Source organism: Oncorhynchus nerka, linkage group LG20, assembly GCF_034236695.1.
Source record: "Oncorhynchus nerka isolate Pitt River linkage group LG20, Oner_Uvic_2.0, whole genome shotgun sequence".
In the NCBI taxonomy this organism is placed as follows: Eukaryota; Metazoa; Chordata; class Actinopteri; order Salmoniformes; family Salmonidae; genus Oncorhynchus; species Oncorhynchus nerka.
The window spans coordinates 92708841-92851968 of record NC_088415.1 but is presented as its reverse complement, the minus strand read 5'-3'; the positions used below and the strand labels follow the sequence as shown (position 1 = coordinate 92851968).

General features: G+C 44.8%; 4 protein-coding genes and 1 pseudogene across 4 annotated transcripts; 2 read left to right on the top strand and 3 right to left on the bottom strand.

Moving 5' to 3' along the window:
* Positions 1-26949: 26949 nt before the first annotated feature.
* Positions 26950-56431, top strand: LOC115127082 (ras-related protein Rab-31-like). The gene is made up of 7 exons (XM_065005984.1): positions 26950-27302; positions 34136-34215; positions 36270-36351; positions 37605-37676; positions 48898-49004; positions 50146-50255; positions 52126-56431. The coding sequence occupies exons 1-7, from the start codon at positions 27267-27269 to the stop codon at positions 52221-52223; spliced, it is 585 nt and encodes a 194-aa protein (XP_064862056.1). The 5' UTR covers positions 26950-27266; the 3' UTR covers positions 52224-56431.
* An 8777-nt stretch (positions 56432-65208) lies between these two features.
* On the top strand, positions 65209-103443 carry LOC115124412 (vesicle-associated membrane protein-associated protein A-like). The gene is made up of 6 exons (XM_029653842.2): positions 65209-65356; positions 87254-87406; positions 87913-88016; positions 91765-91845; positions 96475-96684; positions 101146-103443. Exons 1-6 carry the CDS (start codon positions 65299-65301, stop codon positions 101317-101319), a joined length of 780 nt encoding a protein of 259 aa, XP_029509702.1. The 5' UTR covers positions 65209-65298; the 3' UTR covers positions 101320-103443.
* Positions 103444-112199: 8756 nt separating this feature from the next.
* On the bottom strand, positions 112200-140599 carry LOC115124878 (protein APCDD1-like). The gene is made up of 7 exons (XM_065005983.1): positions 140024-140599; positions 127063-127249; positions 119320-119530; positions 119038-119214; positions 116114-116257; positions 113621-113942; positions 112200-112973 (listed from the first exon to the last, which is right to left on the bottom strand). Exons 1-7 carry the CDS (start codon positions 140061-140063, stop codon positions 112513-112515), a joined length of 1542 nt encoding a protein of 513 aa, XP_064862055.1. The 5' UTR covers positions 140064-140599; the 3' UTR covers positions 112200-112512.
* Positions 116393-117204, bottom strand: LOC135562756 (uncharacterized; annotated as a pseudogene).
* On the bottom strand, positions 117516-118672 carry LOC135562754 (uncharacterized; the record flags this gene model as incomplete). Its single annotated transcript, XM_065005092.1, has 4 exons — positions 117516-117816; positions 117858-117909; positions 118106-118449; positions 118566-118672. Coding segments are annotated over 4 exons (804 nt in total), but the record flags the coding sequence as incomplete, so codon positions are not given.
* Positions 140600-143128: the final 2529 nt, after the last annotated feature.

Here is a 143128-nt window from a genome sequence, read left to right as displayed (position 1 = left end):
CTCTATCATTTTAATCATTTTAGTCAATTAGATTCTTGCTACGTAAGCTTAACTTTCTGAACATTCGAGACGTGTAGTCCACTTGTCATTCCAATCTCCTCTGCATTAGCGTAGCCTCTTCTCTAGCCTGTCAACTATGTGTCTGTCTATCCCTGTTCTCTCCTCTCTGCACAGACCATACAAACGCTCCACACCGCATGGCCGCAGCCACCCTAATCTGGTGGTCCCAGCGCGCACGACCCACGTGGAGTTCCAGGTCTCCGGTAGCCTCTGGAACTGCCGATCTGCGGCCAACAAGGCAGAGTTCATCTCAGCCTATGTCTCCCTCCAGTCCCTCGACTTCTTGGCTCTGACGGAAACATGGATCACCACAGACAACACCGCTACTCCTACTGCTCTCTCTTCGTCCGCCCACGTGCTCTCGCACACCCCGAGAGCTTCTGGTCAGCGGGGTGGTGGCACCGGGATCCTCATCTCTCCCAAGTGGTCATTCTCTCTTTCTCCCCTTACCCATCTGTCTATCGCCTCCTTTGAATTCCATGCTGTCACAGTTACCAGCCCTTTCAAGCTTAACATCCTTATCATTTATCGCCCTCCAGGTTCCCTCGGAGAGTTCATCAATGAGCTTGATGCCTTGATAAGCTCCTTTCCTGAGGACGGCTCACCTCTCACAGTTCTGGGCGACTTTAACCTCCCCACGTCTACCTTTGACTCATTCCTCTCTGCCTCCTTCTTTCCACTCCTCTCCTCTTTTGACCTCACCCTCTCACCTTCCCCCTACTCACAAGGCAGGCAATACGCTCGACCTCATCTTTACTAGATGCTGTTCCTCCACTAACCTCACTGCAACTCCCCTCCAAGTCTCCGACCACTACCTTGTATCCTTTTCCCTCTCGCTCTCATCCAACACTTCCCACACTGCCCCTACTCGGATGGTATCGCGCCGTCCCAACCTTCGCTCTCTCTCCCCGCTACTCTCTCCTCTTCCATCCTATCATCTCTTCCCTCTGCTCAAACCTTCTCCAACCTATCTCCTGATTCTGCCTCCTCAACCCTCCTCTCCTCCCTTTCTGCATCCTTTGACTCTCTATGTCCCCTATCCTCCAGGCCGGCTCGGTCCTCCCCTCCCGCTCCGTGGCTCGACGACTCATTGCGAGCTCACAGAACAGGGCTCCGGGCAGCCGAGCGGAAATGGAGGAAAACTCGCCTCCCTGCAGACCTGGCATCCTTTCACTCCCTCCTCTCTACATTTTCCTCCTCTGTCTCTGCTGCTAAAGCCACTTTCTACCACTCTAAATTCCAAGCATCTGCCTCTAACCCTAGGAAGCTCTTTGCCACCTTCTCCTCCCTCTTGAATCCTCCTCCCCCTCCCCCTCCTCCCTCTCTGCAGATGACTTCGTCAACCATTTTGAAAAGAAGGTCGACGACATCCGATCCTCGTTTGCTAAGTCAAACGACACCGCTGGTTCTGCTCACACTGCCCTACCCTGTGCTCTGACCTCTTTCTCCCCTCTCTCTCCAGATGACATCTCACGTCTTGTGACGGCCGGCCGCCCAACAACCTGCCCGCTTGACCCTATCCCCTCCTCTCTTCTCCAGACCATCTCCGGTGACCTTCTCCTTACCTCACCTCGCCCATCAACTCATCCCTGACCGCTGGCTACGTCCCTCCCGTCTTCAAGAGAGCGAGAGTTGCACCCCTTCTGAAAAAACCTACACTCGATCCCTCCGATGTCAACAACTACAGACCAGTATCCCTTCTTTCTTTTCTCTCCAAAACTCTTGAACGTGCCGTCCTTGGCCAGCTCTCCCGCTATCTCTCTCAGAATGACCTTTCTTGATCCAAATCAGTCAGGTTTCAAGACTAGTCATTCAACTGAGACTGCTCTTCTCTGTATCACGGAGGCGCTCCGCACTGCTAAAGCTAACTCTCTCTCCTCTGCTCTCATCCTTCTAGACCTATCGGCTGCCTTCGATACTGTGAACCATCAGATCCTCCTCTCCACCCTCTCCGAGTTGGGCATCTCTCGGCGCGGCCCACGCTTGGATTGCGTCCTACCTGACAGGTCGCTCCTACCAGGTGGCGTGGCGAGAATCCGTCTCCTCACCACGTGCTCTCACCACTGGTGTCCCCCAGGGCTCTGTTCTAGGCCCTCTCCTATTCTCGCTATACACCAAGTCACTTGGCTCTGTCATAACCTCACATGGTCTCTCCTATCATTGCTATGCAGACGACACACAATTAATCTTCTCCTTTCCCCTTCTGACGACCAGGTGGCGAATCGCATCTCTGCATGTCTGGCAGACATATCAGTGTGGATGACGGATCATCACTCAAGCTGAACCTCGGCAAGACGGAGCTGCTCTTCCTCCCGGGAAGGACTGCCCGTTCCATGATCTCGCCATCACGGTTGACAACTCCATTGTGTCCTCGTCCCAGAGCGCTAAGAACCTTGGCGTGATCCTGGACAACACCCTGTCGTTCTCAAATAACATCAAGGCGGTGGCCCGTTCCTGTAGGTTCATGCTCTACAACATCCGCAGAGTACGACCCTGCCTCACACAGGAAGCGGCGCAGGTCCTAATCCAGGCACTTGTCATCTCCCGTCTGGATTACTGCAACTCGCTGTTGGCTGGGCTCCCTGCCTGTGCCATTAAACCCCTACAACTCATCCAGAACGCCGCAGCCCATCTGGTGTTCAACCTTCCCAAGTTCTCTCACGTCACCCCGCTCCTCCGCTCTCTCCACTGGCTTCCAGTTGAAGCTCGCATCCGCTACAAGACCATGGTGCTTGCCTACGGAGCTGTGAGGGGAACGGCACCCACTACCTCCAGGCTCTGATCAGGCCCTACACCCAAACAAGGGCACTGCGTTCATCCACCTCTGGCCTGCTCGCCTCCCTACCACTGGGAGGAAGTACAGTTCCCGCTCAGCCCAGTCAAAACTGTTCGCTGCTCTGGCCCCCAATGGTGGAACAAACTCCCTCACGACGCCAGGACAGCGGAGTCAATCACCACCTTCCGGAGACACCTGAAACCCCACCTCTTTAAGGAATACCTAGGATAGGATAAAGTAATCCTTCTCACCCCCTCCCCCTTAAAAGACCTAGATGCACTATTGTAAAGTGGCTGTTCCACTGGATGTCATAAGGTGAAAGCACCAATTTGTAAGTCGCTCTGGATAAGAGCGTCTGCTAAATGACTTAAATGTAATGTAAATGTAATGACGGACCAGCTACATCGACTGTCTCTATTATATTATGACAGACCAACTAGATCTACTGTCTCTATTATATGAAGAAAGACCAGCTAGATCTACTGTCTCTATTATAATATGACAGACCAGCTAGATCTACTGTCTCTATTGTATTATGACAGACCAGCTAGATCTACTGTCTCTATTATATTATGACAGACCAGCTAGATCTACTGTCTCTATTATATTATGACTGACCAGCTAGATCTACTGTCTCTATTATATTATGACAGACCAGCTATATCTACTGTCTCTATTATATTATGACTGACCAGCTAGATCTACTGTCTCTATTATATTATGACAGACCAGCTATATCTACTGTCTCTATTGTATTATGACAGACCAGCTAGATCTACTGTCTCTATTATATTATGACAGACCAGCTAGATCTACTGTCTCTATTATATTATGACTTACCAGCTAGATCTACTGTCTCTATTATATTATGACAGACCAACTAGATCTACTGTCTCTATTATATGAAGAAAGACCAGCTAGATCTACTGTCTCTATTATAATATGACAGACCAGCTAAATCTACTGTCTCTATTTTATTCTGACAGACCAGCTAGATCTACTGTCTCTATTATATTATGACAGACCAGCTAGATCTACTGTCTCTATTATATTATGACAGACCAGCTACATCTACCGTCTCTGTGTCTGTATTATATTTTGACAGACCAGCTAGATCTACTGTCTCTATTATAATATGACAGACCAGCTAGATCTACTGTCTCTATTTTATTCTGACAGACCAGCTAGATCTACTGTCTCTATTATAATACGACAGACCAGCTAGATCTACTGTCTCTATATATATTATGACAGACCAGCTTGATCTACTGTCTCTATTATAATATGACAGACCAGCTAGATCTACTGTCTCTATTATATTATGACAGACCAACTAGATCTACTGTCTCTATTATATGAAGAAAGACCAACTAGATCTACTGTCTCTATTATATGAAGAAAGACCAGCTAGATCTACTGTCTCTATTATAATATGACAGACCAGCTAAATCTACTGTCTCTATTTTATTCTGACAGACCAGCTAGATCTACTGTCTCTATTATATTATGACAGACCAGCTAGATCTACTGTCTCTATTATATTATGACAGACCAGCTACATCTACCGTCTCTGTGTCTGTATTATATTTTGACAGACCAGCTAGATCTACTGTCTCTATTATAATATGACAGACCAGCTAGATCTACTGTCTCTATTTTATTCTGACAGACCAGCTAGATCTACTGTCTCTATTATAATACGACAGACCAGCTAGATCTACTGTCTCTATTCTATTATGACAGACCAGCTACATCGACTGTCTCTATTATATTATGACAGACCAGCTAGATCTACTGTCTCTATTATATTATGACAGACCAGCTACATCTACCGTCTCTGTGTCTGTATTATATTTTGACAGACCAGCTAGATCTACTGTCTCTATTATATGAAGAAAGACCAGCTAGATCTACTGTCTCTATTATAATACGACAGACCAGCTAGATCTACTGTCTCTATTATATTATGACAGACCAGCTTGATCTACTGTCTCTATTATAATATGACAGACGAGCTAGATCTACTGTCTCTATTCTATTATGACAGACCAGCTACATCGACTGTCTCTATTATATTATGACAGACCAGCTAGATCTACTGTCTCTATTATATTATGACAGACCAGCTACATCTACCGTCTCTGTGTCTGTATTATATTTTGACAGACCAGCTAGATCTACTGTCTCTATTATAATACGACAGACCAGCTAGATCTACTGTCTCTATTATAATACGACAGACCAGCTAGATCTACTGTCTCTATTATATTATGAAAGACCAGCTAGATCTACTGTCTCTATTCTATTATGACAGACCAGCTAGATCTACTGTCTCTATTGTATTATGACAGACCAACTAGATCTACTGTCTCTATTATATGAAGAAAGACCAGCTAGATCTACTGTCTCTATTATAATACGACAGACCAGCTAGATCTACTGTCTCTATTATATTATGACAGACCAGCTTGATCTACTGTCTCTATTATAATATGACAGACGAGCTAGATCTACTATCTCTATTCTATTATGACAGACGAGCTAGATCTACTGTCTCTATTCTATTATGCTCCGGGCAGCCGAGCGGAAATGGAGGAAAACTCGCCTCCCTGCGGACCTGGCATCCTTTCACTCCCTCCTCTCTACATTTTCCTCCTCTGTCTCTGCTGCTAAAGCCACTTTCTACCACTCTAAATTCCAAGCATCTGCCTCTAACCCTAGGAAGCTCTTTGCCACCTTCTCCTCCCTCTTGAATCCTCCTCCCCCTCCCCCTCCTCCCTCTCTGCAGATGACTTCGTCAACCATTTTGAAAAGAAGGTCGATCTACATCCGATCCTCGTTTGCTAAGTCAAACGACACCGCTGGTTCTGCTCACACTGCCCTACCCTGTGCTCTGACCTCTTTCTCCCCTCTCTCTCCAGATGACATCTCGCGTCTTGTGACGGCCGGCCGCCCAACAACCTGCCCGCTTGACCCTATCCCCTCCTCTCTTCTCCAGACCATCTCCGGTGACCTTCTCCCTTACCTCACCTCGCTCATCAACTCATCCCTGACCGCTGGCTACGTCCCTCCCGTCTTCAAGAGAGCGAGAGTTGCACCCCTTCTGAAAAACCTACACTCGATCCCTCCGATGTCAACAACTACAGACCAGTATCCCTTCTTTCTTTTCTCTCCAAAACTCTTGAACGTGCCGTCCTTGGCCAGCTCTCCCGCTATCTCTCTCAGAATGACCTTCTTGATCCAAATCAGTCAGGTTTCAAGACTAGTCATTCAACTGAGACTGCTCTTCTCTGTATCACGGAGGCGCTCCGCACTGCTAAAGCTAACTCTCTCTCCTCTGCTCTCATCCTTCTAGACCTATCGGCTGCCTTCGATACTGTGAACCATCAGATCCTCCTCTCCACCCTCTCCGAGTTGGGCATCTCCAGCGCGGCCCACGCTTGATTGCGTCCTACCTGACAGGTCGCTCCTACCAGGTGGCGTGGCGAGAATCCGTCTCCTCACCACGTGCTCTCACCACTGGTGTCCCCCAGGCTCTGTTCTAGGCCCTCTCCTATTCTCGCTATACACCAAGTCACTTGGCTCTGTCATAACCTCACATGGTCTCTCCTATCATTGCTATGCAGACGACACACAATTAATCTTCTCCTTTCCCCTTCTGACGACCAGGTGGCGAATCGCATCTCTGCATGTCTGGCAGACATATCAGTGTGGATGACGGACCATCACCTCAAGCTGAACCTCGGCAAGACGGAGCTGCTCTTCCTCCCGGGAAGGACTGCCCGTTCCATGATCTCGCCATCACGGTTGACAACTCCATTGTGTCCTCGTCCCAGAGCGCTAAGAACCTTGGCGTGATCCTTGACAACACCCTGTCGTTCTCAAATAACATCAAGGCGGTGGCCCGTTCCTGTAGGTTCATGCTCTACAACATCCGCAGAGTACGACCCTGCCTCACACAGGAAGCGGCGCAGGTCCTAATCCAGGCACTTGTCATCTCCCGTCTGGATTACTGCAGACTCGCTGTTGGCTGGGCTCCCTGCCTGTGCCATTAAACCCCTACAACTCATCCAGAACGCCGCAGCCCGTCTGGTGTTCAACCTTCCCAAGTTCTCTCACATCACCCCGCTCCTCCGCTCTCTCCACTAGCTTCCAGTTGAAGCTCGCATCCGCTACAAGACCATGGTACTTGCCTACGGAGCTGTGAGGGGAACGGCACCTCAGTACCTCCAGGCTCTGATCAGGCCCTACACCCAAACAAGGGCACTGCGTTCATCCACCTCTGGCCTGCTCGCCTCCCTACCACTGAGGAAGTACAGTTCCCGCTCAGCCCAGTCAAAACTGTTCGCTGCTCTGGCCCCCCAATGGTGGAACAAACTCCCTCACGACGCCAGGACAGCGGAGTCAATCACCACCTTCCGGAGACACCTGAAACCCCACCTCTTTAAGGAATACCTAGGATAGGATAAAGTAATCCTTCTCACCCCCTCCCCCTTAAAAGACCTAGATGCACTATTGTAAAGTGGCTGTTCCACTGGATGTCATAAGGTGAAAGCACCAATTTGTAAGTCGCTCTGGATAAGAGCGTCTGCTAAATGACTTAAATGTAATGTAAATGTAATGACGGACCAGCTACATCGACTGTCTCTATTATATTATGACAGACCAGCTAGATCTACTGTCTCTATTATATTATGACAGACCAACTAGATCTACTGTCTCTATTATATGAAGAAAGACCAGCTAGATCTACTGTCTCTATTATATTATGACAGACCAGCTAGATCTACTGTCTCTATTATATTATGACAGACCAGCTTGATCTACTGTCTCTATTATACTATGACAGACCAACTAGATCTACTGTCTCTATTATAATACGACAGACCAGCTAGATCTACTGTCTTTTTTATAATACGACAGACCAGCTAGATCTACTGTCACTATTATATTATGACAGACCAACTAGATCTACTGTCTCTATTATAATACGACAGACCAGCTAGATCTACTGTCTCTATTATATTATGACAGACCAGCTTGATCTACTGTCTCTATTCTATTATGACAGACCAGCTACATCGACTGTCTCTATTATATTATGACAGACCAGCTAGATCTACTGTCTCTATTATATGAAGAAAGACCAGCTAGATCTACTGTCTCTATTATAATATGACAGACCAGCTAAATCTACTGTCTCTATTTTATTCTGACAGACCAGCTAGATCTACTGTCTCTATTATATTATGACAGACCAGCTAGATCTACTGTCTCTATTATATTATGACAGACCAGCTAGATCTACTGTCTCTATTATAATATGACAGACAAGCTAGATCTACTGTCTCTATTTTATTCTGACATACCAGCTAGATCTACTGTCTCTATTATGTTATGACAGACCAGCTAGATCTACTGTCTCTATTATATTATGACAGACCACCTAGATCTACTGTCTCTATTATAATATGACAGACCAGCTAGATCTACTGTCTCTGTGTCTGTATTATATTTTGACAGACCAGCTAGATCTACTGTCACTATTATAATATGGCAGACCAGCTAGATCTACTGTCTCTATTATAATATGACAGACCAGCTAGATCTACTGTCTCTATTATAATATGACAGACCAGCTAGATCTACTGTCTCTATTATATTATGACAGACCAGCTAGATCTACTGTCTCTATTATATTATGACAGACCAGCTTGATCTACTGTCTCTATTATATTATGACAGACCAGCTAGATCTACTGTCTCTATTATATTATGACAGACCAACTAGATCTACTGTCTCTATTATATGAAGAAATACCAGCTAGATCTACTGTCTCTATTATAATATGACAGACCAGCTAAATCTACTGTCTCTATTTTATTATGACAGACCAGCTAGATCTACTGTCTCTATTATATTATGACAGACCAGCTAGATCTACTGTCTCTATTATATTATGACAGACCAGCTAGATCTACTGTCTCTGTGTCTCTATTATATTATGACAGACCAGCTAGATCTACTGTCTCTATTATATTATGACAGACCAGCTAGATCTACTGTCTCTATTTTATTATGACAGACCAGCTAGATCTACTGTCTCTATTATAATTATGACAGACCAGCTAGATCTACTGTCTCTATTATATTATGACAGACCAGCTAGATCTACTGTCTCTATTATATTATGACAGACCAGCTAGATCTACTGTCTCTATTATATTATGACAGACCAGCTAGATCTACTGTCTCTATTATATTATGACAGACCAGCTAGATCTACTGTCTCTATTATATTATGACAGACCAGCTAGATCTACTGTCTCTATTATATTATGACAGACCAGCTAGATCTACTGTCTCTATTATATTATGACAGACCAACTAGATCTACTGTCTCTATTATATTATGACAGACCAGCTAGATCTACTGTCTTTTATATTATGACAGACCAGCTAGATCTACTGTCTCTATTATATTATGACAGACCAGCTAGATCTACTGTCTCTATTATATTATGACAGACCAGCTAGATCTACTGTCTCTATTATATTATGACAGACCAGCTAGATCTACTGTCTCTATTATATTATGACAGACCAGCTAGATCTACTGTCTCTATTCTATTATGACAGACCAGCTACATCTACTGTCTCTATTATATTATGACAGACCAGCTAGATCTACTGTCTCTATTATATTATGACAGACCAGCTAGATCTACTGTCTCTATTATATTATGACAGACCAGCTAGATCTACTGTCTCTATTATATTATGACAGACCAGCTAGATCTACTGTCTCTATTATATTATGACAGACCAGCTAGATCTACTGTCTCTATTATATTATGACAGACCAGCTAGATCTACTGTCTCTATTATATTATGACAGACCAGCTAGATCTACTGTCTCTATTATATAATGACAGACCAGCTAGATCTACTGTCTCTGTGTCTCTATTATATTATGACAGACCAGCTAGATCTACTGTCTCTATTATATTATGACAGACCAGCTAGATCTACTGTCTCTATTTTATTATGACAGACCAGCTAGATCTACTGTCTCTATTATATTATGACAGACCAGCTAGATCTACTGTCTCTATTATATTATGACAGACCAGCTAGATCTACTGTCTCTATTATATTATGACAGACCAGCTAGATCTACTGTCTCTGTGTCTCTATTATATTATGACAGACCAGCTAGATCTACTGTCTCTATTATATTATGACAGACCAGCTAGATCTACTGTCTCTATTATATTATGACAGACCAGCTAGATCTACTGTCTCTATTATATTATGACAGACCAGCTAGATCTACTGTCTCTATTATATTATGACAGACCAACTAGATCTACTGTCTCTATTATATTATGACAGACCAGCTAGATCTACTGTCTCTATTGTAATTATGCCAGACCAGCTAGATCTACTGTCTCTATTATATTATGACAGACCAACTAGATCTACTGTCTCTATTATATTAAGAAAGACCAGCTAGATCTACTGTCTCTATTATATTATGACAGACCAGCTAGATCTACTGTCTCTATTTTATTATGACAGACCAGCTAGATCTACTGTCTCTATTATATTATGACAGACCAGCTAGATCTACTGTCTCTATTATATTATGACAGACCAGCTAGATCTACTGTCTCTGTGTCTCTATTATATTATGACAGACCAGCTAGATCTACTGTCTCTATTATATTATGACAGACCAGCTAGATCTACTGTCTCTATTATATTATGACAGACCAGCTAGATCTACTGTCTCTATTATATTATGACAGACCAGCTAGATCTACTGTCTCTATTATATTATGACAGACCAGCTAGATCTACTGTCTCTATTATATTATGACAGACCAGCTAGATCTACTGTCTCTATTATATTATGACAGACCAGCTAGATCTACTGTCTCTATTATATTATGACAGACCAGCTTGATCTACTGTCTCTATTTTATTATGACAGACCAGCTAGATCTACTGTAACTATTATATTATGACAGACCAGCTAGATCTACTGTCCCTATTATATTATGACAGACCAGCTAGATCTACTGTCTCTATTGTATTATGACAGACCAGCTAGATCTACTGTCTCTATTATATTATGACAGACCAGCTAGATCTACTGTCTCTATTATATTATGACAGACCAGCTAGATCTACTGTCTCTATTATATTATGACAGACCAGCTAGATCTACTGTCTCTATTATATTATGACAGACCAGCTAGATCTACTGTCTCTATTATATTATGACAGACCAGCTAGATCTACTGTCACTATTATATTATGACAGACCAGCTTGATCTACTGTCTCTATTATATTATGACAGACCAGCTAGATGTATTGTCTCTATTATAATATGACAGACCAGCTAGATCTACTGTCTCTATTATATTATGACAGACCAGCTAGATCTACTGTCTCTATTATATTATGACAGACCAGCTTGATCTACTGTCTCTATTATATTATGACAGAACAGCTAGATCGACTGTCTCTATTATATTATGACAGACCAGCTAGATCTACTGTCTCTGTGTCTGTATTATATTTTGACAGACCAGCTAGATCTACTGTCTCTATTATATTATGACAGACCAGCTAGATCTACTGTCTCTATTATATTATGACAGACCAGCTAGATCTACTGTCTCTATTATAATATGACAGACCAGCTAGATCTACTGTCTCTATTATATTATGACAGACCAGCTAGATCTACTGTCTCTATTATATTATGACAGACCAGCTAGATCTACTGTCTCTATTATATTATGAAAGACCAGCTAGATCTACTGTCTCTATTATATTATGACAGACCAACTAGATCTACTGTCTCTATTATATTATGACAGACCAGCTAGATCTACTGTCTCTATTATATTATGACAGACCAGCTAGATCTACTGTCTCTATTATAATATGACAGACCAGCTAGATCTACTGTCTCTATTATATTATGACAGACCAGCTAGATCTACTGTCTCTATTATATTATGATAGACCAGCTACATCTACTGTCTCTATGTCTGTATTATATTTTGACAGACCAGCTAGATCTACTGTCTCTATTATAATATGACAGACCAGCTAGATCTACTGTCTCTATTATATTATGACAGACCAGCTAGATCTACTGTCTCTATTATATTATGACAGACCAGCTAGATCTACTGTCTCTATTATATTATGACAGACCAGCTAGATCTACTGTCTCTATTATATTATGACAGACCAACTAGATCTACTGTCTCTATTATATTATGACAGACCAACTAGATCTACTGTCTCTATTATATTATGACAGACCAGCTAGATCTACTGTCTCTATTATATTATGACAGACCAGCTAGATCTACTGTCTCTATTATATTATGACAGACCAGCTAGATCTACTGTCTCTATTATATTATGACAGACCAGCTAGATCTACTGTCTCTATTATATTATGACAGACCAGCTAGATCTACTGTCTCTATTATATTATGACAGACCAGCTAGATCTACTGTCACTATTATATTATGACAGACCAGCTAGATCTACTGTCTCTATTATATTATGACAGACCAGCTAGATCTACTGTCTCTATTATATTATGACAGACCAGCTAGATCTACTGTCTCTATTATATTATGACAGACCAGCTAGATCTACTGTCTCTATTCTATTATGACAGACCAGCTAGATCTACTGTCTCTATTATATTATGACAGACCAGCTAGATCTACTGTCTCTATTATATTATGACAGACCAGCTAGATCTACTGTCTCTATTATATTATGACAGACCAGCTAGATCTACTGTCTCTATTATAATATGACAGACCAGCTAAATCTACTGTCTCTATTTTATTCTGACAGACCAGCTAGATCTACTGTCTCTATTATATTATGACAGACCAGCTAGATCTACTGTCTCTATTATATTATGACAGACCAGCTAGATCTACTGTCTCTATTATATTATGACAGACCAGCTAGATCTACTGTCTCTGTTCTATTATATTTTGACAGACCAGCTAGATCTACTGTCTCTATTATATTATGACAGACCAGCTAGATCTACTGTCTCTATTATATTATGACAGACCAGCTAGATCTACTGTCTCTATTATATTATGACAGACCAGCTAGATCTACTGTCTCTATTATATTATGACAGACCAGCTAGATCTACTGTCTCTATTATATTATGACAGACCAGCTAGATCTACTGTCTCTGTTATATTATGACAGACTGATCTATTATATTTTGACAGACCAGCTAGATCTACTGTCTCTATTATATTATGACAGACCAGCTAGATCTACTGTCTCTATTATATTATGACAGACCAGCTAGATCTACTGTCTCTATTATATTATGACAGACCAGCTAGATTTACTGTCTCTATTATATTATGACAGACCAACTAGATCTACTGTCTCTATTATATTATGACAGACCAGCTTGATCTACTGTCTCTATTATAATATGACAGACCAGATAGATCTACTGTCTCTATTATATTATGACAGACCAACTAGATCTACTGTCTCTATTATATGAAGAAATACCAGCTAGATCTACTGTCTCTATTATAATATGACAGACCAGCTAAATATACTGTCTCTATTTTATTCTGACAGACCAGCTAGATCTACTGTCTCTATTATATTATGACAGACCAGCTAGATCTACTGTCTCTATTATATTATGACAGACCAGCTACATCTACCGTCTCTGTGTCTGTATTATATTTTGACAGACCAGCTAGATCTACTGTCTCTATTATAATATGACAGACCAGCTAGATCTACTGTCTCTATTTTATTATGACAGACCAGCTAGATCTACTGTCTCTATTATATTATGACAGACCAGCTAGATCTACTGTCTCTATTATATTATGACAGACCAGCTAGATCTACTGTCTCTATTTTATTCTGACAGACCAGCTAGATCTACTGTCTCTATTATATTATGACAGACCAGCTGGATCTACTGTCTCTATTATATTATGACAGACCAGCTAGATCTACTGTCTCTATTGTATTATGACAGACCAGCTAGATCTACTGTCTCTATTATATTATGACAGACCAGCTAGATCTACTGTCACTATTATATTATGACAGACCAGCTAGATCTACTGTCTCTATTATATTATGACAGACCAGCTAGATCTACTGTCTCTATTATATTATGACAGACCAGCTAGATCTACTGTCTCTATTATAATATGACAGACCAGCTAGATCTACTGTCACTATTATATTATGACAGACCAGCTAGATCTACTGTCTCTAATGTATTATGACTGACCAGCTAGATCTACTGTCTCTATTATAATACGACAGACAAGGTTGATCTACTGTCTCTATTATATTATGACAGACCAGCTAGCTCTACTGTCTCTATTATATTATGACAGACCAGATAGATCTATTGTCTCTATTATATTATGACAGACCAGCTAGATCTACTGTCACTATTATATTATGACAGACCAGCTGGATCTACTATCTCTATTATATTATGACAGACCAGCTAGATCTACTGTCTCTATTATATTATGACAGACCACATCTAGATCTACTGTCTGTATTATATTATGACAGACCAGCTAGATCTACTGTCTCTGTGTCTGTATTATGACAGACCAGCTAGATCTACTGTCTCTATTATATTTATGACAGACCAGCTAGATCTACTGTCTCTATTATAATTTGACAGACCAGCTAGATCTACTGTCTCTATTATATTATGACAGACCAGCTAGATCTACTGTCTCTATTATATTATGACAGACCAGCTAGATCTACTGTCTCTATTATATTATGACAGACCAGCTAGATCTACTGTCTCTATTGTATTATGACAGACCAGCTAGATCTACTGTCTCTATTATATTATTACAGACCAACTAGATCTACTGTCTCTATTATATTATGACAGACCAGCTAGATCTACTGTCTCTATTATATTATGACAGACCAGCTAGATCTACTGTCTCTATTATAATATGACAGACCAGCTAGATCTACTGTCACTATTATATTATGACAGACCAGCTAGATCTACTGTCTCTATTATATTATGACAGACCAGCTAGATCTACTGTCTCTGTGTCTATTATATTATGACAGACCAGCTAGATCTACTGTCTCTATTATATTATGACAGACCAGCTAGATCTACTGTCTCTATTATATTATGACAGACCAGCTAGATCTACTGTCTCTATTATATTATGACAGACCAGCTAGATATACTGTCTCTATTATATTATGACAGACCAGCTAGATCTACTGTCTCTATTGTATTATGACAGACCAGCTAGATCTACTGTCTCTATTGTATTATGACAGACCAGCTAGATCTACTGTCTCTATTATATTATGACAGACCAGCTAGATCTACTGTCTCTATTATAATATGACAGACCAGCTAGATCTACTGTCACTATTATATTATGACAGACCAGCTAGATCTACTGTCTCTATTATATTATGACAGACCAGCTAGATCTACTGTCTCTATTATATTATGACAGACCAGCTAGATCTACTGTCTCTATTATATTATGACAGACCAGCTAGATCTACTGTCTCTATTATATTATGACAGACCAGCTAGATCTACTGTCTCTATTATATTATGACAGACCAGCTAGATCTACTGTCTCTATTATAATATGACAGACCAGCTAGATCTACTGTCTCTATTATATTATGACAGACCAGCTAGATCTACTGTCTCTGTTATATTATGACAGACCAGATAGACATATTGTCTCTATTATAATATGACAGACCAGCTAGATCTACTGTCACTCTTATATTATGACAGACCAGCTGGATCTACTATCTCTATTATAATTTGGCAAACCAGCTAGATCTACTGTCTCTATTATATTATGAAAGACCAGCTACATCTACGTCTCTGTGTCTGTATTATATTTTGACAGACCAGCTACATCTACGTCTCTGTGTCTGTATTATATTTTGACAGACCAGCTAGATCTACTGTCTCTATTATAATATGACAGACCAGCTAGATCTACTGTCTCTATTATATTATGACAGACCAGCTAGATCTACTGTCTCTATTATAATATGACAGACCAGCTAGATCTACTGTCTCTATTATATTATGACAGACCAGCTAGATCTACTGTCTCTATTATATTATGACAGACCAGCTAGATCTACTGTCTCTATTGTATTATGAAAGACCAGCTAGATCTACTGTCTCTATTATATTATTACAGACCAACTATATCTACTGTCTCTATTATATTATGACAGACCAGCTAGATCTACTGTCTCTATTATAATATGACAGACCAGCTAGATCTACTGTCTCTATTATATTATGACAGACCAGCTAGATCTACTGTCACTATTATATTATGACAGACCAGCTAGATCTACTGTCTCTATTATATTATGACAGACCAGCTAGATCTACCGTCTCTGTGTCTGTATTATATTTTGACAGACCAGCTAGATCTACTGTCTCTATTATATTATGACAGACCAGCTAGATCTACTGTCTCTATTTTATTATGACAGACCAGCTAGATCTACTGTCTCTATTATAATATGACAGACCAGCTAGATCTACTGTCTCTATTATATTATGACAGACCAGCTAGATCTACTGTCACTATTATATTATGACAGACCAACTAGATCTACTGTCTCTATTATATTATGACAGACCAACTAGATCTACTGTCTCTATTATATTATGACAGACCAGCTAGATCTACTGTCTCTATTATATTATGACAGACCAGCTAGATCTACTGTCTCTATTATATTATGACAGACCAGCTTGATCTACTGTCTCTATTATACTATGACAGACCAACTAGATCTACTGTCTCTATTATAATACGACAGACCAGCTAGATCTACTGTCTTTTTTATAATACGACAGACCAGCTAGATCTACTGTCACTATTATATTATGACAGACCAACTAGATCTACTGTCTCTATTATAATACGACAGACCAGCTAGATCTACTGTCTCTATTATATTATGACAGACCAGATTGATCTACTGTCTCTATTATAATATGACAGACGAGCTAGATCTACTGTCTCTATTCTATTATGACAGACCAGCTACATCGACTGTCTCTATTATATTATGACAGACCAGCTAGATCTACTGTCTCTATTATATTATGACAGACCAACTAGATCTACTGTCTCTATTATATGAAGAAAGACCAGCTAGATCTACTGTCTCTATTATAATATGACAGACCAGCTAAATATACTGTCTCTATTTTATTCTGACAGACCAGCTAGATCTACTGTCTCTATTATATTATGACAGACCAGCTAGATCTACTGTCTCTATTATATTATGACAGACCAGCTAGATCTACTGTCTCTATTATATAATGACAGACCAGCTACATCTACCGTCTCTGTGTCTGTATTATATTTTGACAGACCAGCTAGATCTACTGTCTCTATTATAATATGACAGACAAGCTAGATCTACTGTCTCTATTTTATTCTGACATACCAGCTAGATCTACTGTCTCTATTATGTTATGACAGACCAGCTAGATCTACTGTCTCTATTATATTATGACAGACCACCTAGATCTACTGTCTCTATTATAATATGACAGACCAGCTAGATCTACTGTCTCTGTGTCTGTATTATATTTTGACAGACCAGCTAGATCTACTGTCACTATTATAATATGGCAGACCAGCTAGATCTACTGTCTCTATTATAATACGACAGACCAGCTAGATCTACTGTCTCTATTATAATACGACAGACCAGCTAGATTTACTGTCTCTATATATATTATGACAGACCAACTAGATCTACTGTCTCTATATATATTATGACAGACCAGCTTGATCTACTGTCTCTATTATAATATGACAGACCAGATAGATCTACTGTCTCTATTATATTATGATAGACCAACTAGATCTACTGTCTCTATTATATGAAGAAATACCAGCTAGATCTACTGTCTCTATTATAATATGACAGACCAGCTAAATCTACTGTCTCTATTTTATTCTGACAGACCAGCTAGATCTACTGTCTCTATTATATTATGACAGACCAGCTAGATCTACTGTCTCTATTATATTATGACAGACCAGCTACATCTACTGTCTCTGTGTTTATATTATGACAGACCAGCTAGATCTACTATCTCTATTATAATATGACAGACCAGCTAGATCTACTGTCTCTATTATATTATGACAGACCAGCTAGATCTACTGTCTCTATTATATTATGACAGACCAGCTAGATCTACTGTCTCTATTATATTATGACAGACCAGCTAGATCTACTGTCACTATTATATTATGACAGACCAACTAGATCTACTGTCTCTATTATAATACGACAGACCAGCTAGATCTACTGTCTCTATTATAATATGACAGACCAGCTAGATCTACTGTCTCTATTTTATTATGACAGACCAGCTAGATCTACTGTCTCTATTATATTATGACAGACCAGCTAGATCTATTGTCTCTATTATATTATGACAGACCAGCTAGATCTACTGTCTCTATTGTATTATGAAAGACCAGCTAGATCTACTGTCTCTATTATAATATGACAGACCAGCTAGATCTACTGTCACTATTATATTATGACAGACCAGCTAGATCTACTGTCTCTATTATATTGTGACAGACCAGCTAGATCTACTGTCTCTATTATATTGTGACAGACCAGCTAGATCTACTGTCTCTATTATAATATGACAGACCAGCTAGATCTACTGTCACTATTATATTATGACAGACCAACTAGATCTACTGTCTCTATTATATGAAGAAATACCAGCTAGATCTACTGTCTCTATTATAATATGACAGACCAGCTAAATCTACTGTCTCTATTTTATTCTGACAGACCAGCTAGATCTACTGTCTCTATTATATTATGACAGACCAGCTAGATCTACTGTCTCTATTATATTATGACAGACCAGCTACATCTACTGTCTCTCTGTATTATATTTTGACAGACCAGCTAGATCTACTGTCTCTATTATATATGACAGACCAGCTAGATCTACTGTCTCTATTTTATTCTGACAGACCAGCTAGATCTACTGTCTCTATTATATTATGACAGACCAGCTAGATATACTGTCTCTATTATATTATGACAAACCAGCTAGATCTACTGTCACTATTATATTATGACAGACCAACTAGATCTACTGTCTCTATTATAATACGACAGACCAGCTAGATCTACTGTCTCTATTATAATACGACAGACCAGCTAGATCTACTGTCTCTATTTTATTCTGACAGACCAGCTAGATCTACTGTCTCTATTATATTATGACAGACCAGCTAGATCTATTGTCTCTATTATATTATGACAGACCAGCTAGATCTACTGTCTCTATTGTATTGTGAAAGACCAGCTAGATCTACTGCCTCTATTATAATATGACAGACCAGCTAGATCTACTGTCACTATTATATTATGACAGACCAGCTAGATCTACTGTCTCTATTATATTGTGACAGACCAGCTAGATCTACTGTCTCTATTATAATATGACAGACCAGCTAGATCTACTGTCACTATTATATTATGACAGACCAACTAGATCTACTGTCTCTATTATATGAAGAAATACCAGCTAGATCTACTGTCTCTATTATAATATGACAGACCAGCTAAATCTACTGTCTCTATTTTATTCTGACAGACCAGCTAGATCTACTGTCTCTATTATATTATGACAGACCAGCTAGATCTACTGTCTCTATTATATTATGACAGACCAGCTACATCTACCGTCTCTGTGTCTGTATTATATTTTGACAGACCAGCTAGATCTACTGTCTCTATTATAATATGACAGACCAGCTAGATCTACTGTCTCTATTGTATTGTGAAAGACCAGCTAGATCTACTGCCTCTATTATAATATGACAGACCAGCTAGATCTACTGTCACTATTATATTATGACAGACCAGCTAGATCTACTGTCTCTATTATATTGTGACAGACCAGCTAGATCTACTGTCTCTATTATAATATGACAGACCAGCTAGATCTACTGTCACTATTATATTATGACAGACCAACTAGATCTACTGTCTCTATTATATGAAGAAATACCAGCTAGATCTACTGTCTCTATTATAATATGACAGACCAGCTAAATCTACTGTCTCTATTTTATTCTGACAGACCAGCTAGATCTACTGTCTCTATTATATTATGACAGACCAGCTAGATCTACTGTCTCTATTATATTATGACAGACCAGCTACATCTACCGTCTCTGTGTCTGTATTATATTTTGACAGACCAGCTAGATCTACTGTCTCTATTATAATATGACAGACCAGCTAGATCTACTGTCTCTATTTTATTCTGACAGACCAGCTAGATCTACTGTCTCTATTATAATACGACAGACCAGCTAGATATACTGTCTCTATTATAATACGACAGACCAGCTAGATCTACTGTCACTATTATATTATGACAGACCAACTAGATCTACTGTCTCTATTATAATACGACAGACCAGCTAGATCTACTGTCTCTATTATAATACGACAGACCAGCTAGATCTACTGTCTCTATTTTATTCTGACAGACCAGCTAGATCTACTGTCTCTATTATATTATGACAGACCAGCTAGATCTATTGTCTCTATTATATTATGACAGACCAGCTAGATCTACTGTCTCTATTGTATTGTGAAAGACCAGCTAGATCTACTGCCTCTATTATAATATGACAGACCAGCTAGATCTACTGTCACTATTATATTATGACAGACCAGCTAGATCTACTGTCTCTATTATATTGTGACAGACCAGCTAGATCTACTGTCTCTATTATATTGTGACAGACCAGCTAGATCTACTGTCTCTATTATAATATGACAGACCAGCTAGATCTACTGTCACTATTATATTATGACAGACCAGCTAGATCTACTGTCTCTATTATAATACGACAGACCAGCTAGATCTACTGTCTCTATTATAATATGACAGACCAGCTAGATCTACTGTCTCTATTATATTATGACAGACGAGCTTGATCTACTGTCTCTATTATAATATGACAGACCAGCTAGATCTACTGTCTCTATTCTATTATGACAGACCAGCAAGTCTACTGTCTCTATTATATTATGACAGACCAGCTATATCTACTGTCTCTATTATAATACGACAGACCAGCTAGATCTACTGTCTCTAATGTATTATGACTGACCAGCTAGATCTACTGTCTCTATTATAATACGACAGACAAGGTTGATCTACTGTCTCTATTATATTATGACAGACCAGCTAGCTCTATTGTCTCTGTTATATTATGACAGACCAGATAGACATATTGTCTCTATTATAATATGACAGACCAGCTAGATCTACTGTCACTCTTATATTATGACAGACCAGCTGGATCTACTATCTCTATTATAATTTGACAAACCAGCTAGATCTACTGTCTCTATTATATTATGACTGACCAGCTAGATCTACTGTCTCTATTATATTATGACAGACCAGCTACATCTACGTCTCTGTGTCTGTATTATATTTTGACAGACCAGCTAGATCTACTGTCTCTATTATATTATGAAAGACCAGCTACATCTACGTCTCTGTGTCTGTATTATATTTTGACAGACCAGCTGGATCTACTATCTCTATTATAATTTGACAAACCAGCTAGATCTACTGTCTGTATTATATTATGACAGACCAGCTGGATCTACTATCTCTATTATAATTTGACAAACCAGCTAGATCTACTGTCTCTATTATATTATGACAGACCAGCTAGATCTACTGTCTCTATTATAATATGACAGACCAGCTAGATCTACTGTCTCTATTATATTATGACTGACCAGCTAGATCTACTGTCTCTATTATAATATGACAGACCAGCTAGATCTACTGTCTCTATTATAATATGACAGACCAGCTAGATCTACTGTCTCTATTATAATATGACAGACCAGCTAGATCTACTGTCTCTATTATAACATGACAGACCAGCTAGATCTACTGTCTCTATTATAATATGAAAGACCAGCTACATCTACGTCTCTGTGTCTGTATTATATTTTGACAGACCAGCTAGATCTACTGTCTGTATTGTATTATGACAGACCAGCTAGATCTACTGTCTCTATTATAATATGACAGACCAGCTAGATCTACTGTCTCTATTATAATATGACAGACCAGCTAGATCTACTGTCTCTATTATATTATGACTGACCAGCTAGATCTACTGTCTCTATTATAATATGACAGACCAGCTAGATCTACTGTCTCTATTATAATATGACAGACCAGCTAGATCTACTGTCTCTATTATAATATGACAGACCAGCTAGATCTACTGTCTCTATTATATTATGACTGACCAGCTAGATCTACTGTCTCTATTGTATTGTGAAAGACCAGCTAGATCTACTGTCTCTATTATATTGTTACAGACCAACTATATCTACTGTCTCTATTATATTGTGACAGACCAGCTAGATCTACTGTCTCTATTATAATATGACTGACCAGCTAGATCTACTGTCTCTATTATAATATGACTGACCAGCTAGATCTACTGTCACTATTATATTATGACAGACCAGCTATATCTACTGTCTCTATTATATTATGACAGACCAGCTAGATCTACAGTCTCTTTTATATTATGACTAACCAATTAGATCTACTGTCTCTATTATAATATGACAGACCAGCTAGATCTACTGTCTCTGTTGTATTATGACAAACCAGCTAGATCTACTGTCTCTATTATATTATAAGTGTTCTACTCTGCTAGCCAGCACCTCTCCTAAACAGGTGTTCTACTCTGCTAGCCAGCACCTCTCCTAAACAGGTGTTCTACTCTGCTAGCCAGCACCTCTCCTAAACAGGTGTTCTACTTTACTAGTCATCACCTCTCCTAAACAGGTGTTCTACTCTACTAGCCATCACCTCTCCTAAACAGGTGTTCTACTCTACTAGCCATCACCTCTCCTAAACAGGTGTTCTACTCTGCTAGTCATCACCTCTCCTAAACAGGTGTTCTACTCTGCTAGCCAGCACCTCTCCTAAACAGGTGTTCTACTCTGCTAGTCATCACCTCTCCTAAACAGGTGTTCTACTCTGCTAGTCATCACCTCTCCTAAACAAGTGTTCTACTCTGCTAGCCAGCACCTCTCCTAAACAGGTGTTCTACTCTACTAGCCATCACCTCTCCTAAACAGGTGTTCTACTCTGCTAGTCATCACCTCTCCTAAACAGGTGTTCTACTCTACTAGCCATCACCTCTCCTAAACAGGTGTTCTACTCTGCTAGTCATCACCTCTCCTAAACAGGTGTTCTACTCTACTAGTCATCACCTCTCCTAAACAGGTGTTCTACTCTACTAGTCATCACCTCTCCTAAACAGGTGTTCTACTCTACTAGTCATCACCTCTCCTAAACAGGTGTTCTACTCTACTAGTCATCACCTCTCCTAAACAGGTGTTCTACTCTACTAGTCATCACCTCTCCTAAACAGGTGTTCTACTCTACTAGTCATCACCTCTCCTAAACAGGTGTTCTACTCTGCTAGTCATCACCTCTCCTAAACAGGTGTTCTACTCTACTAGTCATCACCTCTCCTAAACAGGTGTTCTACTCTACTAGTCATCACCTCTCCTAAACAGGTGTTCTACTCTACTAGCCAGCACCTCTCCTAAACAGGTGTTCTACTCTACTAGTCATCACCTCTCCTAAACAGGTGTTCTACTCTACTAGTCATCACCTCTCCTAAACAGGTGTTCTACTCTACTAGCCAGCACCTCTCCTAAACAGGTGTTCTACTCTACTAGCCAGCACCTCTCCTAAACAGGAGTTCTACTCTGCTAGCCAGCACCTCTCCTAAACAGGTGTTCTACTCTACTAGCCATCACCTCTCCTAAACAGATGTTCTACTCTGCTAGCCATCACCTCTCCTAAACAGGTGTTCTACTCTGCTAGCCAGCACCTCTCCTAAACAGGTGTTCTACTCTACTAGCCATCACCTCTCCTAAACAGGTGTTCTACTCTGCTAGCCATCACCTCTCCTAAACAGGTGTTCTACTCTGCTGGCCATCACCTCTCCTAAACAGGTGTTCTACTCTACTAGCCATCACCTCTCCTAAACAGGTGTTCTACTCTGCTGGTCATCACCTCTCCTAAACAGGTGTTCAACTCTGCTAGTCATCACCTCTCCTAAACAGGTGTTCTACTCTGCTAGCCAGCACCTCTCCTAAACAGGTGTTCTACTCTGCTAGTCATCACCTCTCCTAAACAGGTGTTCTACTCTGCTAGCCAGCACCTCTCCTAAACAGGTGTTCTACTCTGCTAGTCATCACCTCTCCTAAACAGGTGTTCTACTCTGCTAGTCATCACCTCTCCTAAACAGGTGTTCTACTCTGCTAGCCAGCACCTCTCCTAAACAGGTGTTCTACTCTACTAGCCATCACCTCTCCTAAACAGGTGTTCTACTCTGCTAGTCATCACCTCTCCTAAACAGGTGTTCTACTCTACTAGTCATCACCTCTCCTAAACAGGTGTTCTACTCTACTAGTCATCACCTCTCCTAAACAGGTGTTCTACTCTACTAGTCATCACCTCTCCTAAACAGGTGTTCTACTCTACTAGTCATCACCTCTCCTAAACAGGTGTTCTACTCTACTAGTCATCACCTCTCCTAAACAGGTGTTCTACTCTACTAGTCATCACCTCTCCTAAACAGGTGTTCTACTCTGCTAGTCATCACCTCTCCTAAACAGGTGTTCTACTCTACTAGTCATCACCTCTCCTAAACAGGTGTTCTACTCTACTAGTCATCACCTCTCCTAAACAGGTGTTCTACTCTACTAGCCAGCACCTCTCCTAAACAGGTGTTCTACTCTACTAGCCAGCACCTCTCCTAAACAGGAGTTCTACTCTGCTAGCCAGCACCTCTCCTAAACAGGTGTTCTACTCTACTAGCCATCACCTCTCCTAAACAGGTGTTCTACTCTGCTAGCCATCACCTCTCCTAAACAGGTGTTCTACTCTGCTAGCCAGCACCTCTCCTAAACAGGTGTTCTACTCTACTAGCCATCACCTCTCCTAAACAGGTGTTCGTTTCTTTCACCTCCAGATTAAACAGGGCTGGACCACCTGAACTACACTAATTTTCGCTTTACATTGGAAAAAACATTTTCCATTGCATGCTCTAATGATCACAACTCTCTTAGGAGTTATAGCTTCCCTCCCTCTCCTCGCCCCTATCTAGGCTCAAACCAGGGACCCTCTGCACACATCAACAACAGCCAACCTCGAAGCATCGGTACCCATCGCTCCACAAAAGCCGCGGCCCTTGCAGAGCCAAGGGGGAACAACTACTTCGAGGTCTCAGAGCGAGTGACGTCTCCGTTTGAAACGCTATTAGCGCGCACCACCGCTAACTAAGCTAGCCATTTCACATCGGTTCCACCAACACCACCGCTAACTAAGCTAGCCATTTCACATCGGTTCCACCAACACCACCGCTAACTAAGCTAGCCATTTCACATCGGTTCCACCAACACCACCGCTAACTAGCTAGCCATTTCACATCGGTTCCACCAACACCACCGCTAACTAGCTAGCCATTTCACATCGGTTCCACCAACACCACCGCTAACTAGCTAGCCATTTCACATCGGTTCCACCAGTGCAAGTCACGATCGTTCAGGAATACACAGTCTCTATGACCTGTTACAATGAAAACATGCTATCCGTCTCTATCGTTGTCTGTGATTGGTGAAAGCAGAAGAAGGAATGCACAGCTGAATGTTCGTGTACATTATTGTACCATTTATTTTTCTTTTTTTTTTGTACCATTTTTTTTGTACTGTATTTTCAGCTCTTATGAGTTTTTTTTTGGCGTTTTAATAAAAATAAAATGTATAAGTAACGATGTGAATTAAACCGAAATAATATTCTAATATTCTTGCCAGCAGCATACCACCCTGCATACCACTGCTGGCTTGCTTCTGAAGTTTAGCAGGGTTGGTCCTGGTCAGTTCCTGGATGGGAGACCAGATGCTGCTGGAAGTGGTGTTGGAGGGTCAGTAGAAGGCACTCTTTCCTCTGGTCTAAAAAAAAATATCCCAACTCCCCAGGGCAGACACTGCAAACCATCACGGTCACCTAATAATCCCCAGTTTACAATTGTCTCATTCATCCCCCTCCTCTCCCCTGTAACTATTCCCCAGGTTGTCGCTGTAAATGAGAATGTGTTCTCAGTCAATATACCTGGTAAAATAACGGATAAATAAAAAATAAATAGTGTGACAGCGTTCTATTCTACAGCATTGAAACATATTGGTATGAGCAAAACTGTTAGGATTTGAAATGAGACTTTGAAATGTTATTGTTAATTAATGAATGTGTCACTATTTAAATGGGTCTGCTGTTTAACTGCTTTAATCCTCAACATGAGATTATTTTCATATTGTCAAATAAAAAAAGGCTTTAGTAGTTTCCTGTGATGACTGTGAAAAAACAAAACTGTCAAACTGAATAATATTGTTTCCTTATTTGGTCGTCTCTTAACAAATACAAGTAAAAACCTCCCACAAAATATGATATCTTCTCAAACAATCAATCAATCAAAATGTATTTCCATCTCTTTTATGTGTCAGTGATATACAGAGCTTGACCTTGAGTCGCAATTAGCAAGTTGGCATCACCATAAGACAAATGTTTCCATTATATTCTCCACTGCTTGTCCTCTACTGAGTTGAAAGTTAATAAATTATTTGTTATCTTGTACTATACTTTCTTTCTGTCCCATCCGGGTCTTTTTTTTCCCCAGTCAGTTTCTCTCTTCCTCTTTGAACATAAAAGTAACAGAAGGGGTGACGGCCGTCACGTGACAGTGAGCGTTTCGGGTTGCTCCAACTGTTTTCCGTTATGTTTCGGGACGATGGTCATCATGGTGCGTTCAAGACAACTGGGAACTCGGGGAGTGGCGAACAAACGAGGTCAAATTATGACGTCGGTGATCTTCAAGTCGAAAAAGTCGAAGCTCTAGAAAAGATCCCCGAGCTTCCGAGTTGGATGACAGTTCAAATCGATTTTTTTTCTCCCAGTCGGAGATACCCCCCCGAGTTCCCAGTTGTCGTGAACGCACTGAAGTCGGAAGTCTGAGATTTCCGAGTTCCAAATTCCTAGTTGTTATGAACGCGGCATTAGTCTTGTCTAGGGGCTGGGTTTCTGTATTTTATCTAAAGAACAAATCCGTTGAACGCAAATATGGAGAGATAAAGACATTTAAAAGAAACGGAAGAAGTATGCCTATATTACCATAAGATTTTTAAAATGGCAATACGGGAACTAAAAGTGTGTCTTCTTGGGGTAAGTGAAATAAGTTATTGTTTGGCGATTGTCTTTGGAAATTCTTTGTCTGCGGTCCGTCTGAATATTTTTAGACTGAGAACGCGGCCGTTTGAAATCTTTTCTGTCTGGTATAATTTGACATCGCATAAGAACCGTTCCGTTTCTATCTTATTATCTTATCGAAGAACCGTTGCACACTGAGAGACATTTACTTTAGGAAAAGATGTGGAGGCGAAGCCACATAAACATAATCATAAACTTTCCCCGGCCAGTTATAGACCTGTACAATCCCGTCTGTAATATGTCAACTTTGTGATGTTGTTTATTATACTGCTGCATGGTTTGTGTTGTTGTCCTTGTCAATTGAGTGATTTCCCTTACCTTGCATTTTTTTTTTTTTTTTTTTTGCAATGGCTTTTCTGACTGTTAAATAGCAGCCATTACGTCACCATCCGGCTGGAGTTGTTACAAGTAGCCTGACCATTAGATTCTTCATGACACCGCTGAGAAGACAGCAAGAATTAGACCGTGACCTCGGCGCTTTATTTCAAAATAATAGTCCCGCAATGAAGATGGTAAAAAGAAAATCATGCAAATGATCGAAATACGTAAACATTTTATTAGGAAATGTTTGCAGACGTAACAATATTAAATATTTAACAATATTAAGAAAGCCAAATCGTTTAATAGCATTAACAGCAGAATTAATATTATACAATACTGTAATGAATCAGCAGGGAGCGTGTTTCGAACCCACGACCTTCGAGCCCGAGGTCCGGCGCGCGCTATCGACGCATGCTGGTTCGGCAGAGTCGATTTCCTCATTTATAAACCCAGGGTTGTTACAATACTGTTAACAACATTAAAGGGTAACGATTACTAGATAGTTATCATGGCAACAGCAGTAATTCAAATATCAAAACACTATTTATAATGCTACTGTTAATAATAATAACAATAACAATATTAATAATTATATTCTCATTATAATAATACACTTTAGAAAACACATTTAAATCCCATTGTTACTTAGCCCATGCATATTGCACAACGTTCAGAAAACAATTGTGTGTCCAATCAGCTTGAATGCAGTATGTTTTTTATATTGGACCGTACACAATTTCCTGTACATTGTGTCGCTGTAAAAGGTGGGTCCGTTTGACTCAGGAGCACTTCTACTTTGCAAGGTCATGATTGCTATTCTTTGTGGCCCTTTCAAGAGTTTTACAGTCTATTGACGCACCCATGCGTCAATTTAAGTAACATAGTAAAAAATAAATAATTAATAATAATCTCAACAAATTCTGCCAGTTTCAACTCGAGGTTTCAAGTTTCGAGACATTAGATCTAGTTGGTAAGTTTCAAGGGGCAGTGATGAAGCGGTGTTTCCCGGAACGTACGGTCAGATGACCACGAGAACGGAATCTTGGTAGAGGTGAGTGCCGACAGGGGGAAGGCCGGGGTGCTGTAACCCCAGATAAAGGGGCGATAAAAGTTGGCGAAACCCCAGGAAGCATTGCAGCTGCACCCTGGACGTAGGGCCAATCCACCACCGCTCTCACCTTCTTGGGATCCATCTGGACACTCCCAGCAGAGATGATGTAGCCCAGAAAAGTTTCAGTTTCAACTCTTATTTGGATGGGCTGCATCTCAATCCATCCGCCTCGCGCGGCCTTTCCGCATCTGAGGTGGAAGGTGGCCAAGCTACTGCTGTGTTTGATTGGTCTTCTCGTGAAAACGTCTGTAGCGCCCGATTGGGTTTTAGCCAACAAAACGAATGTGATCCCACTGTGGAAAAGGGGGAGACACTTACGAACACGATGGTGACTTGTCTGAAGGTACAAATTAAAATAGAAGTATGGAGGTTGTTTTACACCAACAAAAATGTGTCCAAAAAAACTCTAAATATTTCCTGAGGTAAAAGGAAAAGACACTTCAAAACCTTATTCCTTATGATTTGTACAGAACAAAAATATAAACGCAACATGTAAAGTGTTGCTCCCAGTGTTTCATGAGCTGAAATAAAAGATCCCAGAAATGTTCCATACGTACAAAAGCTTATTTCTCTACAATTTTGTGCACAAATGTGTTTACATCCCTGTTAGTGAGCATTTCTCCTTTGCCAAGATGATCCATCCACCTGACAGGTGTGGCAGATCAAGAAGCTGTTTAATCGGCATGATCATTACACAGGTGCACCTTGTGCTGGGGACAATAAAAGACCACTCTAAAATGTGCAGCTTTGTCACACAACACAATGCCACAGATGTTATGAGGGAGTGTGCAATTGACATGCTGACGAAAGGAATGTCCACCAGAGGTGTTGCCAGAGAATTGAATGTTAATTTCTCTACCATAAGCCACCTCCCAACATTTTTTTTTAAAAGAATTTGGAAGTACTTCCAATTGGCTTTACAACCGCAGCCCACATGTAACCACGCCAACCCAGTCCCTCTACATCCAGGTACAATACCTGCGGGATCGTCTGAGACCGGCCACCCGGACAGCTGGTGAAACTGAGGAGTATTTCTGTCTGTAACAAAGCCCTCTTGTTGGGAAACACTCAGTCTGATTGGCTTGGTCTGGCTCCTGGCTCCTGGCTCCTGCACAGTCATGTGAAATCCATGGATTAGGGCCTAATATTTGATCAGATAATACAAAAGAAAATGATACCTAAAGTATCTTATAATTCTAAATTAAATAGCTAAATGATCCATGGTATCCATGGTAATAGCTAAATGATCCATGGTATCCATGGTAATAGCTAAATGATCCATGGTATCCATGGTAATAGCTAAATGATCCATGGTATGACATTCCATTAAGACACAAACAGCGAATACAATGGGTGTAAACTTTACAGTGAAATGCTCGCTTACGAGCCTTTTCATAACGATGCAGAGTAAAATCAATGATAATATACAGTGGAGCTATATACAGGGAGTACCAGTACCAGATCAATGTGGAGCTATATACAGGGAGTACCAGTACCAGATCAATGTGGAGCTATATACAGGGAGTACCAGTACCAGATCAATGTGGAGCTATATACAGGGAGTACCAGTACCAGATCAATGTGGAGCTATATACAGGGAGTACCAGATCAATGTGGAGATATATACAGGGAGTACCAGATCAATGTGGAGCTATATACAGGGAGTACCAGTACCAGATCAATGTGGAGCTATATACAGGGAGTACCAGATCAATGTGGAGCTATATACAGGGAGTACCAGTACCAGATCAATGTGGAGCTATATACAGGGAGTACCAGATCAATGTGGAGCTATATACAGGGAGTATCAGATCAATGTGGAGCTATATACAGGGAGTACCAGTACCAGATCAATGTGGAGCTATATACAGGGAGTACCAGTACCAGATCAATGTGGAGGCTATATACAGGGAGTACCAGTACCAGATCAATGTGGAGCTATATACAGGGAGTACCAGTACCAGATCAATGTGGAGCTATATACAGGGAGTACCAGATCAATGTGGAGCTATATACAGGGAGTACCAGATCAATGTGGAGCTATATACAGGGAGTACCAGTACCAGATCAATGTGGAGCTATATACAGGGAGTACCAGTACCAGATCAATGTGGAGCTACATACAGGGAGTACCAGTACCAGATCAATGTGGAGCTATATACAGGAGTACCAGTACCAGATCAATGTGGAGCTATATACAGGGAGTACCAGTACCAGATCAATGTGGAGCTATATACAGGGAGTACCAGTACCAGATCAATGTGGAGCTATATACAGGGAGTACCAGTACCAGATCAATGTGGAGCTATATACAGGGAGTACCAGTACCAGATCAATGTGGAGCTACATACAGGAGTACCAGATCAATGTGAAGCTATATACAGGGAGTACCAGTACCAGATCAATGTGGAGCTATATACAGGGAGTACCAGTACCAGATCAATGTGGAGCTATATACAGGAAGTACCAGATCAATGTGGAGCTATATACAGGGAGTACCAGTACCAGATCAATGTGGAGCTATATACAGGGAGTACCAGTACCAGATCAATGTGGAGCTATATACAGGGAGTACCAGATCAATGTGGAGCTATATACAGGGAGTACCAGTACCAGATCAATGTGGAGCTATATACAGGGAGTACCAGTACCAGATCAATGTGGAGCTATATACAGGGAGTACCAGTACCAGATCAATGTGGAGCTATATACAGGGAGTACCAGATCAATGTGGAGCTATATACAGGGAGTACCAGTACCAGATCAATGTGGAGCTATATACAGGGAGTACCAGATCAATGTGGAGCTATATACAGGGAGTACCAGCACCAGATCAATGTGGAGCTATATACAGGGAGTACCAGTACCAGATCAATGTGGAGCTATATACAGGGAGTACCAGTACCAGATCAATGTGGAGCTATATACAGGGAGTACCAGTACCAGATCAATGTGGAGCTATATACAGGAGTACCAGTACCAGATCAATGTGGAGCTATATACAGGGAGTACCAGTACCAGATCAATGTGGAGCTATATACAGGGAGTACCAGTACCAGATCAATGTGGAGCTATATACAGGGAGTACCAGTACCAGATCAATGTGGAGCTATATACAGGGAGTACCAGTACCAGATCAATGTGGAGCTATATACAGGGAGTACCAGTACCAGATCAATGTGGAGCTATATACAGGGAGTACCAGTACCAGATCAATGTGGAGCTATATACAGGGAGTACCAGTACCAGATCAATGTGGAGCTATATACAGGGAGTACCAGTACCAGATCAATGTGGAGCTATATACAGGGAGTACCAGTACCAGATCAATGTGGAGCTATATACAGGGAGTACCAGTACCAGATCAATGTGGAGCTATATACAGGGAGTACCAGTACCAGATCAATGTGGAGCTATATACAGGGAGTACCAGTACCAGATCAATGTGGAGCTATATACAGGGAGTACCAGTACCAGATCAATGTGGAGCTATATGTTTTAGGTTATTATCCTGCTGAAAGTTGAATTCATCAGTGTCTGATGGAAAGCAGACTGAACCATGTTTTCCTCTAGCATTTTGCCTGTGCTTAGCTCCATTCTGTTTCTTTTTTGTCCTGACAATCTCCCCAGTACTTAACAATTACAAGCATACCCATAACATGATGCAGCCACCACTGTGCTTGAAAATATGGAGATATGTACTCGTGTTGTATTGTATTTGCCCCAAACATAACACTTTGTATTCAGGACAAAAAGCTAATTGCTTTGCCACATTTTCTTGTAGTATTACTTTAGTGTCTTGTTGCAAACAGGATGCGTGTTTTGGAATATTTTTCTTCTGTACGAGCTTCCTTCTTAACACTGTCAATTAGGTTAGTATTGTGGAGTAACTACAATGTTGTTGATTCATCCTCAGTTTTCTCCTACCACAGCCATTAAACCCTGTAGCTGTTTTAAGGTTGGTATCATTGTGAAATCTCTGAGTGGTTTCCTTCCTCTCCGGCTACTGAGTTAGGAAGGACACCATTATATTTGTAGTGACCGGGTGTATTGATCCACCCATTGGAAACCCTCCCTGGTCTTTGTGGTTGAATCTGTGTTTGAAATTCACTGCTCGACTGAGGGACCTTACCGATACAGTAATTGTAATGTGTTGGGTACAGAGATGAGGTAGTCATTCAAAAATCATGTTGAACACTATTATTGCACACAGAGTGAGTCCATGCAACTTATTACGTGACTTGTTAAGCACATTTTTACTCCTGAACTAATTTAAGCTTGCCATAACAAAGAGGTCGAATACTTATTGACACAAGACATTTCAGCTTTTCATTTTTTATTAATTTGTAAAACTTTCTAAAAACATTATTCCACTTTGACATTATGGGGGTATTGTGATGTCATTATGGGGTTATTGTGATGTCATTATGGGTTTATTGTGATGTCATTATGGGGTTATTGTGATTATTATGGGGTTATTGTGATGTCATTATGGGTTTATTGTGATGTCATTATGGGTTTATTGTGATGTCATTATGGGTTTATTGTGATGTCATTATGGGGTTATTGTGATGTCATTATGGGTTTATTGTGATGTCATTATGGGGTTATTGTGATGTCATTATGGGGTATTGTGATGTCATTATGGGGTTATTGTGTTTAGGCCGGTGAATATTCAGACTGGAACAACATAATGTGGGAAAAAAGTCAAGGGGTTTGAATCCTTTCTGAAGGCTCTGTGTGTCTAATAGGAAAAAGCGTACTGCATTTAAGCTGCTTGGCCACTCTCTTTAAGGGCCGCAGAATGAGCAGCGACGCTGCTGGGGGTTTCAACTTTGTGGAAACTAGAAGTGTTCCTGAGTAGAATGGACCCCCCCTTTTTACTGCAACACAACATACAGGCAATTATGTACAGTTCAATCAATTATAGGAAAAAAAATACATTGTTGACCATTTAGGCTTGAAAGATATAATAAATATATCACATAATATCTTTTAATTATTCTTTGTATGATAATTAGTATAAAATATATAGATAATTGTGTACATTTCCCATAATTTTTGCCCTAATTAGTCATTGACAAAGTATACAGGACAGACTCTTATTCTGAAGGATTCCAAAAATCCGTGACCAGGAAGTGCTTAGTTATTCTTGCCTGCTTCACAATGGTCTACATGACGACACCAACAAAACATTGTGTCCTTGGTTTGCAAAACAAGTAACACAGGCTACTAGGATGCTTTTGGCAATAACATACTGTATCTTCTCAACCATGTTTCTAGTCTATTTTTTGTCTTTTGTAGACAGACAGAGCAACCCCTACATTGCATTTCACCAACTTCATTCTTTTTGCAGGATACTGGAGTGGGCAAGTCAAGTATTGTATGTCGTTTTGTACAAGACCATTTCGACCACAACATTAGTCCAACTATAGGGTAAGTTGTCAGAGCATTAATACCTTCTTCTACGCAATAGGTAGCAACAGGACAACTGTTCTGTTGTGGACACCTTTTCAGGAATCTCAATTTAATTGCATTAAAATCGAAAATAAGACTCAAACCCAAGTTCTCTGTTTTCCTTGTCCAAGGAGGAAAATGAGATTAGTAAAATATGTGTTGGGATGATTTTGCTGGAAATAAGGGCTTTATATCCAAAGACCGTTTTCTTTGTCTGCTATCTCATCTGATTGTGTCATAATAGATCTGGTAGTAACCAGTCAGTGAATCTAAAACAGGAGATGGATAACTGGCGGGCCACAGTGAATCTAGAACAGGGATGGATAACTGGTGGTGCGCGGGCCACAGTGAATCTAGAACAGGGATGGATAACTGGCGGTGCGCGGGCCACAGTGAATCTAGAACAGGGATGGATAACTGGCGGTGCGCGGGCCACAGTGAATCTAGAACAGGGATGGATAACTGGTGGTGCGCGGGCCACAGTGAATCTAGAACAGGGATGGATTACTGGCGGTGCGCGGGCCACAGTGAATCTAGAACAGGGATGGATAACTGGTGGTGCGCGGGCCTCAGTGAATCTAGAACAGGGGTGGATAACTGGTGGTGCACGGGCCTCAGTGAATCTAGAACAGGGATGGATAACTGCCGGTGCGCGGGCCACAGTGAATCTAGAAGAGGGATGGATAACTGGCGGTGCGCGGGCCACAGTGAATCTAAAACAGGGATGGATAACTGGCGGGCCTCAGTGAATCTAGAACAGGGATGGATAACTGGCGGGCCACAGTGAATCTAAAACAGGGATGGATAACTGGCGGTGTGCGGGCCACGGTGAATCTAGAACAGGGATGGATAACTGCCGGGCCACAGTGAATCTAGAACAGGGATGGATAACTGGCGGGCCTCAGTGAATCTAAAACAGGGATGGATAACTGGCGGGCCTCAGTGAATCTAGAACAGGGATGGATAACTGGCGGTGTGCGGGCCACGGTGAATCTAGAACAGGGATGGATAACTGGCGGGCCACAGTGAATCTAGAACAGGGATGGATAACTGGCGGGCCTCAGTGAATCTAAAACAGGGATGGATAACTGGCGGTGCACGGGCCACAGTGAATCTAGAACAGGGGTGGATAACTGGCGGGCCACAGTGAATCTAGAACAGGGATGGATAACTGGCAGTGCGCGGGCCACGGTGAATCTAGAACAGGGATGGATAACTGGCGGTGCACGGGCCACAGTGAATCTAGAACAGGGGTGGATAACTGGCGGTGCGCGGGCCACAGTGGATCTAGAACAGGGATGGATAACTGGCGGTGCACGGGCCACAGTGAATCTAGAACAGGGATGGATAACTGGCGGTGCGAGGGCCACGGTGAATCTAGAACAGGGATGGATAACTGGTGGTGCGCGGGCCACAGTGAATCTAGAACAGGGGTGGATAACTGGAGGTGCGCGGGCCACAGTGAATCTAGAACAGGGGTGGATAACTGGCGGTGCGCGGGCCACAGTGAATCTAGAACAGGGGTGGATAACTGGCGGTGCGCGGGCCTCAGTGAATCTAGAACAGGGATGGATAACTGGCGGGCCTCAGTGAATCTAGAACAGGGATAGATAACTGGCGGTGCGCGGGCCACAGTGAATCTAAAACAGGGATGGATAACTGGTGGTGCGCGGGCCACAATGAATCTAGAACAGGGATGGATAACTGGCGGTGCACGGGCCACATGGCTCCCTTTTTTGTCAGCCTGAGGACCAATTTCCACAATGTGCAGAATTGCAGGAAATACATTTTTAAAACGTAAATGTTTTCACTTCACGGGGGGGGGCGCTAAAATGTTTATCTCGCAGGGAGGGGGCACTGTGTCCCCTCATGATGAGTTCTATTTGTTTTGTGTGGCCCCCACCCCCCTATCAAAGTTACCCGTCGTTGCTCTAAAACAGGAAACATTTAGTTATTGTATTTCCTTCTGTCATCCACAGTTGTATAATGGAGAGACCAACTGCTAGGCCTAACGTTCTGTGTGTTACTTGCAGGGCATCGTTTTTAACCAAGACGGTCCCGTGTGGACACGAACTACACAAGTTCCTCATCTGGGACACAGCGGGACAGGAAAGGGTGGGTTTAGGTACCTCGTCTATATGTTTTCAACTGCTCATCCCCCTTCGTCTGTTCATCCTTCTTCTGTTTTATATCTCTACACTGCTGGAGACACCCGATCACTGGACACTCTAATAAATGGATCACTAGTCACTTTTAAACAATGCCACTTTAATAATGTCTACATGTCTTACATTACTCCTATCACCTTGTATATACTGTATTTTATACCATCTACTGCACCTTGCACTCTGCCGCTCGGCCATCGCTCATCTGTATACTCATATGTACATATTCTCATTCACCCCTTTAGATTTGTGTGTATCAGGTAGTTATTGGGAAATTGTTAGATTACTTGTTAGATATTACTGCACTGTCAGAACTAGAAGCGCAAGCATTTCGCTACACTCGCATTAACATCTGCTAACCAGGTGTATGTGACCAATAACAATGTGATTTTATTTGGTTTGCCAGCTTGAGCTAAACTCATTTCGGGTCAGAGATTTTATACAAATCTGCCCACATTGTTTATGTTTCATTAAAACAAAAATGTCCTACAGTAGCTTTTACTGCTTGCTAGGAGGTAAAAGTGTGGTTCCAGGGGTCAGTGGAGAGAGTTGGCATGGCAACCCTTTTCACTGTTTACTTCTTGGTTCCAAAGTATGTATCCATGATGCGTCCTTTCGAAGGAATCATGTGATTGGTTATTTTCTGAGACACACTGAGAGATCAGGGTTCGAGGTTCGTAGCACTGTTGTGGCTTGATGACTCACAAGGGTGGGGTGTAAAATGGAAGTGTGTGTGTGTGTGTGTGTGTGTGTGTGTGTGTGTGTGTGTGTGTGTGTGTGTGTGTGTGTGTGTGTGTGTGTGTGTGTGTAAATAAAAAAATGTGTAGGCTGGCCATTATGCTGACTGGGCAGGAGTGGGTTGGTTAGCGAGAGAGAGAGAGAGAGAGAGGGAGAGAGAGGAGAGAGAGAGAGAGGGAGAGATATATACTGGGCAGGAGTGGGATAGATAGATAGATAGATAGATAGATAGATAGATAGATAGATAGATAGATAGATAGATAGATAGATAGATAGATAGATAGATAGATAGATAGATAGATAGATAGATAGATAGATAGATAGATACTGGGCAGGAGTGTGTTATAACACGATAATATCGGCCAATGAACCGCAACAGTTACCATTATTTGGGCTTTTGTGCAGATAGGAATTAACGCTGTTGATCTACTACCCACTGTAACTTAATGTGTCGTTGTGTTCCAGTTCCACTCGCTGGCCCCCATGTACTACAGAGGCTCTGCCGCAGCTGTCATTGTCTATGACATCACCAAACTGGTAAGGAACTCACAGGACTCACAGACATTATAGCCTGGTCCCAGTTCCATTCTATTTGTGCCGTCTTGCCAACTCCTATATACATTGTCATGCCAAACTGATCTGAGACCAGGGCTCCTATTCATAAAGCTTCTCGGAGTATCAGTGCTGACACTGCCTTTTTAGGTGATTATTAATCAGTTTAGATGGGCAGGGAAGACCTGATCCTAGATCAGTCCAGAGCTGTGGATAATGAAGACCTGATCCTAGATCAGTCCAGAGCTGTGGATAATGAAGACCTGATCCTAGATCAGTCCAGAGCTGTGGATAATGAAGACCTGATCCTAGATCAGTCCAGAGCTGTGGATAATGAAGACCTGATCTTAGATCAGTCCAGAGCTGTGGATAATGAAGACCTGATCCTAGATCAGTACAGAGCTGTGGATAATGAAGACCTGATCCTAGATCAGCCCAGAGCTGTGGATAATGAAGACCTGATCCTAGATCAGTCCAGAGCTGTGGATAATGAAGACCTGATCCTAGATCAGCCCAGAGCTGTGGATAATGAAGACCTGATCCTAGATCAGTAGAGCTGTGGATAATGAAGACCTGATCCTAGATCAGCCCAGAGCTGTGGATAATGAAGACCTGATCCTAGATCAGTCCAGAGCTGTGGATAATGAAGACCTGATCCTAGATCAGTCCAGAGCTGTGGATAATGAAGACCTGATCCTAGATCAGTCCAGAGCTGTGGATAATGAAGACCTGATCCTAGATCAGTCCAGAGCTGTGAATAATGAAGACCTTATCCTAGATCAGTAGAGCTGTGGATAATGAAGACCTGATCCTAGATCAGTCCAGAGCTGTGGATAATGAAGACCTGATCTTAGATCAGTCCAGAGCTGTGGATAATGAAGACCTGATCCTAGATCAGTACAGAGCTGTGGATAATGAAGACCTGATCCTAGATCAGCCCAGAGCTGTGGATAATGAAGACCTGATCCTAGATCAGTCCAGAGCTGTGGATAATGAAGACCTGATCCTAGATCAGTCCAGAGCTGTGGATAATGAAGACCTGATCCTAGATCAGCCCAGAGCTGTGGATAATGAAGACCTGATCCTAGATCAGTAGAGCTGTGGATAATGAAGACCTGATCCTAGATCAGCCCAGAGCTGTGGATAATGAAGACCTGATCCTAGATCAGTCCAGAGCTGTGGATAATGAAGACCTGATCCTAGATCAGTACAGAGCTGTGGATAATGAAGACCTGATCCTAGATCAGCCCAGAGCTGTGGATAATGAAGACCTGATCCTAGATCAGTACAGAGCTGTGGATAATGAAGACCTGATCCTAGATCAGCCCAGAGCTGTGGATAATGAAGACCTGATCCTAGATCAGTCCAGAGCTGTGGATAATGAAGACCTTATCCTAGATCAGTAGAGCTGTGGATAATGAAGACCTGATCCTAGATCAGTCCAGAGCTGTGGATAATGAAGACCTGATCCTATATCAGTCCAGAGCTGTGGATAATGAAGACCTGATCCTAGATCAGCCCAGAGCTGTGGATAATGAAGACCTGATCCTAGATCAGTCCAGAGCTGTGGATAATGAAGACCTGATCCTAGATCAGTACAGAGCTGTGGATAATGAAGACCTGATCCTAGATCAGCCCAGAGCTGTGGATAATGAAGACCTGATCCTAGATCAGTCCAGAGCTGTGGATAATGAAGACCTGATCCTATATCAGTCCAGAGCTGTGGATAATGAAGACCTGATCCTAGATCAGTACAGAGCTGTGGATAATGAAGACCTGATCCTAGATCAGTCCAGAGCTGTGGATAATGAAGACCTGATCCTAGATCAGTCCAGAGCTGTGGATAATGAAGACCTGATCCTAGATCAGTAGAGCTGTGGATAATGAAGACCTGATCCTAGATCAGTCCAGAGCTGTGGATAATGAAGACCTGATCCTAGATCAGCCCAGAGCTGTGGATAATGAAGACCTGATCCTAGATCAGCCCAGAGCTGTGGATAATGAAGACCTGATCCTAGATCAGTAGAGCTGTGGATAATGAAGACCTGATCCTAGATCAGTAGAGCTGTGGATAATGAAGACCTGATCCTAGATCAGTAGAGCTGTGGATAATGAAGTCCTGATCCTAGATCAGCACAGAGCTGTGGATAATGAAGACCTGATCCTAGATCAGTCCAGAGCTGTGGATAATGAAGACCTGATACTAGATCAGTCCAGAGCTGTGGATAATGAAGACCTGATCCTAGATCAACCCAGAGCTGTGGATAATGAAGACCTGATCCTAGATCAACCCAGAGCTGTGGATAATGAAGTCCTGATCCTAGATCAGTAGAGCTGTGGATAATGAAGACCTGATCCTAGATCAGTAGAGCTGTGGATAATGAAGACCTGATCCTAGATCAGTCCAGAGCTGTGGATAATGAAGACCTGATCCTAGATCAGCCCAGAGCTGTGGATAATGAAGACCTGATCCTAGATCAGTAGAGCTGTGGATAATGAAGTCCTGATCCTAGATCAGTAGAGCTGTGGATAATGAAGACCTGATCCTAGATCAGTAGAGCTGTGGACAATGAAGACCTGATCCTAGATCAGTACAGAGCTGTGGATAATGAAGACCTGATCCTAGATCAGTCCAGAGCTGTGGATAATGAAGACCTGATCCTAGATCAGTAGAGCTGTGGATAATGAAGACCTGATCCTAGATCAGTAGAGCTGTGGATAATGAAGACCTGATCCTAGATCAGTACAGAGCTGTGGATAATGAAGACCTGATCCTAGATCAGTAGAGCTGTGGATAATGAAGACCTGATCCGAGATCAGTAGAGCTGTGGATAATGAAGACCTGATCCTAGATCAGTCCAGAGCTGTGGATAATGAAGACCTGATCCTAGATCAGCCCAGAGCTGTGGATAATGAAGACCTGATCCTAGATCAGTAGAGCTGTGGATAATGAAGACCTGATCCTAGATCAGTACAGAGCTGGATAATGAAGACCTGATCCTAGATCAGCCCAGAGCTGTGGATAATGAAGACCTGATCCTAGATCAGTAGAGCTGTGGATAATGAAGACCTGATCCTAGATCAGTAGAGCTGTGGATAATGAAGACCTGATCCTAGATCAGCACAGAGCTGTGGATAATGAAGACCTGATCCTAGATCAGTCCAGAGCTGTGGATAATGAAGACCTGATCAGTCCAGAGCTAGATCAGTCCAGAGCTGTGGATAATGAAGACCTGATCCTAGATCAACCCAGAGCTGTGGATAATGAAGACCTGATCCTAGATCAACCCAGAGCTGTGGATAATGAAGTCCTGATCCTAGATCAGTAGAGCTGTGGATAATGAAGACCTGATCCTAGATCAGTAGAGCTGTGGATAATGAAGACCTGATCCTAGATCAGTACAGAGCTGTGGATAATGAAGACCTGATCCTAGATCAGTCCTGTGGATAATGAAGACCTGATCCTAGAGCAGTAGAGCTGTGGATAATGAAGACCTGATCCTAGATCAGTCCAGAGCTGTGGATAATGAAGACCTGATCCTAGATCAGTCCAGAGCTGTGGATAATGAAGCCCTGACCCGAGATCAGTAGAGCTGTGGATAATGAAGACCTGATCCTAGATCAGTCCAGAGCTGTGGATAATGAAGACCTGATCCGAGATCAGTAGAGCTGTGGATAATGAAGACCTGATCCTAGATCAGTCCAGAGCTGTGGATAATGAAGACCTGATCCTAGATCTGTGGATAATGAAGACCTGATCCTAGATCAGTAGAGCTGTGGATAATGAAGACCTGATCCTAGATCAGTACAGAGCTGTGGATAATGAAGACCTGATCCTAGATCAGCCCAGAGCTGTGGATAATGAAGACCTGATCCTAGATCAGTACAGAGCTGTGGATAATGAAGACCTGATCCTAGATCAGTAGAGCTGTGGATAATGAAGACCTGATCCTAGATCAGTAGAGCTGTGGATAATGAAGACCTGATCCTAGATCAGTCCAGAGCTGTGGATAATGAAGACCTGATCCTAGATCAGTCCAGAGCTGTGGATAATGAAGCCCTGACCCGAGATCAGTAGAGCTGTGGATAATGAAGACCTGATCCTAGATCAGTCCAGAGCTGTGGATAATGAAGACCTGATCCTAGATCAGTAGAGCTGTGGATAATGAAGACCTGATCCTAGATCAGTACAGAGCTGTGGATAATGAAGACCTGATCCTAGATCAGCCCAGAGCTGTGGATAATGAAGACCTGATCCTAGATCAGCCCAGAGCTGTGGATAATGAAGACCTGATCCTAGATCAGTAGAGCTGTGGATAATGAAGACCTGATCCTAGATCAGTACAGAGCTGTGGATAATGAAGACCTGATCCTAGATCAGCCCAGAGCTGTGGATAATGAAGACCTGATCCTAGATCAGTACAGAGCTGTGGATAATGAAGACCTGATCCTAGATCAGCCCAGAGCTGTGGATAATGAAGACCTGATCCTAGATCAGTACAGAGCTGTGGATAATGAAGACCTGATCCTAGATCAGTAGAGCTGTGGATAATGAAGACCTGATCCTAGATCAGTAGAGCTGTGGATAATGAAGACCTGATCCTAGATCAGTCCAGAGCTGTGGATAATGAACACCTGATCCTAGATCAGTCCAGAGCTGTGGATAATGAAGCCCTGACCCGAGATCAGTAGAGCTGTGGATAATGAAGACCTGATCCTAGATCAGTCCAGAGCTGTGGATAATGAAGACCTGATCCTAGATCAGTAGAGCTGTGGATAATGAAGACCTGATCCTAGATCAGTAGAGCTGTGGATAATGAAGACCTGATCCTAGATCAGCCCAGAGCTGTGGATAATGAAGACCTGATCCTAGATCAGCCCAGAGCTGTGGATAATGAAGACCTGATCCTAGATCAGTCCAGAGCTGTGGATAATGAACACCTGATCCTAGATCAGCCCAGAGCTGTGGATAATGAAGACCTGATCCTAGATCAGTACAGAGCTGTGGATAATGAAGACCTGATCCTAGATCAGTAGAGCTGTGGATAATGAAGACCTGATCCTAGATCAGTAGAGCTGTGGATAATGAAGACCTGATCCTAGATCAGTCCAGAGCTGTGGATAATGAACACCTGATCCTAGATCAGTCCAGAGCTGTGGATAATGAAGCCCTGACCCGAGATCAGTAGAGCTGTGGATAATGAAGACCTGATCCTAGATCAGTCCAGAGCTGTGGATAATGAAGACCTGATCCTAGATCAGTACAGAGCTGTGGATAATGAAGACCTGATCCTAGATCAGTCCAGAGCTGTGGATAATGAAGACCTGATCCTAGATCAGCCCAGAGCTGTGGATAATGAAGACCTGATCCTAGATCAACCCAGAGCTGTGGATAATGAAGACCTGATCCTAGATCAGTACAGAGCTGTGGATAATGAACACCTGATCCTAGATCAGTACCAGAGCTGTGGATAATGAACAGTCCTAGATCAGAGCTGTGGATAATGAAGACCTGATCCTAGATCAGTACAGAGCTGTGGATAATGAAGACCTGATCCTAGATCAGTACAGAGCTGTGGATAATGAAGACCTGATCCTAGATCAGTACAGAGCTGTGGATAATGAAGTCCTGATCCTAGATCAGTAGAGCTGTGGATAATGAAGACCTGATCCTAGATCAGTAGAGCTGTGGATAATGAAGACCTGATCCGAGATCAGCCCAGAGCTGTGGATAATGAAGACCTGATCCTAGATCAGTACAGAGCTGTGGATAATGAAGACCTGATCCTAGATCATCTGTGGATAATGAAGACCTGATCCTAGATCAGTAGCTGTGGATAATGAAGACCTGATCCTAGATCAGTCCAGAGCTGTGGATAATGAAGACCTGATCCTAGATCAGTCCAGAGCTGTGGATAATGAAGCCTGATCCTAGATCAGTAGAGCTGTGGATAATGAAGACCTGATCCTAGATCAGTCCAGAGCTGTGGATAATGAAGACCTGATCCTAGATCAGCTGTGGATAATGAAGACCTGATCCTAGATCAGTACAGAGCTGTGGATAATGAAGACCTGATCCTAGATCAGCCCAGAGCTGTGGATAATGAAGACCTGATCCTAGATCAGCCCAGAGCTGTGGATAATGAAGACCTGATCCTAGATCAGTAGAGCTGTGGATAATGAAGACCTGATCCTAGATCAGTCCAGAGCTGTGGATAATGAAGACCTGATCCGAGATCAGTAGAGCTGTGGATAATGAAGACCTGATCCTAGATCAGTCCAGAGCTGTGGATAATGAAGACCTGATCCTAGATCAGCCCAGAGCTGTGGATAATGAAGACCTGATCCTAGATCAGTAGAGCTGTGGATAATGAAGACCTGATCCTAGATCAGTACAGAGCTGTGGATAATGAAGACCTGATCCTAGATCAGCCCAGAGCTGTGGATAATGAAGACCTGATCCTAGATCAGTACAGAGCTGTGGATAATGAAGACCTGATCCTAGATCAGTCCAGAGCTGTGGATAATGAAGACCTGATCCTAGATCAGCCCAGAGCTGTGGATAATGAAGACCTGATACTAGATCAGTCCAGAGCTGTGGATAATGAAGACCTGATCCTAGATCAGTCCAGAGCTGTGGATAATGAAGACCTGATCCTAGATCAGTAGAGCTGTGGATAATGAAGACCTGATCCTAGATCAGTCCAGAGCTGTGGATAATGAAGACCTGATCCTAGATCAGTCCAGAGCTGTGGATAATGAAGACCTGATCCTAGATCAGTAGAGCTGTGGATAATGAAGACCTGATCCTAGATCAGTCCAGAGCTGTGGATAATGAAGACCTGATCCTAGATCAGCCCAGAGCTGTGGATAATGAAGACCTGATCCTAGATCAGTAGAGCTGTGGATAATGAAGACCTGATCCTAGAAGTCCAGAGCTGTGGATAATGAAGACCTGATCCTAGATCAGTAGAGCTGTGGATAATGAAGACCTGATCCTAGATCAGTAGAGCTGTGGATAATGAAGACCTGATCCTAGATCAGTCCAGAGCTGTGGATAATGAAGACCTGATCCTAGATCAGTAGAGCTGTGGATAATGAAGACCTGATCCTAGATCAGTAGAGCTGTGGATAATGAAGACCTGATCCTAGATCAGTAGAGCTGTGGATAATGAAGACCTGATCCTAGATCAGTCCAGAGCTGTGGATAATGAAGCCCTGACCCGAGATCAGTAGAGCTGTGGATAATGAAGACCTGATCCTAGATCAGTCCAGAGCTGTGGATAATGAAGACCTGATCCTAGATCAGTAGAGCTGTGGATAATGAAGACCTGATCCTAGATCAGCCCAGAGCTGTGGATAATGAAGACCTGATCCTAGATCAGTAGAGCTGTGGATAATGAAGACCTGATCCTAGATCAGTACAGAGCTGTGGATAATGAAGACCTGATCCTAGATCAGTAGAGCTGTGGATAATGAAGACCTGATCCTAGATCAGCCCAGAGCTGTGGATAATGAAGACCTGATCCTAGATCAGCCCAGAGCTGTGGATAATGAAGACCTGATCCTAGATCAGTAGAGCTGTGGATAATGAAGACCTGATCCTAGATCAGCCCAGAGCTGTGGATAATGAAGACCTGATCCTAGATCAGCCCAGAGCTGTGGATAATGAAGACCTGATCCTAGATCAGCCCAGAGCTGTGGATAATGAAGACCTGATCCTAGATCAGTAGAGCTGTGGATAATGAAGACCTGATCCTAGATCAGCCCAGAGCTGTGGATAATGAAGACCTGATCCTAGATCAGCCCAGAGCTGTGGATAATGAAGACCTGATCCTAGATCAGTCCAGAGCTGTGGATAATGAAGACCTGATACTAGATCAGTCCAGAGCTGTGGATAATGAATACCTGATCCTAGATCAGCCCAGAGCTGTGGATAATGAAGACCTGATCCTAGATCAGTCCAGAGCTGTGGATAATGAAGCCCTGACCCGAGATCAGTAGAGCTGTGGATAATGAAGACCTGATCCTAGATCAGTCCAGAGCTGTGGATAATGAAGACCTGATCCTAGATCAGTCCAGAGCTGTGGATAATGAAGACCTGATCCTAGATCAGTCCAGAGCTGTGGATAATGAAGCCCTGACCCGAGATCAGTAGAGCTGTGGATAATGAAGACCTGATCCTAGATCAGTCCAGAGCTGTGGATAATGAAGACCTGATCCTAGATCAGTCCAGAGCTGTGGATAATGAAGACCTGATACTAGATCAGTCCAGAGCTGTGGATAATGAATACCTGATCCTAGATCAACCCAGAGCTGTGGATAATGAAGACCTGATCCTAGATCAGTCCAGAGCTGTGGATAATGAAGTCCTGATCCTAGATCAGTAGAGCTGTGGATAATGAAGACCTGATCCTAGATCAGTAGAGCTGTGGATAATGAAGAACTGATCCTAGATCAGTCCAGAGCTGTGGATAATGAAGACCTGATCCTAGATCAGTCCAGAGCTGTGGATAATGAAGCCCTGACCCGAGATCAGTAGAGCTGTGGATAATGAAGACCTGATCCTAGATCAGTCCAGAGCTGTGGATAATGAAGACCTGATCCTAGATCAGTACAGAGCTGTGGATAATGAAGCCCTGACCCGAGATCAGTAGAGCTGTGGATAATGAAGACCTGATCCTAGATCAGTCCAGAGCTGTGGATAATGAAGACCTGATCCTAGATCAGTACAGAGCTGTGGATAATGAAGCCCTGACCCGAGATCAGTAGAGCTGTGGATAATGAAGACCTGATCCTAGATCAGTCCAGAGCTGTGGATAATGAAGACCTGATCCTAGATCAGTACAGAGCTGTGGATAATGAAGACCTGATCCTAGATCAGTAGAGCTGTGGATAATGAAGACCTGATCCTAGATCAGTAGAGCTGTGGATAATGAAGACCTGATCCTAGATCAGTCCAGAGCTGTGGATAATGAAGACCTGATCCTAGATCAGTCCAGAGCTGTGGATAATGAAGCCCTGACCCGAGATCAGTAGAGCTGTGGATAATGAAGACCTGATCCGAGATCAGTAGAGCTGTGGATAATGAAGACCTGATCCGAGATCAGTAGAGCTGTGGATAATGAAGACCTGATCCTAGATCAGTCCAGAGCTGTGGATAATGAAGACCTGATCCTAGATCAGCCCAGAGCTGTGGATAATGAAGACCTGATCCTAGATCAGTAGAGCTGTGGATAATGAAGACCTGATCCTAGATCAGTACAGAGCTGTGGATAATGAAGACCTGATCCTAGATCAGCCCAGAGCTGTGGATAATGAAGACCTGATCCTAGATCAGTAGAGCTGTGGATAATGAAGACCTGATCCTAGATCAGTACAGAGCTGTGGATAATGAAGACCTGATCCTAGATCAGCCCAGAGCTGTGGATAATGAAGACCTGATCCTAGATCAGTAGAGCTGTGGATAATGAAGACCTGATCCTAGATCAGTAGAGCTGTGGATAATGAGCTCCTAGATCAGTAGAGCTGTGGATAATGAAGACCTGATCCTAGATCAGTCCAGAGCTGTGGATAATGAAGACCTGATCCTAGATCAGTCCAGAGCTGTGGATAATGAAGACCTGATCCTAGATCAGTAGAGCTGTGGATAATGAAGACCTGATCCTAGATCAGTAGAGCTGTGGATAATGAAGACCTGATCCTAGATCAGTACAGAGCTGTGGATAATGAAGACCTGATCCTAGATCAGCCCAGAGCTGTGGATAATGAAGACCTGATCCTAGATCAGTAGAGCTGTGGATAATGAAGACCTGATCCTAGATCAGTACAGAGCTGTGGATAATGAAGACCTGATCCTAGATCAGCCCAGAGCTGTGGATAATGAAGACCTGATCCTAGATCAGTACAGAGCTGTGGATAATGAAGACCTGATCCTAGATCAGTAGAGCTGTGGATAATGAAGACCTGATCCTAGATCAGTAGAGCTGTGGATAATGAAGACCTGATCCTAGATCAGTCCAGAGCTGTGGATAATGAAGACCTGATCCTAGATCAGTCCAGAGCTGACCCGAGATCAGTAGAGCTATATGAAGACCTGATCCTAGATCAGTAGAGCTGTGGATAATGAAGACCTGATCCTAGATCAGTCCAGAGCTGTGGATAATGAAGACCTGATCCTAGATCAGCCCAGAGCTGTGGATAATGAAGACCTGATCCTAGATCAGTAGAGCTGTGGATAATGAAGACCTGATCCTAGATCAGTCCAGAGCTGTGGATAATGAAGACCTGATCCTAGATCAGTCCAGAGCTGTGGATAATGAAGCCCTGACCCGAGATCAGTAGAGCTGTGGATAATGAAGACCTGATCCTAGATCAGTACAGAGCTGTGGATAATGAAGTCCTGATCCTAGATCAGCACAGAGCTGTGGATAATGAAGACCTGATCCTAGATCAGTCCAGAGCTGTGGATAATGAAGACCTGATACTAGATCAGTCCAGAGCTGTGGATAATGAATACCTGATCCTAGATCAACCCAGAGCTGTGGATAATGAAGACCTGATCCTAGATCAACCCAGAGCTGTGGATAATGAAGTCCTGATCCTAGATCAGTAGAGCTGTGGATAATGAAGACCTGATCCTAGATCAGTAGAGCTGTGGATAATGAAGACCTGATCCTAGATCAGTACAGAGCTGTGGATAATGAAGACCTGATCCTAGATCAGTCCAGAGCTGTGGATAATGAAGACCTGATCCGAGATCAGTAGAGCTGTGGATAATGAAGACCTGATCCTAGATCAGTCCAGAGCTGTGGATAATGAAGACCTGATCCTAGATCAGCCCAGAGCTGTGGATAATGAAGACCTGATCCTAGATCAGTAGAGCTGTGGATAATGAAGACCTGATCCTAGATCAGTACAGAGCTGTGGATAATGAAGACCTGATCCTAGATCAGAACTACTACTCTGAAATGCTTTATGAATACAGGCCCAGGCTAGAGAAATGAGGCTTTGTATAAAAAGCCAGGTTTTACCCATCAGCCCTGGAGTAAAGTGTAACCTGTCTCTCTCTGTCTGTCTGTCTGCCTGCCTGCCTGCCTGCCTGCCTGCCTCTGTCTGCCTGTCTGTCTGCCTGCCTGTCTGCCTGCCTGTCTGCCTGCCTGTCTGTCTGTCTGTCTGTCTGCCTGTCTGCCTGTCTGTCTGCCAGGACTCTTTCCAGACACTGAAGAAATGGGTGAAGGAGCTGAAAGAACATGGTCCGGAGGACATCGTTGTGGCCATCGCAGGGAACAAAAACGACTTGGGGGACATCCGGTATCAATTATTATTATTTATTTTCTTTTTTCTTTTATTGTTCTGGTCAACGTCATAAATAGATTGTACATACATTTTGAAACAGGAAACAGGAAATAACCAAGAAACAGCAAGACAATAGAATGAAAGTAAACAAGTACACACTAACAATAAGAATTTTACATTCACTTTTAGTTGTCTGCTATTAATGTTTCCCCTACTGATTTGTTCTTGTTATTGACACCTCTCAGGGGGTTGTATAAGCAATATTAGGGAGAAGAGATAGAAGAAGAAAAAATAGGTCTCATATTGTGTAGAAATCCTCTCCCAAAGTATAGCACTCATTTCCTCCAGTGGTAAGACATCTCACACTACCACTGATTTATGGTTGGATGGTTTTTACCCAGTTAAGGAGAATGCATTTGCGGGACACAAAGAGGGAGGGGGGGTGTTGCTGAAACGATAGCAATGTGTCCCCATAAAAAAAAGAGCTGATATTGAACAAAATGAGACAAAATGAGAAAAAATATCCAGAAAATCACATTGTAGGATTTTTTATGAATTTATTTGCAAATTATGGTGGAAAATATATAAACAATAAATTCATAAAAAATCCTACAATGTGATTTTCTGGATTGTTTTTCTCATTTTGTCTGTCATAGTTGAAGTGTACCTATGATGAAAATTACAGGCCTCTCTCATCTTTTTAAGCGGGAGAACTTGCACAATTGGTGGCTGACTAAATACTTTTATGCCCCACTGTACATATGTAGATGACGTAGTGCCCAGACCTTCTACATTAATATAGTAGCTGCAGTTTACTAACTTTCAGCCTTCCTCGTTTTCTGTGCAATATAAAGTCTGATAGATGGTTATTTGAGTTCATTCGAAGTATTTCTTATGTATTAGTACTTCACCGCCGTACAGCTCTCTACTGCATTTACCACCCGTGTGATGTGTTACCTGCTTCTCTGCCTAGGAAGTGGTCATTCTGAATTCCCAGAACACAGGAAATAGCACTTACTGACTGAGCACCTTTTTGTTTAGTTAACAACTTGTAAGACTTGTCAGCGGACATTCTCAGGAGTGTAACATCACCACCATGTTAAAGGCCTGTTGACGAGTCAAACCCCAGTACTAATTGTGGTGTCTCGTTGAACAGGGAAGTTCCTATGAAAGAAGCTAAGGACTTTGCTGAGTCCATCGCAGCTATTTTCATGGAGACCAGCGCCAGAAACGCTGTCAATGTGGAGGAGCTCTTTCAAAAGATCAGTAAGTGTTTCCAATTCAAGGTTATTCCATCCAACCACCACATCACATACAGTTTGTTTACCATGCATTGTTATCAGGGTTGGGTTCAAATGTTTTGAATTGAAGTCATTTTCATTCAGGAAGTAAAATTAAGTGAAAATGAGAAGTTATTTATTTCAAAAGATGTTTTATTTTAAAAATCAAATCACTTCCTGAATTGATCACAGTCCTTGTTGTCATGCATCCCTACGCTCTCTATTCAAAGTTATTTGTTTTTGTTCAGTGTAAAGCGTTGTGAATATCTTTTGATATCTCTGTTTGTTTTAGACATAAGTTACCATCACAACATCCTGTGAAACCTTCTAAGACAGAATAGCACCATTCAGCATAGTGTCTCTTAGGGAGGAAGTTACCATCACAACATCCTGTGAAACCTTCTAAGACAGAATAGCACCATTCAGCATAGTGTCTCTTAGGGAGGAAGTTACCATCACAACATCCTGTGAAACCTTCTAAGGAAGAATAGCACCATTCAGCATAGTGTCTCTTAGGGAGGAAGTTACCATCACAACATCCTGTGAAACCTTCTAAGACAGAATAGCACCATTCAGCACAGTGTCTCTTAGGGAGGAAGTTACCATCACAACATCCTGTGAAACCTTCTAAGACAGAATAGCACCATTCAGCATAGTGTCTCTTAGGGAGGAAGTTACCATCACAACATCCTGTGAAACCTTCTAAGACAGAATAGCACCATTCAGCATAGTGTTTCTTAGGGAGGAAGTTACCATCACAACATCCTGTGAAACCTTCTAAGGCAGAATAGCACCATTCAGCATAGTGTCTCTTAGGGAGGAAGTTACCATCACAACATCCTGTGAAACCTTCTAAGGAAGAATAGCACCATTCAGCATAGTGTCTCTTAGGGAGGAAGTTACCATCACAACATCCTGTGAAACCTTCTAAGACAGAATAGCACCATTCAGCACAGTGTCTCTTAGGGAGGAAGTTACCATCACAACATCCTGTGAAACCTTCTAAGACAGAATAGCACCATTCAGCATAGTGTCTCTTAGGGAGGAAGTTACCATCACAACATCCTGTGAAACCTTCTAAGACAGAATAGCACCATTCAGCATAGTGTTTCTTAGGGAGGAAGTTACCATCACAACATCCTGTGAAACCTTCTAAGGCAGAATAGCACCATTCAGCATAGTGTCTCTTAGGGAGGAAGTTACCATCACAACATCCTGTGAAACCTTCTAAGACAGAATAGCACCATTCAGCAGTGTCTCTTAGGGAGGAAGTTACCATCACAACATCCTGTGAAACCTTCTAAGACAGAATAGCACCATTCAGCATAGTGTCTCTTAGGGAGGAAGTTACCATCACAACATCCTGTGAAACCTTCTAAGACAGAATAGCACCATTCAGCATAGTGTCTCTTAGGGAGGAAGTTACCATCACAACATCCTGTGAATCCTAAGACAGTAATCAGGATGCTTCTCAAATGGCACTCCATTATAGTGCTTTTGACTTTTTATATAAGGAAAAGGGTGGTATTTGAGAAGCAATCCCAGTGTAATATTTTGCATCTCTCTTACATTGGAGAAGCAATCCCAGTGTAATATTTTGCATCTCTCTTACATTGGAGAAGCAATCCCAGTGTAATATTTTGCATCTCTCTTACATTGGAGAAGCAATCCCAGTGTAATATTTTGCATCTCTCTTACATTGGAGAAGCAATCCCAGTGTAATATTTTGCATCTCTCTTACATTGGAGAAGCAATCCCAGTGTAATATTTTGCATCTCTCTTACATTGGAGAAGCAATCCCAGTGTAATAGTTTGCATCTCTCTTACGTAATGAATCGTGTTGTGTTGTGTTTCAGGTAAACAGATTCCGCCCCTGGAGAATCCAGACTTAGACAGTAACGAGTCCTTCAAGATAATCCGGCAGCCTCCTCCCTCTAACAAACGCTGCTGCTAGTAAGACCCCTTTCTGAGTCCCGAATAGACCCCTACCACCCTACCACCCTACGCCCTACCACCCTACGCCCTACCACCCTACCCCCTACCACCCTACCCCCTACCACCCTACGCCCTAGGTATTTCATGTTGATCTCAATGGGATTGGACTGGTGTAGTATGGTCGAATATGGTGGTAACTATACCTGTCTTATCTCAAGGAAAGGTGGCGGTATTATCACATTGTTTACACCTATCCTATATTTTCAGATCAGTATGAAGTTGCTAGGCCCTAGGGGGTAAGGGGCAATGGGGTCGGTTTGGAATTCAGCATCCGATTGCCAGTGAGATTATCACGGTCTTTGTTTCCATGGGATCAAGTCTACACATCCATCCATTGTTTCCCTTCCATACACAGTTCCATGGGATCAAGTCTACACATCCATCCATCTTGACACACGGGTTACAATGTAGCGTTGGTGTACGCAACAGCCTGTATAGTTCAGCATCCGATTGCCCCTTTCGACAGTCCACAATGCATATACAGTACATGGGTCTCACGGGTCTCACGGGTCTCACGGAGAGAGGAGGACAACATGGCTTTGTGGTCGATCAGAACCTCTCTCCCCTATAGGGAAGTCCCAAGTCCAGTGTCCCAAGTCCAGAAACCGCCCCTATAACCCATATAAAGCCATATTCTACCTATTCTACCTACCAGATATATCCAGAATGCATCACACCCGGGCCGCGATTGGGAGTCCCCTAGGGCGGGGCACAATTGGCCTCAGCGTTGTCCGGGTTTGGCCCGGTGTTAGGCCCGTCATTGTAAATAAGAATTTTGTTCTTAACTGACTTGCCTAGGTAAATAAAGGTTACATTTCAAATATACTCCTGTGCCTTGGTACGGTGTGCTGTAGGTGTCATTTCTGGATATAGAGAGGAACCAGTGTTTTTTTGTTGTTGATGTAAACATGTTAATAAATTGAAGGAATAGTATGGTACATAGTGGGCTATGTTTTCAGTTCATAGGCAGCAGCACAGAACAAACAATTTCATCCTTTTAAAGAAATAGAATAAAAAAATAAGAAAATCTCAATTTAAAATTGAGAATATATATATTTTTTTCTTTTAACATTTATTTAACTAGGCAAGTCAGTTAAGAAAAAAATGTATTATGTACAATGACGGCCTACCTGAAATTAAAAAAATATGTTAATTAAAATAACCTGTGACTTGAGAGTACTTTCTGAAGACGATTATGATGTTCGATATAGAGCTTATGAATTCTCATTCCCGAACAATGCAGTCAACAGATGTGTTGATCCATTGATTGTATCGTTTCACCGTTGTCCCAGTATTACAATGATAGGAGTTAATATGAATTTGGTCTCGCCGACCGTCGTTGTCTTTTTCCCCCCACATTGAACTCTTGTAAATTCAGGAGAGAAAAAAAAAGAAACGTCCCTTTTTCAGGACCCTGTCTTTCAAAGATAATTAGTAAAAAATCCAAATAACTTCACAGATCTTCATTGTAAAGGGTTTAAAACACTGTTTCCCTGCTTGTTCAATGAACCATAAACAATTAATGAACATGCACCTGTGGAGCGGTCGTTAAGACACGAACAGCTTACAGACGGTAGGCAATTAAGGTCACAGTTATGAAAACTTAGGACACTAAAGAGGCCTTTCTACTGACTCTGAAAAACATCAAAAGAAAGATGCCCAGGGTCCCTGTGTGAACGTGCCTTAGGCATGCTGCAAGGAGGCATGATGACTGCAGATGTGGCCAGGGCAAGAAATTACAATTTCCGTACTGTGAGACGCCGAAGACAGCACTACAGGGAGACAGGGCGGACAGCTGATCGTCCTCGCAGTGGCAGACCACGTGTAACAACACCTGCACAGGATTGGTACATTCGAACATCACACCTGCGGGACAGGTACAGGATGGCAACAACAACTGGCCAAGTTACACCAGGAACGCATAATCCCTCTATCAGTGCTCAGACTGTCCGCAATAGGCTGAGAGAGGCTGGACTGAGGGCTTGAAGGCCTGTTGTAAGGCAGGTCCTCACCAGACATCACCGGCAACAACGGCGCCTATGGGCACAAACCCACCGTCGCTGGACCAGACAGGACTGGCACAAAGTGCTCTTCACTGACGATTGGTGGTTTTGTCTCACCAGGGGTGATGGTCGGTTTATCATCGAAGGATTGAGTATTACACCGAGGCCTGTGCTCTGGAGCGGGATTGATTTGGAGGTGGAGGGTCCGTCATGGTCTGGTGCGGTGTGTCAGCATCATCGGACTGAGCTTGTTGTCATTGCAGGCAATGTCAACGCTGTGCGTTACAGGGAAGACATCCTCCTCCCTCATGTGGTACCCTTCCTGTAGGTTCATCCTGACATGACCCTCAGCATGACAATGCCACCAGCCATACTGCTCGTTCTGTGAGTGATTTCCTGCAAGACAGGAATGTCAGTGTTGGCCAGCGAAGAGCCCGGATCTCAATGGATCGGAGGGTGAGGGCTAGGGCCATTCCCCCCAGAAATGTCCGGGAACTTGCAGGTGCCTTGGTGGAAGAGTGACGTAACATCTCACAGCAAGAACTGGCAAATCTGGTGCAGTCCATGAGGAGGAGATGCACTGCAGTACTTAATGCAGCTGGTGGCCACACCAGATACTGACTGTTACTTTTGATTTTGACCCTCCCTTTGTTCAGGGACACATTATTCCATTTCTGTTCGTCACATGTCTGTGGAACTTGTTCAGTTTATGTCTCAATTGTTGAATCTTGTTATGTTCATACACATATTTACACATGTTAAGTTTGCTGAAAAATAAAAATGCAGTTGACAGTGAGAGGACGTTTCTTTTTTTTCTTTTTTTGCTGAGTTTATATGTACATGCCAGCACACATGTAGAATATGTATTTCTGAGAAATGTACTGTATAAGATGTTCATAATGTATATGAAGGACTAGGTTGCATGAGCACATAAATGCATCGTAGGGTGGCAGGTATCCTAGCGGTTAAGAGCTTTTGAGCCAGTAACCGAAAAGTCGCTGGTTCGAATCCCCAAGCCTATTAGGTGTAAAAATCTGTCAATGTGCCCTTGCGCAAGGCACTTAACCCTGATTGGTTCTGTAAGTTGCTCTGGATAAGAGAGTCTGTTGAATGACTAAAAATGTCAAATAATTTGTAATGGTCATGTTAATTGACTGATATTATCTCATAGAACAAAATGTAGAAGAGCTCCTCAGCCTGTGTTAACCTCTGACCTTATTTTCATAGTTTATTCCAGAACCCCATTCTTTTCCACATTAATTTCCCATATAGAAATGCCCAACAAACCAGAGGTAGAAAATGCTAACACATTTCTGCTTCTATGACTACAAGCTGGTGCACTCTATAGGCCAGATGCAGAGATAGATAATGGATAAATTCTTATTTACAATGAAAGACTAGGAACAGTGGGTTAACTGCCTTGTTCAGGGGCAGAACGACAGACCTTGTCAGCTCGGGGGTTTGAACTTGCAACCTTCCGGTTACTCTCTAACTACTAGGCTACCCTGCCACCCCATTGACTGTGTAGAAAAACAGGGGACCCATAGACTTTTGGATTTGACCGCTTGTATGTCATTTTATTTGTAGTTTGAGCACTTTTTAATGGAAAAATGTTGATTCAGTATTAGGTTTTTGATGACTACATTCCCTTACGAATTGCCCATTGAATTGCTACAGTGGATTGAAATGTACATCGGACTGAATGGGATACGAAGTTTACAGCAACACTGCAGTGCCATATTGTAAAAACAAATGTTTTGTACTTTTGCAGGTAGATATAATATTGTTTTGTTACTATCAGGATTTTATACAATATTTTGAATTAGTCCGTGTGCAGATATGAACCATGAGATGTTAACACACAATACTGTTCTGGACTCTTCTGTACAAGCTTCACCAATGTCCACGTGTGGAAACAGTCAATAATCTGATCAAACTAGATTTGCACATTTCTTGCCCTGAATGCCTGCCTACACAGTCCATGGTGCAATGTCAACAAAGTGCTTTTTTTTGTGTTCGTTTTTTCCATCTGTAGACATAAATCGAATATGAGATGGATTTATTATTTTTTTTGTGTGTGAAGTTATACCCTTTACCATATCCTATGCAGACCAGATTAACATTTGATATATTCATCTGTATAATAATAAAATGGTCATTTCTATTTTCTCTTGTTCTTCGTCTCTTTTTCCTGCTTTATAGAAAGACAACGACAATGCCTCTGATCTACAACTGCCGTGTTTCCATCATATAGGTGGGGTACCCCATCTTACTACCATCATATAGGTGGGGTACCCCATCTTACTACCATCATATAGGTGGGGTACCCCATCTTACTACCATCATATAGGTGGGGTACTACCATCATCTCTACTACCATCATATAGGTGGGGTACCCCCTCTTACTACCATCATATAGGTGGGGTACCCCATCTTACTACCATCATATAGGTGGGGTACCCCATCTTACTACCATCATATAGGTGGGGTACCCCATCTTACTACCATCATATAGGTGGGGTACCCCCTCTTACTACCATCATATAGGTGGGGTACCCCATCTTACTACCATCATATAGGTGGGGTACCCCCTCTTACTACCATCATATAGGTGGGGTACCCCATCTTACTACCATCATATAGGTGGGGTACCCCATCTTACTACCATCATATAGGTGGGGTACCCCATCTTACTACCATCATATAGGTGGGGTACCCCATCTTACTACCATCATATAGGTGGGGTACCCCATCTTACTACCATCATATAGGTGGGGTACCCCCTCTTACTACCATCATATAGGTGGGGTACCCCATCTTACTACCATCATATAGGTGGGGTACCCCATCTTACTACCATCATATAGGTGGGGTACCCCATCTTACTACCATCATATAGGTGGGGTACCCCATCTTACTACCATCATATAGGTGGGGTACCCCATCTTACTACCATCATATAGGTGGGGTACCCCATCTTACTACCATCATATAGGTGGGGTACCCCCCTCTTACTACCATCATATAGGTGGGGTACCCCATCTTACTACCATCATATAGGTGGGGTACCCCATCTTACTACCATCATATAGGTGGGGTACCCCATCTTACTACCATCATATAGGTGGGGTACCCCATCTTACTACCATCATATAGGTGGGGTACCCATCCCCATCTTACTACCATCATATAGGTGGGGTACCCCATCTTACTACCATCATATAGGTGGGGTACCCCATCTTACTACCATCATATAGGTGGGGTACCCCATCTTACTACCATCATATAGGTGGGGTACCCCATCTTACTACCATCATATAGGTGGGGTACCCCATCTTACTACCATCATATAGGTGGGGTACCCCATCTTACTACCATCATATAGGTGGGGTACCCCATCTTACTACCATCATATAGGTGGGGTACCCCATCTTACTACCATCATATAGGTGGGGTACCCCCATCTTACTACCATCATATAGGTGGGGTACCCCCCTCTTACTACCATCATATAGGTGGGGTACCCCATCTTACTACCATCATATAGGTGGGGTACCCCATCTTACTACCATCATATAGGTGGGGTACCCCCATCTTACTACCATCATATAGGTGGGGTACCCCCATCTTACTACCATCATATAGGTGGGGTACCCCCTCTTACTACCATCATATAGGTGGGGTACCCCCTCTTACTACCATCATATAGGTGGGGTACCCCATCTTACTACCATCATATAGGTGGGGTACCCCATCTTACTACCATCATATAGGTGGGGTACCCCATCTTACTACCATCATATAGGTGGGGTACCCCCCTCTTACTACCATCATATAGGTGGGGTACCCCCCTCTTACTACCATCATATAGGTGGGGTACCCCATCTTACTACCATCATATAGGTGGGGTACCCCATCTTACTACCATCATATAGGTGGGGTACCACCATCTTACTACCATCATATAGGTGGGGTACCCCCCTCTTACTACCATCATATAGGTGGGGTACCCCATCTTACTACCATCATATATGTGGGGTACCCCATCTTACTACCATCATATAGGTGGGGTACCCCATCTTACTACCATCATATAGGTGGGGTACCCCATCTTACTACCATCATATAGGTGGGGTACCCCCCTCTTACTACCATCATATAGGTGGGGTACCACCATCTTACTACCATCATATAGGTGGGGTACCCCATCTTACTACCATCATATAGGTGGGGTACCCCATCTTACTACCATCATATAGGTGGGGTACCCCATCTTACTACCATCATATAGGTGGGGTACCCCATCTTACTACCATCATATAGGTGGGGTACCACCATCTTACTACCATCATATAGGTGGGGTACCCCATCTTACTACCATCATATAGGTGGGGTACCCCATCTTACTACCATCATATAGGTGGGGTACCCCATCTTACTACCATCATATAGGTGGGGTACCCCATCTTACTACCATCATATAGGTGGGGTACCCCATCTTACTACCATCATATAGGTGGGGTACCCCATCTTACTACCATCATATAGGTGGGGTACCCCCCTCTTACTACCATCATATAGGTGGGGTACCCCCCTCTTACTACCATCATATAGGTGGGGTACCCCATCTTACTACCATCATATAGGTGGGGTACCCCATCTTACTACCATCATATAGGTGGGGTACCCCCCTCTTACTACCATCATATAGGTGGGGTACCCCCATCTTACTACCATCATATAGGTGGGGTACCCCCATCTTACTACCATCATATAGGTGGGGTACCCCCCTCTTACTACCATCATATAGGTGGGGTACCCCATCTTACTACCATCATATAGGTAGTAATTGGTAGTTACAGTCTTGTCCCATCGCTGCAACTCCCGTACTGACTCGGGAGAGGCGAAGGTCGAGAGCCATGCATCCTCCAAAACACAACACAGCCAAGCCTCACTGCTTCTTGACACAATGGCCGCTTAAACCGGAAGCACCAATGTGTCAGAGGAAACACTGGGCACCTGGTGTCCGTGTGCATTGCGCACAGAACTTGCTAGTTTGCGATGGGACAAGAACATCCTTGCCGGCCAAACTTTGTGCTCCAAACCATGGGTCTCCTGGTCGCGGCCAGCTGCGACAGAGCCTGGACTCGAACCCAGATCTCTAGTGGCACACCTTAGACCACCGCGGCACTCGGGAGGCCCTGTGTGTAGATTGATGAGGAAAAATATTGATTTAATCCATTTTAGAATAAAACTCTAACGTAACAAAATGTGAAATTAACTGCAATTCACAAGTGATAGGCTAATATTGTCACCCATCAGGCTATTCTTAATCTAATATTGTCACCCATCAGGCTATTCTTAATCTAATATTGTCACCCATCAGGCTATTCTTAATCTAATATTGTCACCCATCAGGCTATTCTTAATCTAATATTGTCACCCATCAGGCTATTCTTAATCTAATATTGTCACCCATCAGGCTATTCTTAATCTAATATTGTCACCCATCAGGCTATTCTTAATCTAATATTGTCACCCATCAGGCTATTCTTAATCTAATATTGTCTTTACATACACTAAATAATACATGAAATAATATATGTGTGAAATTTGTTTTGGTTTCAGAATGGACCCATTATAATGCACCTGTCTCAGAACAGGGGCAGTGGGAAAAAATACATGTCATCTGTGCCCTTAAATAGCGAATGGAGGACACTTTTCCCCCGTGGTTCCTTTTCATGCCAGCCAAGTAGGCTATACTCTTGTTGTAAAAAGGGAAGCAATGTGCTTAATATTAGTAAAGATGAGAAATAAATATAGTAGGCCTAGCCTATAGAAAGCTGACGGGATCCTCCTCTTTTTAATAGAGGCCATCACTCTGTTTTCTCACCCCTATAGAAACGTTGAGCAACATCTGCTCTCATCAAGTGTTTCATTAGATGTTCCATTACATTTACATTGATGTCAGCGTGATTAGAGGGACAATAGAGTGCTGAGTACCAGGCAGTTAGCAAGTTTGGTAGGCTACTAATGACCAGCAGCAGCATCAGAGCTTGGAGAAGACGAACTACCGTGACTAAACGGTCGTCATGTGGAATTTGACTGCCATCATGACTCGAGACCGCCGGTGTGGAGGTAATAAGGCCACCGTAACAGCCCTAGGTTACCCCTCTTACTACCATCATAAAGGTGGGGTGCCCAAACATCCTATGGGAAACGGTGGTGATGTTTATTTTGACAAGTGTCGGATGCTATTTGAGAAACAAGAATAAGCGCAAAACGATATGTGTGATATATCAGCACAATAACTGTAAAATTAAACTCTGTCTGAACCTTGGATGGCAGCAGGAAATACATGTTGTCCTCTCAGTTCTGATTGGATAATGCAGGCCAATTGAATTGGAATTTAGGCTACAGTATATCCTGATTTGACAGTTGTTGACATGTAATTGACCCTGAACTCCGTGAGCAACTACTATGACCTAGAGAAATATTTGACCTTTATGCACTACACACACACACACACACACACACACACACACACACACACACACACACACACACACACACACACACACACACACACACACACACACACACACACACACACACACACACCATTCCTCCATGTTTGACCTCTCCTTACATTTATTTAACTAGGCAAGTCCGTTAAGAACAAATTCTTATTTTACAATGGCGGCCTACCCCGGCCAAACCCTTCCCTAACCCAGACGACTCTGGGCCGATTGTGCGCCACCCTATGGGACTCCCGATCACGGCCGGTTGTGATATAGTCCGGGATCAAACCAGGGTCTCTAGCACTGAGATGCAGTGCCTTAGGCCTCCGCTGCGCCAAATGTTGCTTTAACAGTTGTGTCAGAGAGGTTGTCCTATTTAGTGAAGGTATTGGTCTCTGGCCATTGGGAATACTGTAAATAGTTGGAAAGAGACTGAGTGGGGCATTCCTCCGACAGGCTTCAGCCTTACTCTACTCCGGATTACCCAACAGTTTACCCATGCTGCAGGCAGGGGGTTCTGCACTGTCACGAAGATGGACATAACCCTGGTAAAGTTAACTGAAATCGCTCTGGATAAGAGCGTCTGCTAAATGACTTAAATGTAAATGTAAATGTAAATAGCTATCAACAAATTACCCATAATCCATCATTCAAGTAAAGTTAGCTGAATTACTGTAACTGTATCAACAAACTACCTAGGAAAATAATAACCAAAAAAACAAGAAATTAAGAAATATCAGAATGAGCAATGTCAGAGTCCGGAATATACTGTAAGCGGACAGTTTATTAGGTACACCCATCTATTATCGGGTCAGACACCCCCCCCATTTGCCTCCAAAACAACCTGAATTATTCGGGGCATGGATTCTACAACGCGTCGGAAACATTTGTTTCTCAATTTGGTATCAAGGGACCTAATGTGTGAAAGGAAAACATTCCCCACACCAGTACACTACCGCCACCAGCCTGTCGACACGAGCAAGAATGCGTCCACGCACAGGCCAAATCCTGACTCTGTCATCAGAATGACGCAACAGGAAACCGAGATTCGTCAGACATATCAATAAAACATATCAATCTTTTTCCACTCCTCAATTGTCCAGAGTTTGTGATCGTGTGGAGCCACTTCTTCTTCTTCTTCTTGTTATTTAGCTGATAGGAGTGGAACCCGGTGAGGTCGTCTGCTGCAAATAGCCAATCCATAACAAGGACCGACGAGTTGTGCGTTCTGTGATGCCGTTCTGCACACCACACCAAACACCAATCGAGGGGAAAAATGAACGGAGTAAAGTACAGAGAGATCCTTGATGAAAACCTGCTTCTGAGCGCTAAGGACCTCAGACTGGGGCGAAGGTTCACCTTCCAACAGGACAACAACCCTAAGCACAAAGCCAAGACAGCGCAGGAGTAGCTTCGGGACAAGTCTCTGAATGTCCTTGAGTGGCCCAGCCAGAGCCCAGACTTGAACCCGATCGAACATCTCTGGAGAGACCTGAAAATAACTGTGCAGCGACGCTCCCCATCCAACCTGACAGAGCTTGAGAAGATCTGCAGAGAAGAATGGGAGAAACTCCCCAAATACAGGTGTGCCAAGCTGGTAGCGTCATACCCAATCAGACTCAAGGCTGTAATCGCTGCCAAAGGTGCTTCAACAATGTACTGAGTAAAAAGGGTCTGAATACTTCTGTAAATATGATATGTTTCTGTCACTAAGGGGTATTGTGATGTCATTATGGGGAATTATGTAAATGTGATACTTCATTTGAATTTTTAGAAATGTTTTTGTATTTTACCCCCTTTTTCTCCCAAATGTCAATCTTGTCTCATCGTTGCAACTCCCCAACGGAAGGTCGAGTCATGCGTCCTCGGCAAACATGACCCGTCAAAACCTCGCTACTTAACATCCGCCCGCCTATCCCGGAAGGCAGCCGCACAAATGCGTTCACCTCGGTCGTTTGCTGGTGCCCGGCCCGCCACAAGGAGTCGCTAGAGCGCGATGAGCCATGTAAAGCCCTCACGGGTAAAGCCTCCACCTAACCTGGACGAAGCTGGGCCAATTGTGAGCTGCCCTATGGCACTCCCGATCACGAACGGTTGTGACACAGCCCGGGATCTAACTCGGGTCTGTAGTGACGCCAGTAGCGCTGCGATACAGTGCCTTAGACTGCTGCGCCAATCCGGAGGCCCACGTTTTTGAATAAAAAATAAAAACATTTTCAAAAGAAGTCTGAAAGCCTGTTTTTGCTTTATCATTATGGGGTATTGTGATGTCATTATGGGGTATTGTGATGTCATTATGGGGTATTGTGATGTCATTATGGGGTATTGTGTGTAGATTGATGAGGAAAACATTGAATCATTTTTAGAATAAGTCTGTAACTTAACAAAATGTGGAAAAGGTCAAGCAGTTTGAATACTTTCCGAATGCACTGTGTGTGTATATATATATATATATATATATATATAGATATAAAAATATGCAGTTGAAGTCTGAAGTTTACATACACCTCAGCCAAATATATTTAAACTCAGTTTTCACAATCCCTGACACTTAATCTGAGTAAAAATTCCCTGTCTTAGGTCAGTTAGGATCACCACTTTATTTTAAGAATGTGAAATGTCAGAAAATTAGTAGAGAGAATGATTTATTTCAGCTTTTATGTCTTTCATCACATTCTCAGTGGGTCAGAAGTTAACATACACTCAATTAGTATTTGGTAGCATTGCCTTTAAATTGTTTAACTCGGATCAAATGTTTCGGGAAGCCTTCCACAATAAGTTGAGTGAATTTTGGCCCATTACTCCTGACAGAGCCGGTGTAACTGAGTCAGGTTTGTAGGCCTCCTCCCTCGCACACGCCTTTTCAGTTCTGCCCTTAGATTTTCTATGGGATTGAGGTCAGGGCTTTGTGATGGCGACGCCAATACCTTGACTTTGTTGTCCTCATGCCACAACTTTGGAAGTATGCTTGGGGTCATTGTCCATTTGGAAGACCCATTTGCGACCTGACTGACGTCTTGAGATGTTGCTTCCATATATCCACAGAATTTTCCGTCCTCATGATGCCATCTATTTTGTGAGTTGCACCAGTCCCTCCTGCAGCAAAGCACCCCCACAACATGATGCCGCCACCCCCGTGCTTCACGATTGGGATGGTGTTCTTCGGCTTGCAAGCATCCCCCTTTTTCCTCCAAACATAACAATGGTCATTATGACCAAACAGTTCTATTTTTGTTTCATCAGACCAGAGGTCATTTCTCCAAAAAGTACTCCCCATGTGCAGTTGCAAACCGTAGTCCTGTTTTTTTTATGGCAGTTTTGGAGCAGTGGCTTCTTCCTTGCTGAGCGGCCTTTCAGGTTGTGTTGATATAGGACTCGTTTTACTTTGGATATAGATACTTTTGTACCAGTTTCCTCCAGCATCTTCACAAGGTCCTTTGCTGTTGTTCTGGGATTGATTTGCACTTTTCACGCCAAAGTACATTCATCTCTAGGAGACAGAACGCGTCTCCTTCCTGAGCGGTATGACGGCTGCGTGTCCCATGGTGTTTATACTTGCGTAATATTGTTTGTACAGATGAATGTTTTTACCTTCAGGCGTTTGGAAATTGCTCCCAAGGATGAAGCAGACTTGTGGAGGTCTGCAAAAAAAAAATCTGAGGTCTTGGCTGATTCATTTTGATTTTCCAATGATGTCAAGCAAAGAGGCGCTAAGTTTGAAGGTAGGCCTTGAAGTACATCCACAGGTACACCTCCAATTTCCTCAAATGATGTCAATTAGCCGATCAGAAGCTTCTAAAACCATGACATAATTTTCTGGAATTTTCCAAGCTGTTTAAAGGCACAGTCAACTTAGTGTATGTAAACTTCTGACCCACTGGAATTGTGATACAGTGAATTATAAGTTAAAGAATCTGTCTGTAAACAATTGTTGGAAAAATGACTTGTGTCATGCACAAAGTAGATGTCCTAACCGACTATCCAACACTATAGTTTGTTAACAAGAAATGTGTGGAGTGGTTAAAAAACACGTTTTAATGACTCCAACCAAAGTGTATGTAAACTTCCGACTTCAACTGTATATATATTACACTCAGTGGTCAGATTTATTAGGTACACCAACCCGTTCACAAAAATATGATATATACGGTGTGTACAGACAATATGCGCAGTAGAGTAGAAAAGATGTCTACAGCAGTATTTACATAGGATGAGGAGCCATGATTAGAATACAGTATGAAATAGCTGAACAGCTGAAATAGCTATATCAACAAAATACCCAATAGCTTAAGTGGCGTTAACTGGAATCGCTCAAATAATAAATAGCTAAGTAACTTTATCAAATCAGCAACAACAAGATTAGTTTCTAATATAGACACACCACGTGAACGCGGACTAGAATCGCGCGTTCAAATATTTGCTCCCGTGGCGTGTGCACGTTCAGTCAGCGACTGACTCGTTCAATAGTATTTCCGTCTGTCAGTGACTTCCTGACAACTGTAGCTAAAATATGTCTAAGTTAGAGCAGATCCTTGTTCTCGATCCTCCGTCTGACCTCAGATTTAAAGGTAAGTGGATTTAATACCGCTTAAACAAGCCATGGATTTCTATCGGGGATGATTTCACACACCCTGGTGTGGTTAGTTTCTAATGTTAAATGGCCAACCCGCCATTTTGATTTTTTTGGGGGAAAAAGGAGACTTAGTTACCACAGCCGTAAAGTTCAAAATTGTCTATCGTAAAAGTTCATTTAAAAACAACAAAAACAAAAATGTTCAGTTTGCTCTTAATTTTAAGGTTAGGCATACGGTTAGGAGATGTGGTTAAGGTTATATTTTAAGAAGATACATTGGCGGTGTTTTATGACTGTGGTAACTAGTGGCGGTGGCGACGGGCCGCTGTGTGAATCACCGTACTGTAGTGACGTGGTCAACCGGTGTGGATCTTGGTTTTGTTTCTGATTTTTGTATTAAAAACTTTAAAAAAATTTTTTTACCAGTTCCCTGAGACAAAATATCCAGATAATGAATACCTAGGGTGTCTAACTAACGTTAGCGAGATGGAAACGAGTCCTGGCGGTATTGAAATGAGCTATTATTAGTTAGTTATTTTAACCAAGAACTACCATCCAAGGACAGAGGATAGCGTTAGTAAATGTGTCCTGCCTGTCAAACAGTCATTAACTAGCCAAGTTAACGTTAGCTAATATAACTTATCCGTCAAAAAGTTTGTAAAAAAGCTGGGCACGTTTTCAGGCTCTCCTGTAACGTTAGCTGTTCTACATATTAACGGCATATAATTAGTTATTAAAATACTAGGAACTCTGGTTAGACCTGATAAACCTGATATACAGCTAACTAAAATATCATTTTTTCAGAAAACATTATTGTGAAATTATGAACTAACACCATGTTAACTATTGTGAAATCGCGTTAACTGGATTATTACAAATCGAAAAGCCTCAACAGTTTGCTTTTTTGGGGGGCTTATTGTATTTCATCCCCCCAAAATATAAATGTAATGTCATTACTATTATAATTTGTTAGTAAATCATGGGGTTAATAGCTTCCTCTTTCTCCCCTCGGACTACGACTTTCTGGCCAATGTTAGCTACCTAGCAACCCGGCCTCGAGACTAACCTTTTTTTTTTCATTACCATCCTAGAATCGTCCACTAGTGCAATTTTAAAACCTTCCCAAACTGAAGATGTACCATCCATTTATTAAAAAACACTTTACAAAAATATAAACGCAACATACAAAAATGTCCAAAGATTTTACTGAGTTACAGTTCATATAAGGAAAAGAGTCATTTGGAATAGTGTTTGGCTGTGGTCTATGGATTTCATTCACATGACAGGGAATACAGATACCGTTTTTTTGTTTTTAAGGTAGGGGCGTTCATCAGAAAACCAGTCAGTATCTGGTGTGACCACCATTTGCCTCATGCAGTGCAACATCTTCACATGCAGTTGATTGTGGCCTGCAGAGAGTTGTTCAACTCCTCTTCAATGGCGGTGTGACATTGCTGGATATTGGCAAGCACTGGAACACGCTGTCCATCCAGAGCATCCCAAACATGCTCAATGGGACCAGTGTGAAAAATGTATGCACTCACAGACTACTGTAAGTCCCTCTGCATAAGAGCGCCTGCTAAATTACTAAAATGTAAGTGTCTGGTGAGTATGCAGGTCCTGAAAGAACTGGGACATTTTCGTCTTCCAGGAATCCGTGTACAGATCCTTGCAACATGTGGCTGTGCATTATATCATGCAGAAACGTGAGGTGATGGCGACGGATGAATGGCGTGGTTACATGTGGCTGTGCATTATCATGCAGAAACGTGAGGTGATGGAGGTGGATGAATGGCGTGGTTACATGTGGCTGTGCATTATCATGCAGAAACGTGAGGTGAGGGCGACGGATGAATGGCGTGGTTACATGTGGCTGTGCATTATCATGCTGAAACGTGAGGTGATGGATGAATGGCGTGGTTACATGTGGCTGTGCATTATCATGCAGAAACGTGAGGTGAGGGCGACGGATGAATGGCGTGGTTACATGTGGCTGTGCATTATCATGCTAAAACGTGAGGTGATGGATGAATGGCGTGGTTACATGTGGCTGTGCATTATCATGCAGAAACGTGAGGTGAGGGCGACGGATGAATGGCGTGGTTACATGTGGTCCTCGGTTGTGAGACCGATTGGACATGCTGCCAAATTCTCTAAAACAACATTGAAGGTGGCTTATGGTAGAGAAATTAACATTAAATTCTCTAGCAACAGCTCTGGTGGACATTCCTGCAGTCAGCAACTTGAGACATCTGTGGCATTGTGACAACTGCACATTTTAGCGACCTTTTATTGTCACCAGCATAAGGTGCACCTGTGTAATGATCATACTGTTTAATCATATTGATATGTCACACCTGTCAGGTGGATGGATTATCTTGGCAAAGGATAAATGCTCACTAACAGGGATGTAAAACAAATTCGTGCACACAATTTCAGAGAAATAAGCTTTTTGTGCATACAGAACATTTCTGGTATATTTTATTTCAGCTCATGAAACATGGGACCAACACTTTACATGTTGCATTTTATATTGTTCTGTATGTGTGTGTATATAATGAGAAATGCCATGGTGGCTGTGGTGCAATTTTAAAGGTAGCCCAAAAACCTGCAACCCATGGCCAATACATTTTCACCAGCAACATCAGTATTTTATAAAAGTCCATGGACATGGCAATAACCCTGCTGTATATGCTGGTTTAGGTAGTAAAGAGTTGTCATGACGATGGGGCTAGCTTGCACCTGCTTCACGTTCGTTAGCCATCTTGGCTATCTAGCTACACAGCTATGATTTTTGGGGGGAAATTGACTGGCTTGCTAACCAAAGACCAAAGATAAATGATTGAATGGAAACAGTTAGTTAGTTGGAATTCCAGAGTCCACGATTATCTCACCGACTGTTGTGCAATACTCTCTCGAGTACTGTGCTCGGAGGACACTCCTTTATGACCTACTTAGTTAAATAGCTATTCCTTGGGGAGGAAGTTAGTCACTGCTGAGCTAAAAAAAATGTTTCTTGTCAGGCAGGGCTGGGTGTTCCACCTGGCTACATAATTGTGTTTAGAAGTGAAACTGAATCGAGACGTGTCAACAGCTGAAATGCATTGATTGTCTTTACATTCGTTGTTGGTGCTAGCTAGCTAGCTAGCTAAAGGAGTGACTACTTGCTCTTTGGCTCCAATGCTGGTGATGTTGACAGTGTCACATCACGGTTGGTTGACAGAAGTTTCCCATGTCTACCCCCATGTCAGGTGCAGACATTTTTATTTTATTTTTTTAGATGTTCAGATGGGATCGACGTTCTGAAAACAACATTCAGTCGCAGAAAGATAAATGGTGTTGCCAAATTAAAACTCTTGTTTGTGGGCAACACATCAACAGCTGTATTAGGGGGACCTGTCACAGGCACAGCTATGTAATTGTAGAGGAAATATTAGGTACATTTCATTAAAGTGGACACCTCGCTCTTTGTTATCAACCCTCAAAATAGTATCTATCTATGGGTTGTAAAGACTGATGGCTGAAGAGAGGATAGCCCGGTCGGGACATGGAAGGCTGATGGATGAGGATAGCCCGGTCGGGACATGGAAGGCTGATGGATGAGGATAGCCCGGTCGGGACGTGGAAGGCTGATGGATGAGGATAGCCCGGTCGGGACGTGGAAGGCTGATGGATGAGGATAGCCCGGTCGGGACGTGGAAGGCTGATGGATGAGGATAGCCCGGTCGGGACGTGGAAGGCTGATGGATGAGGATAGCCCGGTCGGGACGTGGAAGGCTGATGGATGAGGATAGCCCGGTCGGGACGTGGAAGGCTGATGGATGAGGATAGCCCGGTCGGGACGTGGAAGGCTGATGGATGAGGATAGCCCGGTCGGGACGTGGAAGGCTGATGGATGAGGAGAGGATGAGACTATGTGCCTCCCTAAAAGGTCTAAATAAACATTTTTACAAGCAACGGAAAACCTTCCTGTTGGGATCCTCTAATGTATTGAGCTGTTGTAGAGTTGCGTGTCTTGCAGTAATTAGTCATTTGAAGGTGCTGAATAGACGTTTCTGTTTTTCATGTTTTTTTACATGTTTATTCAGATTTTTTTCTTTTTCTAAGTACATACCGGCCTTAACTGGAGCAAAGAAAGATGGTTGGTCAGCACAACTCCATATTTGGTGTGTAACAAACTTATTTTGACGTGAACTAAAAACAAAAATCCATATTGTGATAAGTGATTTTTTTTTTTTGTGGAGTTACGCAGTTACTCTCCATTATCTTCTTTTTGTTGTTTTTAAAAACATACCAAAGAAATTGCCACACACTAATTATCATTTTAATCTGTGTAGAGTGCTGACATCTACCCTCGTAATGCATAGATACTGGGACAAGGCTGGCCCTGCCCTGCCTGTGGTCCAGGGCCTTAGTACGCCTTCCTGTACAACATTAATGGAGAAGGAGTACTAAGGCCCTGGACCAGAGCTAGTAGCCATGCCCTGCCTGTGGTCCAGGGCCTTAGTCCGCCTTCCTGTACAACATTAATGGAGAAGGAGTACTAAGGCCCTGGACCAGAGCCAGTAGCCATGCCCTGCCTGTGGTCCAGGGCCTTAGTCCGCCTTCCTGTACAACATTAATGGAGAAGGAGTACTAAGGCCCTGGACCAGAGCTAGTAGCCATGCCCTGCCTGTGGTCCAGGGCCTTAGTACACCTTCCTGTACAACATTAATGGAGAAGGAGTACTAAGGCCCTGGACCAGAGCTAGTAGCCATGCCCTGCCTGTGGTCCAGGGCCTTAGTCCGCCTTCCTGTACAACATTAATGGAGAAGGAGTACTAAGGCCCTGGACCAGAGCTAGTAGCCATGCCCTGCCTGTGGTCCAGGGCCTTAGTACACCTTCCTGTACAACATTAATGGAGAAGGAGTACTAAGGCCCTGGACCAGACAACATTAATGGAGAAGGAGTACTAGTAGCCATGCCCTGCCTGTGGTCCAGGGCCTTAGTACGCCTTCCTGTACAACATTAATGGAGAAGGCCCTGGACCAGAGCTAGTAGCCATGCCCTGCCTGTGGTCCAGGGCCTTAGTACACCTTCCTGTACAACATTAATGGAGAAGGAGTACTAAGGCCCTGGACCAGAGCTAGTAGCCATGCCTGCCTGTGGTCCAGGGCCTTAGTACACCTTCCTGTACAACATTAATGGAGAAGGCCCTGGACCAGAGCTAGTAGCCATGCCCTGCCTGTGGTCCAGGGCCTTAGTACTCCTTCCTGTACAACATTAATGGAGAAGGCCCTGGACCAGAGCTAGTAGCCCTGTCCTTGGCTGATAGTCTTTTAGAACATATTCACAGCCCTTGCCTTTTTCATATTTGGTTGTGTTACAGCCTGAACTCAAAATGTATTAAATTGTGATTTGTTTGGACACTGGCCTACACACAATTACTACATCATGTCAAAGTGGAATTATCTTTTTAGATATGTATTTGTTTGTTTTACCTTTTATTTAACCAGGCAAGTCAGTTAAGAACAAATTCTTATTTTCAATGACGCCCTAGGAACAGTGGGTTTAACTGCCTGTTCAGGGGCAGAACGACAGATTTGTACCTTGTCAGCTTGGGGGTTTGAACTTGCAACCTTCCTGTTACCAGTCCAACGCTCTAACCACTAGGCTACCCTGCCGCCCCATGTATACAAATTTAATTAAAAATAAAAGCTGAGATGTCTTCAGTCAAGTATTTAACCCCCTTTTTTTTATGGCCTACATAAGTTCAGGAGTAAAAATGTGGGTGACAGAAGTTGCATGGACTCACTTTGTCTTAGTGATCGTTGAACGACTGCCTCGTATGTGTCGCCCCACGCATAAAATATGCAGAGCGGTGAATTTCAAATACAGATTCGACCACAGACCAGGGAAGTTTTCCAGTTCCTCGCCAATAAGGGCACCTATTGGTAGATGGGTAGGTAAAAAATGAGCAGACATTGAATATCCCTTTTGAGCGTGAAGTTACTAGTTGGATGGTGTATCAATACACCCAGTCACTACAAAGACACAGGCGTCTTTCCTAACTTAGCTGCCGGAGAGGAAGAAAGAACTGCTCAGGTATTTCACCATGAGGCCAAAGTTGACTTTAAAACACCTTCTCAGTTTAATGGCTGTGTTAGGAGAAAAATGGATGGATCAACAACATTGTAATTTTTTATAAAATACTAATGAAAACAAAGTAGCTTGCACCCAAAAAAATGTAACCTTCTCTGTAAATTCCTCAATACCAGATGAAAAACATAATGCAAATACCATAGTGTGTGTAACTAGACTGGTCGCTTCAATACCATAGTGTGTGTGTGTAACTAGACTGGTCGCTTCAATACCATAGTGTGTGTGTGTAACTAGACTGGTCGCTTCAATACCATAGTGTGTGTGTGTAACTAGACTGGTCGCTTCAATACCATAGTGTGTGTGTGTAACTAGACTGGTCGCTTCAATACCATAGTGTGTGTGTGTAACTAGACTGGTCGCTTCAATACCATAGTGTGTGTGTGTAACTAGACTGGTCGCTTCAATACCATAGTGTGTGTGTGTAACTAGACTGGTCGCTTCAATACCATAGTGTGTGTGTGTGTGTAACTAGACTGGTCGCTTCAATACCATAGTGTGTGTGTGTGTGTGTGTAACTAGACTGGTCGCTTCAATACCATAGTGTGTGTGTAACTAGACTGGTCGCTTCAATACCATAGTGTGTGTGTGTAACTAGACTGGTCGCTTCAATACCATAGTGTGTGTGTGTAACTAGACTGGTCGCTTCAATACCATAGTGTGTGTGTGTAACTAGACTGGTCGCTTCAATACCATAGTGTGTGTGTGTAACTAGACTGGTCGCTTCAATACCATAGTGTGTGTGTGTAACTAGACTGGTCGCTTCAATACCATAGTGTGTGTGTGTAACTAGACTGGTCGCTTCAATACCATAGTGTGTGTGTGTGTGTGTAACTAGACTGGTCGCTTCAATACCATAGTGTGTGTGTGTAACTAGACTGGTCGCTTCAATACCGTAGTGTGTGTGTGTAACTAGACTGGTCGCTTCAATACCATAGTGTGTGTGTGTGTAACTAGACTGGTCGCTTCAATACCATAGTGTGTGTGTGTAACTAGACTGGTCGCTTCAATACCGTGTGTGTGTGTGTGTGTAACTAGACTGGTCGCTTCAATACCATAGTGTGTGTGTGTAACTAGACTGGTCGCTTCAATACCATAGTGTGTGTGTGTGTGTGTAACTAGACTGGTCGCTTCAATACCATAGTGTGTGTGTGTGTGTGTAACTAGACTGGTCGCTTCAATACCATAGTGTGTGTAACTAGACTGGTCGCTTCAATACCATAGTGTGTGTGTGTGTAACTAGACTGGTCGCTTCAATACCATAGTGTGTGTGTGTAACTAGACTGGTCGTTTCAATACCGTAGTGTGTGTGTGTAACTAGACTGGTCGCTTCAATACCATAGTGTGTGTGTAACTAGACTGGTCGCTTCAATACCATAGTGTGTGTGTGTAACTAGACTGGTCGCTTCAATACCATAGTGTGTGTGTGTGTGTGTGTAACTAGACTGGTCGCTTCAATACCATAGTGTGTGTGTGTAACTAGACTGGTCGCTTCAATACCATAGTGTGTGTGTGTGTAACTAGACTGGTCGCTTCAATACCATAGTGTGTGTGTGTGTAACTAGACTGGTCGCTTCAATACCATAGTGTGTGTGTGTGTGTGTAACTAGACTGGTCGCTTCAATACCGTAGTGTGTGTGTAACTAGACTGGTCGCTTCAATACCGTAGTGTGTGTAACTAGACTGGTCGCTTCAATACCGTAGTGTGTGTGTGTAACTAGACTGGTCGCTTCAATACCGTAGTGTGTGTGTGTAACTAGACTGGTCGCTTCAATACCATAGTGTGTGTGTGTGTGTAACTAGACTGGTCGCTTCAATACCATAGTGTGTGTGTGTGTGTAACTAGACTGGTCGCTTCAATACCATAGTGTGTGTGTGTGTGTGTGTGTGTAACTAGACTGGTCGCTTCAATACCATAGTGTGTGTAACTAGACTGGTCGCTTCAATACCATAGTGTGTGTAACTAGACTGGTCGCTTCAATACCATAGTGTGTGTAACTAGACTGGTCGCTTCAATACCATAGTGTGTGTAACTAGACTGGTCGCTTCAATACCATAGTGTGTGTGTGTGTGTAACTAGACTGGTCGCTTCAATACCGTAGTGTGTGTGTGTGTAACTAGACTGGTCGCTTCAATACCGTAGTGTGTGTGTGTAACTAGACTGGTCGCTTCAATACCATAGTGTGTGTGTGTGTGTAACTAGACTGGTCGCTTCAATACCATAGTGTGTGTGTGTGTGTAACTAGACTGGTCGCTTCAATACCATAGTGTGTGTGTGTAACTAGACTGGTCGCTTCAATACCATAGTGTGTGTGTGTGTGTAACTAGACTGGTCGCTTCAATACCATAGTGTGTGTGTGTGTAACTAGACTGGTCGCTTCAATACCGTAGTGTGTGTAACTAGACTGGTCGCTTCAATACCGTAGTGTGTGTGTGTAACTAGACTGGTCGCTTCAATACCGTAGTGTGTGTGTGTAACTAGACTGGTCGCTTCAATACCATAGTGTGTGTGTGTGTGTGTAACTAGACTGGTCGCTTCAATACCATAGTGTGTGTGTGTAACTAGACTGGTCGCTTCAATACCATAGTGTGTGTGTGTGTGTGTGTGTGTAACTAGACTGGTCGCTTCAATACCATAGTGTGTGTGTGTGTGTGTGTGTGTAACTAGACTGGTCGCTTCAATACCATAGTGTGTGTGTGTAACTAGACTGGTCGCTTCAATACCATAGTGTGTGTGTGTGTGTGTGTGTGTGTGTGTAACTAGACTGGTCGCTTCAATACCATAGTGTGTGTGTGTGTGTGTAACTAGACTGGTCGCTTCAATACCATAGTGTGTGTGTGTGTGTAACTAGACTGGTCGCTTCAATACCATAGTGTGTGTGTGTGCTGCCGCAAACTGGGATTTGAATGACCAACATTACCAAAAGTAAACTCGGCAAAAAAAAGAAACGTCCTCTCAGCAAACTTAAACGTGTAAATATGTGTATGAACATAAGATTCAACAACTGAGACATAAACTGAACATGTTCCACAGACATGTGACTAACAGAAATGGAATCATGTGTCCCTGAACAAAAGGGGGGGGTCAAAAGTAACAGTCAGTATCTGGTGTGGCCACCAGCTGCATTAAGTACTGCAGTGCATCTCCTCATGGACTGCACCAGATTAGCCAGTTCTTGCTGTGAGATGTTACCCCACTCTTCCACTAAGGCACCTGCAAGTTCCCAGACATTTCTGGGGGGAATGGCCCTAGCCCTCACCCTCTGATCCAACAGGTCCCAGACATGCTCAATGGGATTGACATCCGAGCTCTTCGCTGGCCATGGCAGAACACTGACATTCCTGTCTTGCAGGAAATCCCCCACAGAACGAGCAGTATGGCTGGTGGCATTGTCATGCTGAGGGTCATGTCAGGATGAGCCTGCAGGAAGGGTACCACATGAGGGAGGAGGAGGTCTTCCCTGTAACGCACAGTGTTGAGATTGCCTGCAATGACAACAAGCTCAGTCCGATGACGCTGTGACACACCGCACCAGACCATGACGGACCCTCCACCTCCAAATCAATCCCGCTCCAGAGTACAGGCCTCTGTGTAACGCTCATTCCTTCAACGACAAACGCAAAACCAACCATCACCCCTGGTGAGACAAAACCGCGACTCATCAGTGAAGAGCACTTTGTGCCAGTCCTGTCTGGTCCAGCGATGGTGGGTTTGTGCCCATAGGTGACGTTGTTGCCGGTGATGTCTGGTGAGGACCTGCCTTACAGCAGGCCTACAAGCCCTCAGTCCAGCCTCTCTCAGCCTGTTATGGACAGTCTGAGCACTGATGGAGGGATTGTGTGTTCCTGGTGTATCTCGGGCAGTTGTTGTTGCCATCCTGCACCTGACCCGCAGGTGTGATGTTCGGATGTACCGATCCTGTGCAGATGCTACACGTGGTCTGCCACTGCGAGGACGATCAGCTGTCCGTCCTGTCTCCCTGTAGCGCTGTTTTAGGCGTCTCACAGTATGGACATGACATTTTATTGCCCTAGCCACATCTGCAGTCCTCATGCCTCCTTTCAGCATGCCTAAGGCACGTTCACACAGGGACCCTGGGCATCTTTCTTTTGGTGTTTTTCAGAGTCAGTAGAAAGGCCTCTTTAGTGTCCTAAGTTTTCTTAACTGTGACCTTAATTGCCTACCGTCTGTAAGTTTAGTGTCTTAACGACCGTTCCACAGGTGCATGTTCACTAATTGTTTATGGTTCATTGAACAAGCATGGGAAACCGTGTTTAAACCCTTTACAATGAAGATCTGTGAAGTTATTTGGAGTTTTAGGAATTATCTTTGAAAGACAGAGTCCTGAAAAAGGGACGTTTCTTTTTTTGTTGATTTTGTGGACACCTGCTCGTCAAACATCTCATTCCAAAATCAAGGGCATTAATATGGAGTTTGTCCCCTCTCCTTTGCTGCTATAAGAGCCTCCACTCTTCTGCAAAGGCTTTCCACTAGATGCAGGGACTTGCTTCCATTCAGCCACTAGCATTAGTGAAGTCTGGCACTGATGTGCGGCGATTAGGCCTGGTTCGCAGTCGGCGTTCCAATTCATCCCAAAGGTGTTCGATGGGGTTGAGGTCAGGTCTTTGTTCAGACCAGTCAAGTTCTTCCACAACGATCTTGACCAACCATTTCTGTATGGACCTCACTTTGTGCACGGGTGCATTGTCATGCTGAAACAGGAAATGGCCTGCCCCAAACTGTTGTCACAAAGTTGGAAGCACAGAATTGTCTAGAATGTCATTGTATGCTGTAGCATTAAGATTGTAAAGATTTCCCTTCGCTGGAACTAAGGTGCCTGAAAAATGAAAAACAGCCCCAGACCGTTATTCCTACTCTATCGAACTTCAGTTGGCACTATGCATTGGGGCAAGTAGCAGTTCCCTCGTATCCTCCAATCCCAAGTGTGATTCATCCCTCCTGAGAACGCATTTCCACTGCTCCGGAGTCCAATGGTGGCGAGCTTTACACCCCTCCAGCCGACGCCTGGCATTGCTCATGGTGATCTTAGGCTTGTGTGCGGATGCTCGGCCATGGAAACACCATTTCATGAAGCTCCAGACAAACAGTTATTGTGCTGGTGTTGCTTCCAGAGGCAGTTTGGAACTCGGTAGTGAGTGTTGCAACCAGCGGTCCCTTTCTGTGAGCTTGTGTGGCCTACCACTTCGCGTCTGAGCCGTTGTTGCTCCTAGACATTTCCACTTCACAATAACAGCACTAACAGTTAACCAGGGCAGATCTAGAAGGACAGACATGTTGACTAACTAACTTGTTGGAAAGGTAGCATCCTATAACGGTGCCACGTTGAAAGTCACTGAACTCTTCAGTAAGGCCATTCTACTGCCAATATTTGTCTATGGAGATTGCGTGGCTGTGTGCACCTTTCAGCAACGGGTGTGAAATAGCTGAATCCACTAATTTGAATGAGTGTCCGCATACTTTTGTATATATATATATTTTTTTACTTTGGTGACATGAATGTAACTGAATGCTGTATGTTGACAGAATTTTCTCCAAGCCTCTTTTCTAACGTGAACCTGGAAATTTTAATGGAGAATGTCCCCTACACCTCCTGGGCCTTCTAGTTTATCTGACACTATAGCTGTGTGGGGCAGAATCCCTTCTGCCTGAAAGATGTATAGGTTAACACGCTGTAGGAGGCTCGTGGCCCTTACCGCTCCTCTCTCTGTCCCCGGAGCCTTTTTTTAAAAACATTTTATTAAAATTCTTACTCCATCTCGGTGCTTTGGAAGCACGTCTGACACACGGAATCACAAACTTTTTTTTTTTTTTTGCCTAACCGTTTTTAAATCTGATTTTGTGTTGCATGTAAATGCGATTTAGACGCTTACGGTGTGATGGTGATTATAGTGATTCACTTTTCACAAGTCGATAAGTGGCACTTGTCACTCTGGCTCAGCGGGTGAACTCGTGATGTTCAGGGTGCCTAAAGGCCTTTTAACTTTCCTTGCTGACTTACAGTTGGACGCTTTGTTTGTGATCATCTGCAAACTAGTGTGGCATGGTATAGCATGATGCCAACATTTTTAGAGTAATGTAGTACAGTTTTATGACACTACTGACCTTTTTTACAGCCCTGCTGATCTACAGAACCTTCTGGCTCCTGTTTTTATAAATTCAGTTGAATTGAAGCAACAGCCACTGGTATCTTTTTATATATGACCAGATCTAATCATATCCACTTTCATATCAGCTACAGGGTTCTGATGTATGTTATCCCAAGTGCATTTCCTCAGCTTGTCTCGAAGCGGGAAACATGTAATCATGGGTTGAATCACTTTCACGTAGCCCTAGCTGCGTCTCGGACCGTGCGATCACGTAGCCCTAGCTGCGTCTCGGACCGTGCGATCACGTAGCCCTAGCTGCGTCTCGGACCGTGCGATCACGTAGCCCTAGCTGCGTCTCGCGCCGTTGCGATCACGTAGCCCTAGCTGCGTCTGATCTAGCAGATCATAATCTGATCAAAGCTAATCACTATCAAAGCGTTATCCCAGGGTGTTTTTGGACATAAAGGACTGTAACATCCCCAGAAGAGTATGTAACAGAAGCTCAGTGATTTATGAGTATTCCAACTCATAAATACAGAGGCATGTATGAACGTATCCCAATGTAATCAAGGTTTTGAAATTATTCATTTAAAAAAAAAAAGTGAAAATCTAGTATAGTTATATGCCCCCATCAACATCAATGGGGCTGTACTGGAGCAGGTTGAGAGCTTCAAGTTCCTCGGTGTCCACGTTACTGAAGATTTGTCCAAACTAGTGGTCGACCGATTTTGATTTTTGATTTTATTTTATTGGAGGACCCAAAGAAATGATTCTGATTGTGACATTTTTTCGTGTTTGTTTTATTTATTTAGTCTCAAATAAATAATGAAACATGCTCAATTTGGTTTAAAAAATGTAAAAACAGTGTTGGAGAAGAAAAGTAAAAGTGCAATATGTGCCATGTAAGAAAAGCTAACTTTTTTTTTTTTTTTTAGAATTTATGAAAGCTCGTTCTTCAATATTCCCAGTTAAGAAGTTTTAGGTTGTAAGTTCTTATTATAGGAATTATGAGGTGTCGACTATTTCTCTCTGTACCATTTGTAGTTCATATACCTTTGACTATTGGCTGTTCTAATAGACACTATATTATTGCCAGCCTAATCTCAGGAGTTGATAGGCTTGAAGTCATAAACAGCGCTGTGCAACCGGCAATGGGAGGAGCTGCTGGCAAACGGAGTAAAGTTTGAATGAATGCTTACGAGGCTGCTGCTGCCTACCACCGCTCAGTCAGACTGCTCTATCAAATCATATACTTAATTATAACATAATAAACACATTGGTCATTAATATGGTCAAATCCGGAAACTATCATTTCGAAAACAAAATGTTTATTTCAGTGAAATATGGATCTGTTCCGTATTTTATCTAACGGGTGGCATCCATAAGTCTAAATATTACTGTTACATTGCACAACCGTCAATGTTATGTCATAATTATGAACAATTCAGGCAAATTAGTCCTGACTCTGCGTGCAATGAATGCTAGAGAAGTGACACAAATTCCCTAGTTAATATTCCCTGCTAGCATAAAAGAAATTTCAAGTAAGTATGCAGGTTTAAAAAAATATATATACATCTGTGTATTGATTTTAAGAAAGGCGTTGATGATTATGTTTAGGTTCATTCGTGCAACCAATGCGCTTTTGTTAAATCATCACCCGTCTGGCGAAGTAGGCTGTGATTCGATGATTAACTAACGGGCACCGCATTGATTACATGCAACGCAGGACAAGCTAGTTAACCTAATAATATCATCAACCATGTGTAGTTAACTAGTGATTATGTCAAGATTGATTGTGTAAGGTAGCTAGCAACTTACCTTGGCTCCTTGCTGCACTCGCGTAAGAGGTGGTAAGCCTGCCACGCAATTTCTTCGTGGAATGCAATGTAATCGACCATAATCGGCATCCAAAAATGTGATTACCGATTTTTGTTATGAAAACTTGAAATCGTCCCTAATTAATCAGTCAACCTCTAGTCCCAAACACACCAACACAGTCGTGAAGAGGATCTTTTCAGCCTCCTGAGGGGGAAGAGGAGTTATCGTTAACGAGGCTGAAAAGATCCTCAAGAAGTTCTAACTAGGTACCCAGGAACATTCAGTGTCATTTTGGTAAGAAACTCCAGTGTAGATTTGGTCTTGTGTTTCAGGTTATTATCCTGCTGAAAGGTGAATTTGTCTCCCAGTTGGAAAGCAGACTGAACCAGGTTTTCCTCTAGGATTTTGCCTATACTTAACTCTCTTCTGTTTATTTGGCATAAAAACCTCCTAGTCCTTGCCGATGACAAACATACCCATAACATGATGCAGTCACCATCATGCTTGAAAATATGAAGAAATGGTACTCGGTGATGTTGGATTTGTCTCAAACACAACGCTTTGAATTCAGGACAAAAAGTGAATTAAAAAAAATACAGTATTAGACAATTCCACAAATACAATTTTAAGAAGGCACACCTGTTAATTAAAATGCATTCCTGTTGACTACCTCATGAAGCTGGTTGAGAGAATGCCAAGAGTGTCATCAAGGTGGCTACTTTGAAGAATCTAACATCTATTTAGATTTTTTTGGTTACAACATGATTCCATATGTGTTTTTTCATAGTTTTGATGTCTTCACTGTTATTCTACAATGTAGAAAATAGTAAAAATAAAGAAAACCCCTGGAATGATTAGGTGTCAACTTTTGACTGGTACTGTGTGTGTATATATACACATCTATATATACCCCTTTTTCTCCCCAATTTCATGATTGGTAGTTAGTCTTGTCTCATCGCTGCGACTCCCGTACGGACTCGGGAGAGGCGAAGGTTGAGAGCCGTGCGTCCTCTGAAACACAACCCTGCCAAGCCGCACCAATGTGTCAGAGGAAACACCTGGCGCCCATGTCAGCTAGCATGCACCCGGCACACCACAAGGAGTCACTAGAGTGCGATGTGACAAGGACATCCCGGGCCGGCCTAACCCGGACAACGCTGGGTCAATTGTGCGCCGCCTCATGGTCTCCTGGTCGTGGCCGGCTGCGACACAGGATCGAACTCTGCTCTGTAGCGACGCCTCATGGTCTCCTGGTCCTGGCCGGCTGCTACACAGGATCGAACTCGGCTCTGTAGCGCCGCCTCGTGGTCTCCTGGTCGTGGCCGGCTGCGACACAGGATGGAACTCTGCTCTGTAGCGCCGCCTCATGGTCTCCTGGTCGTGGCCGGCTGCGACACAGGATGGAACTCGGCTCTGTAGCGCCGCCTCATGGTCTCCTGGTCGTGGCCGGCTGCTACACAGGATGGAACTCGGCTCTGTAGTGACGTCTCCTGGTCCTGGCCGGCTGCTACACAGGATCGAACTCGGCTCTGTAGCGCCGCCTCATGGTCTCCTGGTCGTGGCCGGCTGCGACACAGGATGGAACTCGGCTCTGTAGCGCCGCCTCATGGTCTCCTGGTCGTGGCCGGCTGCTACACAGGATGGAACTCGGCTCTGTAGTGACGTCTCCTGGTCCTGGCCGGCTGCTACACAGGATCGAACTCGGCTCTGTAGCGACGCCTCATGGTCTCCTGGTCCTGGCCGGCTGCTACACAGGATCGAACTCGGCTCTGTAGCGACGCCTCATGGTCTCCTGGTCCTGGCCGGCTGCAACACAGGATGGAACTCGGCTCTGTAGCGACGCCTCATGGTGTCCTGGTCGTGGCCGGCTACTACACAGGATGGAACTCGGCTCTGTAGCGCCGCCTCATGGTGTCCTGGTCGTGGCCGGCTGCAACACAGGATGGAACTCGGCTCTGTAGCGACTTCTCCTGGTCGTGGCCGGCTGCTACACAGGATCGAACTCGGCTCTGTAGCGACGCCTCATGGTCTCCTGGTCGTGGCCGGCTGCGACACAGGATCGAACTTGGCTCTGTAGCGACGCCTCATGGTCTCCTGGTCCTGGCCGGCTGCTACACAGGATCGAACTCGGCTCTGTAGCGACGCCTCAAGGCGGAGGCCCAAAACACAAAAAGTGCTTTATTTGCCACATTGTTCTATTAGACTGAACAGGGATATTAACACAACAGGTAAAGTGAAGGATCCCATGTTTCAAAAAATACCAGATCCCAGAAATTGTCCGTACGCACAAAAAAAGCTTATTTCTCTCCAATGTTGTGCACACATTTGTTTACATCCCTGTTAGGGATCATCTCTCCTTTGCCAAGATGATCAGCTGTGTGGAATTTTGTTAGACATTTTCTAAAACTTAAATGTCTTGATCCCTTGGTCTGGAACAGTGTTATTTTCAAGCCAGGTCACAGCAAAAACATACCATAACACCTCTCAGCAGTGAAACCAAGTACACAACAACAACAACGTCCGTTCATCTCCTAATGGGCGAACTAGCTACTAATTGGTGTGATTGAGTTTTGGTTGACTTTGATGACCTTGCCTCCAGCTGTTTTGGCGACATGACAGAAAATAACTGTACCCCATTCCTAGCCATCAAATCTGGACCATGTTAAGACTATGCTGACTGTAATTAAGGTCCTAATTTAAGACCAGCAGACCAGTTGTCACAAGATGGAGAGCAGCAGTAGGCTAAGCTTCCCATATGGCACCCTATTCCCTATATAGTGCACTACTTTAGACCAGAGCCCTATTCCCTATATAGTGCACTACTATAGACCAGAGCCCTATGGAACCCTATTCCCTATATAGTGCACTACTTTAGACCAGAGCCCTAAGGAACCCTATTCCCTATATAGTGCACTACTTTAGAGCAGGACCCTAATTCCCTATGTAGTGCACTACTATAGAGCAGGACCCTATTCCCTATGTAGTGCACTACTATAGAGCAGGACCCTATTCCCTATGTAGTGCACTACTTTAGAGCAGGAACCTATTCCCTATGTAGTGCACTACTTTAGAGCAGGACCCTATTCCCTATGTAGTGCACTACTATAGAGGACCCTATTCCCTATGTAGTGCACTACTTTAGAGCAGGACCCTATTCCCTATGTAGTGCACTACTTTAGAGCAGGACCCTATTCCCTATGTAGTGCACTACTATAGAGCAGGACCCTATTCCCTATGTAGTGCACTACTTTAGAGCAGGACCCTATTCTCTCCTTGGCTTTAACCTGAGTCAGTCAACTGATCTGATGTCACAAAGGCTGCGTTTTTACACAGGCAGCCCAGTTATTGGCAAAAGATCTGATCTGATTGGTCAAAAGACACACGGGTGGTAAAAGATCAAAATTGGGCTGCCTGTGTAAACAGACCTTCCGTCTCCCAATATGGAGGACATGGGATCCCGATCCAAATGACATTAGCTGAGCTGAGGAAAACTTCATTGATTTGGCTTGTAGCCTTGGACAACGTTATGTATGAGAATGGTGTGTTTATAGTCAGCTGTTGTTGGTATAGTGGTAAATGTACATGTTCAGATTTGTTCATGGATGGCCTAGGCAACAGTCTAGATCCCAGGCCCGGTGTCGGCCCTTTGTCGGCCTTTTGTCGGCCCGGTGATTTATGTAGTAACTCAATATGGAGTTGAAGTTCACAGGGAGTTTTATAGCCCCTCAAAAGGCTTAAACCATTAGCCTAGGAATTTTTTTGTTCAGAATTGGTTCATTCAAAGCAAATTAAGGCTAAATTAGCTGTTTAGTTTCGTGATATTTATTATCCACAAGAGGGAGTGTGTGTGTGAATATACATTTTTTTTTAAAGTTCATTCAGAAAGTATCCAGACCCCATGACTTTTTCCAGACTTATTCATAAAAATTTATTAAAATGTACCGTCTTTCTCTCCTCAATTCCGTGATTATGGTCTTGTCTCATCGCTGCAACTCCCCAACAGGCTCGGGAGGTGAAGGTCGAGTCATTCGGCGTCCGAAACATGTTTCCCCAAACCGCGCTTCCTGCCAGCTTAACCCGCACCAATGTGTCGGAGGAAACACCGTTCATTTGACGACCGAAGTCAGCCTGCAAGGCGCCCGACCCGCTACAAGGAGTCGCGCGATGAGGCAAGTAAACACCCCCCCCTCTCCCCCAACCCGGACGACGCTGGGCCAATTGTGCGGCCGCCGCCCTCCCGGACACAGCCGATAATGACACAGCCTGAGATCGAACCCCAGGCTGTAGTGATGCTTAGACTGCTGCACCACTCGGGAGGACATTACTTTTTTCCCCTCATTGTAGGATATATGTAATCCAATCTACACACAATACCCCACAATGACAAAGAGAGAACCTTTTTTTATTTTATTCAATTGATTGGACATGATTTGGAAAGGTACACATTACAACACTCTGCGCTTAACTTATTTTGTGATGACATTGTTCCAAATGTTCAGAAAAATGATATTGTAATCTAACAGCACCTGTTTGGCACATGTTATGAAGGCAGTGCTTCTTCCTTACCTCATGATCTCCAGTATATTCCACTACTAGTCACACACCTTTACCTCATGATCTCCAGTATATTCCACACCTTTACCTCATGATCTCCAGTATATTCCACTACTAGTCACATGTTATTCCACACCTTTACCTCATGATCTCCAGTATATTCCACTACTAGTCACATGTTATTCCACACCTTTACCTCATGATCTCCAGTATATTCCACTACTAGTCACATGTTATTCCACACCTTTACCTCATGATCTCCAGTATATTCCACTACTAGTCACACACCTTTACCTCATGATCTCCAGTATATTCCACTACTAGTCACACACCTTTACCTCTTGATCTCCAGTATATTCCACTACTAGTCACATGTTATTCCACACCTTTACCTCATGATCTCCAGTATATTCCACACCTTTACCTCTTGATCTCCAGTATATTCCACACCTTTACCTCTTGATCTCCAGTATATTCCACTACTAGTCACACACCTTTACCTCTTGATCTCCAGTATATTCCACTACTAGTCACGTTATTCCACACCTTTACCTCATGATCTCCAGTATATTCCACTACTAGTCACATTTACCTCATGATCTCCAGTATATTCCACTACTAGTCACATGTTATTCCACACCTTTACCTCATGATCTCCAGTATATTCCACACCTTTACCTCATGATCTCCAGTATATTCCACTACTAGTCACATGTTATTCCACACCTTTACCTCACGATCTCCAGTATATTCCACTACTAGTCACATGTTATTCCACACCTTTACCTCACGATCTCCAGTATATTCCACTACTAGTCACATGTTATTTCACACCTTTACCTCATGATCTCCAGTATATTCCACACCTTTACCTCATGATCTCCAGTATATTCCACTACTAGTCACATGTTATTCCACACCTTTACCTCTTGATCTCCAGTATATTCCACTACTAGTCACATACCTTTACCTCATGATCTCCAGTATATTCCACTACTAGTCACATGTTATTCCACACCTTTACCTCATGATCTCCAGTATATTCCACTACTAGTCACACACCTTTACCTCATGATCTCCAGTATATTCCACTACTAGTCACACACCTTTACCTCATGATCTCCAGTATATTCCACTACTAGTCACATATTCCACACCTTTACCTCATGATCTCCAGTATATTCCACTACTAGTCACATGTTATTCCACACCTTTACCTCATGATCTCCAGTATATTCCACTACTAGTCACATGTTATTCCACACCTTTACCTCATGATCAACCAGTAGCCTAAAACATTCCCCCCTTTTCAAGTTTATTTGCACACGTCCCCTGCATCCAATTTGCGTTTATGGTGTTTGGAGTTTATAATCAGCACTTTATTGATGTGATTATGATATGCTATAGGTCACGTGCATGAGATGCATACATGTGTTACGTAAAGGGATCAAGAGGTCAGGGCTGAGGGAATGTTATTTTTTTCTAAACCGATGAGAGATTTCGGTAATGGAACTTTTCGGTCAGAAAATGGCTATAATTATATTTGCCGCTTCAGAAACACGGGACATTTAAGTCATTTAGCAGACGCTCTTATCCAGAGCGACTTACAAATAGGTGCATTTGCTTTATGACATCCAGTGGAACAGCCACTTTACAATAGTGCATCTAAATCTTTTAAGGGGGAGGGGGGGTGAGAGGGATTACTTTATCCTATCCTAGGTATTCCTTAAAGAGGTGGGGTTTCAGGTGTCTCCGGGAAGATGGTGATTGACTCCGGACAGTGAGAGAAAAACACTGGTGGTGGTCGCTGCAGCAGGGAGGAGAGAGACAACCGGTGTAGACAGAAGACTGAGCCCGGCCCGGCACAATCAAGTCAACTGCAGTTGGACTCCCATCTAATCATGTCTTTAAAAAAAATTAAAAAATTGAATCAAACCGTGAGCTTAAAGCATCAGACAAGCTAAGTGAATATAGTTGATTTGATTTAAAACGCATCAGGATTTGTCTGAAATATTCAACCACTCGATTGGTCGACCCAAGATTATTATTTATTTTGTTGTCGGGGACAGCCCTACTGTGCATTCAAATTGCCAAGGGGGGGGCCCCCCCAAGTGAAAATGTTTGGGGACCTCTGCTCTAAGGTAGGCAACGACAGTACAACTGCTGATGCACTACCCTGTTTCAAAAAGGGCACCTGGTGCATTCTACTGTTACAGCTTTTTAAGAGGGAGTTGAAAGCCGGACTGAGTAACTAAAATACCGTAGTTCCCACAGCTTTGTACCGCTGCTCTACACTACAGAGAATACATAACTGTAACAAATGAGGCCAAACGAATTCCAATGTTTTTGAACCTAACCTGCTCGCTCTCTTGCTCTCTCTTGCTCTCTCTTGCTCTCTCTTGCTCTCTCTTGCTCTCTCTTGCTCTCTCTTGCTCTCTCTTGCTCTCTCTTGCTCTCTCTTGCTCTCTTGCTCTCTCTTGCTCTCTCTTGCTCTCTCTTGCTCTCTTGCTCTCTCTTGCTCTCTTGCTCTCTCTTGCTCTCTCTCTCTCTTGCTCTCTCTCTCTCTTGCTCTCTCTCTCTCTTGCTCTCTCTTGCTCTCGCTCTCTCTCTCTCTCTCTCTCTCTGCTCTCGCTCTCTCTCTCTTGCTCTCGCTCTCTCTCTTGCTCTCTCTCTCTTGCTCTCGCTCTCTTGCTCTCGCTCTCTTGCTCTCGCTCTCTCTCTCTCTTGCTCTCTCTCTCTCTCTCTCTCTTGCTCTCTCTCTCTCTTCTCTCTCTCTTGCTCTCTCTCTCTTGCTCTCTCTCTCTTGCTCTCTCTCTCTTGCTCTCTCTCTCTTGCTCTCTCTCTCTCTCTCTCTTGCTCTCTCTCTCTTGCTCTCTCTCTCTTGCTCTCTCTCTCTTGCTCTCTCTCTCTCTTCTCTCTCTTGCTCTCTCTCTCTCTTGCTCTTCTCTCTTGCTCTCTCTCTCTCTTGCTCTCGCTCTCTCTTGCTCTCGCTCTCGCTCTCTCTTGCTCTCTCTCTCGCTCTCTCTTTCTCTCTCGCTCTCTCTTTCTCTCTCGCTCTCTCTTTCTCTCTCGCTCTCTCTTGCTCTCTCTCTCTCTTGCTCTCTCTCTCTCTTGCTCTCTCTCTCTTGCTCTCTCTCTCTTGCTCTCTCTCTCTTGCTCTCTCTCTCTTGCTCTCTCTCTCTTCTCTCTCTCTCTCTCTCTTGCTCTCTCTCTCTCGCTCTCTCGCTCTCGCTCTCTCGCTCTCGCTCTCTCTCTCTCGCTCTCGCTCTACCAGGTCCTTTTACAGATGTCATCACCACCAACCTGAAGCTGAAGAACCCGTCTGATAGAAGAGTATGTTTCAAAGTGAAGACCACAGCTCCTAGGAGATACTGTGTACGGCCCAACAGCGGCATCATAGATGCAGGCGCCACCGTCACCATCTCTGGTGAGTCAAAACGGGGTCACGTCCATGGCTGGAATGACATACTATAGGAATCATATTGTTAAATCGTCCCATATGCAATGAACTTGTACTGTAATGGACCGTTTTCCCGACACACAGTCCATGGTGCCAAAAAACATTATTCATTTGGTGTTATGATGTGATGGAGGGTTCTGATGAATGTTCCTGAAGTACGAATCTTTAACTGTGTTCCGTGCTTTTTCAAACTGTATTCTTTTCAAATTACATTTAACATTTAAGTAATTTAGCAGACGCTCTTATCCAGAGCGACTTACAAATTGGTGCTTTCACCTTATGACATCCAGTGGAACAGCCACTTTACAATAGTGCATCTAGGTCTTTTAAGGGGGGAGAAGGATTACTTTATCCTATTTCAAATGAAGTTATAGCATAATTCAAGCACTTGGTTTTTTAGTTTTTTTTTTGTTGTTGCTGAGGTGTGTGTGTGTGTGTGTGTGTGCGACCTTTTTTTCTTCAATCTATTTCAGTAATGCTCCAGCCCTTTGACTACGACCCCAACGAGAAGAGTAAACACAAATTCATGGTGCAGAGTATCTTTGCTCCTCCTAATGAGTCTGAACTCGATGCTATGGTGAGTAATCTAGTTCTTACCTCTACAGCTGCTGGAGTGGTTTCTCCCTGTTCCTGGGTCCTGTGTGGCTCAGCTGGTAGGGCACCTCTCAGCTGGTAGGGCACCTCTCAGCTGGTAGGGCACCTCTCAGCTGGTTGGGCACCTCTCAGCTGGTTGGGCACCTCTCAGCTGGTAGGGCACCTCTCAGCTGCTGGTAGGGCACCTCTCAGCTGCTGGTTGGGCACCTCTCAGCTGGTTGGGCACCTCTCAGCTGGTTGGGCACCTCTCAGCTGGTTGGGCACCTCTCAGCTGGTAGGGCACCTCTCAGCTGGTAGGGCACCTCTCAGCTGGTAGGGCACCTCTCAGCTGGTAGGGCACCTCTCAGCTGGTAGGGCACCTCTCAGCTGGTAGGGCACCTCTCAGCTGGTAGGGCACCTCTCAGCTGGTAGGGCACCTCTCAGCTGGTTGGGCACCTCTCAGCTGGTTGGGCACCTCTCAGCTGGTTGGGCACCTCTCAGCTGGTTGGGCACCTCTCAGCTGGTTGGGCACCTCTCAGCTGGTAGGGCACCTCTCAGCTGGTAGGGCACCTCTCAGCTGGTAGGGCACCTCTCAGCTGGTTGGGCACCTCTCAGCTGGTTGGCAATGAAGCTGGCAAACACCAGGATTGTAGGAGGCTAGTTCTCCAGGAGCAGGTTTGGAGAACCCTGTTCTAGAGGAACATACTGTAATGTTGTGCAACTTGTGCCCCAGTGTATGATCTATGACATCTCAACTGGTGGGTTGTGAACCAAATGTGAGGTTTTGAATGCGTCGTGAGTCTGAGAAAAGAAAAAGTAATTTGGGAACAACACTTAGAGAATTTGTTAACAACATAGTTGGCAATAGAAGTTACTTATAAATGTATATTACTTTCCTTTTAGATATAGTGTTGCTTAACCACATGACATAGATTTTGAGATATGAAGACCTTTTTATTATAAATGAAATGAAACCGTTCCAGTAAAATGTGGAAATCATAACAGATTGGCAGAAATGGTACTATAACTTGGTACTCCAAATGGAAAAGGTTGCCGACCACTGGTGAAGCCTACTGAAGGCGGCATCAGCTTCATTGGTGCCGGTGATGTCTGGTGAGGACCTGCCTTTACCACCAATCGTCAGTGAAGAGCACTTTTTGCCAATCCTGTCTGGTTCAGCGACGGTGGGTTTGTGCCCATAGGCGCCGGTGATGTCTGGTGAGGACCTGCCTTTCAACAGGCCTACAAGCCCTCAGTCCAGCCTCTCTCAGCCTATTGCGGACATTCTGAGCACTGATGGAGGGATTGTGCGTTCCTGGTGTAACTCGGCCAGTTGTTGTTGCCATCCTGTACCTGTCCCGCAGGTGTGATGTTCGAATGTACCGATCCTGTGCAGGTGTTGTTACACGTGGTCTGCCACTGCGAGGACGATCAGCTGTCCGTCTTGTCACCCTGTAGCGCTGTCTTAGGCGTCTCACAGTATATAATGTATTGCCCTGGCCACATCTGCAGTCCTCATGCCTCCTTGCAGCATGCCTAAGGCACATTCACGCAGATGAGCAGGGACCCTGGGCATCTTTCTTTTTGTGTTTTTCAGAGTCAGTAGAAAGTCCTCTTTAGTGTCCTAAGTTTTCATAACTGTGACCTTAATTGCCTACCGTCTGTAAGATGTTAGTGTCTTAACGACCGCTCCACAGGTGCATGTTCACTAATTGTTTATGGTTCATTGAACAAGCATGGGAAACAGTGTTTAAACCCTTTACAATGAAGATCTGTGAAGTTATTTGGATTTCTACGAATGATCTTTGAAAGACAGAGTCCTGAAAATGGGACGTTTCTTTTTTTTGCTGAGTTGAGTTGATTTCAGACCAGCTCAGTAGTCGACACATATAGTTGATTTATTAACACACAGGATGTGTCTATATATGGAGAAATGCATGTTTTAGCATTTTGACCGTCCGATTGGTCGAAAGAACAGACTAGACTCGGTCAAACAAGATTATTGATTTTTTTTTTTTTGTGGGAGAGTTCTAGAACAGAGTGGCCCGTGGTGGCGGTTGGGTTATGGTATGGGCAGGCACAAGCTACGGACAACGAACACGATTGCATTTTTATCTATGGCAATTTTAAATGTACAGAGATGCCGTGACGAGATCCTAATGCTCATTGTCGTGCCATTTAATCCGCCGCAATCACCTCATGTTTCAGCATGATAATGCAAGGCCCCATGTCGCAAGGATCTATACACAATTCCTGGAAGCTGAAAATGTCCCAGTTCTTCCATTGCCTGCAAACTCACCAGACATGTCACCCATTGAGCATGTTTGGGATGCTCTGGATTGACATCTGTTCCAGTTCCCGCCCCCAATATCCAACAACTTCACACAGCCAATGAAGAGGAGTGGAACAACATTCCTTAGGCCACAATCAACAGCCTGATCAACTCTATGTGAAAGAGAGTTGATCAGGCTGTTGACACAAGATACTGACTGGTTTTCTGATCCATGCCCCTACTTTATTTGTATGTATGTGACCAACAGATGCACGTCTGTATTCCCAGTCATGTGATATCTATAGATTAGGGCCTAATGAAGGTAGAACGTGTAGAAAATAATGAACCTGTACCTTTTAAATAATTTAACCTCTGAACTATTTTTCTAATCACAGTGTTTTTAATAGTTAATAGCAGTACTATTTAGTCGATGTGGTTGATTTTTGTGGTCTCAAACCAGTGAGCTTCACATTCTTCAAGAATATGTGCACATTTGTATTAGCTTTAGTGGAAAAGGTTGAACTGTTGTTCTTTTGGCAACAACCCAGCCCCAACAAAACCATATGAGATCCACAGGTGGTGGTTTCCCCTCTAGTCCAGTAGAGGGCAGCAACAGGTGGGGGTGGTTTCCCCTCTAGTCCAGTAGAGGGCAGCAACAGGTGGGGTGGTTTCCCCTCTAGTCCAGTAGAGGGCAGCAACAGGTGGGGGTGGTTTCCCCTCTAGTCCAGTAGAGGGCAGCAACAGGTGGGGTGGTTTCCCCTCTAGTCCAGTAGAGGACAGCAACAGGTGGGGTGGTTTCCCCTCTAGTCCAGTAGAGGGCAGCAACAGGTGGGGGTGGTTTCCCCTCTAGTCCAGTAGAGGACAGCAACAGGTGGGGTGGTTTCCCCTCTAGTCCAGTAGAGGGCAGCAACAGGTGGGGTGGTTTCCCCTCTAGTCAGCAACAGTAGGGGTTTCAGCAGAGGGCAGCAGGTGGGGTGGTTTCCCCTCTAGTCCAGTAGAGGGCAGCAACAGGTGGGGGTGGTTTCCCCTCTAGTCCAGTAGAGGGCAGCAACAGGTGGGGTGGTTTCCCCTCTAGTCCAGTAGAGGGCAGCAACAGGTGCAAATTTTGCATCTGACAAATGTAGACTATTTTCTGACTGGACGTTTTGCGCTGCTTTGGTGGATTTCTCTGCATTCCTCTCTTGCGTTCTGTAGGCTATATAAACATATATTCACTATAGCAATATGAAAATTACTCTGAATGACACTCGTGTGCTACACTGCCGTGCGCTCGACCGACTCGTTTTTAAGTTCAAATAGGCTAAACAGTCACGTCACGGTGTCGTCATCGACGATGGCCGTAAATCATCGTCGGTAGACGATACTATCATAATATCGCCCAACGTGTGTGCGCGTGTGTGTGTTTTGTGCGGGCACAAGTGCAGCTAATAGTAGTTTAGTCTGATGAATAACATGCATATGTATTTCTCCTCTCCTCCAGTGGAAAGATGCGAAACCCGACGACCTCATGGATTCCAAGCTGAGATGTGTATTCGACCTGCCTCCTGAAAACGGTAGAGTGGTAAGTCCTGCTGCTGGACAGAGGGAGAGAAACAGAGAGATTATCCTGCGTTTCCAGACTCGACCACGTGTGTTTCTGAGCTTGTTGACCGTTTGTTGAAAGTGTTCAAACTGTCCTGGTGTAGCTAATGTTAAAAGATCACATAAAGGGAGAGGCGGCCAGGTTGTAGTTAACCAGGTTTTCATCCCATTTCATGACCTGATGCATTAAAAAAAGGCCTTATGGAAACAGCAAACTTGTTGGTTAAAGACTTCCCAATGTCAACAAAACAAAACACGCTAGACGAGGTGTTATTATATATATATATAATTTATTTTATATATATTATATATTTATTTATTTTGTCTGTGAAATAGATTATGTGACAATGGAGGTGGAAATGCACTAGTATTGATAGTAAAACACACTTGGGATTCCTGCGACGATGTTATAGCCCACTACCACCACGACATGATGAAGTATACAGAGTCTTTATAATGAATAAGTTATAATCAACTTTAACTTGTGATGATGATCTTGATGCATTTTACCACTAAATATCCAGGAACTGGCAAATCTGGTGCAGTCCGTGAGGAGGAGATGCACTGCAGTACTTAATGCAGCTGGTGGCCACACCAGATACTGACGGTTACTTTTGATTTTGACCCCCCCTTTGTTCAGGGACATATTATTCCATTTCTGTTAGTCACATGTCTGTGGAACTTGTTCAGTTTATGTCTCAGTTGTTGAATCTTGTTATGTTCATACAAATATTTACACGTTAAGTTTGCTGAAAATATGCACAGTTGACAGCGAGAGGATGTTTTTTGCTGAGTTTAGAAGTTGTCCTCCATCGTCTCCATTGTTTTTTATCCAAATGGTAGCATTTCCCCCTGTGTAGGGCACTACTGTTAGCCACCTTTACCCCTGTGTAGGGCACTACTGTTAGCCACCTTTACCCCTGTGTAGGGCACTACTGTTAGCCACCTTTACCCCTGTGTAGGGCACTACTGTTAGCCACCTTTACCCCTGTGTAGGGCACTACTGTTAGCCACCTTTACCCCTGTGTAGGGCACTACTGTTAGCCACCTTTACCCCTGTGTACCACTACTGTTAGCCACCTTTACCCCTGTGTAGGGCACTACTGTTAGCCACCTTTACCCCTGTGTAGGGCACTACTGTTAGCCACCTTTACCCCTGTGTAGGGCACTACTGTTAGCCACCTTTACCCCTGTGTAGGGCACTACTGTTAGCCACCTTTACCCCTGTGTAGGGCACTACTGTTAGCCACCTTTACCCCTGTGTAGGGCACTACTGTTAGCCACCTTTACCCCTGTGTAGGGCACTACTGTTAGCCACCTTTACCCCTGTGTAGGGCACTACTGTTAGCCACCTTTACCCCTGTGTAGGGCACTACTGTTAGCCACCTTTACCCCTGTGTAGGGCACTACTGTTAGCCACCTTTACCCCTGTGTAGGGCACTACTGTTAGCCACCTTTACCCCTGTGTAGGGCACTACTGTTAGCCACCACCTTTACCCCTGTGTAGGGCACTACTGTTAGCCACCTTTACCCCTGTGTAGGGCACTACTGTTAGCCACCTTTACCCCTGTGTAGGGCACTACTGTTAGGTGTACTACTGTTAGCCACCTTTACCCCTGTGTAGGGCACTACTGTTAGCCACCTTTACCCCTGTGTAGGGCACTACTGTTAGCCACCTTTACCCCTGTGTAGGGCACTACTGTTAGCCACCTTTACCCCTGTGTAGGGCACTACCCACCTTTACCCCTGTGTAGGGCACTACTGTTAGCCACCTTTACCCCTGTGTAGGGCACTACTGTTAGCCACCTTTACCCCTGTGTAGGGCACTACTGTTAGCCACCTTTACCCCTGTGTAGGGCACTACTGTTAGCCACCTTTACCCCTGTGTAGGGCACTACTGTTAGCCACCTTTACCCCTGTGTAGGGCACTACTGTTAGCCACCTTTACCCCTGTGTAGGGCACTACTGTTAGCCACCTTTACTGTGTAGCCACCTTTTACCCCCTGTGTAGGGCACTACTGTTAGCCACCTTTACCCCTGTGTAGGGCACTTTACTGTTAGCCACCTTTTTACCCCTGTGTAGGGCACTACTGTTAGCCACCTTTACCCCTGTGTAGGGCACTACTGTTAGCCACCTTTACCCCTGTGTAGGGCACTACTGTTAGCCACCTTTACCCCTGTGTAGGGCACTACTGTTAGCCACCTTTACCCCTGTGTAGGGCACTACTGTTAGCCACCTTTACCCCTGTGTAGGGCACTACTGTTAGCTTTACCCCTGTGTAGCCACCCACCTTTACCCTGTGTAGGGCACTACTGTTAGCCACCTTTACCCCTGTGTAGGGCACTACTGTTAGCCACCTTTACCCCTGTGTAGGGCACCTTTACCCCTGTGTAGCCACCTTTACCCCTGTGTAGGGCACTACTGTTAGCCACCTTTACCCCTGTGTAGGGCACTACTGTTAGCCACCTTTCCCCTGTGTAGGGCACTACTGTTATCTAGGGCCCATAGGGTCACGTTGAAGATGTGGCTCGTAAGAGGTCAACGCACTTCTTCAGGTATGTAGTCCTCCCTCCCTCCACCAGGTCATCAGCTCAGGGACAGGAGAAAAGGAGACCGGTCAGGAGAATAGGTCCTTCACTAGAGGAACAACAGGGTTAACCACCCCAGTGCAGTCGGGCAGACACTCCATGTTCTCAGGAGAGCCAGGCTATGAGAGGGGGTCTCGTCCGCCTCCCCGGGCCACCCCTACCCGGGGTGGTGGGGAGTTCCGTACCCCATTCAGCAGCAGACTGGGTCTAGGTCTACCCCCCACCCCGCCAGGCAGTGTTTGCAACAGGAGTGATCTACAGAGGTTCAGGACAGCCCCCAGCTCTGAAGTTAAAGTCAGAAAGATGCCGCAGGTTTGTGAGGATGCAAACAGACAGATTTTAGCAGCACTGTCAGCAGTAGCTTTAAAAACCTACGGGCTCAATTACATCTGTTCCTGTGTACTCAGTGTTCGAGCGTGTCTCTCATCCCCTTCCTGTGTACTCAGCGTGCCAGTGTGTCTCTCATCCCCTTCCTGTGTACTCAGCGTGCCAGTGTGTCTCTCATCCCCTTCCTGTGTACTCAGCGTGCCAACGTGTCTCTCATCCCCTTCCTGTGTACTCAGCGTGCCAACGTGTCTCTCATCCCCTTCCTGTGTACTCAGCGTTCCAGAGTGTGTGTCTCTTCCCCTTCCTGTGTACTCAGCATTCCAGTGTATGTCTCATCCCCTTCCTGTGTACTCAGCGTTCGAGCGTGTCTCTCATCCCCTTCCTGTGTACTCAGTGTTCGAGTGTTTGACTGATCAGGGACCAAAGCACTAATCCACTACAGCCAGACAAGCTCAATCAAACATCCTCTAAAGTGATTAAACAGAAAACGAATACCATTTGAACCCATGTCTAGTTTGGACAATCTCCTAACCTAACCTCCAGTCCTCAGTCCCAGGCCAGGATATAGTAGCCTGGTCCTAACCTCCAGTCCTCAGTCCCAGGCCAGGATACAGTAGCCTGGTCCTAACCTCCAGTCCTCAGTCCCAGGCCAGGATATAGTAGCCTGGTCCTAACCTCCAGTCCTCAGTCCCAGGCCAGGATATAGTAGCCTGGTCCTAACCTCCAGTCCTCAGTCCCAGGCCAGGATACAGTAGCCTGGTCCTAACCTCCAGTCCTCAGTCCCAGGCCAGGATATAGTAGCCTGGTCCTAACCTCCAGTCCTCAGTCCCAGGCCAGGATATAGTAGCCTGGTCCTAACCTCCAGTCCTCAGTCCCAGGCCAGGATATAGTAGCCTGGTCCTAACCTCCAGTCCTCAGTCCCAGGATATAGTAGCCTGCTCCTAACCTCCAGTCCTCAGTCCCAGGATATAGTAGCCTGGTCCTAACCTCCAGTCCTCAATCCCAGGATATAGTAGCCTGGTCCTAACCTCCAGTCCTCAGTCCCAGGCCAGGATATAGTAGCCTGGTCCTAACCTCCAGTCCTCAGTCCCAGGCCAGGATATAGTAGCCTGGTCCTAACCTCTAGTCCTCAGTCCCAGATATAGTAGCCTGGTCCTAACCTCCAGTCCTCAGTCCCAGGCCAGGATATAGTAGCCTGCTCCTAACCTCCAGTCCTCAGTCCCAGGATCTAGTAGCCTGGTCCTAACCTCCAGTCCTCAGTCCCAGGATATAGTAGTCTGGTCCTAACCTCCAGTCCTCAGTCCCAGGCCAGGATATAGTAGTCTGGTCCTAACCTCCAGTCCTCAGTCCCAGGCCAGGATATAGTAGCCTGGTCCTAACCTCCAGTCCTCAGTCCCAGGCCAGGATATAGTAGCCTGGTCCTAACCTCCAGTCCTCAGTCCCAGGATATAGTAGCCTGGTCCTAACCTCTAGTCCTCAGTCCCAGGATATAGTAGCCTGGTCCTAACCTCTAGTCCTCAGGCCAGGATATAGTAGCCTGGTCCTAACCTCTAGTCCTCAGGCCAGGATATAGTAGCCTGGTCCTAATCCCAAATGAACCCCTGTCCCCTGTATGGTGTCAGTTTGACCCTATGGGCACCGACCAGATGGTAATGCGGCACCCTAAGTGGTTTCTCTCTCCGTTCTCTTCCAGAATGACATGGAAGGGAGCACCGTGCAGAACTCGTCCAAGGCGGCGCCCGTGCAGAACTCGTCCAAGGCGGCGGATGTTCCCGTGGCGAAGGCGGCGGCGAAGACTGTCAGCGCCTCGATGGACGACTCGGAGATGAAGAAACTATCAGAGGAGTGCAGGAGACTGCAGGCTGACATGGGCAAACTGACCGAGGAGAACAGACAACTCAAGGTTAGACTGTAGGTTAGGGGTTGTTGATGAACAACAGACTGTAGGTTAGGGGTTGTAGATGAACAACAGACTGTAGGTTAGGGGTTGTAGATGAACAACAGACTGTAGGTATCTGTCGGTTAGGGGTTGTAGGTGACAACAGACTGTAGGTTAGGGGTTGTAGATGAACAACAGACTGTAGGTTAGGGGTTGTAGATGAACAACAGACTGTAGGTTAGGGGTTGTAGATGAACAACAGACTGTAGGTATCTGTAGGTATCTGTAGGTTGTCACCACCCTCACGTCACCCCGCTCCTCCGCTCCCTCCACTGGCTTCCAGTTGAAGCTCGCATCCGCTACAAGACCATGGTGCTTGCCTACGGAGCTGTGAGGGGAACGGCACCTCAGTACCTCCAGGCTCTGATCAGGCCCTACACCCAAACAAGGGCACTGCGTTCATCCACCTCTGGCCTGCTCGCCTCCCTACCACTGAGGAAGTACAGTTCCCGCTCAGCCCAGTCAAAACTGTTCGCTGCTCTGGCCCCCCAATGGTGGAACAAACTCCCTCACGACGCCAGGACAGCGGAGTCAATCACCACCTTCCGGAGACACCTGAAACCCCACCTCTTTAAGGAATACCTAGGATAGGATAAAGTAATCCCTCTCACCCCCCCTCCCCCTGAAAAGATTTAGATGCACTACTGTTCCACTGGAGGTCATAAGGTGAATGCACCAATTTGTAAGTCGCTCTGGATAAGAGCGTCTGCTAAATTACTTAAATGTAATGTAATGTAATGTTAGGGGTTGTAGATGAACAACAGACTGTAGGTTTGGGGTTGTAGATGAACAACAGACTGTAGGTTAGGGGTTGTAGGTGAACAACAGACTGTAGGTTAGGGGTTGTAGATGAACAACAGACTGTAGGTTAGGGGTTGTAGGTGAACAACAGACTGTAGGTTAGGGGTTGTAGGTGAACAACAGACTGTAGGTATCTGTAGGTTAGGGGTTGTAGATGAACAACAGACTGTAGGTTAGGGGTTGTAGGTGAACAACAGACTGTAGGTTAGGGGTTGTAGATGAACAACAGACTGTAGGTATCTGTAGGTTAGGGGTTGTAGGTGAACAACAGACTGTAGGTTAGGGGTTGTAGATGAACAACAGACTGTAGGTTAGGGGTTGTAGATGAACAACAGACTGTAGGTTAGGGGTTGTAGATGAACAACAGACTGTAGGTTAGGGGGTGTAGATGAACAACAGACTGTAGGTTAGGGGTTGTAGATGAACAACAGACTGTAGGTATCTGTAGGTTAGGGGTTGTAGGTGAACAACAGACTGTAGGTTAGGGGTTGTAGATGAACAACAGACTGTAGGTTTGGGGTTGTAGAAGAACAACAGACTGTAGGTATCAGTAGGTTTGGGGTTGTAGATGAACAACAGACTGTAGGTTAGGGGTTGTAGGTGAACAACAGACTGTAGGTTAGGGGTTGTAGATGAACAACAGACTGTAGGTTAGGGGTTGTAGATGAACAACAGACTGTAGGTTAGGGGTTGTAGATGAACAACAGACTGTAGGTTAGGGGTTGTAGATGAACAACAGACTGTAGGTTAGGGGTTGTCGATGAACAACAGACTGTAGGTTAGGGGTTGTAGATGAACAACAGACTGTAGGTATCTGTAGGTTAGGGGTTGTAGGTGAACAACAGAATGTAGGTTAGGGGTTGTAGATGAACAACAGACTGTAGGTATCTGTAGGTTAGGGGTTGTAGGTGAACAACAGACTGTAGGTATCTGTAGGTTAGGGGTTGTAGATGAACAACAGACTGTAGGTTAGGGGTTGTAGATGAACAACAGACTGTAGGTTAGGGGTTGTAGATGAACAACAGACTGTAGGTTAGGGGTTGTAGATGAACAACAGACTGTAGGTTAGGGGTTGTAGATGAACAACAGACTGTAGGTTAGGGGTTGTAGATGAACAACAGACTGTAGGTTAGGGGTTGTAGATGAACAACAGACTGTAGGTTAGGGGTTGTAGGTGAACAACAGAATGTAGGTTAGGGGTTGTAGATGAACAACAGACTGTAGGTTAGGGGTTGTAGATGAACAACAGACTGTAGGTATCTGTAGGTTAGGGGTTGTAGATGAACAACAGACTGTAGGTTAGGGGTTGTAGATGAACAACAGACTGTAGGTTAGGGGTTGTAGATGAACAACAGACTGTAGGTATCTGTAGGTTAGGGGTTGTAGATGAACAACAGACTGTAGGTTAGGGGTTGTAGATGAACAACAGACTGTAGGTTAGGGGTTGTAGATGAACAACAGACTGTAGGTTAGGGGTTGTAGATGAACAACAGACTGTAGGTTAGGGGTTGTAGGTGAACAACAGACTGTAGGTTAGGGGTTGTAGATGAACAACAGACTGTAGGTTAGGGGTTGTAGATGAACAACAGACTGTAGGTTAGGGGTTGTAGGTGACAACAGACTGTAGGTATCTGTAGGTTAGGGGTTGTAGATGAACAACAGACTGTAGGTATCTGTAGGTTAGGGGTTGTAGATGAACAACAGACTGTAGGTTAGGGGTTGTAGATGAACAACAGACTGTAGGTTAGGGGTTGTAGATGAACAACAGACTGTAGGTATCTGTAGGTTAGGGGTTGTAGGTGAACAACAGACTGTAGGTTAGGGGTTGTAGATGAACAACAGATTGTAGGTATCTGTAGGTTAGGGGTTGTAGGTGAACAACAGACTGTAGGTTAGGGGTTGTAGATGAACAACAGACTGTAGGTTAGGGGTTGTAGATGAACAACAGACTGTAGGTTAGGGGTTGTAGATGAACAACAGACTGTAGGTTAGGGGTTGTAGATGAACAACAGACTGTAGGTTAGGGGTTGTAGATGAACAACAGACTGTAGGTTAGGGGTTGTAGATGAACAACAGACTGTAGGTTAGGGGTTGTAGATGAACAACAGACTGTAGGTTAGGGGTTGTAGATGAACAACAGACTGTAGGTATCTGTAGGTTAGGGGTTGTAGATGAACAACAGACTGTAGGTTAGGGGTTGTAGATGAACAACAGACTGTAGGTTAGGGGTTGTAGATGAACAACAGACTGTAGGTTAGGGGTTGTAGATGAACAACAGACTGTAGGTTAGGGGTTGTAGATGAACAACAGACTGTAGGTTTGGGGTTGTAGATGAACAACAGACTGTAGGTTAGGGGTTGTAGATGAACAACAGACTGTAGGTTAGGGGTTGTAGATGAACAACAGACTGTAGGTATCTGTAGGTTAGGGGTTGTAGATGAACAACAGACTGTAGGTATCTGTAGGTTAGGGGTTGTAGATGAACAACAGACTGTAGGTTAGGGGTTGTAGATGAACAACAGACTGTAGGTATCTGTAGGTTAGGGGTTGTAGATGAACAACAGACTGTAAGTTAGGGGTTGTAGATGAACAGCAGACTGTAGGTATCTGTAGGTTAGGGGTTGTAGATGAACAACAGACTGTAGGTATCTGTAGGTTAGGGGTTGTAGATGAACAACAGACTGTAGGTTAGGGGTTGTAGATGAACAACAGACTGTAGGTTAGGGGTTGTAGATGAACAACAGACTGTTAGGGGTTGTAGATGACAACAGACTGTAGGTTAGGGGTTGTAGATGAACAACAGACTGTAGGTTATCTGGGGTTGTAGATGAACAACAGACTGTAGGTATCTGTAGGTTAGGGGTTGTAGATGAACAACAGACTGTAGGTTAGGGGTTGTAGATGAACAACAGACTGTAGGTTAGGTTGTAGATGAACAACAGACTTGGTTAGGGGTTGTATGAACAACAGACTGTAGGTTCTGTAGGGGGTTGTAGATGAACAACAGACAACAGACTGTAGGTTAGGGGTTGTAGATGAACAACAGACTGTAGGTATCTGTAGGTTAGGGGTTGTAGATGAACAACAGACTGTAGGTTAGGGGTTGTAGATGAACAACAGACTGTAGGTTAGGGGTTGTAGATGAACAACAGACTGTAGGTTAGGGGTTGTAGATGAACAACAGACTGTAGGTTAGGGGTTGTAGGTGAACAACAGACTGTAGGTTAGGGGTTGTAGGTGAACAACAGACTGTAGGTTAGGGGTTGTAGATGACAACAGACTGTAGGTTAGGGGTTGTAGATGAACAACAGACTGTAGGTATCTATAGGTTATGGGTTGTAGATGAACAACAGACAACTAGTTGTTCTGTACGGAAACATCGATGTTAGAAAAGACCTTGGTCTCTGTGTGTAAACAAGCAACTAAAGTTGAGGGTCATAGATGAACAATCGGTACCGACCAATTTAACGGTGAGGTCTTTTTTAAAGGAGAACCAGACACAAGGTTTGGCTGCGACATTTTGTTTGTAAAAGAGAACTATTTTATTTATCTCTAGTTCTATAATGTAGTATTTGATGTGTCCTTTCCCCACCCCCCTCCCCCCCTTCTCTTTTGCGTTTCCAGGACGACGGTGTTAGAATGAGAAGGGCTGCCCAGCATTCCGATCACATGACATCAAATCAGACAGGCTCCTCCTCCTCCATGATGCAACACACCACCGCAGCGTCCCTGCCCTCCCTCCTTGTCGTCATAGCAGCCATCTTCATCGGCTTCTTCATGGGGAAGTTTATCTTGTAGACCGGGGTTGGCTCTGAAATGGCACCCCATTCCCTTGACCAGGGCCCTAATGCGGATGAGTCCCATAGGGCTCTGGTCAAACGGTAGTGCACTACATGGGGAATAGGGTGCCATTTGGGATGTTGCGTTCTGAGAGACGCCTGCCGTATCCCACGACAATCCCACTGCTCCGGAATCAAAAGGCCTGGATGGAACTGACTAACGAAGATGTATTTCTGTTGACTTAGACATATCAGAAGTAGTGCTGTGAACCTCCATTTGTCTGCAGTGACCATGTCTGTCTGGTCTCTCTGTCTGTCTGGTCACACACACACACACACAGAGGGAAGGGAGAAAGAAAGATTGCTCCTTGTTTTTGTTCTTTGATGGATGGACAGACAGGATTGTGGAGGGGTATCATGGTTATATCCTAAATAACACCCTATTCCCTATATAGTGCACTACTTTAGACCAAAGCCCTGTAATGCCCTAGGTACCCTGGTAAAAAGTTAGTGCACTAAAAATGGAATAGGCTGCTATTTAGGACATACAGGAAGAAGTACACTACCAATCAACATGGAGGACAGTTTACCTTGCATCCCAAACGGCACACTATCCCCTATGTAGTGCACTACTTTTGATAAGAGACAATACTAATTGAGCCCAGCTCTACAGTAGTCTGGTCCTAACCTCCAGTCCTCAGTCCCAGGCCAGGATATAGTAGCCTGGTCCTAACCTCCAGTCCTCAAGTCCCAGGATATAGTAGCCTGGTCCTAACCTCCAGTCCTCAGTCCCAGGATATAGTAGCCTGGTCCTAACCTCCAGTCCTCAGTCCCAGGATATAGTAGCCTGGTCCTAACCTCCAGTCCTCAGTCCCAGGATATAGTAGCCTGGTCCTAACCTCCAGTCCTCAGCCCCAGGCCAGGATATAGTAGCCTGGTCCTAACCTCCAGTCCTCAATCCCAGGCCAGGATATAGTAGCCTGGTCCTAATATCCAGTCCTCAGTCCCAGGCCAGGATATAGTAGCCTGGTCCTAACCTCCAGTCCTCAGCCCCAGGCCAGGATATAGTAGCCTGGTCCTAACCTCCAGTCCTCAGTCTCAGGATATAGTAGCCTGGTCCTAACCTCCAGTCCTCAGTCTCAGGATATAGTAGCCTGGTCCTAACCTCCAGTCCTCAGTCCCAGGATATAGTAGCCTGGTCCTAACCTCCAGTCCTCAGTCCCAGGCCAGGATATAGTAGCCTGGTCCTAACCTCCAGTCCTCAGTCCCAGGCCAGGATATAGTAGCCTGGTCCTAACCTCCAGTCCTCAGTCCCAGGCCAGGATATAGTAGCCTGGTCCTAACCTCCAGTCCTCAGTCTCAGGATATAGTAGCCTGGTCCTAACCTCCAGTCCTCAGTCCCAGGCCAGGATATAGTAGCCTGGTCCTAACCTCCAGTCCTCAGTCCCAGGCCAGGATATAGTAGCCTGGTCCCAGATCTGTTTGCGCTGTCTGGTTCTGGTCAAAAGTAGTGCCCTAGGGAGTAGGGTAATCATTTGACTCCTAGAGTCGCCGTGGGCCTAAAGCAGTGGAATAAACCAAGTGTTCTCTGTCTGTTGTGTTTAATAGTAGTTAAATGGAACACCTAAGTGTCTTTTGTAAATGTTATTTTAATATAAAAAGGAGAGCACTACTTCTTCAATCGTCAAATACCGACCACCTTCACTACCTGTTGCATGGCATCCCGTTTCGTTTTATAGTGTGCTACTCGTGACCAGAGCACTATGGACCCTAGTCAAAAGTAGTGCACTACACAGGGACGCGGCCATAGACTACTTCATTTGTTCTGTTTGTAATTTCTCTACTTTCTATTCCATCTGGGAAATAATAGGTGCCTCCTTCCTTCCTGTCCTTTTCCACCTGTCCTTTCCTTCCTCCCTTTTCTACCTGTCCTTTTCTACCTGTCCTTTCTCCCTTTTCTACCTTTCCTCCCTGTCCTTTCCTACTCCTGACAATACCAATGTAGACTTTATATTATTTTTCTCAGTACAAATCATATTATAATCCTTCTTTCCTTGTTGAGTCAAATGACTTTTGAGTTTCAACCCTCCCATGGTTTTACACCGAAGAAATAAAACCGAAAACAATGTGGGTTTTGATAGTGTTTCGTCTTCTGTCGTAGTCTCTTAGAATATACTGTACACTCTTTATACAACACATCACCATGTTTTTCCCAGCTGTTTGTACACACAGCATGTTTTCTTGACGCAAGTCTTAGTTTGATTCGTTTTTATTTCATCGACCGTTCTACTTCTAGTCGGAGTGGGAACATGACGTGTTTTCTAGTTTTCATGCACATTTTAATACTTGAGAATTACTGCACCAAACAAGATGTCAAATTCGCAAGACCAAGACCCTCGGCAGAAAACGTGAGTGGTTTTCTTGATTTATCTTTTAGATTATTTCTGACTATTTTTAGGAAGTGTTTTTGTGTCTGTGTGGATCTACGGTGGCACAAGGGGGACAAATAAGAACTGTAATATTGTCGTTTTTTTCCCCACCTGTGCATAAAGTCTGAATAGCGACTGCTGATGGATCCTACAGACTCAACACCCCATGTAGCAATGATCAGCAGACAGAAAATAATCACTAAAAACCAGAGATCAACCAAGAAGAAATGTTAGACCGTTTTTAAAACGTTCACACACAGAAAAGCACCAGGAGTGGGCGGTTTTCCTATAGAATTCTATTTAACAGTTTTGGGGTCAAAGTAGTGCCCTTATTTACACAAATGACAACAACACGTCACTCGTTTTACTACTTCCTAGTTCCATGTAACCGTTATTTCAGTTGTATTAAAAGCAGGAACATGTGGAGAGTCCCCTACTGAGTACAGACCCAGAAGTTTTAATACACTGTGACAAAATAATAACAAAGCTCATGAGCGATAGAATGACAACAGTCTTACCCGACGTTGATGCATATCAATCAAACGGGGTTTATTCAAATTAGACACAAGCTAATACATGTTTCAGTTTAAAGCAAAAAGATATGGATTTATCAATAATGGCTGTTGGTTGAAAAGGCGGAAGGACCATTTCTATTCAAAACATTAGATGCGTTGAACTTTCCAGCAAAAATAATACATGGACAGGGGGGACCTGCTCCTAGATCAGCACTCATTTTATGAGGCCCAGTCAATAACTCATCAGACTATCACGTTTCAGGTAAGACCCAAATGCAGACTGTGTTGAAGTAACGATGTGTATTACAGCAACAAGGGGGAGGAAAACGACAGGTCAGGTCAGGCAGGGGTCGGTAATCAAGAGTAGGGGGCCAAGATACAGGACTGCAGGCAGGGTCAGGTCAGGCAGGGGTCGGTAATCAAGAGTAGGGGGCCAAGGTACAGGACTGCAGGTTGGCCCAGGGTCAGGCAGGGGTCGGTAATCAAGAGTAGGGGCCAAGGTACAGGACGGCAGGTTGGCCCAGGGTCAGGTCAGGCAGGGGTCGGTAATCAAGAGTAGTGTCAAAGGTACAGGACTGCAGGTTGGCCCAGGGTCAGGTCAGGCAGGGGTCGATAATCAAGAGTAGTGTCAAGGGTACAGGACTGCAGGTTGGCCCAGGGTCAGGTCAGGCAGGGGTCGGTAATCAAGAGTAGGGGTCAAGGTACAGGACGGCAGGTTGGCCCAGGGTCAGGCAGGGGTCGGTAATCAAGAGTAGTGTCAAAGGTACAGGACTGCAGGCAGGGTCAGGGTCAGAACAGGCAAAGGTCAAAACCAGGAGAGCGAGAAAAATAGAGACTGGGGAAAAGCAGTAGATGATACAAAAACGCTGGTTGACTTGACAAACAGGCAACCGACAGAACAAGTACCCGGGGAGAATGGGGAGAAGTACCCGGGGAGAATGGGGAGAAGTACCCGGGGGAGAATGGGCGACACCTGGAGGAGGGTGCGAGACGAGCACAAGGACAGGTGAAACAGATCAGGGCGTGACACAGACAAAATAACTTTAAATAGTAAGGTAAGTGTCGTGGTGATAACATGGTGTAAAGGTAGAAACCTCTCCAGCTGTAGAGGGCTTGAACTGTCCCTAGCTTCCCTCTAGGCTGTAGAGGGCTTGAACTGTCCCTAGCTTCCCTCTAGGCTGTAGAGGGCTTGAACTGTCCCTAGCTTCCCTCTAGGCTGTAGAGGGCTTGAACTGTCCCTAGCTTCCCTCTAGGCTGTAGAGGGCTTGAACTGTCCCTAGTTACCCTCTAGGCTGTAGAGGGCTTGAACTGTCCCTAGCTTCCCTCTAGGCTGTAGAGGGCTTGAACTGTCCCTACCTACCCTCTAGGCTGTAGAGGGCTCGAACTGGGCCAACTGTCCCTAGCTACCTACCCTCTAGGCTGTAGAGGGCTTGAACTGTCCCTAGTTACCCTCTAGGCTGTAGAGGGCTTGAACTGTCCCTAGCTACCCTCTAGGCTGTAGAGGGCTTGAACTGGGCCAACTGTCCCTAGTTACCCTCTAGGCTGTAGAGGGCTTGAACTGTCCCTAGTTACCCTCTAGGCTGTAGAGGGCTTGAACTGTCCCTAGTTACCCTCTAGGCTGTAGAGGGCTTGAACTGTCCCTAGTTACCCTCTAGGCTGTAGAGGGCTTGAACTGTCCCTAGTTACCCTCTAGGCTGTAGAGGGCTTGAACTGGGCCAACTGTCACTAGTTACCCTCTAGGCTGTAGAGGGCTTGAACTGTCCCTAGTTACCCTCTAGGCTGTAGAGGGCTTGAACTGGGCCAACTGTCCCTAGCTACCTACCCTCTAGGCTGTAGAGGGCTTGAACTGGGCCAACTGTCCCTAGCTACCTACCCTCCAGGCTGTAGAGGGCTTGAACTGTCCCTAGCTTCCCTCTAGGCTGTAGAGGGCTTGAACTGTCCCTAGTTACCCTCTAGGCTGTAGAGGGCTTGAACTGGGCCAACTGTCCCTAGCTACCTACCCTCTAGGCTGTAGAGGGCTTGAACTGTCCCTAGTTACCCTCTAGGCTGTAGAGGGCTTGAACTGTCCCTACCTACCCTCTAGGCTGTAGAGGGCTTGAACTGGGCCAACTGTCCCTAGTTACCCTATAGGCTGTAGAGGGCTTGAACTGTCCCTAGTTACCCTCTAGGCTGTAGAGGGCTTGAACTGGGCCAACTGTCCCTAGCTACCTACCCTCTAGGCTGTAGAGGGCTTGAACTGTCCCTAGTTACCCTCTAGGCTGTAGAGGGCTTGAACTGTCCCTAGCTTCCCTCTAGGCTGTAGAGGGCTTGAACTGTCCCTAGTTACCCTCTAGGCTGTAGAGGGCTTGAACTGTCCCTAGTTACCCTCTAGGCTGTAGAGGGCTTGAACTGTCCCTAGTTACCCTCTAGGCTGTAGAGGGCTTGAACTGGGCCAACTGTCCCTAGCTACCCTCTAGGCTGTAGAGGGCTTGAACTGGGACAACTGTCACTAGTTACCCTCTAGGCTGTAGAGGGCTTGAACTGTCCCTAGTTACCCTCTAGGCTGTAGAGGGCTTGAACTGTCCCTAGTTACCCTCTAGGCTGTAGAGGGCTTGAACTGTCCCTAGTTACCCTCTAGGCTGTAGAGGGCTTGAACTGTCCCTAGCTACCTACCCTCTAGGCTGTAGAGGGCTTGAACTGGGCCAACTGCTCCTAGCTACCTACCCTCTAGGCTGTAGAGGGCTTGAACTGGGCCAACTGTCCCTAGCTACCCTCTAGGCTGTAGAGGGCTTGAACTGGGCCAACTGTCCCTAGCTACCCTCTAGGCTGTAGAGGGCTTGAACTGTCCCTAGTTACCCTCTAGGCTGTAGAGGGCTTGAACTGGGCCAACTGTCACTAGTTACCCTCTAGGCTGTAGAGGGCTTGAACTGGGCCAACTGTCACTAGTTACCCTCTAGGCTGTCATTGTAAATAATAATTTGTTGTTAATTAACTTGCCTAGTTAAAGGTTCAAATTAAACTTGTGCTCATAAAAATATAATGATATATTGCTTGTACAGGGTTGGAGGAACATATGCCAGGGCTAGTGTGTGGGTGCAGGCTTTGGTTCTAGCCAATCAGTTGATTAGTAAAATCAGGCTGCAACAGGCACAGAAACACTGGCCACACCCCTCTTTGAACGTGGTGCTGTTTACGCTTCTGACGACAAAACTCTGAAACAAAACGAGGCCATTATTACCAGTGTACACTATCAAATCTCAATGAGGCCATTATTACCCAGTGTACACTATCAAATCTCAATGAGGCCATTATTACCCAGTGTACCCTATCAAATCTCAATGAGGCCATTATTACCAGTGTACCCTATCAAATCTCAATGAGGCCATTATTACCAGTGTACCCTATCAAATCTCAATGAGGCCATTATTACCCAGTGTACCCTATCAAATCTCAATGAGGCCATTATTACCCAGTGTACCCTATCAAATCTCAATGAGGCCATTATTACCCAGTGTACCCTATCAAATCTCAATGAGGCCATTATTACCCAGTGTACCCTATCAAATCTCAATGAGGCCATTATTACCAGTGTACCCTATCAAATCTCAATGAGGCCATTATTACCAGTGTACCCTATCAAATCTCAATGAGGCCATTATTACCCAGTGTACCCTATCAAATCTCAATGAGGCCATTATTACCCAGTGTACAATATCAAATCTCAATGAGGCCATTATTACCCAGTGTACCCTATCAAATCTCAATGAGGCCATTATTACCCAGTGTACCCTATCAAATCTCAATGAGGCCATTTATAAACTGTTTACAGTGCCAATTCTTTAATTGTTATACATATTATATATATTGTTATATTATATATATTGTTATATTGTTATACATACTGTACACCCTGTGATGAAGAGGTTGTTTAAGGACACATACAACCAGGTGGTTCACAGACTAGAACAGAGTACCGTACTTTACTTAAATAAATCAAAACAACACCACCATTTCTAAATGTGGCATAACTGCTGACCTGTAACCATGAAGGGTTAGGTGTTTCTCTATGGGGTTTAGAGCAACAAGTGGTGTTTAATTTGACATTTGGTCTTTTTTGGTGTCGGGTTGAGGAGTCGAAACAGTAGCATATTGGTTCTGTTATATTAGTCAAGGAAGTCTCTGTGATAATGTAGGTGATGTCATTATCCGTAGTCCTATTGCACGGATAATGTATTTCCCTTTACACTCGGAACCCTTTACCCTCGGAACCCTTTACACTCGCAACCCTTTAACCTCGGAACCCTTTAACCTCGGAACCCTTTACCCTCGGAACCCTTTACCCTCGGAACCCTTTACACTCGGAACCCTTTACACTCGGAACCCTTTACCCTCTGAACCCTTTACCCTCTGAACCCTTTACACTCGGAACCCTTTACCCTCTGAACCCTTTACACTCGCAACCCTTTAACCTCTGAACCCTTTACCCTCTGAACCCTTTACCCTCTGAACCCTTTACACTCGGAACCCTTTACCCTCTGAACCCTTTACACTCGCAACCCTTTACACTCGGAACCCTTTAACCTCTGAACCCTTTAACCTCGGAACCCTTTACCCTCGGAACCCTTTACCCTCGGAACCCTTTACACTCGGAACCCTTTACCCTCGGAACCCTTTACCCTCGGAACCCTTTACCCTCGGAACCCTTTAACCTCGGAACCCTTTAACCTCGGAACCCTTTACCCTCGGAACCCTTTACCCTCGGAACCCTTTACACTCGGAACCCTTTACACTCGGAACCCTTTACCCTCTGAACCCTTTACCCTCTGAACCCTTTACACTCGAACCCTTACCTGGGAGCTCACGTTCATCTTCATTATTTTCTAACAATGAAATATATTGTTATTATTGCTTTATACATACAGATGGATGGAGCCAAATACAGGACCATTCTGGAAGAAAACCTGATGGAGTCTGCAAAAGACCTGAGACTGGGACGGAGATTTGTCTTCCAACAAGACAATGATCCAAAACATAAAGCAAAATCTACAATGGAATGGTTCAAAAATAAACATATCCAGGTGTTAGAATGGCCAAGTCAAAGTCCAGACCTGAATCCAATCGAGAATCTGTGGAAAGAACTGAAAACTGCTGTTCACAAATGCTCTCCATCCAACCTCACTGAGCTCGAGCTGTTTTGCAAGGAGGAATGGGGAAAAAATGTCAGTCTCTCGATGTGCAAAACTGATAGAGACATACCCCAAGCGACTTACAGCTGTAATCGCAGCAAAAGGTGGCGCTACAAAGTATTAACTTAAGGGGCTGAATAATTTTGCACGCCCAATTTCAGTTTTTGATTTGTTAAAAAAGTTTGAAATATCCAATAAATGTCGTTCCACTTCATGATTGTGTCCCACTTGTTGTTGATTCTTCACAAAAAAAATACAGTTTTATATCTTTATGTTTGAAGCCTGAAATGTGGCAAAAGGTCGCAAAGTTCAAGGGGGCCGAATACTTTCGCAAGGCACTGTACATGTATCTTATTTCATCTACTAGTCGTACCAATAAAAAAATGTGATATTTGTAATATTGCTGTAGAAAACATCTTCTGTCCGACAGATACAAGGTGGGTCTGAAATGAACACAACCATGACTGAGTTCTAAATCTAATGTTATCTACTGTTATGATTGGATCCCTTGATAAAGATGAGCAAAAAAGACACTATAAAATATAATACAAAATACTGTGCTATATTATATGCTGCATTTATTTTATTTTTTACAATAATGTATATATATATATACTGCTCAGAAAAATACAGGGACTTAAACAACACAATGTAACTCCAAGTCAATCACAGTGTGGTTTTCCACTTTTTAATTTTGAGTGTGACTCCAAATCCAGACCCTCCATGGGTTGATACATTTGATTTCCATTGATCATTTTTGTGTGATTTTTGTTGTCAGCACATTCAACTATGTAAAGAAAAAAATATTTAATAAGAATATTTCATTCATTCAGATCTAGGATGTGTTATTTTAGTGTTCCCTTTATTTTTTTTGAGCAGTGTGCTTCTACAGTTAAGCAATAAGGCCCGAAAGGTGTGGTGTGTTTGTGTATATATATATATATATATATATTGACCATATACCACAAACCCCTGAGGTGCCTTATTGCTATTATAAACTGGTTACCAACGTAATTAGAACAGTAAACAAGTAGTTATGCGTCATACCTGTTGGTACAGTATATTGTCTGATATACCACAGCTTTCAGCCAATCAGCATTCAGGGCTCGAACTACCCAGTTTATCATTTTCCACTGAATTACAATTATGGAGTATCAGTGGTAGTGTGGCTACTACAGGTGGTGTACCAACAGCATCAGTGGTAGTGTGGCTACTACAGGTGGTTTAACAACAGAACATCAGTGGTAGTGTGGCTACTACAGGTGGTGTACCAACAGAGTATCAGTGGTAGTGTGGCTACTACAGGTGGTGTACCAACAGAGTATCAGTGGTAGTGTGGCTACTACAGGTGGTGTACCAACAGAGTATCAGTGGTAGTGTGGCTACTACAGGTGGTGTACCAACAGAGTATCAGTGGTAGTGTGGCTACTACAGGTGGTGTACCAACAGCATCAGTGGTAGTGTGGCTACTACAGGTGGTTTACCAACAGAGTATCAGTGGTAGTGTGGCTACTACAGGTGGTGTACCAACAGAGTATCAGTGGTAGTGTGGCTACTACAGGTGGTGTACCAACAGCATCAGTGGTAGTGTGGCTACTACAGGTGGTTTACCAACAGAGTATCAGTGGTAGTGTGGCTACTACAGGTGGTGTACCAACAGCATCAGTGGTAGTGTGGCTACTACAGGTGGTTTACCAACAGAGCATCAGTGGTAGTGTGGCTACTACAGGTGGTTTACCAACAGAGCATCAGTGGTAGTGTGGCTACTACAGGTGGTGTACCAACAGAGTATCAGTGGTAGTGTGGCTACTACAGGTGGTGTACCAACAGAGCATCAGTGGTAGTGTGGCTACTACAGGTGGTGTACCAACAGAGTATCAGTGGTAGTGTGGCTACTACAGGTGGTTTACCAACAGAGTATCAGTGGTAGTGTGGCTACTACAGGTGGTGTACCAACAGAGCATCAGTGGTAGTGTGGCTACTACAGGTGGTGTACCAACAGAGTATCAGTGGTAGTGTGGCTACTACAGGTGGTGTACCAACAGAGTATCAGTGGTAGTGTGGCTACTACAGGTGGTGTACCAACAGAGTATCAGTGGTAGTGTGGCTACTACAGGTGGTGTACCAACAGCATCAGTGGTAGTGTGGCTACTACAGGTGGTTTACCAACAGAGTATCAGTGGTAGTGTGGCTACTACAGGTGGTGTACCAACAGCATCAGTGGTAGTGTGGCTACTACAGGTGGTTTACCAACAGAGTATCAGTGGTAGTGTGGCTACTACAGGTGGTGTACCAACAGAGTATCAGTGGTAGTGTGGCTACTACAGGTGGTGTACCAACAGAGCATCAGTGGTAGTGTGGCTACTACAGGTGGTGTACCAACAGAGTATCAGTGGTAGTGTGGCTACTACAGGTGGTGTACCAACAGAGTATCAGTGGTAGTGTGGCTACTACAGGTGGTTTACCAACAGAGCATCAGTGGTAGTGTGGCTACTACAGGTGGTGTACCAACAGAGTATCAGTGGTAGTGTGGCTACTACAGGTGGTGTACCAACAGTACGTCCTCTGTAATAACGGAGCTCAAAGGAACCCAGATATTAATGGAACTAGTCTCCCCTCGCTCTCCTCTCCACTCGCCCTCCGCTCTCCTCTCCACTCGCCCTCCTCTCTCCTCTCCACTCGCCCTCCTCTCTCCTCTCCACTCGCCCTCCTCTCTCCTCTCCACTCGCCCTCCCTCTCTCCACTCACCCTCTCCTCTCTCCACTCCCTCCACTCGCCCTTCCCTCTCTCCACTCACCCTCTCCTCTCTCCACCCTCTCTCCACTCGCCCTCCTTTCTCCACTCGCCCTCCACCTCGTCAACCCCCAGCTTCCATAGCTTCCACAACGTTCAAGGAGCCAAAAAGAGCTCCTTGAAAAAGTTCAAGTGCGTTTAAGTCACAGAAGCAGTCTCCTTTCCCACAGGGTAGAAGCTACAGTAGTTCGTCATCTCAGGGGTAGAATAGAATCCTCTCTCATGTTCCACAGTACACATTCACACTATAACGTCTCTTGTCAGTTTCTCTATGTAAAAAAATAGAGACTTTAGTCAGTCAGTCTGTTCCTTAACTATGGCAACGGAACAACAGAAGTGAAACCAACGATGCGAGAACCGCAGCAAAGTTCCTGCTGTTCTGGTTCCACGGTGTTCCACCATTACTCAACCTAAGGTGTCGGTCCTCGTCGTCCTCTTCCATGCCCTCTGACCTCTGACTGCTAGCGGAACACTCGACCAGGGGCATCTGGTACGAGGTCGCTCGTTTATCCGGCCGGTTGGGGCTGGACCCGTCCGAGGGTCTCTGTCCGTTGTATAGGAGGTAGCGTCCATGGGCATCCTGTTCCATGCGGAACAGCTCGTACTCTGTGTGTGGGAGGCGGATCCCCAACGCCACGCAGCCATTGGTCAGGGTGACGTCCTGTTCAACTCCGACCTCCCAGGAGCCCTGGGCGCCACACTCGTTACCGTTGAACACGTTGAGGAGAGAAGTGGTGGCCAGGTCCATGGGCGACACACGCATGTGGTTCACTGGAGGGGGTAGGAGGGAGGGAGAGTTGGAGGGGGGTGGGAGGGAGGGAGAGAGAGTTGGAGGGGGTAGGAGGGAGAGTTGGAGGGAGGAACAGTGGGAGGGAGGGAGAGTGGGAGGGGAGGGAGAGTTGGAGGGGGGTGGGAGGGAGAGAGGAACAGTTGGAGGGGGTGAGTTGGAGGGGGTAGGAGAGAGGAAGAGTTGGAGGGGGTGAGTTGGAGGGGGTAGGAGGGAGGAACAGTGGGAGGGAGGGAGGGAGGGAGAGTTGGAGGGAGGGAGGGAGAGAGGGAGAGTTGGTGGGAGGGAGGGAGAGTTGGAGGGAGAGTTGGAGGGAGGGAGAGTTGGAGAGTTGGAGGGAGAGTTGGAGGGAGGGGGTAGGAGGGAGAGTTGGAGGGAGGGGGTAGGAGGGAGAGTTGGAGGGGGTAGGAGGGAGAGTTGGAGGGTGGGAGGGAGGGAGGGAGAGTTGGAGGGAGGAACAGTGGGAGGGAGATAGGAGGGAGAGAGGAAGAGTTGGAGGGGGGGTAGGAGGGAGAGAATGCAAGAGATGAGTTCAGTGATCCATTTTTTTCTGAAATACACAGATCAACATCTCAACCACACACTTCAAAATGAACCGCAACAGGGTTAACCTCAACCTTTGACCCTTTACCTTTGAAGACAAACTCCGTGCCTCCCATAACTCTAGTAGAGTGCGTCCCTCGGCTGTACCTCCCTCTAGCGTAGATACTGAAGGAGGGGTGTTTGCAGATGGGGTCAGAGTAGTGGTAGTAGTGGCCCTCCCAGGTCTGGTTGTTGTCATGGAAGATGAAGTGACGGGTCAGGAAGAGGACCTCAGGACGGACCTCACAGCGCTGGCTCACCCATTGGCCAGTCAGCTCCACTGTTATGTCCGCCCGCGGCGCCAGGATGGGAGGGTGGAACTCATCCGACCGGTAGATGATAAGACAGGCGACGCAGCCGGGGTCATGGTTCTGGAGGACGAGAGAAGATTCAGAGAGGTAAAGAGACAGAGCAGCTTCTCCCTCAGGGAGACTAAAAATATTTGAGATGGGTCCTCAGATCCTCCAAAAGTCCTACAGCTGCACCATTGAGAGCATCTTGACTGGCTGTATCACCGCTTGGTACGGCAACTGCAAGGCACCCGACCGCAAGGCGCTACAGAGGGTGGTGAGTACGGCCCACTACATCACTGAGGCCGATCTCCCTGCCATCCAGGACCTCTATACCAGGCGGTGTGTCAAAGGAACGCACCAAAACATTGTCAAAGACTCCAGCAAGCTACCGCACGGCAAGCTACCGCACGACAAGCTACCGCACGGCAAGCGGCAAGTCTGGAACCAACGGAACCCTGAACAGCTTCTTCCCCCAAGCCATAAGACTGCTGAATAGTTTACCAAGTAGCTACCCAGACTATCTGCTATACAAATCTAATGGCTACCTGCATTGACCCTTTACACTCTACCCACTCACGCACACTGGACTCTACCCACTCACGCACACTGGACTCTACCCACTCTGGACTCTACGCACACTGGACTCTACCCACTCTGGACTCTACCCACTCTGGACTCTACCCACTCTGGACTCTACCCACTCTGGACTCTACCCACTCTGGACTCTACCCACTCTGGACTCTACCCACTCTGGACTCTACCCACTCTGGACTCTACCCACTCACGCACTCTACCCACTCACGCACTCTACCCACCCACGCACACTGGACTCTACCCACCCACACTGGACTCTACCCACTGGACTCTACCCACCCACGCACACTGGGCTCTACCCACCCACGCACACTGGGCTCTACCCACCCACGCACACTGGGCTCTACCCACCCACGCACACTGGGCTCTACCCACCCACGCACACTGGGCTCTACCCACCCACGCACACTGGGCTCTACCCACCCACGCACACTGGGCTCTACCCACCCACGCACACTGGGCTCTACCCACTCACGCACACTGGGCTCTACCCACTCACGCACACTGGGCTCTACCCACTCACGCACACTGGGCTCTACCCACTCACGCACACTGGGCTCTACCCACTCACGCACACTGGGCTCTACCCACTCACGCACACTGGGCTCTACCCACTCACGCACACTGGGCTCTACCCACTCACGCACACTGGGCTCTACCCACTCACGCACACTGGGCTCTACCCACTCACGCACACTGGGCTCTACCCACTCACGCACACTGGGCTCTACCCACTCACGCACACTGGGCTCTACCCACTCACGCACACTGGGCTCTACCCACTCACGCACACTGGGCTCTACCCACTCACGCACACTGGGCTCTACCCACTCACGCACACTGGGCTCTACCCACTCACGCACACTGGGCTCTACCCAACACACACTGGGCTCTACCCAACACACACTGGACTCTACCCAACACACACTGGACTCTACCTTCAGGCGGTTTGGAAATTTCTCCCAAGGATGAACCAGACTTGTGGAGGTCTACCATTTTTTTCTGAGTTCTTGGCTGATTTCTTTTGATTTTCCCATGATGTCAAGCAAAGAGGCACTGAGTTTGAAGGTAGGCCTTGAAATACATCCACAGGTACACCTCCAATTGACTCAAATGATGTCAATTAGCCTATCAGAAGCTTCTAAAGCCATTATATAATTTTCTGGAATTTTCCAAGCTGTTAAAAGGCAAAGTCAACTTAGTGTATGTAAACTTCTGACCCACTGGAATTGTGATACAGTGAATTATAAGTTAAATAATCTGTCTGTAAACAATTGTTGGAAAAATGACTTGTGTCATGCACAAAGTAGATGTCCTAACCGACTATCCAACACTATAGTTTGTTTACAAGAAATTTGTGGAGTGGTTGAAAAACGAGTTTTAATGACTCCAACCTAAGTGTATGTAAACTCCCGACTTCAACTGTATACAAAGGAACAAACAGGCCCTAGAACTGAACTGGCCACCCAATACAATTGTCAACTGAAGCCAAAGTCTGTTAAGTGGTGGACAACAGACAGAGCAATACTCACCTTGGAGATCTGGAAGAATTCCTGGTAGCTAGAAGGTCTGTAGCACATCCTCTGGGCACGCTCAGTGTGGAAGTACCACACTACAGTGTCCACACACACAACGATATACAGTAAAGTACTAACCTTAGCATGTTGTAACGCAGCCTGATAGCTAGACGGCCTATAATAAATCCTCTGGGATTTCTCAGTGTGGATGTCTCCTAGAAACAGCTCCTCAACCAGGTGATCCACGTTATGATGGAGGTACTGTTTCTCCACACGCTGCAGCTGCAGGGGGAGAAGAAGAAGGAGGCGGAGGGGTTGGGGGGTAAGAAGGAGGTGGGGGGGTTGGGGGGGAGAAGGAGGCGGAGGGGGAGAAGGAGGTGGGGGGAGAAGGAGAAGGAGGCGGAGGGGTTGGGGGGAGAAGGAGGCGGATGGGTTGGGGGGGAAGGGAGGCGGAGGGGTTGGGGGAGAAGGAGGCGGAGGGGTTGGGGGGAGAAGGAGGCGGAGGGGTTGGGGGTGGGAGAAGGAGGCGGAGGGGTTGGGGGAGAAGGAGGCGGAGGGGTTGGGGGGAAGGAGGCGGAGGGGTTGGGGGGGAGAAGGAGGCGGAGAAGGAGGCGGAGGGGTTGGGGGAGAAGGAGGCGGAGGTGGAGGGGTTGGGGGAGAAGGAAGCGGAGGTGGAGGGGTTGGGGGGAGAAGGAAGGCGGAGGTGGAGGGGTTGGGGGGGGAGAAGGAAGCGGAGGTGGAGGGGTTGGGGGAGAGAAGGAGGCGGAGGTGGAGGGGTTGGGGGAGAGAAGGAAGCGGAGGTGGAGGGGAGAAGGAAGCGGAGGGGTTGGGGGAGAAGGAGGCGGAGGGGAGGGGTTGGGGGAGAAGGAGGCGGAGGGGTTGGGGGGGAAGGAGGCAGAGGGGTTGGGAAGGAGGCGGAGGGGTTGGGGGAAGGAGGCGGAGGGGTTGGGGGGAGAAGGAGGCGGAGGGGTTGGGAAGGAGGCGGAGGGGTTGGGAAGGAGGCGGAGGGGTTGGGGGGGGAGAAGGAGGCGGAGGGGTTGGGGGGGAGAAGGAGGCGGAGGGGTTGGGGGGAGAGGGAGGCGGAGGGGTTGGGGGGGGGGAGAAGGAGGCGGAGGGGTTGGGGGGGGAGAAGGAGGCGGAGGGGTTGGGGGGGAGAAGGAGGCGGAGGGGTTGGGGGGAGAAGGAGGCGGAGGGGGTTGGGGGGGAGAAGGAAGCGGAGGTGGAGGGGTTGGGGGAGAGAAGGAAGCGGAGGTGGAGGGGAGAAGGAAGCGGAGGGGTTGGGGGAGAAGGAGGCGGAGGGGTTGGGGGGAGAAGGAGGCGGAGGGGTTGGGGGGGAGAGGACGCGGAGGGGTTGGGGGGAAGGAGGCGGAGGGGTTGGGGGGGGGAAGGAGGCGGAGGGGTTGGGAAGGAGGCGGAGGGGTTGGGAAGGAGGCGGAGGGGTTGGGGGGGAGAAGGAGGTGGAGGGGTTGGGGGGAGAAGGAGGCGGAGGGGTTGGGGGGGGAGAAGGAGGGGGGGAGAAGGAGGCGGAGGGGTTGGGGGGGGGAGAAGGAGGCGGAGGGGTTGGGGGGGGAGAAGGAGGCGGAGGGGTTGGGGGGGAGAAGGAGGCGGAGGGGTTGGGGGAGAGAAGGAGGCGGAGGGGTTGGGGGGGAGAAGGAGGCGGAGGGGTTGGGGGGAGAAGGAGGCGGAGGGGTTGGGGGGAGAGAAGGAGGCGGAGGGGTTGGGGGGGAGAAGGAGGCGGAGGGGTTGGGGGGGGAGAAGGAGGCGGAGGGGGGTTGGGGGGAGAAGGAGGCGGAGGCGGAGGGGTTGGGGGAGAAGGAGGCGGAGGCGGAGGGGTTGGGGGGAGAAGGAAGCGGAGGCGGAGGGGTTGGGGGGAGAAGGAAGCGGAGGCGGAGGGGTTGGGGGAGAAGGAAGCGGAGGCGGAGGGGTTGGGGGAGAGAGGAGGAAGCGGAGGCGGAGGGGTTGGGGGAGAGAGAAGGAGGGGGAGGCGGAGGGGTTGGGGGGAGAAGGAAGCGGAGGCGGAGGGGTTGGGGGAGAAGGGCGGAGGCGGAGGGGTTGGGGGGAGAAGGAAGCGGAGGCGGAGGGGTTGGGGGGGAGAAGGAAGGGAGGCGGAGGGGTTGGGGGGAGAAGGAAGCGGAGGCGGAGGGGTTGGGGGAGAAGGAAGCGGAGGCGGAGGGGTTGGGGGGAGAAGGAAGGGAGGCGGAGGGGGGTGGGGGGGGCAGAAGGAAGCGGAGGCGGAGGGGTTGGGGGGAGAGGGAAGCGGAGGCGGAGGGGTTGGGGGGAGAAGGAAGGGAGGCGGAGGGGTTGGGGGGGGAGAAGGAAGCGGAGGCGGGGGGGGAGGGGGTTGGGGGGCAGAAGGGATCGGAGGCGGAGGGGTTGGGGGAGAAGGAATCGGAGGCGGAGGGGTTGGGGGGGGGAGAAGGAAGCGGAGGCGGAGGGGTTGGGGGGCAGGGGGAGGGGTTGGGGGAGGGGAGGGGAAGGGGGAGGTGGAGAGGCGGAGGGGTTGGGGAGGGAGAAGGAAGCGGAGGCGGAGGGGTTGGGGAGGGGAGAAGGAAGCGGAGGGTGGAGGGGTTGGGGAGGGGAGAAGGAAGTTGGAGGCGGAGGGGTTGGGGGGGAAGGAAGCAGAGGTGGAGGGGTTGGGGAGGGGAGAAGGAAGGGAGGGGTTGGGGGAGGGGGAAGGGCGGAGGTGGAGGGGTTGGGGGGGGGGCAGAGGTGGAGGGGTTGGGGGGGGGGCAGAGGTGGAGGGGTTGGGGGGGCAGAGGTGGAGGGGTTGGGGGGGCAGAGGTGGAGGGGTTGGGGGGGGGGATACTTTAGTGTCCAATTTAGAAGAATGTCCAACAGAAATGTATTATCTTCTACTTTCTCCCTTGGAAAGACAAACAGACAGGTTGGTGTGGTCTGAGCAGAGGTGCAATGCCCCCTGGGAAGTTTCTAAGGGTCAAGTGCCTTGCTCAAGAACACAACAACTGGATATGGCATCTAGCTGCCAACCCGCTCCCAACCAGATTTAGTCTGGAGTGGGATTTGAACCGGCCACCTTCCAGTTCGGAGCCCTCCTCACTAACCTGCAACTCGTGCATGGAGAAGTTGAGCTCCCTGGAGCAGTCACAGCCACCCTCTTCACTCCACAGCTCATAGTTTACATTGGGTTCCCATGGTGCTTTGCTCCTCATGGCGCCCCGACAGCTCCGGTTCAACCGCTGGCTCAGGTCCTTGGCCACCTCTGCACTGTGACACACCACCTGAGTAGTGGGATAGATACACATGTACTGTATAAACACACACACACACACACGCACACACACACGCACACACACACGGTCATGCTGGAAGACACACCCCCCTACCTGTGTGCGGTGGATCTGGTAGTCAGCCTCTGTTCCTCCTCTGATGATCCAGGAGGCCTGTCTGAGCCTCAGCCGTCCCCGGACCACCAGGGTGTAGGTGGGGCTGGTGCAGTGGTTGTCCCTGTAGTAGAACTGGTTGGCCTGGAACGTGTTGTTGGGGAAGAACCGATACGACCGCGTCAGGAACTCTGGGCCAGGACGTACCTCACAGCTGGCCGACGGAGAGAGAGGTGGATGGGGAGAGGAGTTAGAGAGAGGGGGATGGGGACAGGACTTAGAGAGAGGGGGATGGGGACAGGACTTAGAGAGAGAGGGGATGGGGACAGGACTTAGAGAGAGAGGGGGATGGGGACAGGACTTAGAGAGAGAGGGGATGGGGACAGGACTTAGAGAGAGAGGGGATGGGGACAGGACTTAGAGAGAGAGGGGGATGGGGACAGGACTTAGAGAGAGAGGGGATGGGGACAGGACTTAGAGAGAGAGGGGGATGGGGACAGGACTTAGAGAGAGAGGGGGATGGGGACAGGACTTAGAGAGAGAGGCGGATGGGGACAGGACTTAGAGAGAGAGGCGGATGGGGACAGGACTTAGAGAGAGAGGCGGATGGGGACAGGACTGAGAGAGAGGCGGATGGGGACAGGACTTAGAGAGAGGCGGATGGGGACAGGACTTAGAGAGAGGCGGATGGGGACAGGACTTAGAGAGAGGCGGATGGGCACAGGACTTAGAGAGAGGCGGATGGGCACAGGACTTAAGAGTTGTGTGTTTTCCAAAGTAAACATCATACGGATTCTTTTCCACAGAAAATGTATCTATTGGAGACGGGAATTCACTCAAAATTCACTCAAAATTCCCATCAAAAGCACACTGCACTACAGATTTCGGTTCAACTGTAAATTACCTTAAAAGTCAAAAGAAATGTGCTTGTCTACAACGCATTTTTGATTGCGTTAAGGTTGGGGGTCAGGATTCGAGTTAGGATTAGGGTTAGAGTTAGGGTTAGGATTAGTGTTAGGACGTATTTTCTCTCCATATCCCCGGATTTCTACCGCAAGCTCTGGACATTTACACCTGGACCTTGCAGCTAGCTGCTATCCGAGTGACTATTGTCTTACGTCGGTCCCGGAGCAAACATCAACTATCCCGGAGCTAGCCAGCTGAAGAGTTCCATCAGCCACTCCTGGGCTACAATCACCAATCCGGACCCGTTTTACTGCCCCACCGGGCCTTCACGACTGGACTGCCGACGGCCCAGCTAGCTGTCTGAATCGCCGTGACCCCAACCAACCTCACTGGACCCTTATCAAATCAAATTTTATTTGTCACATACACATGGTTAGCAGATGTTAATGCGAGTGTAGCGAAATGCTTGTGCTTCTAGTTCCGACAATGCAGTAATAACCAACAAGTAATCTAGCTAACAATTCCAAAACTACTACCTTATAGACACAAGTGTAAGGGGATAAAGAATATGTACATAAAGATATATGAATGAGTGATGGTACAGAGCGGCATAGGCAAGATACAGTAGATGGTATCGAGTACAGTATATACATATGAGATGAGTATGTAAACAAAGTGGCATAGTTAAAGTGGCTAGTGATACATGTATTACATAAAGATGCAGTAGATGATATAGAGTACAGTATATACGTATACATATGAGATAAATAATGTAGGGTGTGTAAACATTATATTAGGTAGCATTGTTTAAAGTGGCTAGTGATATATTTTACATTTCCCATCAATTCCCATTATTAAAGTGGCTGAAGTTGTGTTGGCAGCAGTGTTGTTAGTGGTGGCTGTTTAACAGTCTGATGGCCTTGAGATAGAAGCTGTTTTTCAGTCTCTCGGTCCCAGCTTTGATGCACCTGTACTGACCTCGCCTTCTGGATGATAGCGGGGTGAACAGGCAGTGGCTCGGGTGGTTGTTGTCCTTGATGATCTTTATGGCCTTCCTGTGACATCGGGTGGTGTAGGTGTCCTGGAGGGCAGGTAGTTTGCCCCCGGTGATGCGTTGTGCAGACCGCACTACCCTCTGGAGAGCCTTACGGTTGTGGGCGGAGCAGTTGCCGTACCAGGCGGTGATACAGCCCGACAGGATGCTCTCGATTGTGCATCTGTAGAAGTTTGTGAGTGCTTTTGGTGACAAGCCGAATTTCTTCAGCCTCCTGAGGTTGAAGAGGCACTGCTGCGCCTTCTTCACGATGCTGTCTGTGTGGGTGGACCAATTCAGTTTGTCTGTGATGTGTACGCCGAGGAACTTAAAACTTACTACCCTCTCCACAACTGTTCCATCGATGTGGATAGTGGGGTGTTCCCTCTGCTGTTTCCTGAAGTCCACAATCATCTCCTTAGTTTTGTTGACGTTGAGTGTGAGGTTATTTCCCTGACACCACACTCCGAGGGCCCTCACCTCCTCCCTGTAGGCCGTCTCGTCGTTGTTGGTAATCAAGCCTACCAATGTTGTGTCGTCCGCAAACTTGATTTCAAACATGGAGGCGTGCGTGGCCATGATCACTTAGCTAAGCATGCCTCTCCTTAATGTCAATATGCCTTGTCCATTGCTGTTCTGGTTAGTGTTTATCGGTTTGTTTCACTGTAGAGCCTCCAGCCCTGCTCATTATACCTTATCCAACCTTTCAGTTTCACCACCCACACATGTGATGACATCACCTGGTTTCAATTATGTTTCATCATCACTTAATGCCTAGGTTTACCTCCACTGTATTCACATCCTACCATACCTTTGTCTGTACATTATACCTTGAAGCTATTTTATCGCCCCCAGAAAACCTCCTTTTACTCTCTGTTCCGGACGTCCTAGATGACCAATTCTCATAGCCTTTAGCCGTACCCTTATCCTACTCCTCCTCTGTTCCTCTGGTGATGTAGAGGTGAATCCAGGCCCTGCAGTGCCTAGCTCCACTCCTATTCCCGAGGCGCTCTCTTTTGACGACTTCTGTAACCGTAATAGCCTTGGTTTCATGCATGTTAACATTAGAAGCCTCCTTCCTAAGTTTGTTTTATTCACTGCCTTAGCACACTCTGCCAACCCGGATGTTCTAGCCATGTCTGTATCATGGCTTAGGAAGACCACCAAAAACTCTGAAATCTCCATCCCTAACTACAACATTTTCAGACACGATAGAATGGCCAATGGCAATCTACTGCAGAGATAGCCTGCAGAGTTCTGTCCTACTATCCAGGTCTGTACCCAAACCATTTGAACTTGTACTATTAAAAATCCACCTCTCTAAAAACAAGCCGTTGCCGCCTGCTATAGACCACCCTCTGCCCCCAGCTGTGCTCTGGACACCATATGTGAACTGATTGCCCCCCCATCTATCTTCAGAGCTAGTGCTGCTAGGCGACCTAAACTGGAACATGCTTAGCACCCCAGCCATCCTACAATCTAAGCTTGATGCCCTCAATCTCACACAAATTATCAATGAACCTAGCAGGTACCACCCCAAAGCCGTAAACACGGACACCCTCATAGATATCATCCTAACCAACTTGCCCTCTAAATACACCTCTGCTGTTTTCAACCAAGATCTCAGCGATCACTGCCACATTGTCTGCATCCGTAATGGGTCTGCGGTCAAGCGACCTCCACTGTCAAATGCTCCCTGAAACACTTCAGCGAGCAGGGCTTTCTAATCGACCTGGCCCGGGTATCCTGGAAGGATATTGACCTCATCCCGTCAGTAGAGGATGCCTGGTTTTTTTTTAAATACCTTCCTTACCATCTTAAATAAGCATGCCCCATTCAAGAAATGTAGAACCAGGAACAGATATAGCCCTTGGTTCTCTCCAGACCTGACTGCCCTTAACCAACACAAAAACATCCTATGGCGTTCTGCATTAGCATCGAACAGCCCCCGTGAAATGCAACTTTTCAGGGATGTTAGAAACCAATATACACAGGCAGTTAGAAAAGCCAAGGCTAACTTTTTCAAGTAGAAATTTGCTTCCTGCAACACAAACTCAAAAAAGTCCATGGAGAATAAGAGCACCTCCTCCCAGCTGCCCACTGCACTGAGGATAGGAAACTCTGTCACCACCGATAAATCCACTATAATTGAGAATTTCAATAAGCATTTTTCTACGGCTGGCCATGCTTTCCACCTGGCTACCCCTACCTCGGTCAACAGCCCTGCACCCCCCACAGCAACTCGCCCATGCCTTCCCCATTTCTCCTTCTCCCAAATCCAGTCAGCTGATGTTCTGAAAGAGCTGCACAATCTGGACCTCTACAAATCAGCCGGGCTAGACAATCTTTCTTTCTTTCTAAAATGATCTGACAAAATTGTTGCAACCCCTATTACTAGCCTGTTCAACCTCTCTTTCGTATCGTCTGATCGTCTGAGATTCCCAAAGATTGGAAAGCAGCTGCGGTCATCCCCCTCTTCAAAGGGGACACTCTTGACCCAAACTGCTACAGACCTATCCTGCCTTTCTAAGGTCTTCGAAAGCCAAGTCAACAAACAGATTTACCGACCATTTCGAATCCCACCGCACCTTCTCCGCTATGCAATCTGGTTTCAGAGCTGGTCATGGGTGCACCTCAGCCACGCTCCTAAACGATATCTTAACCGCCATCGATAAGAAACAATACTGTGCAGCCGTATTCATTGACCTGGCCAAGGCTTTCGACTCTGTCAATCACCACATCCTCATCGGCAGACTCGATAGCCTTGGTTTCTCAAATGATTGCCCCGCCTGGTTCACCAACTACTTCTCTGATAGAGTTCAGTGTGTCAAATCAGAGGGCCTGTTGTTCCGGGCCTCTGGCAGTCTCAATGGGGGTGCCACAGGGTTCAATTCTTGGGCCGACTCTCTTCTCTATATACATCAATGATGTCGCTCTTGCTGCTGGTGAATCTCTGATCCACCTCTACGCAGACGACACCATTCTGTATACTTCTGGCCCATCTTTGGACACTGTGTTAACTAACCTCCAGACGAGCTTCAATGCCATACAACTCTCCTTCCGTGGCCTTCAACTGCTCTTAAATACAAGTAAAACCAAATGCATGCTCTTCAACCAATGCTGCCTGCATCTACCCGCCCGTCCAGCATTACTACTCTGGACGGTTCTGACTTAGAATATGTGGACAACTACAAATACCTAAGTATCTGGTTAGAATGTAAACTCTCCTTCCAGACTCACATCACACATCTCCCATCCAAAGTTAAATCTAGAATTGGCTTCCTATTTTGCAACAAAGCATCCTTCACTCATGCTGCCAAACATACCTTCGTAAAACCGACCATCCTACCGATCGTCGACTTCGGCGATTGTCATTTACAAAATAGTCTCCAATACCCTACTCAATAAATTGGATGCAGTCTATCACAGTGCCATCCGGTTTGTCACCATTTATTACCCGCCACTGCGACCTGTACGCTCTCGTTGGCTGGCCCTCGCTTCATACTCGTCGCCAAACCCACTGACTCCAGGTCATCTACAAGACCCTGCTAGGTAAAGTCCCCCCTTATCTCAGCTCGCTGGTCACCATAGCAGCACCCACCTGTAGCACACGCTCCAGCAGGTATATCTCTCTGGTCACCCCCAAAGCCAATTCTTCCTTTGGCCACCTCTCCTTCCAGTTCTCTGCTGCCAATGACTGGAACGAACTACAAAAATCTCTGAAACTGGAAACACTTATCTCCCTCACTAGCTGTAAGCACCAGCTGTCAGAGCAGCTCACAGATTACTGCACCTGTACATAGCCCACCTACATTGCCTTGCGAAAGTATTCGGCCCCCTTGAACTTTGCAACCTTTTGCCACATTTCAGGCTTCAAACATAAAGATATAAAACTGTTTTTTGTGAAGAATCAACAACAAGTGGGACACAATCATGAAGTGGAACAACATTTATTGGATATTTCAAACTTTTTTAACAAATCAAAAACTGAAAAATTGGGCGTGCAAAATTATTCAGCCCCTTTACTTTCAGTGCAGCAAACTCTCTCCAGAAGTTCAGTGAGGATCTCTGAATGATCCAATGTTGACCTAAATGACTAATGATGATAAATACAATCCACCTGTGTGTAATCAAGTCTCCGTATAAATGCACCTGCACTGTGATAGTCTCAGAGGTCCGTTAAAAGCGCAGAGAGCATCATGAAGAACAAGGAACACACCAGGCAGGTCCGAGATACTGTTGTGAAGAAGTTTAAAGCCGGATTTGGATACAAAAAGATTTCCCAAGCTTTAAACATCCCAAGGAGCACTGTGCAAGCGATAATATTGAAATGGAAGGAGTATCAGACCACTGCAAATCTACCAAGACCTGGCCGTCCCTCTAAACTTTCAGCTCATACAAGGAGAAGACTGATCAGAGATGCAGCCAAGAGGCCCATGATCACTCTGGATGAACTGCAGAGATCTACAGCTGAGGTGGGAGACTCTGTCCATAGGACAACAATCAGTCGTATATTGCACAAATCTGGCCTTTATGGAAGAGTGGCAAGAAGAAAGCCATTTCTTAAAGATATCCATAAAAAGTGTTGTTTAAAGTTTGCCACAAGCCACCTGGGAGACACACCAAACATGTGGAAGAAGGTGCTCTGGTCAGATGAAACCAAAATGGAACTTTTTGGCAACAATGCAAAACGTTATGTTTGGCGTAAAAGCAACACAGCGCATCACCCTGAACCCACCATCCCCACTGTCAAACATGGTGGTGGCAGCATCATGGTTTTGGCCTGCTTTTCTTCAGCAGGGACAGGGAAGATGGTTAAAATTGATGGATGGAGCCAAATACAGGACCATTCTGGAAGAAAACCTGATGGAGTCTGCAAAAGACCTGAGACTGGGACGGAGATTTGTCTTCCAACAAGACAATGATCCAAAACATAAAGCAAAATCTACAATAGAATGGTTCAAAAATAAACATATCCAGGTGTTAGAATGGCCAAGTCAAAGTCCAGACCTGAATCCAATCGAGAATCTGTGGAAAGAACTGAAAACTGCTGTTCACAAATGCTCTCCATCCAACCTCACTGAGCTCAAGCTGTTTTGCAAGGAGGAATGGGAAAAAATGTCAGTCTCTCGATGTGCAAAACTGATAGAGACATACCCCAAGCGACTTACAGCTGTAAACGCAGCAAAAGGTGGCGCTACAAAGTATTAACTTAAGGGGGCTGAATAATTTTGCACGCCCAATTTTTCAGTTTTTGATTTGTTAAAAAAGTTTGAAATATCCAATAAATGTCGTTCCACTTCATGATTGTGTCCCACTTGTTGTTGATTCTTCACAAAAAAATACAGTTTTATATATTTATGTTTGAAGCCTGAAATGTGGCAAAAGGTCGCAAAGTTCAAGGGGGCCGAATACTTTCGCAAGGCACTGTATAATTTAGCCCAAACAACTACCTCTTCCCCTACTGTATTTATTTATTTATTTTGCACCCCATTATTTCTACCTTGCACATTCTTCCACTTGTTCTCAACTTGCCTACCTGGTTAAATAAAGGTGAAAATAAAAAGTAAAAATTAGGGTTAGATTTAGAGGTTTAGAATTAGGGTTGAGGCTAGGATAGGGTTGAGGCTAGGGTTGGGTTTGGAGTTAGGATTAGAGTTAAGGCTAGGATTATAATTAGGGTTGAGGCTAGGGTTAGGATTAGAGTTAGGATTGGGAGTTAGGGTTGAGGCTAGGGTTGGAGTTAGGATTAGAGTTGAGGCTAGGGTTAGGGTTGGGGCTAGGTTTGGAGCCTGGTTTAGTCGTACCTGGTGGAGACCCAGTGTCCCTCTATGTTGGGGGGAATCTGGACGGTGATCCGGGCCCCGTGGTGGAGATGCTTCAACATGTGGTGACACTGGGAGTGTTTAGCAGGACGACCAAACATCTTCTCCAGGGACAGCAGGCGGTTGGAGCGGCCCTCTGAGTAGTGGAGGGACGAACCCTCAGCCCAACCTAATGGGAGTTAACAGAGACAATAGGTTACAAACCCTCAGTCCAACCTAATGGGAGTCAACAGAGACAATAAGTTACAAACCCTCAGTCCAACCCAATGAGAGACAATAAGTTACAAACCCTCAGTCCAACCTAATGGGAGTCAATAGGTTACAAACCCTCAGTCCAACCTAATGGGAGATAATAGGTTACAAACCCTCAGTCCAACCTAATGGGAGATAATAGGTTACAAACCCTCAGTCCAACCTAATGGGAGTCTCAGATAATAAGTCACAAACCCTCAGTCCAACCTAATGGGAGTTAACAGAGACAATAGGTTACAAACCCTCAGTCCAACCTAATAGGAGTCAATAGGTTACAAACCCTCAGTCCAACCTAATGGGAGATAATAGGTTACAAACCCTCAGTCCAACCTAATGGGAGTCAACAGAGACAATAAGTTACAAACCCTCAGTCCAACCTAATGGGAGTCAATAGGTTACAAACCCTCAGTCCAACCTAATAGGAGTCAACAGAGACAATAGGTTACAAACCCTCAGTCCAACCTAATGGGAGTCAACAGAGACAATAGGTTACAAACCCTCAGTCCAACCTAATGGGAGTCAACAGAGACAATAGGTTACAAACCCTCAGTCCAACCTAATGGGAGTCAACAGAGACAATAAGTTACAAACCCTCAGTCCAACCCAATGAGAGACAATAAGTTACAAACCCTCAGTCCAACCTAATGGGAGTCAATAGGTTACAAACCCTCAGTCCAACCTAATGGGAGTCAACAGAGACAATAAGTTACAAACCCTCAGTCCAACCTAATGGGAGTCAACAGAGACAATAGGTTACAAACCCTCAGTCCAACCTAATAGGAGTCAACAGAGACAATAAGTTACAAACCCTCAGTCCAACCTAATGGGAGTCAACAGAGACAATAAGTTACAAACCCTCAGTCCAACCTAATGGGAGTCAACAGAGACAATAAGTTACAAACCCTCAGTCCAACCCAATGAGAGACAATAAGTTACAAACCCTCAGTCCAACCTAATGGGAGTCAATAGGTTACAAACCCTCAGTCCAACCTAATGGGAGTCAACAGAGACAATAAGTTACAAACCCTCAGTCCAACCTAATGGGAGTCAACAGAGACAATAGGTTACAAACCCTCAGTCCAACCTAATGGGAGTCAACAGAGACAATAGGTTACAAACCCTCAGTCCAACCTAATGGGAGTCAACAGAGACAATAGGTTACAAACCCTCAGTCCAACCCAATGGGAGTCAACAGAGACAATAGGTTATAAACCCTCAGTCCAACCCAATGGGAGTCAACAGAGACAATAGGTTATAAACCCTCAGTCCAACCCAATGGGAGACAGAGACAATAAGTTACAAACCCTCAGTCCAACCCAATGGGAGACAGAGACAATAAGTTACAAACCCTCAGTCCAACCTAATGGGAGACAATAGGTTACAAACCCTCAGTCCAACCTAATGGGAGTCAACAGAGACAATAAGTTACAAACCCTCAGTCCAACCTAATGGGAGACAATAAGTTACAAACCCTCAGTCCAACCTAATGGGAGTCAATAGGTTACAAACCCTCAGTCCAACCTAATGGGAGTCAACAGAGACAATAGGTTACAAACCCTCAGTCCAACCTAATGGGAGTCAATAGGTTACAAACCCTCAGTCCAACCTAATGGGACTCAACAGAGACAATAGGTTATAATTAGTAAGGCACTCAACAGAGACAATAGGTTATAATTAGTAAGGCACTCAACAGAGACAATAGGTTATAATTAGGGCACTCAACAGAGACAATAGGTTATAATTAGTAAGGCACTCAACAGAGACAATAGGTTATAATTAGTAAGGCACTCAACAGAGACAATAGGTTATAATTAGTAAGGCACTCAACAGAGACAATAGGTTATAATTAGTAAGGCACTCAACAGAGACAATAGGTTATAATTAGTAAGCCACTCAACAGAGACAATAGGTTATAATTAGTAAGGCACTCAACAGAGACAATAGGTTATAATTAGTAAGGCACTCAACAGAGACAATAGGTTATAATTAGTAAGGCACTCAACAGAGACAATAGGTTATAATTAGTAAGGCACTCAACAGTGGCAACAAGAGTTGTTAGCACCAGCATACGTTCTATTAATTTAAACAATAAAAAGTGCTTAGTAGGAGTCATTGTTTCCTGGGAACAATTTACACATAACATCAATGACTAGACCTTAGTGTAATAAGCCACAGTCTGAGATGCCTTGAAATACATCCACAGGTACACCTCCAATTGATTCAAATGATGTCAATTAGCCTATCAGAAGCTTCTAAAGCCATGATGTCATTTTCTGGAATTTTCCAAGCTGTTTAAAGGCAAAGTCAACTGAGTGTTTGTAACCAGCAGTGTGTTGGTTTGGCATTGAACTGAGAATGCACGAGCAGAAAATAACCCCACACCTACTGTAAAATATGGCGGTGGATACTTTTTGTCTTTGTAGGGAGACTCGGCAAGCTGCGAGATGCGAGCGATTTAAGGCGTTCGACTTGAAATCCAATGCGGTCTCCCCGTTTTCGAACCCTGCTCACAGCACTTTGACAAACCCAGTCTTTATTTGTAACGTGTCATTGGTGACTTCATATGGATAATGTGCTTAATACTAATAGTCATTTTAAGTCCTCAGAAAACATCTTCCTTGACAACCAGTTCGAATAGGCTCTTCTTCTCCAATACAAATTATCAAGGAACCTACCAGGTACAACCCTAAATGCGTAAACATTGTCACCCTCATAGATATCATCCTGACCAACTTGCCCTGTAAATACACCTCTGCTGTCTTCAACCAGGATCTCAGCGATCACTGCCTCATTGCCTGCTTCCGAAATGGGTCAGCGGTCAAACGACCACCCCTCATCACTGTCAAACGACCTCCCCTCATCACTGTCAAACGACCTCCCCTCATCACTGTCAAACGACCTCCCCTCATCACTGTCAAACGACCTCCCCTCATCACTGTCAAACGACCTCCCCTCATCACTGTCAAACGACCACCCCTCATCACTGTCAAACGACCTCCCCTCATCACTGTCAAACGACCTCCCCTCATCACTGTCAAACGACCTCCACTCATCACTGTCAAACGACCTCCACTCATCACTGTCAAACGACCACCCCTCATCACTGTCAAACGCTTCCTAAAACACTTCCGCGAGTAGGCCTTTCTAATCGACCTGGCCCGGTGTATCCTGGAAGGATATTGATCTCATCCCGTCAGGCGGGGATACCTGGTTGTTTTTTAAAAGTGCTTTCCTCACCATCTTAAATAAGCATGCCACATTCAAAAAATGTAGAACTAAGAACAGATATAGCCCTTGGTTCACTCCAGACCTGACTGCCCTCGACCAGCACAAAAACATCCTGTGGCGGACTGCACTAGCATCGAATAGTCCCCGCGATATGCAGCTTTTCAGGGAAGTCAGGAACCAATACACGCAGTAAGTTAGGAATGCAAAGGCTAGCTTTTTCAAACAGAAATTTGCATAATGTTTTGGGACACTGTAAAGTCCATGGAGAATAAGAGTACCTCCTCCCACCTGCCCACTGCACTAAGGCTAGGAAATACTGTTACCACAGATAAATCTACCATAATCGAGAATTTCAAAAAGCATTATTCTACGGCTGGCCATGCTTTCCACCTGGCTACCCCTACCCCGATCAACAGCTCAGCACCCCCCACAGCAACTTTCCCAAGGCCCCCCCCCCCCCCGCTTCTCCTTCACCCAAATCCTTATAGCTGATGTTCTGGAAGACCTGCAAAATCTGGACCCATACAAATCAGCTGGGCTAGACAGTCTGGACAATCTCTTTCTTAAATTATCCGCCGCAATTGTTGCGACCCCTATTACTAGCCTGTTCAACCTCTCTTTCGTATCGTCTGAGATCCCTAACGATTGGAAAGCTGCCGCGGTCATCCCCCACTTCAAAGTGGGAGACACTCTAGACCCAAACTGTGACATTTGGTGAAGAGCACATTGACTTGTTTAGGACTCAAAACTCAAAGTTTAGGACTTGAGACTTGTCTTGATACTTGATGGTCTTGACTTGAGACTTGACTCGGACTTGCCTCCAGCCGATAGAAACTTTCAACTTGTTCTCCCCACTAAGCAACGAGTCGGAATCAGAGGCCGAGCCTTCTCAGGTCTCTCCTCCACCCGTTACGGGGTCTGAGACGCCGAAGCCTCCCACCATTAGCTCTGACAAATTGAAAACTCTAGTCACTGGCGACTCCATTACCCGCAGTATTAGACCTTAAACAGAATCCTCTAGTCACTGGCGACTCCATTACCTGCAGTATTAGACCTTAAACAGAATCCTCTAGTCATTGGCGACTCCATTACCTGCAGTACCTGAATCAGTCACTTCCATTACCTGCAGTATTAGACCTTAAACAGAATCCTCTAGTCACTGGCGACTCCATTACCTGCAGTATTAGACCTTAAACAGAATCCTCTAGTCACTGGCGACTCCATTACCTGCAGTATTAGACCTTAAACAGAATCCTTCAGCGATGGAATGATCTGCCGATCCATGTGAGAGACTCAACCCTTAACTCTTTACATTTAGCCTATAACCACTACATTTAGCCTATAGCCATTACATTTAGCCTATAACCATTACATTTAGCCTATAACCATTACATTTAGCCTATAACCATTACATTTAGCCTTTAACCATTACATTTAGCCTATAACCATTACATTTAGCCTATAACCTATACATTTAGCCTATAACCATTACATTTAGCCTATAAACATTACATTTAGCCTATAGCCATTACATTTAGCCTATAACCTATAAATGTAGCCTATAACCTATAAATTTAGCCTATAACTCTTTGCATTTAGCCTATAAACATTACATTTAGCCTATAAACATTACATTTAGCCTATAACCATTACATTTAGCCTATAACTCTTTACATTTAGCCTATAAACATTACATTTAGCCTATAACCATTACATTTAGCCTATAACCATTACATTTAGCCTATAAACATTACGTTTAGCCTATAAACATTACATTTAGCCTATAAACATTAGATTTAGCCTATAACCTATACATTTAGCCTATAACCTATACATTTAGCCTATAACCATTACATTTAGCCTATAACCTATACATTTAGCCATAGCCATTACATTTAACCTATAACCTATACATTTAGCCTATAACCATTACATTTAGCCTATAACCTATACATTTAGCCATAGACATTTAATTTAGCCTATAACCATTACATTTAGCCTATAAACATTACATTTAGCCATAGACATTATGAAATACTTATCCGTACTGCTTATGAATGTGGTTTGTACGGGTAATGAATGTGGTTTGTATGGGTAATGAATGTGGTCTGTATGGGTAATGAATGTGGTCTGTATGGGTTATGAATGTGGTCTGTATGGGTTATGAACAGGGTATGAATGTGGTTATGGGTAATGAATGTGGTCTGTATGGGTAATGAATGTGGTCTGTATGGGTTATGAATGTGGTCTGTATGGGTTATGAATGTGGTTTGTACGGGTTATGAATGTGGTCTGTATGGGTTATGAATGTGGTCTGTATGGGTTATGAATGTGGTCTGTATGGGTTATGAACAGGGTTTGTACGGGTAATGAATGTGGTCTGTATGGGTTATGAACAGGGTTTGTACGGGTAATGAATGTGGTCTGTATGGGTTATGAATGTGGTCTGTATGGGTTATGAATGTGGTCTGTATGGGTTATGAACAGGGTTTGTACGGGTAATGAACAGGGTTTGTACGGGTAATGAATGTGGTCTGTATGGGTTATGAACAGGGTTTGTACGGGTTATGAACGGGGTTTGTACGGGTAATGAATGTGGTCTGTACGGGTAATGAATGTGGTCTGTACGGGTTATGAATGTGGTCTGTATGGGTTATGAATGTGGTCTGTATGGGTTATGAATGTGGTTTGTACGGGTTATGAATGTGGTTTGTACGGGTTATGAACAGGGTTTGTACGGGTAATGAATGTGGTCTGTATGGGTAATGAATGTGGTCTGTATGGGTTATGAATGTGGTCTGTACGGGTAATGAATGTGGTCTGTATGGGTTATGAACAGGGTTTGTACGGGTAATGAATGTGGTCTGTATAGGTTATGAATGTGGTTTGTACGGGTTATGAACGGGGTTTGTACGGGTAATGAATGTGGTCTGTATGGGTTATGAATGTGGTCTGTATGGGTTATGAATGTGGTTTGTACGGGTTATGAACGTGTTATGGAGTCCTTATATCCAGCAGGTACTCTTTCAAGTGGACAACGTCTTTCGACTATAGTCTCCTAGGCATAAATGACATCAGGGCATGTGTTGTCGAGTATTTCCTCTAAGAGTTTCCTTGATATGTTTCCCTGAATAGCTTCCTTGAAATGTGACCAACAGCTCGTTGGTATCTGATCCTGTATTGTTGCACCTGACACCCAGCCCTTACATACTAGTCACAGACTGTGTGCCAATAACTTCACATGTAACTATATAAAAACTGTAAATATAACTACATTATTTTCAGAACACGCATACCAGCAGGAAATACCACTTTTAAAAGATCAAATACATACCCTGAGTACTAGACTACAGGTCGGGAACATTGTCACAACATTGCCGTTTGTCTTGGAGATGGACTCATTCACTCACTGGTGGTTCTGTGTCAACTGGAAAAGTTCTCTGTGATCTAGAGCTCTGCTGGGAGCTCGGTGGTTCTCTTTTATTTAGATTAAAAAACCAACAGGAAAGGTTCTCAGTGATCTAGAGCTCTGCTGGGAGCTCGGTGGTTCTCTTTGATTTATGGTCAATCCATGTCATTTCAGCAAACCATGACACCCACCATCTCAGATTGTTCTGAAATCGTTTCTGTAGTTAGAAACCGATAAGATCAGCATTCCTGTGACATTATGCTGATGAAATATATATTATATAATTATATTATAATCTGAGAAATTAAGCTAATTGATTAAATCCAAATTGGCCATCTAAATGTATAGAATTCATATACACTGAAAAAATATATAAATGTCACATGGAACATTTTCAAAGATTTTACTGAATTTTACTGAATATGATTTTCCCATATAAGGAAATCAGTCAATTTAAATAAAGTAATTAGGCCCTAATCTATCTAAATAAATATAGTACCTAACATCCGATTTGGACCAGACATGTTTCGAACAATGAGTAAGAAATGCTCAAAAGCCACAAGTCAGAGTCAAGTATCAAGGCAAGTGGGGGGGGGGGGAATTTGTGTGAAGCATAAACACAATCAGAGGTTCAAGCACCCCCCCCCCGTAATCAGCAGGTTAGGAAGAGTACACAACCAATCTAGGAGGCACTCTGCCACAAATGTGCTCATTTGATCTTTTCCAGCTTCAAACAGCGTGGTGGCGAGTCAATCTGCAAGTCTAATCTAGTCAAGCAGTGAGGAGGGCACATAACAATACAGGCTCCAGACATCACCAGCAGAGAGGAGGGCACCTAACAATACAGGCTCCAGACATCACAAGCAGTGAGGAGGGCACCTAACAATACAGGCTCCAGACATCACAAGCAGTGAGGAGGGCACCTAACAATACAGGCTCCAGACATCACAAGCAGTGAGGAGGGCACCTAACAATACAGGCTCCAGACATCACAAGCAGTGAGGAGGGCACCTAACAATACAGGCTCCAGACATCACAAGCAGTGAGGAGGGCACCTAACAATACAGGCTCCAGACATCACAAGCAGTGAGGAGGGCACCTAACAATACAGGCTCCAGACATCACAAGCAGAGAGGAGGGCACCTAACAATACAGGCTCCAGACATCACAAGCAGTGAGGAGGGCACCTAACAATACAGGCTCCAGACATCACAAGCAGTGAGGAGGGCACCTAACAATACAGGCTCCAGACATCACAAGCAGTGAGGAGGGCACCTAACAATACAGGCTCCAGACATCACAAGCAGTGAGGAGGGCACCTAACAATACAGGCTCCAGACATCACAAGCAGAGAGGAGGGCACCTAACAATACAGGCTCCAGACATCACAAGCAGTGAGGAGGGCACCTAACAATACAGGCTCCAGACATCACCAGCAAAAAGAAACCCATGAAACAAGTTACACACACTCATAAACACACAACCTCGTGTGATGGATATCTGTCGGCTATATTAGCCACGATTTACTGTTCTTTGTGCAGCTTCAAATGTCAAACAAAGTTGGAAATTGTTTCGCCTCCGTCTGTCATTTTCTTCCCTCATGTTTTGCAAATTGCAATCCGTTTTTTTGTTAATACAGCGTCTTTATATCCGGAAATAATAATAATAATAATTATTAAATAATAATTTGGGGTATCATCATTCCAAGGGCTCCATCTGAATTCACCAGCCAGACGTTCCTCTGCACTGACACACACAATTTGATTGGCTGCTGTCCGACTGTAACCCGTTAAATGAAGAGTTGATGCGCTGCACACTTTTTTAATAGCATATTTTTTTATATCTGGACTTGGAGAGGGTTGGGGAGGGTCGGGGAGGGTCGGGAGGCTTGGGGAGGGTCAGGGAGGGTTGGGGAGGGAATCAGGGCAGGTGGAGTCATAAGGCTCACGTCCAAGTCAAGTCACAAGTCATTGGTGTTAAAGTCAAAGTCGAGTTGCAAGTCATCATATTAATAAACCCCAGGAACAGTAGCTGGTGCAGGGAACTAATGGGGATCCATAATAAACCCCAGGAAGAGTAGCTGCTGCAGGAACTAATGGGGATCCATAATAAACCCCAGAAAGAGTAGCTGCTGTCTTAGCAGGAACTAATGGGGATCCATAATAAACCCCAGGAAGAGTAGCTGCTGCCTTGGCAGGAACTAAACATTACATTACATTTAAGTCATTTAGCAGACGCTCTTATCCAGAGCGACTTCTCCATAATAAACCACAGGAAGAGTAGCTGCTGCCTTGGCAGGAACTAATGGGGATCCATAATAAACCCCAGGAAGAATAGCTGCTGCCTTGGCAGGAACTAATGGGGATCCATAATAAACCCCAGGAAGAGTAGCTGCTGCCTTGGCAGGAACTAATGGTGATAAATACAAATACAGTCTGTCCGTCCATTACTTAACTCTGTTCTGGGTTGTGTCCCAAATGCCACCCTATTCCCTATGCAGTGCATTACTTTTGACCATGGCCCACTGATCCAGTCTGACAGCCTGGTTTTATGGTCTACACTGATCCGGTCTGACAGCCTGGTTTTACAGTCTACACTGATCCAGTCTGACAGCCTGGTTTTACAGTCTACACTGATCCAGTCTGACAGCCTGGTGTTACAGTCTACACTGATCCAGTCTGACAGCCTGGTTTTACAGTCTACACTGATCCAGTCTGACAGCCTGGTTTTATGGTCTACACTGATCCAGTCTGACAACCTGGTTTTACAGTCTACACTGATCCAGTCTGACAGTCTGGTTTCACAGCCTACACTGATCCAGTCTGACAGCCTGGTTTTACAGTCTACACTGATCCAGTCTGACAGCCTGGTTTTACAGTCTACACTGATCCAGTCTGACAGCCTGGTTTTACAGTCTACACTGATCCAGTCTGACAGCCTGGTTTTATGGTCTACACGGATCCAGTCTGACAGCCTGGTTTTATGGTCTACACTGATCCAGTCTGACAGCCTGGTTTTATGGTCTACACTGATCCAGTCTGACAGCCTGGTTTTACAGTCTGACAGCCTGTTTTTTACAGTCTACACTGATCCAGTCTGACAACCTGGTTTTACAGTCTACACTGATCCAGTCTGACAGTCTGGTTTCACAGCCTACACTGATCCAGTCTGACAGCCTGGTTTTACAGTCTACACTGATCCAGTCTGACAGCCTGGTTTTACAGTCTACACTGATCCAGTCTGACAGCCTGGTTTTATGGTCTACACGGATCCAGTCTGACAGCCTGGTTTTATGGTCTACACTGATCCAGTCTGACAGCCTGGTTTTATGGTCTACACTGATCCAGTCTGACAGCCTGGTTTTACAGTCTGACAGCCTGTTTTTTACAGTCTACACTGATCCAGTCTGACAGTCTGGTTTCACAGCCTACACTGATCCAGTCTGACAGCCTGGTTTTACAGTCTACACTGATCCAGTCTGACAGCCTGGTTTTACAGTCTACACTGATCCAGTCTGACAGCCTGGTTTTATGGTCTACACGGATCCAGTCTGACAGCCTGGTTTTATGGTCTACACTGATCCAGTCTGACAGCCTGGTTTTACAGTCTACACTGATCCAGTCTGACAGCCTGGTTTTACAGTCTACACTGATCCAGTCTGACAGCCTCGTTTTTACAGTCTACACTGATCCAGTCTGACAGCCTGGTTTTACAGTCTACACTGATCCAGTCTGACAGCCTGGTTTTATGGTCTACACGAATCCAGTCTGACAGCCTCGTTTTTACAGTCTACACTGATCCAGTCTGACAGCCTGGTTTTACAGTCTACACTGATCCAGTCTGACAGCCTGGTTTTACAGTCTACACTGATCCAGTCTGACAGCCTGGTTTTACAGTCTACACTGATCCAGTCTGACAGCCTGGTTTTACAGTCTACACTGATCCAGTCTGACAGCCTGGTTTTACAGTCTACACTGATCCAGTCTGACAGCCTGGTTTTACAGTCTACACTGATCCAGTCTGACAGCCTGGTTTTACAGTCTACACTGATCCAGTCTGACAGCCTGGTTTTACAGTCTACACTGATCCAGTCTGACAGCCTGGTTTTACAGTCTACACTGATCCAGTCTGACAGCCTGGTTTTACAGTCTACACTGATCCAGTCTGACAGCCTGGTTTACAGTCTACACTGATCCAGTCTGACAGCCTGGTTTTACAGTCTACACTGATCCAGTCTGACAGCCTGGTGTTACAGTCTACACTGATCCAGTCTGACAGCCTGGTTTTACAGTCTACACTGATCCAGTCTGACAGTCTGGTTTTACAGTCTACACTGATCCAGTCTGACAGCCTGGTGTTACAGCCTACACTGATCCAGTCTGACAGCCTGGTTTTACAGTCTACACTGATCCAGTCTGACAGCCTGGTTTTACAGTCTACACTGATCCAGTCTGACAGCCTGGTTTTACAGTCTACACTGATCCAGTCTGACAGCCTGGTTTTACAGTCTACACTGATCCAGTCTGACAGCCTGGTTTTACAGTCTACACTGATCCAGTCTGACAGCCTGGTTTTACAGTCTACACTGATCCAGTCTGACAGCCTGGTTTTACAGTCTACACTGATCCAGTCTGACAGCCTGGTGTTACAGTCTACACTGATCCAGTCTGACAGCCTGGTTTTACAGTCTACACTGATCCAGTCTGACAGTCTGGTTTTACAGTCTACACTGATCCAGTCTGACAGCCCGGTGTTACAGCCTACACTGATCCAGTCTGACAGCCTGGTTTTACAGTCTACACTGATCCAGTCTGACAGCCTGGTTTTACAGTCTGACAGCCTGGTTTTACAGTCTACACAGATCCAGTCTGACAGCCTGGTTTTACAGTCTGACTGGTTTTACAGTCTGACAGCCTGGTTTTACAGTCTACACAGATCCAGTCTGACAGCCTGGTTTTACAGTCTACACTGATCCAGTCTGACAGCCTGGTTTTACAGTCTACACAGATCCAGTCTGACAGCCTGGTTTTACAGTCTACACAGATCCAGTCTGACAGCCTGGTTTTTACAGCTGACACGGATCCAGCCCGAGAGCCCGGTGTCACTGCTGTAGGGATAGGCTGCAATAAAGTCCCACTTAATTGAATGTTAGATTCACTTAAACACACTTTTGGGTAAGTGGATTCTAAAAGGTATTTTTATCTCGTAGCTCATTTGAAGTGGTGGCCAAGTCATTTGAACAGGTCAATTTAAGTCCAGTAATCTACTCTGAGAGAGAGAGAGAGAGAGTGTGTGTGCTGTGTGTGTGTGTGTGTGGAGTAGTTGGCCCTGTCTCCCATTGTGTTCATCTACCCTGTTGCCATTGCTACGCTTTTATTACTTTCTCTGCCTCAAGTATGTCCAGCAATTTGGCCAAACACATTGGCCAAGCACATTAGTCATTACCAAATACTCTGTTCAATTCTGGTGACAACTTTTCGACTCATGGGTATTTTACCATATTATACAATTATCAGGCCAAATAGAGAAAAAATATTTAGAAAATGAGTTACATGAAATGACATGAAGCACAAACCAGGCTGTATCACATCCGAACGTGATTAGGAATCGCATAAGGCGGCGCACAATTGGCCCAGCGTCGTCCGGGGTTTGGCCGGGGTTGTAGGCGGTAATAAACCCCAATAAGAATGTGTTCTTAATTGACTTGCCTAGTTAAATAAAGGTTAGACAAAGGTTACACAAGACTATGGCCCAATGAGGTATAGTTTGGCCCTATATGGAGGGTCTGTAACATCTAGTAATATACGGAGGGTCTATAACATCTAGTAATAGTAATTGCGGAAAGCAAATTGATGAACTAACTTCATAATTATGTGTGCGTGCGCTTGTGCACACTATTGTTAAGGAGTGGATTTCATATGGACTCCAATTAAAAGTAATATTCAATTATTTAAAAAGGAACATTTCTATTTTATAGTTACTTGAAAATTTAGAATTAGACAGCGAACACCATTATTATAAATTCAGTAAAACACATATTGTAATGTCTCTTACCGAAAACCGCAACGACGAGTAATACTACGGAAGGCCCCATTCCTGTAGACTTAGAACAGTGATGAGCCTGTTTCTATTGAGTGTTAATGTTTCCTCAACGGCGCGTCCTCAGTCAATACTTGATGGAATCCAACATTCTGTGTCCATAATGTGTCTCAATGATATCCAGCAAACATCAGAGGATGTTGGAATAATGAGTTTAATTGTTATTCAACAGATTTTTTTGGCAACGCAAGGAATCATTTCTTTACGTGTTTGTACGGCTTCGAAGAACGAAGAAACGAACGTCCCGTACTCCGATCCATCTAAAGTTTAAGTGCGCCTCGTCTTCTATTACAAAACAAGAAATGTTCGACTACAGAAGTTGTCGACATGTTTTTCTTTGTCTCCCCAAACTAAATAGAACAACGTGCTGCAACGGAATATAGACTTGTGGAGAGACGCTCATGTTCCTGCAGCACCACGGAGAATCCCACTTTATTCCAGCAGATTTGTTTCATTATGGTAATCTCTGCGTCGGAGTCGGAACCCCGTGCGTCGTCGTGTGTCGAGAGGAGAGCGCTAGCAGAGAACATCCCCCCAGTCTCCATCCGATGAGTTTGTAGGGGCGGGCGGGTGGAGTGGATCCATGTGTATTCTAGGCTTGCCACATGATTCTAATCAACACTTAGATTTTTTGAAGAATAGGCTCCAATTTATGCATATGCCTAACATACAAATGAATAGTGTCGTTTTTTCCCCATGTTTTTTGAATGTATTTTTCACGTTTATTTTTTATTTTTTTACAAAAGTGTAAAGTCAACACAAATACGTCATATATTATATGATTATATAATACAAAATATTAAACACTTTTTGGAATTGATCAAAAGTTTCCATAATATCCAACATAATATTTTTAACATATTTTTCTCCATTGTAAATGCTATTGATAGGTTCTTCCCGCGGTCTGTATTTCATACATCCTCTCCGTGGTGAGATTGTGTGTGTGTGCGTGCGTGGGGTGCGTGTGCGTGTGTCCATGTAAGGTAGTTGACATTCTGTCAGCTGCAACAATTTGATTATTGGAAAAAATACATTGTAGGTTTTACATAAGAAATAAATAGCCTTATACCAGTTTATTGTTTTTTTAACAAAGATAATACCGAAGGGTGTAGTCCAACACATAGGGCCTAAGGACTGAACGTTACCTCAGCCTACTATCCACTATAATAACAATTCTAATGACCAAAAATATAAACGCAACATGGAAAGTGTTGGTCCCATGTTTCATGAGCTGAAATAAAAGATCCCAGAAATGTTTAATTACACACAAAAATGCTTATTTTTCTGAAATGTTGTACACAAATGTGGTTACATCCCTGTTAGTGAGCATTTCTCCTTTGCCAAGATAATTCATCCACCTGACAGGTGTGGCGTATCAAGAAGCTGATTGAACAGCATGATCATTACACAGGTGCACCTTGTGCTGGGGACAAAAAAAAAGGGCCCCAGCCTTTTGTGCAGTTTTGTTACACAACACAATGCCACAGATGTCTCAAGTTTTGACGGAGATTGCAATTGGCATGCTGACTGAATGTTCACCAGAGCTGTTGCCAGAGAATGTAATGTTCATCTTTCTACCATAAGCCGCCTCCAATGCCATTTTAGAGAATTTGGCAGTAAATCCGACTGGCCTCACAACCACAGATCACGTGTAACCACGCCAGCCCAGGACCTCCACATCCGGCTTCTTCACCTGTGGGGGTCTGAGACCAGCCACCCGGACAGCTGATGAAACTGAGGGGTATTTCTGTCTGTAATAAAGCTATTTTGTGGAGAAAAACGAATTCTGACTGGCAGAGTGGACCTGGCTCCCAAGTGGGTGGGCCTATGCCCTCCCAGGCCCATCCATGGCTGCGCCCCTGCCCAGTCATGTGAAATCCATAGATTAGGGTCTAATTCATCTATTTCAATTGACTGATTTCCTTATATAATCTGTAACTCAGAAAAATCGTTGAACCTATCGCATGTTGTATTTATATTTTGTTTTTTGTTGAAATATTAATAAAAGAGTGTCTGCCATCACTTCCTCCTTCTTCAAACAGAGCTGTTGATCCACTTAGACATTGTGATCGAAATGAATTCTACCTTCTTCAAACAGAGCTGTTGATCCACTAAGACAAGACATTGGGATCTACCTTCTTCAAACAGAGCTGTTGATCCATAAGACATTGTGATCGAAATGAATTCTACCTTCTTCAAACAGAGCTGTTGATCCACTAAGACATTGGGATCGAAATGAATTCTACCTTCTTCAAACAGAGCTGTTGATCCACTAAGACATTGGGATCGAAATGAATTCTACCTTCTTCAAACAGAGCTGTTGATCCACTAAGACATTGGGATCGAAATGAATTCTACCTTCTTCAAACAGAGCTGTTGATCCACTAAGACATTGGGATCGAAATGAATAGTGGTTCACCTCCGTACAAGATTTCAAGTGTTAAAAAGCAACGGAGAAACGTGTTGTATGATATAAAGCTTTATAAAAAGATCACTTTTTGGGAGCAGCAAATTGCTTTTTCTCTGTGATATTATTTGACCCTTTCACTTTGTTTTTGAATGCTTATGAATAGGTAATACGTAGCAGATAGGTTAAAGATAAATATTATTAAACAGTATCTTGATATCTTTTGGTGGGCCTGATCTAACTAATCTTCATGGTCAGCAAACCAGGCTTGGCTTTTTCTCTGGCTGATATTATTTGGCTCTAGGAACCAGGCCTTCCAGGCTCAGGCTTTGGCTTTGGCTCCAATGGCTTACTGACTCCAGGCTCTAGGCTCTAAGGCTCTAGGCTCCAGGCTCTAGGCACTAGACTCCAGGCTCTAGGCACCAGGCTTAAAGATAAAGGCTCCAGGCTTATTAAAGGCAGTAGGCTCTTGATATCTGACCAGGTTCTCCACCAGGCTCCAGGCTCTAGGCACCAGGCTCTAGGCACCAGACTCTAGGCTCTAGGCTCCAGGCTCCAGGCTCTGTTAGAAGGACTTTTCTCTATCCCTTATTTTCTTTTCCATCTTCTCCATCGTTCCAAAAAGCAGTTCAGTTGGATCCGGACAAACACTC

Bases quoted from the DNA above. Each gene is read 5' to 3' on its own strand.
- LOC115127082 (XM_065005984.1), top strand. From the start codon at position 27,267: ATGGCAATACGGGAACTAAAAGTGTGTCTTCTTGGG. The intron at 27,303-34,135 runs GTAAGTGAAATA...TTCTTTTTGCAG, and splicing joins TAAAAGTGTGTCTTCTTGGG to GATACTGGAGTGGGCAAGTC. The intron at 49,005-50,145 runs GTATCAATTATT...CTCGTTGAACAG, and splicing joins AACGACTTGGGGGACATCCG to GGAAGTTCCTATGAAAGAAG.
- LOC115124412 (XM_029653842.2), top strand. From the start codon at position 65,299: ATGTCTAAGTTAGAGCAGATCCTTGTTCTCGATCCTCCGTCTGACCTC. The intron at 88,017-91,764 runs GTGAGTAATCTA...CCTCTCCTCCAG, and splicing joins AGTCTGAACTCGATGCTATG to TGGAAAGATGCGAAACCCGA. The intron at 91,846-96,474 runs GTAAGTCCTGCT...GTTCTCTTCCAG, and splicing joins CTCCTGAAAACGGTAGAGTG to AATGACATGGAAGGGAGCAC.
- LOC115124878 (XM_065005983.1), bottom strand. From the start codon at position 140,063: ATGGGGCCTTCCGTAGTATTACTCGTCGTTGCGGTTTTCG. The intron at 119,531-127,062 runs GTACGACTAAAC...TCCGTCGGCCAG, and splicing joins GGACACTGGGTCTCCACCAG to CTGTGAGGTACGTCCTGGCC. The intron at 119,215-119,319 runs GTAGGGGGGTGT...CCCACTACTCAG, and splicing joins ACCAGATCCACCGCACACAG to GTGGTGTGTCACAGTGCAGA.